We start from the raw sequence: 104,562 nt of genomic DNA on the forward strand, positions 1-104,562 counted from the left end.
TGTAAAGCAATTATACTCCAATAAAGATGTTTAAAAAAAAAAAAAAAACCCTTCCAAAGCTCAGTCTTTACCAACATAATCATATGTCATTCAAACAACCAAAATAATTCCTACACACCACACTGTATTAGCTATAGGCATCTTATAACATGGAAAATCACACAATAAAGTAAATTTGCTTGAAAATGATCACCTATTAATTTATTGCAACTAAAGTACACTACCATTAAAAGTATAATAATTGAGCAAATGCAGAAGCCAGCTTCTGGATCTTTAATATTCCCTTTAATATTAATGGTGGTGATTAATACTTATGTTACAGACTTACTAGTCTGAAAAATAATTCACGTCAGTATTTATTAGATAAAATAACTGTACCAAAGGTTACTTCTAAATAACTTCAAAGAAGTTATTAACTTTTGTTGTTTAAACTTTCAGGTATCTTCCACATAAGTTCCACAATAAAATAATTTAAACACATGATTGACTCTGCAAGTTTTTAAAAATTACTTTAGAAGTTGAAAGAAGAAATATTTTTCTTTGTCCTGTGCCACTTCTTTTTCCCTTCCTACTTCTGTCCTCCTCAATATATAATATTATGGATACAAACTCAAGAATTCAAAGTGAAAGGGATAATTTTGCTTCACAGACATCACGACCTACACTGTATAGCAAAAACAAGATAAAAATTGAATAGAACTGAACTTTAAAAAAAATACAAATTAGGATATATAACAAGATTATCTTTGGAAAAATAGATATTTTCTCTCTACTAGAAATAGCAAAACATTCCGCATTATTTTCTTTCCCAATTGCATGGTTAATTAGCATACATTCCAACAATGCACATGAAAAAATTTCTAAGCCAGAGGTACTTAAATGATTTCTTCATCAATGTTTTGGCTAATTCAGTGGCCAAGAAAACATGATGTTTAGTCTCTAATTAGATGGAATCAAGAAACAAAACAGAATTTCTGAGGTTTAAGCTGATATGACCCAGCAAAAAATCTGTCATTATATCAGCTACAAGTCTCCCTTCTCCCAAAAAGGAAAAAATTAAGAACTTCTTAAAAGTGTACAAGCTTCCAGGAAACTTCTAACAGCTCAGCTTCAGGTGACCTAGTAATGGAGTGAGCCATCTGTAAAGCCTGGAGTGGTCCAAATAACACAGATAACTTCAGTAACGGCTGGAAACAGATGCTGGCCCCAAATCAGGTAGAATATCCCATCTTCAGTCAAGGAAGGAAACAAAATCCAAGCTTCTAAAACACGTAACGACAAGTCCAGGAACGTGGCCGGATATAATCCAGAAATGTGGGCTTCGAGGGGAAAAACAAGAATGGAAGAGTAGTTTATTTGTGTGCACTGTACGTATGAGAGATGGGGTAGATAGGGGGTGTTAATGTTACACATGGCACATCTCTAAAATGCCTCCCAGCATTTCAGTAACCTTTAAGCTATAAGCAGCTCACTAATTCAAAAGATGTTCATCATTTTTATCTATAGCACAGATTTACTTGATCTAGAAGCTTTACGTGAAGCTAAGTCCAGTAAACTCTACACAACTGCATGGACTCCTGACCAAATTCCAAATAGGCACTACCTTTTTTTCTGTATCTTGCATTTTGTTTTAGCACAGTCCTACTTTTAGTAGCCCAAAATCTAAATGGTGGTAGGTTAAGGATGATAATATACACAAATTACTATAATACAAAGCTTAAATTACTGAATTATCTAAATGAGCAACAGATGAAATACTATGAACATTCAGAAATAGAAAAGAGACTAGAGCAGGAATTTTAAACAGCTTCATGGGGACTTCCCTCCTGGTGCAGTGGTTAAGACTCCATGCAGGGAGCCCAGGTTCGATCCCTGGTCAGGGGACTAGATCCCACATGCATGCCACAACTAAGAGTTCACATGCCAGAAGTAAGGAGCCCATGTGCCACAACTAAGGAGCTGGTGAGCCGCAACTAAGACCCAGCGCAACCAACCAAATAAATAAATAAATAAATAAGCTTCATGGACGACATTGCATCCAAATCAGATCTTGATAAAATCTGACAGGTGAAATCTGAGTGCAAAGAGCAGAGTGACCAGAGACAGAGTCCAGAGTCCAGAGCAGTTAGTTCAAATGCACACAGGGGACTCATAGGAAATAAGGAGGGGATGTGAGGGCAGCATAGCAAAATCAGGGTGGACAGTAGAAGCTTTGGGAGAGAAACTGATTAATTTGATTTTGAACATCTTCAGTTATAGGTATCCGTGAGAAATACCCAAGCAGATGTATCAAGAAGCCCCCCACCCCAAATATTTGGGAGTTTTCTATAAGCAGCCGAAAACTAAAGCTCTAAGAATGAGACTCTTACAAAATTACAAACAAGAAAACAACAACAAAAAAAGGGAAATGGGCTCCTAGGCATATGAGTCTAGCCGGACATTTTTATAGAGTTTATTACTTCGGGAAGGAAGAGGTAGAAGATGCATATTTGGGGGGGGGGTGGATACACATGCCACTGGGAAAACCTTGGAGAAGACCTACATTTTCAGGGCACAGGAAGAATATTAGAAGGAGCTAAAGAAAAATCAGATAAAGAGAAAAAAAAAGAGAGAGAGAACCAAGAACTAGGAGAGTTCAATGGGAAGAAACCCAAAGAAAAGAAAAAGTTCAAGGACAGTGCAGTAAGATAAGTTCCTGCTTTTACTCCACACTTCCCTCCCCTTAACATTCATTTATCACCATCTCCACTACTCCCTTCTCCTTAAGACTGCCCACCAACCCTCACAATCAGGGGACAAATAGGTTACTTCACCACTCCAGCCTGATTGATGACTCACATTTTTCAAGGGGCAGTGTTGACGTGCATACCACTCTTGAGAATAAAAGCACAGGAGGACTCCATTGCCCGCGAAAAGGGAAGTCCACATCAGAACATTCCAAATTGGCCTTTTCCGACTATCATTGGCAATGAAGTTGAAAGCCACTAAAGTTAGGAAAACAACAAAAAACATATATAGTCATCAAAACAAAATCTACCAGGAGATGAGGGCCCTCAGATATCTGCTACAATCATTTAGTTATCATAAACAGCATCAACTGTGTATATACACGTTCTATTCTGGGCATTGGTCCCATAAGTAAAAATGAAGCTTCACTGTTGAAATTTATTAATCAGTGATTATTTGGAAATCAGTCAGTATTCAAAACAGGTGAAAACATATTTCATGGACGCATTCATATTCTAACTCGTCCCTCTCCACCCCACCCAAAAAAGGGTTAGTTTTTTTCAGAGGGTGAACACTGAACAGAGTTTAAGAATGGTGAGGTTGTTTATAGTTTTTATGAGCTACCAAGTCAGTGTTATCAATAGTCTTCAAGAGGTTATTTAGTTCATTTCTCTACATCAAAGTGTAAGCATCTTGCAACAGAGTTGTACATAATTACTCAAAATTAATGTTCTTACCATCAGATAAACAACATTGCCTTGAAATGGTATTACTATTTACTATCTAGTTTTCTACATTGATTTTATATTTTATTTTCTAAATTTCTCTTTTAGCATGATACTCGGTACTCATGAGATGCCAAGATACTTACTTCCAAAGAACATGAAGAGCACAAAAAGCACTGGATAGAAAAAGTTCAAGCAAACAGCCAAGGCATATTCGTGAACTACAGCAGACACAGCAAAGACAGCTAACATGGCAGCTGACCTGAACTTCTTCGTGAAAAACTAGGGTAAAAGGAAAATATTAGAGGCAATTTTCAGAAAGTAAGTAATTAAACATGAACTACATAAGACTTATAATTAACACACACTAAAGGCACCTATTTAATTATATTCATATTTGATTTTCTAAGTCTACTCAGAGTAATCCAATGTACTAAAATAATGACAAAAACATCTATGCTTAAAAATCCTTACTTTACTAAATGAGGCATTTTCAAAACCATTAATGTTGAAAGATCGAGTATATTTTCAAAAACATTAATAACTTATATTTGTAACTCACTATGGTTGACAAAACATAGTTTTCATTTATAAACGGACACATCAAATCTAGAGTAGCATTGTATGGTAGACTGGGCAGGTACCATTTTTACAGGTAACAAAACTAAGATTTAGAAACAAGGGACTTGCCTCATCCATAAGTCAAATTACATTTATAAATGAAAGAACATTCGAATACTGTGCTATTTGCACCACAACACACTGTCATTTAGCCAAATAGTGCCCTTATTTAACAATTCAAACCTGCAATCCAGAGATACCAACGTTAATCAACCATGAGACTCAAGAGTACATTTCTTCAGTCTAAATAAGTTCTGCTCTAAAGAATGTCTCAAAGACATATATTAATAATCTATATCGGAGAGTTGTAAATCAGAACATAGGTGGTTTCTCCACTTCTAACAAAGGAAGAAAAACAAAAAAACAAATGGAAAAAGCTAGGGGAGATTATTTGTTGGCAATGAGACTCCAACAAAATGATCCATTACTGGTGGATCATTTCAACTTCTCCCAATGCCTGCACGCATTCTTACTTTGTAGTCATGTAAAATAAAAATCCAGAGCAAAAACATGGTCTTAGTCCTAGTAACTGTAGATACTGGTCTCAGTGCTATTCAAAGCAGAAGGTTTCTTAGACATTAATGGCTCACAAGAGAATTGAAGACAACTAAGTATAACTTCCTCCAGCTGCACAATAGTAATACTTTCTGGAAAAGAATCTCCATTTCTTAAACAACATTAACTAAATCTTGCTGCTTACCCAGAGAAAGTCCTTGTAAGCATAGTAATATAGCCAGTCATGGACCACCACATTCCAGGTCCTGTAATAGTTAGAGTATGATGTGGAGTTCCACCAATCCTAAGGAAAAAAGCAAAGGTATACATATACACAGAACCAAAGCAAAACCTACTCCCAGAGAATATACACACATAATATAACACCTAGAGTGTGTTATGATAAATTGTTAGTCCATACACTGATGTCACAAAAATCTTCAAAGGCATTTTGAAGGCATTATTTGTGTTCAGTGTGACATTAATCCTAGTTCTATGGATGATTAAGTTCCCAGGTTCACTATCTCTTTATCACACAAGTTATGATGGAAGATACACAACATAATCATTAAATCTAATGTTCATCTAAATAACAATCAGTAAATCCCCCTTACCTTGCTAAAACACAATGAGAGATTCTAAGGTCACACAGACTTAGATAGTATGATAACCCTCAAGAGCAGTTTGCTGGTATCATAAACAGCAAAATTTAAGTTCTACCACGAGTGAGATGGTGGCTACCTCCAAGTCCTGGTGCTCCTTTATATATATCCTGTTTCTTACTCTAAGATCAGACCAATGGAATAAGACATATAAAATTTGCAACCCGCACTTGCTGCTTCTTTGAGAAAGGAGGGGTAGGCCGGGAGTGTTGCCAAAACATGAACAGACAGACAAAATTCTAGAGGGCTTTAGGTGGGATTACAGAACACTGTGAACCACTCTGCCTCTACTCTACAACTTAATTCCAACTTTGGAAGTGTAAGAATACTATTTGAAGCAGAATTAATGCCTTTCAAAATAAAGGAGGGAAAAGTTATTTCCTTCATGAACTGTTCAACAATCTTAAATAGAATAATTTGCTGAGATCACTCCTACAGCACCAGACAGCCCATTTCAAATGAATAAAAAGTCAGCAAAGTCTCAGAATGCCCTCTGGACACCTGCTTTCCCACTGTAATCATCAATACAGGATCCAGTAGGAACCAAATGCGGTACTAAGGGAGCAGATTTAGAGGTAGAAGAAAAGACAAGACTACGCCACTTAAATCAGTAATAGAATTTCAGACTTAATATCGGTAAAAACTGTGGAAGAAAATGATTTCACAACGTTTATGTTAAAAAGCTAGTAGCCAACAACGCTCAAATACTTAACAATGAGGACACAAATAAAATGTGAAAAGGAAGATGAGTCCAAGTACACATTACCTTATAAAACATCCTGTCACCAAAGCGTAACATCTCAGCAAAGGCATTGAGCCAGCAGTGCAAAAAGGCAAAAAAACTAAGGAACAGTATCAGCACAGCTAAAAATAAGATGAACAATATTAAGACTCTTTCCAAATAGCTCACATACCAATCAGTTAATTATATGTCATCATTTGCTTAGCTGGAATTATTTTGTAAAATTAAAGTTATTATTCCAGCTTACCCATTCCAGAAATGATAGTGTATTTTGAAAGTTAATTATTTTAACCTAATAAAGAAATAACTTTCTTCCAAGTGGGTTTTATAGACAAAAATGACCCAGCCTGTTTTTAATGGAAATGCCTAGATGTATGGCTTAACTTGGCAGTAAAAGCCCTTTAAAATCTGGCCGTGTATTCCTCTAAACTAGCTGTTTAAAACTGGGGGAGATTTTGCCCCCAGGAGATGGCTGGCAATTCTGGAGACATTTTTGGTTATCACAATTCAAGAAGTGGGCCTTGTGCTATGATATCTAGTTGTTAGAGGCCAGGATGTGGCTAATATCCTACAATGCACATGACAGCCCCCCAAACAAAGAATTATCCAGCCCAAAATGTCAATAGTGACAAGGTTAACTTATCTCTGCCTCTACTCCCAATGTAGCAAACATCATCCGCAACTGGACTTCTGCCATTCCAAAATACTCCATGCCTTTGAATCCATCCCACTACCTGGAAGCAACTTTCCACCACCTCTCTGCCCGGCAAACGACTATTTATTTTTCAATACCCAATGTTAAATGTCATCTCCACTATGAGACAAAGTTCAACAGCACCTTAGTATATTATATATTACACTATATTTTAAAATATCAATTTACATGCCCATCCTTTTCATTCACTTGTTTTTTCAAAAAATATTAGTCTACTATGTATAAGACAATGTAGAAGAGACTATGACTGGCTATAAGACACAATCCTTGAGCTTATGGAATTTGCAGCTTAGTGAGGAAGACACACACATGTAACACATATCCCATCAGAGGGACAGATAAAAGAATTTATTGGAGTAAATCTTGAGGGGCAATCATGGAGGATTACTAGCAGATGTCTGGGAGTGAGGGAGAGGAAGAAAGAACGTGATGGCAGAAAACAATACCAACATTTAATGGGTAGAGAAAAGAGAAAGAGTAAGTAAAGGAAACTAAATATAATTAAACTGCAAGCTTCCAGAGAATAAAGAGTATGTATGTCTGGTTCACTGCTATGTATGGTATGGCCAGAAAGACAGGAGAATAAGAGAGTGGCAAGACAGACTTCAAAATGTGGTCAACAGCACCCAATGCTTCATGGAAATCAAACAGAATAAGGGCTAAGCCAACTACTGGAGGAGATTAGAGATTTTAATAAAGGCCATTTCAATGACCTGGTCTGATTAGGAGCAAGATTACAGTGACTGAAGAGTGAACAGGAAGATAAAGCATGAATACAGACTATCCACAGTCAGAGAAAGCAAAACTTGAGTGAAAGAAGACAAATGGAAAGATTGGCCAGGGACTGCAAGGGTGCTTCATCTGTCAGATAGATGGAAAGAGGTTAAAGATGGGTACAGATGCATAGATGAGTTTATAGCGAAAAGCAGGTAAATCAAAGGTGCTCACACGCAATGGCTTTCTATTTTCCTTGCAACTTTATGAATAGCCAAATTAACCAGTACCCGTGTTACCTGGCAAGATGGAGTTAAATATACATAAGACCAGAACACGAGCGCTGAAGGGCTCCTGTTTGATATTCCGAAACAAGGGGGTGCAGAGTCTTTCAAAGACGTAGTACACATAAAAAAAGCAACCAAAAACCTGGAACATAACAAAGATAATTATAATAAAGAGAGCTTGTTCAGGAAAGATGAAAAGTAATTTTTTTTCCTTCAGAAGAACATATATATGTGACCTGTAAACTAACATTTACATATATATTCCATTTAACACTAGTATATAAGATTGCCAAACTGTAATCCTTCAGAGATAGTACTCAAGCCTAATTTCTACCACACCTATTCCCAACCCTTTACCAAATGGCATTTTTGAAAGATCAGACTCTGGAAGCTCTCTTTCCTGCTACATGAAACTCATAACAAAAGAACCTATTTCATAAATGGGTATTTGATTGACACAAGATTTGAAAATGGGATCTTCTGGGATTTATGATTCTGATAAGGGGTCGAGGGAGTGTCAGACCACATCCACACAGATATACATCCAAAAATAAAATAAAAAACAGAAAGGGAGGGGGAAATTAATGTAGATGCATACTGAAGTAACCAAACAGAATTATTTTACTTAAAATTTTTTTTTTTTTTAATTGTAGAAAATTAGCTTTGATGTACTGGCAAAGCAAACACCATTTACTGAACTGGGAATAGTTTAAAGACTTCAGTAAGAGTTCTAGAGCTCCCAGGAGACATGAATTAAACAACACTTTAAATATATTAAATTATTATTATATTCAAATCCCCATCTCCCACCAGCCGACAAACCTTAGGCACTTAAAAAAAATTTACCTGTGCAAACTGCATAGCCACATAACCCCATCTTACAGTGGGAGTCCTAAAACGGAAGAAACAAAATTACTTTCTAAATAAAGTAAATAAATGAACTTTAAAAAAGGTCCTCACAGTATCTTCCCACACAGAACATCATTTTTGACATAGGAAATACTTGTATAATTCTGTCAAGAATGACTGAAATCAAATCAGATTGCTAGAATCACGATCTGGGGTTTCCCATGCCAGCAAGAAAATTAAAACCCATTCTAACTGCTCTGTAGCACTACATGAACTGGTCTACCTACCCCACCTCCTTCCTGGCACACTCCTGGTGCTACCCCATTTCTGCTTCATAATGCCATTACCTGGGATAGTTGTCACGGTAGATGAGGGTAGGAGCAAATAAGAAGTACAAGTACTGGTTGACTGTGGGTACTGGAACAGTGCCTGGAAAAGGAAAACTATGCTTAGACTGGAGGCTCTTCAATTTCTTTCAGCAAAACTGAAAGAGGAAAATAAGCACAGAATAGGGAAGACAAAAAGCTACCTCTCCTTAGCTCATGTTGTTTCTTCCTGCTCTCCCAAAATGATGACTTCTTATTCCTAAATTAATTGAATATTACCAATCCCTCTAAACTAAGTTACTCCTGTGACTTAGACATAACTTCTAGAGTTTGAAGCAGCAATTCAAGAAAAGTAAGCACATGGGGTGTAATGACTCTATTAACATTCTATACAAATAACGCAAAAGGTGCAAGAGTCTAATGATCAATGTTTTAAATTTTGGGGACCAAAGGTAAAACAGGAACAATCAGGAAACAGTGAGAAGGTCTTCCAAATCAATACAGATCATATTTTTTTTTTTCCCTCCTCTCCCAACAGTTTTTTTTTTTTTTTTTTTGGATCCTTGTATTTAAAATCAAACATAATGTCTACAGAATGTAATATGCCATTCCAGTAAACACCAAAGGTTGAAATACCCTGTGAATAATCCTTTGACTTATGGAATTACATACTTGATTTCTCCTTGGCTGAATTGAGTACCCGAGGCACATTCTCTCTGACAAATGAGTGGGCCTTCATTATAAAACGAATCTACAAAGGAGGGGGGAAAAAAGATGAATTTTCTTTCATTGACTTGTCTCCTATAAGCAACCTCAGAACAGCACTAGATTATAAACACACAAAGAACTTAATTTTGTATATACCAACTCAAACTCACTTTTATGGACTAAAACAAATGAAAAACAAACTCTAAAGAGAGACATGTTATTACTCAAATTATTTTGCAACTAACAGCACCATCTGTTACAGGTATATTACAAATTAAGAAATTAAAAGCCTGTTCAAAGAAAGTCTCCTGAAATGGTCCTTTCCATCAGTCAAACAGAGCATTACAGACAGCCAAACCGAGCATTACAGATAGCCAATAAAAGTCAGAAAATTCTGAAGGGCGTACAAACAAAATAAATCTTTTAGATGGCTATATGACAAAACAATGAATCTGACACTTCAAAAGTAGAGTTTTTAATTACAAAAGTATTTTATACTTTAGATGGCTTCTACACAAAGTGTTCAAGAACAAAATTTGAATTCATCCGGAACAGTTCAATGTAATTTATTTCAATTATCAAGAATCAGAGAACACTGACGCTAGAACGAATTTTAAAAGACAAGATGATGTAGTTTAAGACTTTAATTTTATAGATAATAACACAAAGAACCAGATATGAAAATTTATCCAACTAATACAACAAAAAATAACAATTATTATTGTTATTATTAATATCATTAACTAAGCATAGCATTGTATTGAGCAACACTCAAAACCTTACCTGTTCGAGTATAACAATGAATCGGGAAGCTGGTGGTAGTGTATACACTAATACAACATAAAGTGGTCCCAAACCTAGAACTCCAATCTGGAAGACCACAAAAAGGAAGCAATGCAATAGAGAATGGACTACTGGATGAGAACTCCTGTGATAGCCTCTGGCCCAGCATTGAAACAGGAAATAGGGAACTGTAAGTGTACATAAGAACATGGTGCACCACATCCACATAGCAACAGTAAGTTTGCCAAAAGCATAAGACATGAGATTGAACTCAAGCACTAGCCTGGGGAAAAAAAGCACAAAGAAAGAACTCAGAAGTGGATTTTTAATACGCACTGATTTATAAAATTAAAAACTTTCAGACCCAAAACTTTCAACTTTAGGAGACACAACAACACTAATACACAGAAGTCATGGATGTAACACTTATGCTCCTAAGCCTCAGCTTCATAACTTATTTATCTATTTTCTAAAAGCTCTAGGATAATATGGTCTTTGAACATAAGATACCTAAACTACTAACCTAAGATAACAAGACTCTGAACTTCTCAAAGATTAGATTCTGACATTAATACATTTTAAAGTCTAAAATATGCTATGGCAAAGTAAATACTTAAAATATTTAAATAGCAATCATTTATGTACAAAAGATGATTTTGCAGAATGAAATAGTACAATTCGAAAATCTAATATACTATTATGATTATCTCAAATTTTAATTTACTAATAAAGCACATAATTCAATGTATGATTATCACACTGTCATTTTTAGTTATAATTTGATTTTTATATTAAAAATATCATGTTTTTCAAACGTTAAATTCCAATAAACTACCTATTTTTAGAAACAACTTAAAATGCATACCCATAGCAGAAAAATTGGTAAGTCATATATACAATATTCTCTCATTTAGGAAAATTACCTAGAAACTACTAAGATGGTCTATTAAAATAGACCATTTTAAAAATAAAAGTCATAAAACTTCTAATATTCTTCTTAGTTGTACTTTTCAGGAGAGAGAACTCTCACCCTCAAATCAGCTGCTTTGGGATTTTCTGAAGCAATTTAACCAAATCATCTTTTTTCAAAATTTAAATATAGTGAAAACTCCCAACACCCCATGCATCAACTAAGCAAACAGGTATACAATACTGTCTTACCTTCCTTCATCAATGTAATCTACTACAAGTGTGCTGAGAATGAAGAGAATGAGGAGGGCAATGAACATGTGATATATCGTTCTGATGTGGTCCACCTCAAACAGCTCACTGTAAATGTAGTTCAAATAAAATTAATCGATATTTAATTTTAAAACACCATATATTAAAGACTTTACTTCAAAGCAGTTCAGAAGATGCTTAATCCACACTCCAAAAACATCTCAAACAGTAATCACAGAACATTACTCATGAATATCAGTATTCGAATGAAGAAATCAATGATAAATAATCAACTCAGACAGCATTTCAAAAGAAATATTCATTACCTACTCAAAATGTACCTTTAATTTTCAGTTCACAAATGAAGTTGCCACAATTAATTTACATTGCCTATTTTTTTTCCCATAAAATCTACACAATCAGGGTTCTAAAATAAGTAAATCTGAGAAAACTATCAAGTCTCAAAGTTGGCTAGCCAAAGAAGAGATGAAAAAAATTTATGTATCAAGAAGACAGCACCACCGAAACTCTCTTGAAGTGGTTTACCTAATTAGAAAATTTCTGTTCTAGCAGCACAACTTCAAGGAATTTATCAGAGGACCAATAACCATTCTTATCTCCAACTCCTCCTTTGAAACTAGATACAGAACCAAAAGATCAGAAAGGAGGAGCAAGAGATGGCAAATGTACAAAAAGAAGTATCAAAAATGTATTACATGAATACAGAACAAACCTATTAAACATTCATAGAGTACTCAGTGATTATAACCATCAGAATAGTTTGATTTTTTAAAATTCAAATTATTAACAAAAGCAACTAAAAATACTCACTCTAAGAGAGATCGCCTTATAACAAAAATCTTTCCATGTTCTGGAGGTGCTCTCAGATCTCTGGGAAGAGCAAAAAATTAAAATATGAGTACTTCAAGTATTACAAGAAATTTAAACCTATGGATAAGAAAAGCAATATTGCCAACTACAGCTTATAATATTAACTGCCTTCTCACTATGATCCAGGTACTGTGTTAGGGTTTTATGCATGTTTTGTCATTTGCTCCTTCTGAACAATGCTGTGAGGTAGGTGCAGACATATCTGATTAGGAAGGAAGAGATGTTAGGCAAACCTAACTAGAGCAGCACTCAAAAAGACCCCACAGCCCAGCCCCTATGGAGATGCATTCCTGGCATCGCAGGCTGACAACCACTCTTCCTTCTCCTAAACACCCCTAAGGACAAGCCTCCAGCCATACTTTATTCAGTTCACATACTATTTTTGGTCTGTCCTCCAAAACTGCACTGATGTTTATGATACCCTCCCCTAAGGTCTTCCAACAATCCCCAACAGCCTCCTGATCTAAAAGGTTACCTCCAGTTACTAAAACCTCACATTTTAACATCTAACATTATCACCTTCTTTAGGGCTTCTTGCAGTACCATTAGCACTTCTGCTATGGTTAGCTATTCTGGTCAAAACAGTTCTCCAGAACAGGAGACTGACAGAGACCAAAGAGGCATAAAACCAAGGAAAGCACAAAATGGCAAATTAGCACACACTGGCCTTTGATAGCCTTCCCTCTACTGCTCTGGATGACTGACCAATTAAAATAACGTATACTAATTGCACTGTACTTTATTACAAGTACTGTATAGAGTACAATAGAGAGGCAGTATAAGACACAGTGAAGAGCACGGACACTGGGTTCAAATCCCCACTGTGTAATCTTGGACAACATTTAACTGCTTCGCGCTTCAGTTTCCTAACCTGTAATATGCAGCTATGTTATGTGCCTCACAGGGCCATTGTTTGGTTTAAATGTAAAGCATTCAACAAGTGTTGGCTATGTTATTCTATAAGTCAGCATGGTCTTAAATGAGGTATGCATGTTTGTTATAATCCACATATTAAGATGAAGAAACCCACCCTTCAAGTGTTTAAAATAGCAATACATGGCTAATAAAAGGTAGTGTGGTGTGAATCCAGGCTTTTTTAGTGCAATCCACATTGAGACCACTGAGCTGTGCTAGAGTAGACTTGTGCATTAAAAGAAACTATTACTTGTACTTACTTAGCTCTGTGGCTGTTCTCTCCTTCAAGAACAGAAAAGGATGTGAGAGCACAACCACCATTGTCTAATGATGCGGATTTTTCAATGAGATTGGTCACAAAATCATCAAAGTGACTGCCAACTTCCTTCATAAAAAAGGGCTTCAATTCCTAGAATTTTAAGACAAATAAAGGAAAACATTAGGAGCTAACTAGCTTATGAGTCGTTGACATTTTTTAAAGGGTTCTCCTAAATAGAGCTGGATCAAAAGGAATCCATGATAAGTGAATTCACAGGAATAAAAACAGAAAAGTGATTTCTATAGCTGACCTGTAGTTTCAGAAACTGCTACTGAAAAAGCAACATGATGATTTGTCTTTTTAAGAATATATACCCTTTGGACTTCCCTGGTGGCACAGTGGTTAAGAATCCGCCTGCCAATACAGGGGACACGGGTTCGAGCCCTGGTCCGGGAAGATCCCACATGCTGCAGAGCAACTAAGCCCGTGTGCCACAACTGCTGGGCCTGCGCTCTAGAGCCCACGAGCCACAACTACTGAAGCCCATCCACCTGGAGCCCATGCTCCGCAACAAGAGAAGCCACTGCAATGAGAAGCCCGCGCACCGCAACGAACAGTAGTCCCCACTTGCCGCAACTAGAGAAAGCCCGCGCGCAGCAACGAAGACCCAACGCAGCCACAAAAATTAAAATAAATAAAATACATTTTTAAAAAAAGCATGTATACCCTTTTAGGCATAAATCAAAGTAATCACCTACTAAACGAACTCCTACGAGTGATATACAAAAACAAAATAACAAATGCTAAAAATGACATTATTTTTTTCTCTTCAAATTTTTATACGGAAAACAAAAATCAATATTATGTCACCATTATATAAGTTTAAGTCCCCTTTCTTCTCAAGCAACCCCTTCAGCGCCAAGTGTCCAGTGTTTATATTGAATATTTTAAGTCATGTCATTTCTCTGTGATACCAACATTTATACAATAATGTATATTCCTACCTCCACAGCTATATAGTTATCTAACTATAACACACACTTTTATAACACAGAATTGTTATACATTTTAACACTTTAAAACTTACAGTTTTTGAAAAGTATGAGGCAAAAAAAATTTTTTTCTTCAAATTATAATGGGCCACCTACTGTGGATGCTCAAATTGTAAATTGCGGTATTTTAAAATTGGCAGGACTCATCTACACAAAGGAAAACAAAGTGTTACTTACTAATTTTTCAAGAAAAAAAAATGCTCTCTCCTCTAACTATATTATTTAGGTTGAACCTAAAATATCTGAAGTAGCCTTTTTTCTGGATTCTGTTTTTGTTTTTCTGGACTCTGTTTTAACAAGAGCTTGGCCAAGTCTTTTAAAAGTAAAGCCTGAAAATATTAATGTATCTAATGGAACTATATGAAGCTTTTTCAAACTACTTCCTTCTAGAGTTCCCAAATGTTTTTGGGGTCCCGGGCAGTGAGAACTGGGCACAAAAGCCTTTCTGTGTTCTCCATTTCTTGTTTGTAGGAAATAGGCTTCATTCAGCCTCCTTGACCTTCCCAGAGTTCCAAAGGGAAGGTTCAAACAGCTGCTTATCAGGGAAGGGAGGGGATGCAGAAACAAGGGCGGAGCAGTCAAGAAACAATAGTGCAAGCCTTGGGACAGGGTCCTGGCTCCTCCTCAAGGAATATACAGTATCTTTGAGCTCTTCTGCAGAACAAAGGCCCCCACCCAGATGGAGGATGGCAACTTCAGGCTGAGTGCAAGATTCCTGGAGCACCGCCCTGTTACCTCACCACCAACCAATCAGAAGGAAGCCATACACCCTACAGCCCTCACCCCAAATTTTGCCTATAAAAACTTCTACCCCCAAACTGTAACAAGGAAGAGCCAATTGTGACTCCAAGTTGGATCTGTTTCTTTTACTTTAACCTTTGCGTTTCATTGCTTTTGTTATTATAATCACTGTCTATAGCTGTAAGCATACATAATGGCCTGCCACCGGGAACCCCTGTCCCTCTGTCTGTTAAACTAAAAGGCCTTTGTTCAGCTCACAGAGAAACATTCTGACCCTGCCCACCTGTGAATGGCTGCAGAAAAGACAAAATTAACACATCCCCTCCTCCAGATAAATGGCCTTTTCTTTATTTCCTCACCTCCTCCCCATCTCTTCTATAAAAGAAACTGGCATCCAGACCCTGAATAAGATGGTTTTGGGGGGGGGGGGACCCTAGTCCACCATCTTCTCGGTCTGCTGGCTTTCCGAATAAAGTCACTATTCCTTGCCTCAACACCTCGTCTCCTTGATTTATTGGCCTGCTGTGCGGCGAGCAGAGTGAGCCTGGACTCGGTAACACAAACTCCGATGTTTCAGTTTATTTGGCCTCACTGTGTGTCAGGCACACAAACCTTGTTCAGTAACAATAGCTGATGGAGATGAAAAATACGAGATATACACATATGAACAATACACAGTAGACTACCTAAATGTCACCTGAGAAATAGAACCATTAATGAAAAGACTCAAAGAACATATAAAAGTTTAGCAAAGAAAGCAAACCGGAGATGACTGGAAATACCTTTTTTGAGCTGGATGTCAAGCTGAAACCTTTAAGGATCTCAGTAAGTAGGACTTAAGATTAACTGAAAAGTGGGAGGAGGAGACAATATGATGAAAACCCAAGAGAGGAAAGTATTAGCCAAACAGAAAATGTGAATGATGCTGCCCGGTTTTAAGGACAAAAACATATAGAACCTATGTTCCCTGGAAGAAATAGAGTTTTATAAAATTATTTGTTCATATTAAGGTTATCAAATAGTATTTTACTTTAGTTCCTTTTGCTCGTTTCAATTATATGCCCATCTTCATTCTGAAATTTTTCAATAGGCATGATGCTGTTACCGAGTCCAAGCTTGCTCTGCTTACCGCACAACAGGCCAATAAATTGGGAGAGGAGGTGTTGAGGCAAAGAATACGACTTTATTCGGAAAGCCGGCAGACGGAGAAGATGGAGGACTAGGGTTTCCAAAAAACCATCTTATCGGGGTCTGGATGCCAGTTTCTTTTATAGAACAGAAAGGAGGAGGCGGTGAGGAAGTAAAGTAATGAGGCCATTTATCTTGCAAAATAGGAGGGGATGTGTTAATTTCTTCTTTTCTGTAGCCATTCACAGGTGGGCAGGGTCAGATTGTCTCCGTAAGAGCTGAACAGAGGAACTTGAGTTTAACATTCAGGCAGAGGGGCAGGGTTCCCTGAATCAGGCCATTATGTATAATAACAAAAGCAACGAAAAGCAAAGGTTAAAGTAAAAGAAACAGATCCAATGTGGAGTCAAAATTGGCTCTTCCCTGTTACAGTGCTTCCCTAACCAAAAACAAAACAAACACCCAAAAAAGTGACACTCAAAAAAAAAAAAGGAGCGGGGGGTGGGCTATTTTCTCATTAAGCTCTAGCATTGGACTGCTTAATAAATGAAGGTATTTTTCAGGTACAAAAACGCTGTCTCACGTAGAAATATACTAAAAGAGAAGAAGGGAAAGAATTCGTTCATTCCACTAAGTGCTAGGTGTAGTTCTGGGCACTGCTGCAGGCACTGGAGATCCAACAATGAACAAAACCTAGTGACTGCCCTCATGGAACTTAAAACTCCAGTGGGGGTAAACAGGACATACAGTATGCCAGACAGTGTTAGGGAAAGAAAGAAAGAGAAGGGACTGGAGGAAAGAGGGTGCTATTTTTCATAGAGAGGTCAGAGAAAGCCTCAAAAATAAGATGACGTTTGATAAGATCTGAAGAATGTAAGAGGGCAAGTTAGTCGATACCTGTGGGAAAAGTAGCAGAAGAAAGAAGCGTTAAGGGTAAAAAGCCCTGAGGCAGGAACACCCTTGACATGTTTGAGTAATAGCAAGGAAACAGGACATTATAGTTGAAGCAAAAGAGTGATAAGAGTTGAGGTCAGAAAAGAAGGGGAGGGTGGCAGGAGAGGGGCTAAACCATGTAAGGTCTTAACATTTTACTCCCTATTCACATTAGTCCATTGAAATTTTATTCAACATTAAAAAAGAAGCCTGGAATCTTTTAACTAGGATTCCTCATACTCTGGAACTAGCACCCTCCCCAATTAAGTATCGGGTTAAGTAGACCAGAAGCATGGGAAAAAAACAAGCCATAATGAATGTTATAAAAATATCAGTAAAAGCTGATATTTATCTACCCAACTCAAATGAAAAATACTCAACTTCTCACGGCACAAGCTCGTGCCTTACTCACTACTTGCCCACAGATGAGCCGTTGCCATACATGCCCCAAAACTTGCAATTTCCACAGCCTACAGCAACCTCCTTATCCTCACCCTCCTCATCAATCAAACCATTCTCTTTTCCCCTTCTTTTTCTCCCCATATTCCAAAACTCCTACTGTAAGCAAAGAATGTTGCCCACCATTCCAGTTCTACAAGGATGAAGCCACTGCCACTGCAGTCACCCACCCTTGAAGGGAATTCAGGATGGAGAAAACAAGGAAGCATTCTGTGCTTTGGATATACTGACCCCTAGACAGTAAATTGCACATCTAAGGAAAATTTTCAAATGGCCCCTGATTCTTGCATCTTCCTGTACATAGAAAAGCACTAAAATCATTAATTTGAGATGTCTATTCTTTCTGATTAGCAGTAATCCTCCTATGCTTGACTAAATGTTTTCCCCAGGCAAAAATCTCATATATATCCTGGCTCCTCTCCTGCCTCTTTTTTTTTTATTATTAATTAATTAATTTTTATTTATTTTTGGCTGTGTTGGGTCTTCGTTTCTGTGCGAGGGCTTTCTCTAGTTGCGGCGAGTGGGGGCCACTCTTCATCGCGGTGTGCGGGTCTCTCACTGTCGCGGCCTCTCTTGTTGCGGAGCACAGGCTCCAGACGCGCAGGCTCAGTAGTTGTGGCTCACGGGCCCAGTTGCTCCGCGGCATGTGGGATCTTCCCAGACCAGGGCTCGAACCCGTGTCTCCTGCATCGGCAGGCAGACTCTCAACCACTGTGCCACCAGGGAAGCCCTCTCCTGCCTCTTTTGAACAGTCTCCTCAGAGCCACTAAGAGGCTATTTCTTGGGCTATGAGGTCCCTGAATAAGGTTCCTGAATAAAAAACTTAACTCACAACTTTTACCTTTTGAGTTGTTCTTTCAGTGGACAGTGAAACTGAGCAGGAGCCTGCATGGCCCTTCCAGGTATAAAAGCCTTTCTGTGTCTCCTGTTTCTTGTTTGTAGGAAAAAAGCTTGAGCCTCCTAGACCTTCCCAGAGTTCTAAAGGGCAGATTCATGCAGTTACTAATTAGGGAATGCAGAAACAAAGGAAAAGCAGTCAAGAAAGATAGTTCAACAATAAAACAGAGTCCTAGTTCCTCCTCAAGGGATATACATAACAATCTGATACCTATCTTCGAATTGTTCTACAGGAACAATTCCAGGTGGAAGATGGTAACTGCAGGCTCAGACCCCAGACTGGTCTCAACCAGAAGGTTGATTTGAGATTCCTGGAACAGCACGCTGTTACCTCACCACCAACCAATCAGAAGAAAGTCATACACCCTACAGCCGCCACCCCAAATGTTGCCTTTAAAAACTCTTCCCTGTGAACCACCCAGAGTTCATGTCTTCTGAGCATGAGCCACTCATTCTCCTTGTGTAAGCAGATAGGGTAGGGGGTCCCCAGAGAAAGAAAACTAGGCATGGCTTTCTTGACATATGAGAAGCCATTTTTGGCCTAAGTAATATTGTGATCTAAGCCTGGTCACAATGCTTGCCCTTGAACAGATCTGATAATTAATGATCTTAAGGGAAGTAAGGGAATGCAGAACAGAGGAAAAGGAGTCAAGAAACAGTAGTCCTAGTTCCTCCTCAAGGGATATACATAATATCTTTGAGTTCAGCAGGAACTAAGGCCCTCATGTGGGTGGAGGTGGAGGATGGAGTAACGATGTTGACCCTCATGACTTCAACTAAAGCTTAGACTCTGTGGACCTTTGGCCCAAGTCTATGCTTCTCAGCTCAAGCCCCTTCATGAATATGCATGTACCCTTGGCTTAAAACTTCCCCAATTTTGCTGTTGGGGAGACACTGCTTTGGGAAAGATCCCCGGTGTTCTCCAAGTAATAAATCCTTCTCCCGCTCTTTGCCTTGGTTGTGTCTTTTGGCTTGACACCCACCAAGAAGTGAACCCAGTTTTTCGGGTAACACTTGCTTGGTCCCTGCAATAAACTTTTCTCTGCTCCAAACTCTGATGTTTTGGTTATTTGGTTTCACACTGCACCAGGCACACAAACTTGGGTTTGACAACAACAGCATGACGGCATTTCTTAATGCTGATGATATAAAATTCACATTTTATGGCAAGACGAGAAAGATTTAAACATAATATTTTTCTTTGCCTGTTTGGACCTCCTCCCTCCCCCCTTTAGTGTGTATTGTGCATGTGCATTAACCAAACCTCCTTAGCAGATAACATTCTTTCTTAATCTCATCAAGGGTCACAACTCCTTAGGAGATAACCTTCCTTCTTAATCTTGTAAGGGGCCCAAAAGACCATGACCTACTACCTGCTTTGTACCTCTAGATCTGGATTGTGTAAACTGTCAATAATCTGTCATTTAATGTACAGCCCTCTATCTCAAAAACTTAATATAACTGTCTATGACCTCTCACAGGCAGAACAGTTCTTGGAAATTTCTGAGAGGCTGTTCCCAGGTTATAATCCTCAATTTGGCGCGAATAAGATTGTCCACTTCTTTCTTAGAAGGACTTACTAACTTTTTTCATCCAACGATGCCTTTGTCCTCTTTCTCTGAGGAATTAAAGTTGATTGAAGCTGCTGCCACTGGGACACAAGGAAGAACTCTATTGTGGACACTATTAAGTTTCCTTAGCCTCCTCCTTTCATGTATCCAAGTACTGATAGAAATAAAGAGTGACTGCTTATTACTGTTATTCCCTTTGTAAGAGGGAATATAGGAAAACACAGTACAAGAAGTGCTCCACTTCTGCCTTCTTCTGAGTTCTTCTATTGCATGAAACTTGTGTTAATTAGAACTTCAAAACGTGACCACAATAAATCTGTCTAAAAATGTCTATCAGTAACCTGAAAAGGAGATAAGCTTATAGGCTTTCTAATTTACTTATCTTCTCAATCTCATCTCTATTAACATTAATTTCATCCAGCCCATGGACTACATGATTGTCCCAGCACAACAGATGGACAGAAGGACAATAGAAGGAAGGAGGCAGGCAGTTAACTAGAAACTAGATTAGCAAGGTGCTTAGATAATCTATCAAAGAACCTCATTTTTAAAACAAGCAGCTAAAGGAGACAACCTCTAAGATTCTAAGAATGGGGAACAACCACCAAGAAGCAAAGATTCTACGGTTGGAACGCAGTGAAGGCACGCACGAGTGATCAGAGACGAGGCTGGAGAAGCAAATAGGGCCTATAGTTCATGACAGATCTTTTAAGTTTTTTGTTTTTTGTTTTTTTTTTTTGCCATGTCACTTGGCTTGCGGGATCTTAGTTCCCCAACCGGGGATTTATTTATTTGTTTATTTATTTAGGCCGTGCCGTGTCTTAGTTGCGGCACACGGGATCTTCAGTTGCAGCATGCGGACTCCTTAGCTGTGGCATGCATGTGGGATCTAGTTCCCGGACCAGGGATTGAACCCGGGACCCCTGCATTGGGAGCATGGAGTCTTACCCACCTGACCACCAGGGAAGTTCCCCCAATCAGGGATTGAACCTGGGCCCTCAGCAGTGAAAGCAAGGAGGAGTCCTAACCACTGGACCACCAGGGAATTCCCCCATTTTAAGAATTTTTCATTTTATCCTAAGGGCAACTGAAAACCAATGATGTTTTAAGCACAAGGTTTATAAACATATTCAGATTTGCATTTCAGAAAGAGAACACTTCTAAAAAGCCTTCCAAACAGAGGTTACTTTGGACTGAGTCTTAAAATGAGAAAAGAGCAGGGTCGTTTACGGATAAAGTAACCCTTACAGAGGCATGAAAAAATTAAAAAGTAGGCTGAGAGAAAGAAACACAAAATAAACATGTATACTCTGAGTAGAGAGTATTAAATATTATACTCTGGAACTTCCAGGTTGGTGAACCCATGTGACGCAGGGAGAATGGCTCACTCAGAGAGCATGGAAGCTCCGCACCCTTTCCCCATACTTGCCCTGTGCATCTCTTCCACCTGGCTGTTCCTGAGCTATTATATCCTTTTATAATAAACTGGTGATCTAGTAAGTAAAAAAAATTAAAAAATAAAATATTATACTCTGACTCCACAAGGTCATATCACTAGTTCATGAATTACTCATTTCTCTGATTCACCGCCTGGCTTTGCACAGAGAATCTTTTAACCTCACAGTGGCATGGAACCAGAAACCTGACCTTTTCGGGCAAAGCAAGTAACACAACAGAACAGGTAATACAGTGTTTAAATTGAATCCCCAAGAGAGGGCTCCCCTAACAATTCACTCTAACGTATACTGCATCTTATTCTTTTCCATCATTGCACTTAATACAATCTAAAATGCTTTATATTTCTATTTTTTGGTGTCTTAATGTCTACCTCCCCCACCTGACTTTAAAACCATGTCTATTTGTTAACCACTCTACAGTCACCTCTCAGCAAAACAACTGCCAAGACTGTAGGTGTAAAATATATTTCCAAACAGCTTTTGATATCAACTCCTGCCCCCGAAACCCCTACTCATACCACTGCTTGCTTTATTCAGTATCTATTATAAAGCAGAAAGTAGATATCTAAAACAAAACAAAACTACATAGCCCTGACTTCTTTGTGGAAACTACAAAGGGAAAGGGACTAAAAATCACTACTGTTGGCTTCCCTGGTGGCGCAGTGGTTGAGAATCTGCCTGCCAATGCAGGGGACATGGGTTCGAGCCCTGGTCTGGGAAGATCCCACATGCCGCGGAGCGGCTGGGTCCGTGAGCCACAATTACTGAGCTTGCGCGTCTGGGGCCTGTGCTCTGCAACAGGAGAGGCTGCGATAGTGAGAGGCCCGCGCAACGCGATGAAGAGCGGCCCCCACTTGCCACAACTAGAGAAAGCTCTCACACAGAAACGAAGACCCAACACAGCCATAAATAAATAAATAAATAAATAAAAATTTAAAAACCCATGAAACTTTGTAATCCGAGCATTAGCAAAAAAAAAAAAAAAACAAAAAACTACTGTTGTTATTGTTGATAATGGCTGTTAATAACTGAATGACTGCTTTATGTTAGATACTCTCTTAGGGGCTTTTAAATATTATTTCTAGTCTTAAAACAGTCTTTGAAGTAGGCAAAAGAATTCCTATTTTACATATGAGAGATCTAAGCGTGAACAAGTCAAGTGACTTACCCAAGGTCACCACTTGTAGGCTATAGAACTAGGATCAGAACTCCAGTCTATCTGACCTCAGAGTTCGCATTACATTATATTGCTTTCCACTGTACTTTATATAAAATAGTTTCTATATGATTAGCACCATAAGCCAAAAAAGGAAAACCTAAAAAGTCAATGATGTACATACATGTAGCCTGAAAATGGTAGGTAATCTAGTAAAAAGGTGTTGTTTGGCTTAGTTCTATTACAAACATTTCATTTGAAGGCATCAATGTAGAAGAGGTTTAAAGTCCTAAACGGTGCATTGTAATAAATTCCTCCTACATAGTCAAAAAGTCTTGAGTATAACTGTTACATAATCCTTAATACAGGAAGCCAAAGGTTCAAGATAAACCAGGAACCAATCAAATTAGAGCTCTGAATTTTAATCCCTTTTTATTTAAAATAAAATTCATCCTGGGCTATTTCCCAATTTAAGTTAGACTACAATATTCTTGATATCATATTGTTATCAGTCTAAACTGAGCTGAAACACATTTATTTACCTTAATCTACTTAGGCAGCTCCTGCATCTTAACTATCCAAATGGTATATATTACAGTTTCTCATCATCACTGCCTACCTCCTTCACTTCATTAGCCATTATTAAATATCAGAAAACCAGAAAGGAGTAAAAATATTACATTCCCAGTAGTTATCAAATGATGCATCCGTACAAATGACTATCATGAAATAATTTTTTAAAAATCACATTTTCAAAGAATATTTTAACACAAAAAAAGCCACAAAATGATGTTAAGAAAAATATACAACTGAATATATAAATGGATGCTGATTTTGCTAATGTATCTGACACACATGCCTGCATGTGTCTACTTGGATCTGTGCATACGATATAAGAAGGAAAACAAATTACTGGAGAAAATAAACCAAAATATTATCTCCAAGTGGTGGGCATATGGGTGGTGAGTGTTTCCTTTTTATACTTTGTCTCATAAATTTTCTGCAATGAGCCTATATTACTTCTATAATCAGAAAAAAAAAACTACATTAATTAAGAAAATACATTCCTCCTGTTCTTCAAACAATCCTCCTATTGTGATATGGTATCACAACATTAAAATAAAATCTTTTAAACCTTGCACTTTTTTTCTAAAAGAAAGTACCTTATCTAATCTAAGATGCCACTGATCTTTGTTTGGCACTATGGGAAAAAAAGCTCCCAAGTGAATTACACTACACAGCACAGTGTTTTCTTGTTTCCAGAGACATTACAAAACAGAGAGTAACCATCACCTGTAAGATCTTCAATAGAGCTCTAAAATCATGTAATTTCTTACCAAGAATACCAACTTACAGTGATATCACCTTATAGCTTTCAATGAACATTTTAAAGGTATCTAACTCAATTGCTGTTCCTCTTGCTTATCCATTTTATACATAGTATTTTCGGCTAGCATGAGAACAGAAACGACGTCTTCAAAATCTCAGCACCTAATGTAGTGCCTGACAGACAAAGGAACCAAGTAAGTGTTGTTCATGGAACTAAGTTACTGAACATTCCTAAGGGGGAATGCGGCAGGTACATTTCTTCATTTTGTAAATAAGTGATGAAATCATAAAGAACAATGAACTGACTTTCCCAAGTTCATCAAAGCAGACTAGAGGGCTTCCCTGGTGGCACAGTGGTTAAGAATCTGCCTGCCAATGCAGGGGCCACGAGTTCGAGCCCTGGTCCGGGAAGATCCCACATGCCGCGGAGCCACTAAGCCCGTGTGCCACAACTACTGAGTCTGCGATCTAGAGCCCACAAGCCACAGCTACTGAGCCCATGTGCCACAACTGCTGAAGCCCATGCACCTAGAGCCCGTGCTCCGCAACGAGAAGCCACCGCAATGAGAAGCCCGTGCACCGCAACGAAGAATAGCCCCTGCATGCCACAACTAGAGAAAGCCCATGCACAGAAACAAAGACCCAGTGCAGCCAAAAAAAAAAAAAAAAAAGCAGACTAGAGACTAATACATTTATTTATGTATTTAAGTAAAATGAGAAAAGGCAGAAAGGGAAATAGAAGAATGTAGTCACACTTACACAGCCAAAAGAAGGTAAGATTTGACCAGAAGATCAGGGGTAGTAAACTACAATGGATAGTTGGATAGTTATTATAGTGACTGTTAATTGTCAACCTATCATTTCCCACCCCCTTCCTTAGTACTAGAACCCCTAATTTTTACCTGGGCACCTAAATGCCCAGAATAAATAAATTTCCCAGTCTCCCTTTGCACCTAGGTGTGGCCAGGTGACTAAGTTCTTGCCAATGAGATACAGGCAGAATCGGTTTGACAAAACCTCCAGAAAAACTTCCTTAAAAGACAGCTGGTACCTGTTCCTTGCCGCCTTTCTTCCCCTACATCAGTTCTGCTCTTTGAAACTCAGATGAAATGGCTGAAGCCACTTGGACAATAAGAAGACAAATCACAGCCTACAAATGGTGAGGCAGGGAGGTAGAAGGAGGAGTCGCTGAGGACCAGAGTCACCATACCAGCTGTGGACCTCTCACCTCTGGATCATTGACACAAGAGGAAAATGCACTTCTATCTTGTTTAAGCCACAATTATTTGTGTTTACCTTGCGTTGCTATTACGGCACAAGCTAATCTCAACTTATACAAATGATCAAAGAATTTCTGGGCAGAAAACACTTAGACTTGTCTTTCCAGCAGTCTGCCAACAAATCAAATAAGTTGGCACTATCCAAAAACTTCTTTAGTTTACTTGAACAAGTGATAAGCCATGAAGAGGAGGCCTCGTTTGCAGACATGCCATTTGAGTCGTACTCATTACAGATCGCTCATTTAATGGTCAGGCAACTGCACTAGATACTGATATGAAAAACAACACTAGAAATGCTATATAAGAAGCAAGTGAAATATAAATACGTATTTTTAAGAAGCAGAAATAGAAAGTAATTTTTCATCCCTTCAATTTTCATATTAGACCTAACATTTCCTCTATAAAATTGTGTACATTAATAAAAGTTCTACAAACATCGATAGTAAAGATATCCTCTTTTCTCTTCTCAACATACTCACTTTCCTCTGGAAACTGTCCTCAAAGGTGAGGACAGGCACCCCGTGTCCAGGTTAGGGCTGTACTATATGGCCCTGCCCTTCTGAACAAAATTCAATTCTCTCTCTCATAGACCTGAAACTCTGAGCTTAGAAAGCGTGACTGGAAACCTTATTAACTGAAAAATTCAGAAATAGCTGAACTCTTGCCATTAAAATAAATATCCTTTCCAAAGCCTGAGTGTGTTCAACTTCTCCTAGGATTCTATGAGATACATTAATCTTTCAAATACACTTCCTTTTATGCTTAAATAAGGCAAAGTAGGTTTCTGGTATCTGCAACCAATAGAAAAAATATAAAACAATGTTAAACAAAGCTAATTTCTCTACTAATGTAGAGAATGTAGCTCTGATGTAGCTGGTTGGAACCTAATCATTTGAATCTCCCTTGGACTGTTCCAAGATCTTTAAAGGCTTGTTACAACACAATTCTAAGGATTTCAAAAGGTCATACATAGTGCTGTATGACTCCGCTAGCACCATATATTTTTTTTAATTAAGTACTTCAAAGTTTTTTTATGACAGCATTTAGACCTAGAAGTGACCTTAAAAAATTCAATCAGTTCAACCCACTAATGTCATCACCTCTCTCATTTCTCTTCCCTTAGGACTAAAGAGCTTGCTCAGTACTTGACAACCTTCTTCACACCTTTCTCCTTAATAGGAGCTCCTCTATCTGTATATATAAATTTTCACTGAATTCTTTGTAAGTTGCCATATTTAGCAAATAAAAATATAGAAGATCCCCCCCCAATATATATATTTAGGACAGTTGGTTAAATTTGAATTTGATAAACAACTAACTTTTTTAGTCTAGGTATGTCCCGAATATTGCATGATGACCAACAAACTATCTGTGGTTTGCCTGAAATTCAAATTTATCTAGGCATACTGTATTTTATCTGACAACTCTAGTGCCATGGAGCCGAAAGAGTTGCCCAGTAAGAGCTATAGACTATCTATTCCCTTTACAACAGGAAGTAGAGAATTAGGAGCAAAAGTTTAAGTTAGCTACACAATGATGACACAGACTGTTAGAGCTGAAGGGTACCCCGGAGATAACTAGTCCAGTGTTGTTACTTTAAACATTAGGGTAAGAGTGTCCAACTGGGTTGGAACATGACACCAAATTACCAATGACTAGAAAGATTGTTTATTTTCATTTGTCTCTAAAATTATTTCTAAAATCCCACAAGGGAAAAGAACAAGTAAATTTCATGGCTCTGAACAATATTCACATACCTGCCACCTCAATGGTCATTTCGTATTAGTAAATGTTATTAACAAAGCAAACAAAAAAACATAACCAGTTAGACATCGCTGTTATGAATGGGATAATTTAAGTAAATAAGATTACATACATAAAGCACCTACCTAGTATAAGGCCTAGCCCATAACAGGACTTCTAAATGTAGTTCCCTTCTCCTCCCTGCCCCTATTTACTCAGTCTAGAATACTAAAATATTACAGTAGCTTCCAATCTGGTCTCATTGTCTCCAAACTCTACAGAGTATCTTCAACTTTGATATCAGTATAGCATTCCTAATGTATCTCCCTCAAAAACACTGCAATTAATTAATAATGGCAAGATGTTCAATCTCTTCAGATATCAAACTGCCAACTAAAACACTCCTAAGTCAAATTGTCCATAAGTTCACCAAAGGAATTTTGGTGATTCATTCAGAACAAGCAGTGTATAACAAACAGAGTATATGCTAAGACCTTAGAAGTATAAAAGGGAGGACATCATTTCAAGCTGGGGTATTTAGAAAACTTTAGAAGCAGCAGCATTTGAGTGAGAATTTGAAGGATAAACAGTATTTTGATTGGTGAAGGTAAGAAGTTAAAGGAAATTTCAAGTAGAAAGAGCTTCATGAACAAGGGCATGAAGGTAGGAAAAAAATGCCTTACTATCTAGCCCAAATTTTATTTTTCTTTCTATCATGCTCCACCAGGGGCACAGATGCTAATCAAGTGTAATTTCCAAGACACAGTTTAAGTTTCTTTCCTCCATACCTCTGTTCAAGCCATGCCCTCCTTCAATAACCGGGAACAAGTCTTGCACAACACAGAGTAATAAATAATACTAGCTAAACCAACCTCCACCTTTCCCTCAGCTTCTATTCCCTTACTTCATCCATTTCTTTCTCTCTCCTTCAAATCTTTCCAACTGACCAAACTAAAGAATATAATATTATTCACTGATTAATATATAAAGTAGAGAAGTAGAATACTCTCTTTAAAAACAAAGTTTCAACTTAAATCCTTGAAACATTCCCTCCATTCCCCCTCTCCCCTCCCCTTTTACTTCTCACTCCACATTCCCTTTCCTCTTTGGGTTACTGATGCTATATTTTTTTACAATTCCCCTCCCACCTCAGATTTTTAAAATAAATAGCAATGACAGCAGGGATGGACTGCGCTTTCACGAATGTGAAACTTTCCCTCACAAGCTGAGCACAGTAAGGGCTTTGTGTTCTTTCTGGGAAGGGGACAAGGAGCAAAAGAGGAACAGAAGGGGAATCTGAAAAGGAATGGAAGGTGTCCAGCCCGTCTAGAGGAATAAAGGTCAGGAATATTCTGGTAAGCCATAAAAACAAAATTTCTTTATTGTAATGACTAAATTTGCAAGAATGGGCCCTTAAAAATAGCACATATGCCTACATACTAAATAGCTTTCTTTTGTTGGCCAAAATTATAAATTATCCGTCAGAGAAGTCCAAGTTACCAAATAATCAAGTCTTCAATCTCTTATAATGGGACAACAAATTAGTAACTGGAAAAGACATTCACCAGAAATGGCCTGGATCATTGTAGTTTTAAAGGCTTACACAGGTAACCTAATGGAATCAGGAAAAATAAAATGTAACACACTGTTAACTAGGAGTCTAGACTCTCAGTTTCAAGTATACTCAATATACCTTTTGAATACCACTTTATAAAGCAATGTAAAGTGCTTATATTGTAGAAAACACATATATACCTCCAGAATTGGGGGGGAGATATCACAATGTTAAGCAAACAGGTACTTGTAGTAAAATGTCTAGTGAGAGCACCAGCCCTGGACTCAAAAAGTGCTGGATCTCCAACAAACGAGATGACAGTGAAAATACCCCAGGACTGGAAATAACTTAAAAACTAGCTCTCACAATTACAAAGACACTAATATCAAAGTGAATGCAAACAATCTTGCATATACTGTTTTATGAAACAGGATAAAAATATCTAAATTTAAAGTATTCTATATAAATGCATATATGCATGCATGCATACGTAACTAAATTAATAAAAACAGGGCTATTTCATCCACATCATTGGATGTTTATATATTCAAGTTGGCCAATAATTTTTTTTCTTTTGCTGAGCACTTATGTATTTTTGACCATAAAAGTCATTTGCTTTTCAGGTTTATTATTTACTGACTTATCTCCTGTGTTAGAATGTGAGCTTCCTGAAGAAAGGGCCCTTTATTTTGATTAGTTATGTATCCCAGTGCTAATAACAGAGCCTGACATGTAGAAGGTGTTCAAAACAGTGTCAGTGAATGAATAAACTGATAAGCAAATTGCCTAAGTTCACAAGGTAGGTTATAGAGGTGGGTCTGTCTGACTCCAAAACCCAAGCATTTCCACTAAGCCTATGTTAATACAAGTTATTCATATGCTTGGAGGAAACCATTTACTGAAATAAACTTTTAAAAAGAATAATAGACATGGTGTATTTCAAAGACTCTTAGAAACCTTAGAAATTTTGAAAGTGATCTTATTGGGAAAAAGAGAGGCTGGCTTGGATTTGAAGTCAACTTATATTCGGCACACAGAGTATTTTTTTTTTAATATAAAATTATTTATTTTATTTATTTTTGGCTGCGTTGGGTCCTCGTCGCTGCGTGCGGGCTCTCTCTAGTTGCGGCGCGTGGGGGTCACTTCTCACTGCAGTGTGCGGGCCTCTCACTGTGGTGGCCTCTCCCATTGTGGAGCACGGGCTCTAGGCGTGCAGGCTTCAGTAGTTGTGGCTCATGGGCTGTAGAGCGCAGGCTCAGTAGCTGTGGCACACGGGGCTTAGTTGCTCCGCGACATGTGGGATCTTCCAGATCAGGGCACGAACCCATGTCCCCTACATTGGCAGGAGAACTCCTAACCACTGTGCCACCAGGGAAGTCCCAGGTTTTTTTTGTTTTTTTTAAGTGTTCTTTGTCCTCCAGAGTTTCCTGAGGGCACTGCTGAATTCTAACTTGTAGAACTGTTTGCCCTGCTTGAAATGTCTGTTATTTATTTATTTTTTGGCTGCGCTGCACAGCTTGCAGGATCTTAGTTTCCCGACCAGGGACTGGACTCGGGCCACCGCAGTGAAAGCGTCGAGTCCTAACTGCTGGACCGCCAGGAATTCCCTGAAATGTCTTGATGTTGTTTGTGAGTTGATATTTCTATTTCTTCTACATCCGTAACAGGGAATCTACTTCTAAATTCAGATTCAATGTTTATTGAAGGCCTATTATTTAATATGAAACATGACAGATACTTTCATAAAGCACCTACACAAGCACTTACACAAGCATTCAACTGTATCATGTTTGCTAAAATTGAGTTTTACTGGTAAAAGCCAGAAAATGAGAGTGATGGATGATAGTACAGAAAAAAAACAAAAAACAATCTGGTTCTTATGTAGGATGACGAGATGGCAGACCTTATTTTCCTGTTTCATGTCGACTGATAAGAAAGGTAAATAACTCTTTAAACAGTTTAGCATTAAAAATTGTACTGAATAAAACTCTTTACCCTAAAACTCTACATTTTTGTTTCTGGAAGAGGGAGTTACTTACCTCTGCCTCTGCTGTCAACTGTATCTTCTTTGCTATCAGCTGTTTTAAATCAATCCGACCTAAGGAAGGAAAAAAGTATAACTTTTAAGTTGATGGAGATAGTTACCTATCAGCATTATTTAAATCGTGAAGTTGAAAAACAAGCAAAAAATGACGACTATGTAAACTATGGTACAACCACAAAACATGACACAACTCTTAAAAATGAAGCATGGACAATATAAATAGAAGGAAATTTATACATAAAAATGCTAAGTTGAAAAAAAACAAAACTACTATATGTACACACAGTACTTACAACTATATTAATCATAGGATGCTGACAGTATAGGAAATTCTGACAGTACAGGAAATTAGTTTCTGTGAATGGATCCTGCAACTATGAGTAATAAAATGTACAAGCAACAATAGAAAAATTAAATAAATCGGACTTCGTCAAAAATTTTAAAAAAAGGGCTTCCCTGGTGGCGCAGTGGTTGGGAATCTGCCTGCCAATGCAGGGGACTCGGGTTCGGGCCCTGGTCTGGGAGGATCCCACATGCCGCGGAGCGACTGGGCCCGTGGGCCACAATTGCTGAGCCTGCGCATCTGGAGCCTGTGCTCCACAACAAGAGAGGCCGCGATAGTGAGAGGCCCGTGCACCGCGATGAAGAGTGGCCCCCGCTTGCCGCAACTAGAGAAAGCCCGCGCACAGAAACGGGGACCCAACACAGCCATAAATAAATAAATTAAAAAAAAAAAAAAAAAAAAAATCACTGACTTTAAAAAAAAAAAAAAAAAAGGTTTCTGCTCCAAAGAAGTAAAAAGACACAAAACGGGGAAAAACACTTGCACATCTGATCTGGAACCTGCATCCAGAATATGTAAAGAACTCTTACAACTCAATGGTAAAGATGAATAGTCCAACTTAAGCATCTGAAAAGACATGTCTCCAAAAAAGATATACAAATGGTCAATACCATCTGAAAAGATGCTCAATATCACTGGCCATCAGGGAAATGCAAATCAAAACCACAAAGAAATATCACTTCATACCCACTAGGATGGCTATAATCAAAAACACATAAGTGTTGGCCATTGTACACCTTAAGCTAATACAATGTTATGTGTCAATTATCTCAATAAAGCTAGAAAAAGAGTTGTACAAGCAGGAAATTTTGAGAAGAGCATTATTTCAGGGATTGGATGTGACAGCTTTCCTGTAATACAATTAGAGAGTGTTAATAAACACTTGTAACAGTGATGTTTATAAGCTTGGTACAAATAAAACAGTTTATTATTTACTATTTTTTTAATTTTTAATTTTTTTGTTTGCGTTGGGTCTTCGTTGCTGCATGTGGGCTTTCTCTAGTTGTGGTGAGCAGGAGCTACCCTTCGTTGCGGTGCACGGGGCTTCTCATTGCGGTGGCTTCTCTTGCTGCGGAGCACAGGCTCTAGGCGCACGGGCTTCAGTAGTTGCAGCACGCGGGCCCTAGAGCGCGCAGGCTTCAGTAGTTGCAGCGCGTGGGCTCAGTAGTTGTGGCTCATGGGCTCTAGAGCACAGTCTCAGTAGTTGTGGCCCACGGGCTCAGTTGCTCCAGAGATCTGGGAGCAACTGAGAAGTTGTGGGATCTTCCCAGAGCAGGGATCGAACCCGCATCCCCAGCATTGGCAGGGGGATTCTTAACCACTGCGCCACCAGGGAAGTCCCAAAACAGAGTTTTTTAAGTGAGGAGAAAAAAGCTTTGACCAGAACATGGAGAAATTAAAACCCTCCTACATTGCTGGTGAGAATGTAAAATGACACAATGCTTTTGAAAAAGTCTGGAAGTTCCTCAAAAGGTAAACACAGAGGTACCATATAACCCAGAAATTCCACCCATAGGTAAATACACAAGAGAAATGAAAACAGACTCCCCCCTCCCATTTATAGAAAATTAAAGGGGCTTCCTTGGTGGCACAGTGGTTAAGAACCCGCCTGCCAATGCAGGGGACATGGGTTCGAGCCCTGGGCCGGGAAGATCCCACATGCCGTGGAGCAACTAAGACCATGAGCCACAACTACTGAAGCCCGCGTGCCACAACTACTGAAGCCTGCGCACCAAGAGCCTGTGCTCCGCAACAAGAGAAGCCACCGCAATGAGAAGCCCGCGCACTGCAACGAACCCCCACTTGCCGCAACTAGAGAAAGCCCGTGCGCAGCAATGAAGACCCAACGCAGCCAAAAATAAAAATAAATAAATAAATAAATTTATTTTTTAAAAAAAAGAAAATTAAAAATCCAAGCCCCCAAAAAAAGATCTAACAAGATCGCTCATTATCCTATGATGTTCAAGTAACTGATACTAACATTTTGGTAAATATTATTTGTCCTTTTACTTTGGCAAATATTAAATAATAATATTAAATAATAATATTAAATATAATATTATAAATATACATACTATAAAAACAGAGTCATTATGAATACTGTTTGGTAACCTGTTTTCATTTAACATATTGTTACTATCTTTGCATATCATTACATATTCTTCCACATCATTTTTATTGGTCTACTATTCTATTTTTATGGCTGAAATAGAATTTATTTAATCCTCTATTGGACATTTTGATTCTTTATATCGTTTCACAATATTCCACTTGGAAAAAAGGCATGGAGAATGTGAAGGTCCAAAATGCACCTAATAAAAGCTCTATAAGGAGAGGAAAAATTTGAAGTAATAATGGCTGAGAACTTTCTGGGAGTGTTAAAAAAAGCCAATCCTCAAAGGAAGATCAAAGAATCCCAAGCAGGGTAAAGATATATCATAGTGAAACTGTGTAACACAGAGGTTTATTTAAAAACAAAACACAAAACAAAAAGACTCTTAAAAGCACCCAGAAAGAAAACATCACCTTCAAGAGAACTGCCATTATGCTGTCTGACTCATCAACACCAACAACAGAAGCCAGCAAACAGTGAAATAATATCTTCAACTGTTGATAACAGTGAAGTTTATGACTGGGAAGGAGGCTAGAGGTCATATCATGGAGAGCCTGTGTGTATCACAACAAGGGCTTTGAGGAAACTAAGAATTTTTTTTTTTTTTTTTAAACATCTTTACTGAAGTATAATTGCTTTACAATGGTGTGTTAGCTTCTGCTTTATAACAAAGTGAATCAGTTATACTTATACATATGTTCCCATATCTCTTCCCTCTTGCATCTCCCTCCCTCCCACCCTCCCTATCCCACCCCTCTAGGTGGTCACAAAGCACCGAGCTGATCTCCCTGTGCTATGCGGCTGCTTCCCACTAGCTATCTATTTTACATTTGGTAGTGTATATATGTCCATGACACTCTCTCACCCTGTCACATCTCACCCCTCCCCCTCCCCATATCCTCAAGTCCATTCTCTAGTAGGTCTGTGTCTTTATTCCCATCTTGCCACTAGGTTCTTCATGACCTTTTTTTTTTTTTTTTTTTTACCCTTAGATTCCATATATATGTGTTAGCATACTGTATTTCTTTTTCTCTTTCTGACTTATTTCACTCTGTATGACAGACTCTAACTCCATCCACCTCATTACAAATACCTCCATTTCATTTCTTTTTATGGCTGAGTAATATTCCATTGTATATATGTGCCACATCTTCTTTATCCATTCATCCGATGACAGACACCTAGGTTGCTTCCATGTCCTGGCTGTTGTAAACAGAGCTGCAATGAATATTTTGGTACATGACTCTTTCTGAATTATGGTTTTCTCAGGGTATATGCCCAGTAGTGGGATTGCTGGGTCGTATGGTAGTTCTATTTTTAGTTTTTTAAGGAACCTCCATACTGTTCTCCATAGTGGCTGTATCAATTTACATTCCCACCAACAGTGCAAGAGTGTTCCCTTTTCTCCACATCCTCTCCAGCATTTATTGTTTCTAGATTTTTTGATGATGGCCATTCTGACCGGTGTGAGATGATACCTCATTGTAGTTTTGATTTGCATTTCTCTAATGATTAATGATGTTGAGCATTCTTTCATGTGTCTGTTGGCAATCTGTATATCTTCTTTGGAGAAATGTCTATTTAGGTCTTCTGCCCATTTTTGGATTGGGTTGTTCGTTTTTTTGTTATTGAGCTGCATGACCTGCTTGTAAATCTTGGAGATTAATCCCTTGTCAGTTGCTTCATTTGCAAATATTTTCTTCCATTCTGAGGGTTGTCTTTTGGTCTTGTTTATGGTTTCCTTTGCTGTGCAAAAGCTTTTAAGTTTCATTAGGTCCCATTTGTTTATTTGTGTTTTTATTTCCATTTCTCTAGGACCTGGGTCAAAAAGGATCTTGCTGTGACTTATGTCATACAGTGTTCTGCCTATGTTTTCCTCTAAGAGTTTGATAGTGTCTGGCCTTACACTTAGGTCTTTAATCCATTTTGAGTTTATTTTTGTGTATGGTGTCAGGGAGTGTTCTAATTTCATACTTTTACATGTACCTGTCCAATTTTCCCAGCACCACTTATTGAAGAGGCTGTTTTTTCTCCACTGTATATGCTTGTCTCCTTTATCAAAGATAAGGTGACCATATGTTCGTGGGCTTATCGCTGGGCTTTCTATCCTGTTCCATTGATCTATATTTCTGTTTTTGTGCCAGTACCAAACTGTCTTGATTACTGTAGCTTTGTAATATAGTCTGAAGTCAGGGAGCCTGATTCCTCCAGCTCCATTTTTCGTTCTCAAGATTGCTTTGGCTATTCAGGGTCTTTTGTGTTTCCATACAAATTGTGAAATTTTTTGTTCTAGTTCTGTGAAAAATGCCAGTGGTAGTTTGATAGGGATTGCATTGAATCTGTAGATTGCTTTGGGTAGCAGAGTCATTTTCACAATGTTGATTCTTCCAATCCAAGAACATGGTATATCTCTCCATCTATTTGTATCATCTTTAATTTCTTTCATCAGTGTCCTATAATTTTCTGCATACAGGTCTTTTGTCTCCTTAGGTAGGTTTATTCCTAGATATTGTATTCTTTTTGTTGCAATGGTAAACGGGAGTGTTTTCTTAATTTCACTTTCAGATTTTTCATCATTAGTATACAGGAATGCAAGAGATTTCTGTGCATTAATTTTGTATCCTGCTACTTTACCAAATTCATTGATTAGCTCTAGTAGTTTTCTGGTAGCATCTTTTGGATTCTCTATGTATAGTATCATGTCATCTGCAAACAGTGACAGCTTTACTTCTTCTTTTCCGATTTGGATTCCTTTTATTTCTTTTTCATCTCTGATTGCTGTGGCTAACACTTCCAAAACTATGTTGAATAATAGTGGTGAGAGTGGGCAACCTTGTCTTGTTCCTGATCTTAGTGGAAATGGTTTCAGTTTTTCACCATTGAGGACAATGTTGGCTGTGGGTTTGTCATATACGGCCTTTATTATGTTGAGGAAAGTTCCCTCTATGCCTACTTTCTGCAGGACTTTTATCATAAATGGGTGTTGAATTTTGTCGAAAGCTTTCTCTGCATCTATTGAGATGATCATATGGTTTTTCTCCTTCAATTTGTTAATATGATGTATCACGTTGATTGATTTGCGTATATTGAAGAATCCTTGCGTTCCTGGAATAAACCCCACTTGATCATGGTGTATAATCCTTTTAATGTGCTGTTGGATTCTGTTTGCTAGTATTTTGTTGAGGATTTTTGCATCTATGTTCATCAGTGATATTGGCCTGTAGTTTTCTTTCTTTGTGACATCTTTGTCTGGTTTTGGTATCAGGGTGATGGTGGCCTCGTAGAATGAGTTGGGGAGTGTTCCTCCCTCTGCAATATTTTGGAAGAGTTTGAGAAGGATAGGTGTTAGCTCTTCTCTAAATGTTTGATAGAATTCGCCTGTGAAGCCATCTGGTCCTGGGCTTTTGTGTGTTGGAAGATTTTTAATCACAGTTTCAATTTCAGTGCTTGTGATCGGTCTGTTCATATTTTCTATTTCTTCCTGGTTCAGTCTTGGCAGGTTGTGCATTTCTAAGAATCTGTCCATTTCTTCCAGGTTGTCCATTTTATTGGCATAGAGTTGCTTGTAGTAATCTCTCATGATCGTTTGTATTTCTGCAGTGTCAGTGGTTACTTCTCCTTTTTCATTTCTAATTCTATTAATTTGAGTCTTCTCCCTTTTTCTCTTGATGAGGCTGGCTAATGGTTTATCAATTTTGTTTATCTTCTCAAAGAACCAGCTTTTAGTTTCATTGATTTTTGCTATTGTTTCCTTCATTTCTTTTTCATTTATTTCTGATCTGATCTTTATGATTTCTTTCCTTCTGCTAGCTTTGGGGTTTTTTTGTTCTTCTTTCTCTAATTGCTTTAGGTGCAAGGTTAGGTTGTTTATTCGAGATGTTTCCTGTTTCTTGATGTAGGCTTGTATTGCTATAAACTTCCCTCTTAGAACTGCTTTTGCTGCATCCCATAGGTTTTGGATCGTCGTGTCTCCATTGTCATTTGTTTCTAGGTATTTTTTGATTTCCCCTTTGATTTCTTCAGTGATCACTTCATTATTAAGTAGTGTATTGTGTAGCCTCCATGTGTTTGTATTTTTTACAGATCTTTTCCTGTAATTGATATCTAGTCTCATAGTGTTGTGGTCGGAAAAGATACTAGATATGATTTCAATTTTTTTAAATTTACCAAGGCTTGATTTGTGACCCAAGATATGATCTATCCTGGAGAATGTTCCATGAGCACTTGAGAAAAATGTGTATTCTGTTGTTTTTGGGTGGAATGTCCTATAAATATCAATTAAGTCCATCTTGTTTAATGTATCATTTAAAGCTTGTGTTTCCTTATTTATTTTCATTTTGGATGATCTGTCCATTGGTGAAAGTGGGGTGTTAAAGTCCCCTACTATGATTGTGTTACTGTCGATTTCCCCTTTTATGGCTGTTACTATTTGCCTTATGTATTGAGGTGCTCCTATGTTGGGTGCATAAATATTTACAATTGTTATACCTTCCTCTTGGATCGATCCCTTGATCATTATATAGTGTCCTTCTTTGTCTCTTGTAATAGTCTTTATTTTAAAGTCTATTTTGTCTGATATGAGAATTGCTACTCCAGCTTTCTTTTGATTTCCATTTGCATGGAATATCTTTTTCCATCCCCTCACTTTCAGTCTGTATGTGTCTCTAGGTCTGAAGTGGGTCTCTTGTAGACAGCATATATATGGGTCTTGTTTTTGTATCCATTCAGCCAGTCTGTGTCTTTTGGTGGGAGCATTTAATCCATTTACATTTAAGGTAATTATCGATATGTATGTTCCTATTCCCATTTTCTTAAATGTTTGGGTTTGTTATTGTATGTGTTTTCCTTCTCTTGTGTTTCTTGCCTAGAGAAGTTCCTTTAGCATTTGTTGTAAAGCTGGTTTGGTGGTGCTGAACTCTCTCAGCTTTTGCTTGTCTGTGAAGGTTTTAATTTCTCCATCAAATCTGAATGAGATCCTTGCTGGGTAGAGTAATCTTGGTTGTAGGTTTTTCTCCTTCATCACTTTAAGTATATCCTGCCACTCCCTTCTGGCTTGCAGAGTTTCTGCTGAAAGATCAGCTGTTAACCTTATGGGGATGCCCTTGTGTGTTATTTGTTGTTTTTCCCTTGCTGCTTTTAATATGTTTTCTTTATATTTAATTTTTGATAGTTTGATTAATATGTGTCTTGGTGTGTTTCTCCTTGGATTTATCCTGTATGGGACTCTCTGTGCTTCCAGGACTTGATTAACTATTTCCTTTCCCATATTAGGGAAGTTTTCAACTATAATCTCTTCAAATATTTTCTCAGTCCCTTTCTTTTTCTCTTCTTCTTCTGGGACCCCTATAATTCGAATATTGGTGCGTTTAATGTTGTCCCAGAGGTCTCTGAGACTGTCCTCAGTTCTTTTCATTCTTTTTTCTTTATTCTGCTCTGCAGTAGTTATTTCCACCATTTTATCTTCCAGGTCACTTATCCGTTCTTCTGCCTCAGTTATTCTGCTATTGATCCCATCTAGAGTATTTTTAATTTCATTTATTGTGCTTTTCATCGTTGCTTGGTTCCTCTTTAGTTCTTCTACGTCCTTGTTAAATGTTTCTTGCATTTTGTCTATTCTATTTCCAAGATTTTGGATCATCCTTACTATCATTATTCTGAATTCTTTTTCAGGTAGACTACCTATTTCCTCTTCATTTGTTAGGTCTGGTGTGTTTTGACCCTGCTCCTTCATCTGCTGTGTGTTTTTCTGTCTTCCTATTTTGCTTATCTTACTGTGTTTGGGGTCTCCTTTTCACAGGCTGCAGGTTCGTAGTTCCCGTTGTTTTTGGTATCTGTTCCCAGTGGCTAAGGTTGGTTCAGTGGGTTGTGTAGGTTTCCTGGTGGAGGGAACTAGTGCCTGTGTTCTGGTGGATGAGGCTGGATGTTGTCTTTCTGGTGGGCTCGTCCACGTCTGGTGGTGTGTTTTGGGGTGTCTGTGGCCTTATTATGATTTTAGGCAGCCTCTCTGTTAATGGATGGGGCTGTGTTCCTGTCTTGCTAGTTGTTTGGCATAGGGTGTCCAGCACTGTAGCTTGCTGGTCGTTGAGTGAAGCTGGGTCTTGATGTTGAGATGGAGATCTCTGAGAGATTTTCGCCATTTGGTATTACGTGGAGCTGGGAGGTCTCTTGTGGACCAGTGTCCTGAGGTTGGCTCTCCCACCTCAGAGACACAGCCCTGATGCCTGGCTGGAGCACCAAGAGCCTTTCATCCACACGGCTCAGAATAAAAGGGAGAAAAAATGTAAAGAAAGAAAGAAAGAGGATAAAATAAAATAAAATAAAGCAATTATAATAAAAATAAGAAAAAAATTATTAAGAATAAATTTATTAAGAAAAAAATTTTTTTAATTTTTAAAAATAGATTTATTAATTTTTTATACTAAAAATAAGAAAAAAATTATTAAGAAAAAATTTATTAAGAAAAAACTTAATTTTTTAAAATAAAAAATATGAAAAAACTTATTAAAAAATTTTTTTAAATTTTTTAAAAATAGAAAATAAGGAAAAAATTATTAAGAAAACATTTATTAGGGAAAAAAAATTTTTTTTAAGTAAAAAAAAAAAAAAAAAAAAAAAACGGACGGACCTAACCCTAGGACTAACGGTGAGAGCAAAGCTATACAGACAAAATCTCACCCAGAAGCATACACATATACACTCACAAAAAAAGGAAAAGGGGAAAAGTTAATATATCCTGCTCCCAAAGTCCACCTCCTAAATTTGGGATGATTCGTTGTCTATTCAGGTATTCAACAGATGCAGGCACATCAAGTTGTTTGTGGAGCTTTAATCCGCTGCTTCTGAGGCTGCTGGGAGAGATTTCCCTTTCTCTTCTTTGTTCGTACAGCTCCCGGGGTTCAGCTTTGGATTTGGACCCGCCTCTGCATGTAGGTCGCCTGAGGGCGTCTGTTCCCCGCCCAGACAGAACGGGGTTAAAGGAGCAGCTGATTCGGGGGCTCTGGCTCAGTCAGGCCGGGGGGAGGGAGCGGTACGGAGGAGGCGGGGCGAGCCTGCAGAAGCCGGCGTGACGTTGCAGCAGCCTGAGGCGCGCCGTGCGCTCTCCCTGGGAAGTTGTCCCCGGATTACGGGAGCCTGGCCGTGGCGGGCTGCACAGGCTACCGGGAGGGGCGGTGAAACTAAGAATTTTAAGCAGAAGAGTAACTGATCTGATATTGGAAAATCCCACTCTCTGGCAGGAGAGGAAGAAATGACCACATAAGAGAAATGCAATAAATCCTGACAAGAAATGATGTCGCCATAAGCCAAAACAATAGTGCTGAGAATGGATAGGAGAGGATAAATTTTGAAAATATTCCCAAATTGGTAACTTATTAAGTAAGAAATATGAAGGTAAAACAAATATCCATTTGATTTTTCTATCAACTGTAAAAATACTTTTATTTAGTTCTCTACTATCTATGATCAGACCATGGATTCATAAATAAGCTATTTACTTCATAAATAAATGAATACAGAAACTTCTTCCCTTCAACTAATTACCATAGGGGGATGGGGAAGAAGACGCCAAAGATTAATTCTCACTACTTGTGCATCATTTCCAAAAGGCATCTGTCTATCCATAAACAACCTAACCACCATTCAAACTGGCTTTGAGGAGGCAGGGACTGGAAAGCAGGGAAAGAGTTTTTTCTCACTTAGACTAGAATCTCTAAAGGCCCCGCTCCAAGTGACAGTAAAGTTATATAAAGTCGAAGAAAAATATATTAAAAATCCAATTCAATTCATTTTCTTTCACCTTAAAACTAACCTCACACAATATTCAAAGTTACTTTCTTGCTACCCACCAAAACTTAAATGTCATAAAAATCAAAAGAATAATGCCCTAAAAGCTAACATCCAGTGATTTAAAGAACTATATACAGGGACTTCCCTGGTGGCACAATGGTTAAGAATCCGCCTGCCAATGCAGGGGACATGGGTTCCATCCCTGGTCTGGGAAGATCCCACAAGCCGCAGAGCAAGTAAGCCCCTGCGCCACAACTACTGAGCCCACATGCCACAAATACTGAAGCCCGTGCACCTAGAGCCCATGCTCCACAACAAGAGAAGCCACTGCAATGAGAAGCCCACGCACAGCAACGAAGACCCAACACAGCCAAAAATAAATAAATTTTAAAAAAATTTAAATATATAAAAATAAAATTAAAAAATAAAGAACTATGTACAGACACCCAACCACATAAGTCAACTCAAGGCTTCTAAATTTCTAAAACATTGACCCTGAAATAGTGATAAGCCAGGACTGAGGGTCATGCAATTTCTGAAATACCTGCCTAGATCTATTAATATCACTAACTGATAACTGATCATTAACCGATAATACCTATTAGTAGACCCAAAGATAAACCCTTAAAGAAAACTACTCTAGATTTTGTTTTTTCCTAACCCTCTTATCTCTAAGAAGTCAGGCTTGCGACATTTATCTTCATGAACACTACCTCACACTTGTAAAGTCTACAACATTGAGTATTTAAAAATTTACTCCTTGAAGTATCAAAAATCTAATTTGAACCAGTTTTGATAAAGACCTTCCTAAAATTATTACATGCTTTACCACCTTAAAAAAAAAAAAAAAAAAGAGAGACTGTACATAATCTTTATGTCGAATAAAAGATCATTTATTGCACTGTGCTATTATAGTGACACCTTTAGTAGAACTGAAATGAGAGCAATGGAGCACACACTAAACAGCTCCAGAAAGTTGTGCCTTTCTACTAGGGTTGCTTCTTCACGGCTCTTCACCAAATCTGATTCCTGTAACAATCCTATACTTACACTACTATGCCAAATTTACTGCCAATGTTACCCAGAAGGAAAAGATAAATGACCAAGCTTATTAAATTAGTAACGCACTTATTCATTCAATTATATACTCACTCACTAAATAAAAACCCTCTGAGAACCCAATATATACGGGGTACTAGGCATGTATTCCAAACCCCTCCTTTAGGATCTCAATAGAAGTATGCAAACACTGATAACTACAATACACAAAAGAGCTGTGCGATCATCAGGGTGGAGAGAGCTTTTGCAGAGGAAGTCAATATTTGAGCTGTCTCAACTGATAAAATGCCTCTAGGTGCCAAGCTCTCTTTGCTTTACAATACTGTACTTAATATAGGTTTTTGCCTAAGGGCAGCTTTTAACTCCTTACTTTCTAGGTTACCAGTTACTTTCTAGATCAGTGCTGCCCAACAGAAACATAATGTGAACCACGTTATGTAATTTAAAATTTCCTGGGAGCCACATGAAAAAGTAAAAACAGGTGCAAAGTGAGTCTTAAAAACAGGTGCAAAGTGGTATGTATTTTACAACTTTGGTGTTATCTCAATTCAGACGAGCCACAGTTCAAGTGCTCAACCGGACCAGACTGAACAGTGTAGTTCTAAATCAGGGGTCAGCAATTTTTTTCTGCAATGGGCCAGAGAGTATGTATTTCAGGCTTTGGGGGCCATATGGTCCAAAAGCACTACAGCCATAAATGAATGGAAGTGGCTGTGTATGACAACTCCTGTTCTAGATGGCGGAATTTACTGTGAGTCTGGCTGACAAAACTGACAGGTATGCACAATTATTTTTTATAATCTCACGTGACTGTGGTGAACAACGCTGGTTGCTTCCGCCACAAGGGCATGTGTTTCATTCCCTTTGCCAGAGACTGATTTAAGAATGGGCATGAGCACCAGTCAGAGATGGCCCGCTCAGGTTTACTGAGAAGAGTGTAAAAGGACTATTTTATAAATGTGTGGGCAAATTTAAGAAAAGCAACAAAGGATGGTGTAGCATTCTAGGGCTAGTAACAAGCAACAGGAAAGCTGTTACTATCCTGAAAGGGCAAAGGAGGGAAATGGTTTAGGAAACCCAAAGAGAACTCCCTGGAGAGAACTATTAGACAGAAGAGATGGTTACCCAGCCCAGAGGGAACCTATGTTATAAACACACACCTTACTCTCTGCCCTTGGACCTCCTATCAATGCCACCCACCCCAACCATGACCGAACCCTACCAGAAACCAGAGGGCATGGAAGCCATTTGATTGTGCCCAGGGAGGCTGATGCTCTGGACTCTAAGTAGGGTAGAAAAGAGTAAAGAGGTAAAAGGAAGACAGCATAACTTGTAAACTAGCTCTGGCCAATGAGACATGAGAAGTCTGTTGGGCAATTTCTAGGAAAGATTTCATTGCTCTAAAGAGAGGCACAGGGAAACAGTGTTCCTTCTGATGGAAATTATTCTTTCGCTTTCCCAGTTTTCTTACCCAGCCTAAAGTCACTAACCCTTTGTCATTATTTCTATCCTTCCCTCATCAACGCCACCAATTTCCTGGACCCACCTAGCCACATCCCAATCCCAGATATTGCCTGCTATCTGCTTTCTCTGATTTCAAACTGCCATGCATTGCAGAAATATAATACAGAAAATGGGCCCACTATAAACAACTGGCTGTCTAGCGTTAACCAGGCCTGCAATAAAAATGAAATCTTTGTCTCTGCCTCTTGATGAATTTCTATAACATTCCTCCCAAGTGCAGTTCCAAACATTTTCCACCTTCAAGTCCCAGCCTTACAAAGCGACCTTCAGTTGATCATTTTGGGGACCAACTCCTGAAATGTCTTCTATCTTAATTTTCACTATCTTTAATCCTCTTCTCCACTGTTCCTTTGTCAGAGGAAGGGGTAGCCCATCTCTTTCAAGACTACCCTTTTAAACTATATTGCCTTGATCCTTTATATATCCTTTGAGAAACTGTTCAAATCATTCAACACACTGAGCCATTTATATTGTCCACATTACATTTAGCACCAACGTAGTCTTTAAAAATTTTCTGAAATTATGATATGGATGTCATAAGTGGCACTCAAAATTTATCTGTGAAGTATTACATATTTACTTAACGTTTTGGAAACAAACATGTAACTGAAACAAACTATCACTTCATAGAATTTATTGCTTAGGATGAAGATTCTTCTTTTTAGTGAAATTTTCTTTAAATTACATAATAATAAATATGGTACAGAGATAATGGCAAAATTATAAATAACTGAAATTTTGGAAACAATGTCCTTTGGAAACAAACAACAGCCCTTTCCAATGAACCTCTTAACTTTGAAGACCCAACTCATGCTGTTCTTTTCCTTTTAATATAAAATGTCCTAGAAAAGTGGTTTGTACTTCCTATCTTCACTTTCTCACTAGCAATTCATCCCCAACATGTTTCTGCAACTCTTCCTTTTCTGGAGTCACTATGGCTTCCAAATTTCTAAATCCTCATCCTCCTTAAACTTGCTGCAAGGAGTTCCCTGGTGGCCTAGTGGTAAGGATTCCAGGCTTTCAATGACAGGCCCTGGGTTCAATCCCCGGTCAGTGAACTGAGATCCTGCAAGCTGTGTGGGATGATATCATATATCACTTATATGTAGAATCTAAAATGTGATACAAATGAACTTATTTACAAAACAGAAACAGACTCACAGACTTAGAGAACAAACTTCTGGTTACCAAAGGGGAAAGGGGGTTAGGGAGGGATAAATCAGGGGTTTGGGATTAGCAGACACAAACAATTATATATAAAATAGATGGGGAATTCCCTGGAGGTCCAGTGGTTAGGACTTGGGGCTTTCACTGGTGTAGGCCCAGGTTCGATCACTGGTTGGGGACAAATACCGTATATTAACAAATATCGTATATTAACGCATGTATGTGGAACCTAGAAAAATGGTACAGATGAGCCGGTTTGCAGGGCAGAAGTTGAGACACAGATGTAGAGAACAGACATATGGACACCAAGGGGGGAAAACTGCGGTGAGGAGGGGATGGTGGTGTGCTGAATTGGGCGATTGGGATTGACATGTATACACTGATGTGTATAAAACTGATGACTAATAAGAACCTGCAGTATAAACAAACAAACAAACAAAACAACTAATACTAAACTTTCATTGGGTTATTTGTATGGAAATATGTTAATATAAATGTTTCAGACATTACATGAAATTTCTAAAAATCTTATATGTTCTGGTATAATGTTATAAGTCATAATCCTAGTTATTACTTTAAAATGTATGTCTCAGAAATAACTAATTTTCTTGTCAACTGCATTATTATGAACTTTCATCAAATCTTTAACCGTGGTCATTTTTAAGTCTTTTGTCATTTACAGACAGTTCTGGGTGTACTCTGATGCTTTTGCAAATATGTTCCTATAAAAGGGTTTCATCTTCAGGAAATTCATGGAAAAGACTCTGACAAGTACAGGTTTCTGGTAACTGACTGTACTGCTGAAATGAATGAATAAGCATTTTCAGAACTCTAATGAAAAACTGATGAACTCATAAAAGTGCTAACAAAAGATCAAGATAAAAAAAAAATTAATTACATGGGACTGAGTGAACTGATGAGGATGATTATAATTTTTGTGACTTTCTGTTTGAATTAAAAAAAGAAAAAATCCCACAAGGACTCAGAGGCAAAGAATATACAAATCAATTTTCACTGCAAAGTAAAGGAGCTGTTACAGTGGAGGATTACTGGACTGAATGTCAATATTATGACATAGTATGAGTGTGTTTCATGTTAGGTAATTGCAATCATTGTTGCTTTTGTTGTGGTCATCCATGTACAATGCTTGGTGTCAGTCTATTTATCTCTTGTAAAAATAAAATACAGTGTGTGTGTGTGAAAAAAAAAAAGATAAACAAGGTCCCACTGTATACCAAAGGGAACTATATTCAATATCCTGTAATAAATCATAATAGAAAAGAATATGAAAAAGAATATACATATATATAACTGAACCACTTTGCTGTACACCAGAAACACAACATTGTAAATCAACTGTACTTCAATACAAAATTTAAAAATTAATTAAAATTTTAAAAATCAAGGCCTACTTATAGTGACTAAATTCCTAAAGATGACTAAGAAGTACTAGGCAGTGATGAATCACCATTTTTCAAGTTTCACTTCTTTTAACTAGCATTTTCTTTGTCTCCTTGTGGTAAGTACAGAATTAGCTAATGCGTAGGCACTGACTAGCAGGTTTTTACTGCCTAGAGAAGTTCAAACTCATTTTAAAATCCTGGTTATTTTCTAAAAAACTCTCATTGACCATGTCTTAGAAGATCTTCATCCCAGCTTTACCTTGCTCTCCATAGAGATATAAGTAATCCAAAAGAGTCATGTGAAAGCCACCTTAATGTCTAAGGATGGTTGGGTTTAGGAGTAGTCCTTGAAAGAATCAATCATTTATCAATCTTAGAAGCAAAAGGGGAGATTAAAAAAAAAAAGTATAATCCATCTATAGGGACTTCCCTAGGGGTGCAGTGGTTAAGAATCCACCTGCCAATGCAGGGGACACAGGTTCGATCCCTGGTCCAGGAAGACACCACGTGCCACGGAGCAACTAAGCCCGTGTGCCACAACTACTGAAGCCTGCGCGCCTAGAGCTCAGGCTCCGCAACAAGAGAAGCCACTGCGATGAGAAGCCTGTGCACAGCAACGAGGAGTAGCCCCCACTCGCCGCAACTAGAGAAAGCCCGTGCATAGCAACGAAGACCCGACACAGCCAAAAATAAAATTTTTTTAAAAAGGTGTAATACATCTAAATCCTCTATTGCTCCATCGACCTCAAAAACCTTTCGAAATTGTCTACTAATCACATGTCTACAGTGCTACAGAGAAAGGAATCTGAACTAGAAATGAGGGTCAGTATATAAATATCATACAGAAAAGGAGATTTAATAGATAATGTTGAAACAACTGGCTGGCCATTTTGAAAAACTGCCAAATTAGAGCCTTAGCTCACTTATTATTCAAAATAAATTTCAGATGGATCAAATATTTGAATCTTAAAAAACCCAGGGCTTCCCTGGTGGCGCAGTGGTTAAGAATCCACCTGCCAATGCAGGCGACGTGGGTTCAATCCCTGGTCCAGGAAGATCTCACATGCCGCAGAGCAACTAAGCCCGTGCGCCACAACTACTGAGCCTGAGCTCTAGAGCCCATGTGCCACAACTACTGAAGCCCGTGCGCCACAACTACTGAAGCACGCGTGCCTAGAGCCTGTGCTCTGCAACAAGAGAAGCCACCGCAATGAGAAGCTTGTGCACCACAACGAAGAGTAGCCCCCGTTCGCCTCAACTAGAGAAAGCCTGCGTGCAGCAACGAAGACCCAACACAGCCAAAAATAAATAAATTAAATACATAAATTAAAAAAAAAAAACCATAAAAGTAAAAAAATTCATCCATTTTCCTTTTTCATAACCTTGGATGATTTCTAAGCATGACAAGAAATCTAAAAGCAATAAAAGAATTATGTGATTACATTAAAAACTAAACATGTTAAGGCACACTATAAGCAAAGTCAAAAGACAAACAGCTAGTTAAAAAATATTCACAGTACATGACAGTCAAAGGGCGTAATTTCCTTACTATAGAAAGAGCTCTTCACAAAAATAAAAGAAAAATACTAACCATCTGATAGGGAACAAAAATGGGCAAAGGAAACGGATGGGGCTTTTGAAGAAAAAATATAGTGAATATATGGAAAAAGTTCTCTGCCTCACTTATAATTTATAAGAACAAATTTATGCTATATACTATACTGTTTTTCACCCGTGAAATCAGCAAGTTTAAAAAAAGATTGGTAAGACATACTGACAAGAGTATAGGGAAACAATATAGATCAGAGTATACACTGGTGTAACATTTTTAAAAAGAAATTTAGTATATCTACATTTTAAAAGCAAAAACTCTTTGATTCAGCAATTTCACTTTAAAGAATGTATCCTACAAGTACACTAGCACAAGTAAGCAATGATACCATTTCAAGGATGTTCTCTGCAGCACTGTTTAGAATATTGAAACCCTGGAAGCAACCCAAATGCCCATCCATAAGGGACAAGTTAAATTACCAAGCATTTGTGCAACAGAAATACTACACAGATATCTTTAAGAGAATTACACTTCATATACTGAATAAAAAGATGTCTAAGATTTACTAAGTTTAGAAAAGGCAAATTGCAGAAGAGATCCCAAATACGATCCCACATGTAGGAAAAAACAAAAAACAGAACACGATTACTTAAGGGAAGATTACTTCTGAATTTTTTTCAGAGTATATATTACTTCAAATTTTAAAATTCATAAGCATATCTCAGCAATTTGTTTCTTAATGAAACCAAACTATCTTGTATTTCTTGAATGAGGACAATTGAAGAGGAAATAGCCCCAATCTATTTATCACGAGGACAACAGATTGAAATCTTAAAGGTATATTATGGGTAATCTACAAAAGCAATAAATGGATGTACCAATCACAACTGGTCTATAATTTTTAAGCTATAAACAGATTTCTAGTCTATAATCAAAATAATCCAGAACTGGACTTCCCTGGTGGAGCAGTGGTTAAGAATCCGCCTGCCCATGCAGGGGACACGGTTCGAGCCCTGGTCCGGGAAGATCCCACATGCCGCGGAGCAACTAAGCCCGTGCACCACAACTACGCCCGTGCGCCACAACTACTGAGCCTGCGCTCTAGAGCCCGTGAGGCACAATTACTGAAGCCCGCACACCTAGATCCCGTGCCCCGCAACAAGAGAAGCCACTGCAATGAGAAGCACGTGCGATGCAAGGAAGAGTAGCTCCCGCTCGCCACAACTAGAGGAAGCCCGCGTGCAGCAACAAAGACCCAACACAGCCAAAAATAAGATAAATAAAATAAAATAAATTAATTAAAAAAAATTTTTTTTAAGTTATCAAAGGAAATTATCAGCTAGTAACTCCCATTTCTTTTAACTCATCTTCCTAAAATGAACCAAGATATCCAAACTCATTCTTTTGACCTTAAAAACTACAAAAGGTACTAATTAATATTCAATAACTTTATTGCTGCTTTTAATTATGTCTCATTGTACAAAACCTTTTTCAAGTAAAGTGGAATCTGTCATCTCTCAAAATGCCACAGAGTTTATTCAAAAGGTCACATCATCCATGACTGAAGAAAGGTTGAAGAAACAGGCACTCTCATATGGCTACTGGGAGTGCAGTATTTCCAGAGGGCAATTTGGCAATACCCACCCAAAAAATCTTATGACCTAAACAATTTCTAGGAATGTAGCCAAGGAAAAATCATAAACACTTGAACTTTTGCTCATCTGCACTTTCTAAAACAACCACGTTTTGCTTTTATTCTAAGGAAAAAAAAAATGTGTTCTCAACCTACTCAGTTGATCAAAGCTCTATGTGGACTGGCCAGTTTCATGATTAGATGCATAAATTGGATGAAGGGGCTAAATTACAGAATAACAATGATATTAACTTTTTTTCATATATTTTTGCCAAGGGACTCTCAATTTTTACAAAAGGCAAGTTGTTCTCTCTGTTCAAATACTTATGTACATATCTCAAAGAACACTGAAATTGAATAGAATTAGAAGTATATTAACCAAGTTAATATTTGTTAAACACTTAAAACAGTGCCTGGCACATGATAAACTGTTAGCGGTTATTATCATATTTACTCATTAATTAGCTATCAAATGAACAATGCAGCAAAATAATCGGTAGTCAAGAATAGGCACTACCTGTAAATTAAGAGAAAGGTAGAGAATGTCCCCAACCTGATAAAGGGCACCTACAAAAATCCACAGCTAACATATTTAACAGAAAAACTGAAAGTTTTCTCCCTAAGATCAGAAACAACACAAGAATGCCCAATGTCCACTCTTGCCAATTCTGTTCAACATTTTACTGGAAATTCTAGCAAGGGCAATTAGGCAAGAAAATGAAATAAAAGGCATGTTGATTGAAAATGAAGAAATAAAACGAATTCTTATGTGCAGATAGCATGATCTTGTATACAGAAAATACTACAAAACACACACACACAAAACTCTTAGAGCTAACAAATGAGCTCAGCAAGGTTGCAGGATACAATATCAATATACAAAAACCAGCTGCATTTCTACACATTAGCCACAAATGATTGGAAAATGAAATTAAGAAAATTCCACTTACAACAGCAGCAAAAGGAACAAAATTATTTAGAAATAAATTTAACAAAAAAAGTGTAAAACTTATCAACTTAAAACTATAAAACATTGTTGAAAGAAACCAAAGAAGACCTAAATACAGGCATACCTCATTTTATTGCACTTTGAAGATATTGCAGGATTTTTTTGTTTTTTGTTTTTACAAATTGAAGGTTTGTAGCAACAGTGCACTGAGCAAAGCTATCGACACCATTTTTCAAACAGCATCTGCTCACTTCATGTCTCTGTCATAGTTTGGTAATTCTCACAGTATTTCAAACTTTTCATTATTATGTTTGTTATGGTGATCTGTGATCAGTGATCTCTGATGTTACTATTGCAAAAAGATTACAAATTGAGGAAGACTCAGATGATGGTCAGCATTCTTTTAACAATAAAGTATTTTTTAATTAAGGTATGTACACTGTCTTTTTTTTAGATATAATGCACACTTAATAGTTTACAGTATAGCATAAACATAACTTTTATATGCACCGGGAAACCAAAAAATTCATGTGGACTCACTTTATCGCGATATCCATTTTATTGCGGTGGTCTCGAACCAAACCCGCAATATCTCTGAGGTATGTCTGTAAATAGAAAGACATCCCATGTTCATGGGCTGAAAGACTTAATATTGTTAAGACAGTGTATTAGTTTCTTGCACCTGCTGTAACAAATTACCACAAACTTGGTGGATTAAAACAACCGAAATTCTCTCTCAGTTCTGGAGGCCAAGCTGAAATCAAGGTGTCACAGCAGGGCTCCACTCCCTTTGGAGGCTCGAGATAGAATCCAGTCCTGGCTCTGCAGCTTCTGGTAGCTATCAGCATGGCTTTTGGCCATCGCACTCCAATCTTCAAAGCCAGCATCTACAAATCTCTCTCTGCTCCATCTTCAAATCACCTTCTCCTCTGTGTGTCATCAAATCTCCCTCTGCCTCCCACTTATAATATACAGGACTGCATTCAGGGCCCAGGTGGATATTCAAGATAATCTCATCTCAAGATTCCCAACTTAATTATATCAAAGACTCCTCTGCCCCCTTTTCCTGCCATGTAAAGCAGCATTCACAGGTTCCAGGTTTTAGGACCTTTTGGGGGAGGGGGCATTTTCCAGCCTACCACATATGGCAATACTCCCAAAACCGATGTGGATATCCACATGCCCAAGAAAGAAGTTGAACCCTTAACTTATACAATATAAAAAATAACTCGAAATGGATTATTGACCTAAATGTAAGACCCAAAACTCTAAAACTAGAAGAAAACATAGGACAAAACCTTCATGACACTGGGCTTAGCAAAGATTCCTGGATACCAGAAGCACAGGCAATAAACACAAAAATAGACAAATGGAATCATATCAAACTTAAAAACTTCTGTGCAAAGAACACAGTCAACAAAGTGAAAAGGCAACCTATGGAACGGCAGATAATAGCTGCAAATCGTATCTGATGAAGGGTTAATATCCAGAATATTATAATATTATAAAACTCCTACAACTCAACAACAAAAAAGCATATAACCCAACAAAACAAAATGGCCAAAGGATATGAATAGATATTTCTCCAAGGAAGATATACAAATGGCCAACAGGTATGTGAAAAAGTGCTCAACACCACTAATCATTAGGGAAACGCAAATCAAAACCACAGTGAGGTATCACCCTACACCCATTAGGATGGCTACTATTAAAAAGACAAACCAACCACCAACAACAAAAACAGAAAATAACAAGCACTGGTGAGGATGTGGTTAAATTGGAACCCTTGTGTGCCACTGGTGAAACTGTAAAATGGTGCAGCTGCAAGCAAAAACAGTATGTCAGTTCCTCAAAAAATTAAAAATAGAACTACCACAGAATCCAGCAATCCTACTTCTGGGTATAGATCCAGAAGAATGGAAAGCAGAGTCTTGAAGAGATATTTGAATACCTGTGTTCATAGCAGCAGCAGTATTCATAGTAGCCAAGAGGTGAAAGCTAAGGTACTCAGAAGTACGTGGGCCTCCAGCACATAAACAGTAAACTGTGAGACTTCTCGGCCTCCATCTGAGCCAACCCCTCATAATAGATCTTTTTATATATCTATATATATCCTATTGGGTCTGCTTCTCTGGAGAACTCTGACTAATACACATCCCAATTGAGAACTGCCACTCTAAGAGCTGTGTCTCAAACTTTAACCTGCATATGAATCCCCTGAGAACTTATTAAAATGAAATTTTTATTCAATTAAGTGTGAGGTGGGGCATTTCTAACAGGCCCCCAGGTGGTGCAGATACCCCTGGGCCTGGCTGGTAGGCCACGATGACTGGCATGGCATGGTGTCCTTTAAGCCCTCACTACTCAAAGGTCACATTTTACCCATCTGCTTACTCCCCCAAAGTGAACCAATGTTAAAGTAAGTGGAGAAACACATGCAATTTTCAGATCAGCGTTACTTACATCAAACCAAGGAGGAGGTCAGACTTCTTGTTTTAGGCTAAACAATTCAATTTTTATTATCTGCATTAAAACCTGGAATGATTAAAACTTAATGAACTGAGGCCATAAGGAGTACTGAAAACATGTAGAAATTAGAATAGTCTAAAAGCTTTTCTTTAAAAAATGGGACATAGTGAGAAAATCATATCTGGTAACAGAAAGTTTCAATAAAAAGACAATGTGAATTAGCACCCAGTCCCTAAATCATGGAAGGGGAAAGTTTCTACCCAATGCTGGCTTACCCTTTTGCACAAATTTCACATTTTATATCACACTAAAACTAGTCCATATGCCAATATAAATATTTCATAAATAGCTAATTAAGAGTCCAACAATCAATAAACTACATTATGCAAACTTAACCAGCAACATTTATATTCCTGGATCCAGCTGCTGTATTTAATTTACAATTAAATTTAAGTAGGAAAAGCAAAAGCTTTTCTTTATGAAAGAAGTCTCAAAAAGTTCCACACCTATTTGTTAACCAAACAAGCCTCAAATTTCAAATCCTCATTGAAATCAAACCTATACAAATGTCACTGCAAAAATAAATAGCCTGATGCAATAGATGACAGTTGGAGTTGTGTTTACAGGTCTATCAATCTTAAGCACAAACCTTGACCTTAACAAGTACTGTGTCATAGTCTTCTTTGTATTCATGTTAAGCAAACTTGGACATGAGAACTAACAAAACTCCCCCAAGATTTATAACCTAGTACTGAACTAACTAGGTTAGGTACCCTGCTAATTACTCTCCTTATGCTCATTACACCTATTAAAAGAGTAATTAGTAGCACCTATTTACAATAATCTAATTATGCTAATGGCGGGAGAGGGGTTCTCATTCACTTAACTTGGAGCTCCATGAGGGCAAACACATCTGTATCGATCACTGCTGTAGCCCCAACACCTAGCAGGACACCAATAATTACTGACAGGTTAGGTAGTTGAAGGAATGAATAAATGAATGAATGATGTCTAAAACATAGTAGATACCCCAAAAATGTTCAATGAATTAATTTAAAAGGGCTTACTTTCTAGTTTCTTCGTTACCAGATATATAAAACTAAATTAAAACATACATTGCAGGGCTTCCCTGGTGGCGCAGTGGTTGAGAGTCTGCCTGCTAATGCAGGGGACACGGGTTCGAGCCCTGGTCTGGGAAGATCCCACATGCCATGGAGCGACTGGGCCCGTGAGCCACAACTACTGAGCCTGCGCGTCTGGAGCCTGTGCTCCGCAACAAGAGAGGCCACGATAGTGAGAGGCCACGATAGTGAGAGGCCACGATAGTGAGAGGCCCGCGCACCGCGATGAAGAGTGGCCCCCGCTTGCCGCAGCCGGGGGAAGCCCTCGCACAGAAACGAAGCCCCAATACAGCCAAATAAATAAATAAATAAATAAATAATTAAAAAAAAAACAAACATACATTGCAAACTCCACTTACATCAATAAAGCTCACCTCTATGAGAGGTGCAGCAATTTACACACCAGTGTCACCAGCAGTATCTAAAGCAGCTGTGACTGGCAACTAAACCAAATTGTTCCTTTCTATTCTCTTAATCAATTTATTTTTCTCCCCTGCACTTTACAGTGCCTACTAGCATATCCATTTATAAGAGAGCTAAAGAGATGGCAATCCTTGTTCTAGAACACTGAATTTGTTGCCTATTTCATTAATTCACCTCAGAAACAGTAAAAGCCTCACCGTTACTAGGTGTCTCTTGGGACTCCTCTGTACAGTCTCTCTGGCCTTCTTCCTTTTCCTCAGCATGTTTACTGGACTTTGACAGCCGTTTTTTTACAGACATCTTCTCTTTGCCCACCATCGTGTTGTCTAGAAAAGAAGATATAAAAAGCTTTAAGTATCTGGCTTAGGCAAATTTCACAATATCACCATATTTTTAGGGGAGGCAACAAATGATATATTCTCTTCCTTTTGTTTTACTTTAATCACATTTAAGCATTTTCTGAGTACAAGATACTATAACAAATATGAAGAAATTGGTCTTTATAAAGTAATTGGCTGGTTTCAAAACACAGCCCCCATTCTTAAAGAATAATTTAGTTGAACAAACAAGGCATAAGTACATGAAAAATTAAGAATTAAATAAAAGTTAAGTACAAAGATGCCACAAGGTAGAGCACAATCAATAGTCAAGTCAATGGTAAAAACAATACATACCTGAAGTGCAGAGACAGAAGAGATCATTAAGAGGTGCAAAGGTTTCACAGAACAGAAGGTATGTGACCTGAGTCTTGAAGGACGAGAATGGAGCACTTCATGGGTGAGAAAGGATGAAAACAAGGTCCTTGTAAGCCCTGTTCAGGGGACCATGACTGATCAAACTACTTCACTAGAGGACAAGAAACAAGCTTTTGTTGAGTAATTACTAACTACCAGGACTCTGCTAGGTGCTTTAAGTTTTCTCATCTAATCTTCAAAACTCTGCAAAAAACCTGTTATTACTCCTGGTTCATATATGAGAAAAAATAAGGCTCCAGGTAGTTACTGCCAATGCCTTTCACCCACACACCAGGAACATACCAATGGCTGAACAAGCTGAGTTTATCAGGAATGCACATCATGGGAAACTGTGGGGCATCTTGGTAAGAGAATATTAGAAAGGACTTATTTAGGATTTGGATTTGACTAAGTGATTTTGGGGGAGAGCCCAAAGAAGCGGGGGTTCACTCTGGCTTGAGTGCTGGCAGAAAGCGAGGACAATTTGATGATTGGGTATACCAACAAATCTCTGTGGGGAGGCAGACTAGAGGGAGGCTAAAGCTGTAATTGGTAAAGCATCAACAATCATTCCCAGTAGCCTGGAGAGGGGAATGTTGGATATTTTGTGACTTGGGCAACATTCATGTCTTTACCTGTGTTAAGACATGATTATAACATGGTCTTATTCTTGTCTTGACCCATCATATTCAAAGAATGGCTTTGTGTGATACTGATGTTCAGTGAAACCGTTTGTGCTGAACAGAATACCCAGAAGACCTAGCTCTTAAGTTCCAGGCTAGGTCACAGCAACACCAAGGCCTAGCTGACTGCACCAGGGCAGCTCCAGGACACCAAGGGCTGTTTGCTTCTTCTCATTACAGTAACTTGCCCAAGTCCACAAAGCTAATGGCAGGGTCAGATTTGAACCTGGGTCAGATCCAAACTACAAACACCACCCACTACTTGGATTTTTTTTTTTTTTAAGTTGGTAACAGAAAAGTGGTGAGGGAGAAAGACTTGAAAAAAAGAACTGGGGTCAAACTGTAAAGGCCTAACAAATTAGGACTTTTTTCAGTTAGGCAGTAGTGAGACATTTTACGCACTGAAAAATATGATCAAAATCAAATTTTAGGCAGATCAATATCAGGACAGTACAAGGTTTACTCCAAAGCAGTGTTTTACTATGTAGACGTTTTCAGTAGTCTGAAGCAAAACATAATGAAGTACTCACTACATTATTTTTAAAATTCTAAGATTATGGTCTTTTTAAATGGTTATGTTTAAATTCCTTTTCTGTATGAAATGGAGTACACGGTGAGCTTGATTGTTTTCTTAAATATCACTGCTTGGCAAAGTAAAAATCTGACAAATCTAGATCAGTTTCCTTCTATTTTTTTCCGAAATCAAATGAAACAGAATTATGGAATAGTAAATGACTATATCAAGTAGAAATTTTAGGAGACCAATAAGATCCAATTAAAAAGAGGAACCTAGGAAAGAGGTCAGGGGCAACCGGTAAATTTTTAAATCATTTGTGTAACAGTGAGAGAGGAAGCCAGAAGAACATCTAATTCTCCAAAAGAAAAGATTAGACAAGTGAGAACTGACAACTAAACTGAGGGATGCCCTCAAGTAAGACAACAAGAAGTAGAAAAGAAATCAGGGACAAAAACAGAAAAAGATGCAAAAAGAACCAAGATGTTTCAAAAAGGAATTATACAGGAGTTAATAGTGTGGAATTAAAAATAGGGACTCTACTTCTGAGTGCTTATGTGTTTTACGTGTATGATTATTTTAATCTCTACATAATCTTTAAAGTAGGTACTACTATTTTATTCCCCCCAATATTGTCTTTGGTCACCATGTCTTCCCATACACTCTTTCCTGTCTCTAGAAAGCTGTTTCTCCTCTGCCCTTTCTAGCTAATCTTACTCACCATTCAAAGTAACAGTCCCAGCAGCAGCAGTAATAACAACAGTTTTGACTTAATGAGCAGCTGTTTTGTCCCTACCAGGCACTGTGCTGCTAAATCCTTTAAATTTTCTTATTCAACCTTTACAATTTCAGAGGTAGGCATTAGCTCATTTTACAAGTGAGAAAAATATAGGTTAGGGAGGTGATTTAATTTGCTCCAAATCATATAATTCTCCAACTGCAGAACAGGGATTCAAAACCAGAACTACTGGATTCCACAGCCTACACTGTAATCACCAGATGGCCTTGACTCACCTCCTCTGCTAAGGTTTCTTTGACCACCATCTCTCACCTCACCCTCCTCTGTGGTCCAACTGCACCCTGTACATCCTGTCACACTAAGATACTCAGTGAGCAATACTATCTGCCTCTTACACTCAGCATAAGCTTCTTAAAGACAGGGACTAAATGGTATCTTCTCTTTGAATTCCCAAAATCTAGTGGGGCGTATCTGGAATATGATAGGTATATATTAGTACGGAAAGTGATGTACCAGTTAATACCACAACCAATTATTCTGAGTAATAAGTTCTCTAAACTCAGAGAATCAAGAGGAAAATATATGCTGGGAGAACGCCAATGAGCATCATCTTCACTGTTAACAGCTTTATACCTTCTATTCAACAATAAGATCTACAACAATCCTTCTTAATTGGGGGTGCGGGGGCCCCCTAGACTAAGGGTATGCAAAAGCTACTTTGAATATTTCAGTAACTGAAATAAACAATTATACATTTATCACATAAAGCAAGCAATACAGGCTAACTAAAACAATGTTACTTTGCTTTTGGCTGAGACTGTATCAACTCAGTGAGAAATCAGTTCTCTCTTGCTGATTAAAAGGTGAAAAAAAGAGGTTAAAAAAAAATTTAAACCAAGTTTGACAAACAAATGCTGTTAAACAGGCAAAAAGGAAAAAAAAAAAATCTAAGCCTGGGTACCCTGTAGAATAATGAAAAAATTAAAAGGAGTCCTTGGTGATGAGATTGGGAACCATCAACCTAGTTTACAGAATAAAACCTGACTTCAAAAGCTAAAGCACAGGTACTGAGTTTGCACAATTACACTGCCATAGATCCATCGACATTTTAGAAGTGAGCGAAAGAAGAAAACACTAACTCTGCATAAAAAGCTTTATGTCATAGTCTATGCTATTTGGCCTCAATTTCCTCCATTAGCAGGAAGAGAGAACCATAACACAGCGGGGAAAGCACAAGATTTGGTATCACAACACCAAGAGGTAAGTTAACGTCTCTGCTCCATCATATTGCATCCTCAGGTAAATCCTCCAACCTCTCAACCTGTTTCTTCATCTAGAAAGTTTAAAATACTACTGCACACACACACACCAAGATAATACACACTAGAGTGCCAATATTCTATTAACAACCTAGCTTAAAAAATTAAGTGAATCTGATCCCTACATATCTATGCCCTGTATGCTAAATGACACAAAGTCATATCATCCCTCAAATTCTACTTGTGTTTGCTCTTAATATGTGCTAGATGAGGGTAAATAAAGTTCCATAATTATACACTTTCTCAAATGCAGCTCAAACACCACGTGGCTTCCAAGAAAGCATTAACAAATTTTGTTATTGTCACACATACAGATGTTAGGAAGGATAACTATTACTTATGCCTCACCTCAATTTTGACCAAATCCTCATATCATGTAAATCATAAGATTATGAGATGATGTCTGAATTGAGCTTCTCCTGCCATGCATGTCAGTAACAGTACACAGCTGTTGCGGCAGAAAATGGAGGGAAATTACAGAAATGCTCAGTTCAACTGTTCCTTCTCTACACAGACGGATCACTTTGGCCTCTGTGTAGAGAGCAGACCACAAGGAGGGCAAGAGCGAAAGAAAGGGACACCCTGGCAATCATCCTCCTAGCAGACTCCTGCAATCATCCAGGTGAGACGAAGGAGAGCTGAACTTTCTGACCACTCATTCAGGACTGTGAATCCACCCCCTTACCAATCTAGACACTAGCTAGGCAGACTACTTTAACTGTTGCAAAGTCAAAAATTCAAACTGTAATTAATTCTAAGTGGTTTCTAGGTGCTGACATGGATCACTGCCCCTCTATGTGAGGTGTACCATAGTTTTTTCTTGCCCTCCTATTAACACAGGAGGGGAAGTTATCCTCCTCGTTTCCTCTTACTTCCAGGTCACTGTTCCTCGTTCCCTTCCTTAAATACCTCAGCCAGATTATTACACCTGATACTTCTCTTTGTTGTATGTTCTGTCTTCCTGATCACTCCCCTCCTTTACTGAGGATGTGAACACCTCACTCACTCCCCCTTTCTCCCTTCCACCAATTCTTCCACACTTCTTTCACTTCAACATCTATGTACATAGGTCCAACCTCCTGGCCTCCAAGCTCCTTGACTTCTTCCTTTCTCCAAAAAGCTGTTCTTCTGTCCCAGTCACATCTTCCCCTAGAACTTACTATTACCAACAACTGCACCATGTCCATAATTTTAATTTCTAGCGTCTAACCCTCTGATCACCACCAGTTCACTTACTGTGATACCCTCCTTTCCTCAGCAGGTCCAGACTTCCCTGAGCTCCAGACTCCTATCCAAAGGCCCACCGGACACCTTTATGTAGGTAGATGTCTTACAGGCCTCTCAAACTTTAACATGACCAAACTGAATTACTGATGTTCGCTCCAATTCCATTCTTCTGTCTTTCCTAATTCAGTTAATGGAACTAGCAGTCAGTCTTTGCCCAGATTAAAAACAAAAAACCCGAAGTTATCCTTGATTCTTTACTTTCCCTTAATCAATCCAAAAGCAAGTCCATTTTACTCTGCCTTCAAAATATATATCCCATTCTAAACTTTTCACATCCATCACCTTCACCACAGTCTAAGCCACCGTCACCTCTCACTGTAGTAGCCTAACTGGTCTCTCCTCATCTTCTCCCTTCTGGTCACACAGGGCCCAGAGTACCCTTTTAAAAGGTAAATCTGAGCAGGTCATTCCCCTGGCTCAAAATCCTTCAGGCACTGAATTCTGTTCCAAGCCCTCACCACTGTCTAGTGACTCCTCCATGATCTGCCATTCACCTCCTGACCCTCCACTTCCGACTACAATTCTCATTGCTCATTCTCATTACTTTGGCCTTCTACTGTTTCTTGGTCAAGTCAAGTTCACTCCCACTTAAAGGTGTCCGCTATTTCCTCTATCTGGATTATCTCCCCCAGACACCCTCCCTCAAGGATTTCCCCCTCACTTCATTCAAGTTCTCAAATGTCCCCTCCCCAGGGACTCCCCTATCTATCCCAACTAAAATAAACACTCTCACACCCTGTTAGTCTTATCCCTTACCCTGCTTTATTTTTCTTCAGTGCACTTATTTCCCAATACATTATAGTTCTAATTGTCTACCCCACAAGACTAATCCCCATGAAAAGTAGAATTTTGTCTTGTTCACCATTTTATCCAACTATCTAGAACTTTGCCTGGAACAGTCTGTACTTAATACATGAATGAACGAATAGTTATCAAGCATTTTCACACACGGTAAGGAAATAAAACAACTTCCCTTCACATGTTCATGAAACAATCATCAAGAGGAGAGTATGAGAGTTGGAACTCATGTTCATTTCTAACTTTACCTGTTAACACTAAAAGATAAATATAGACCCCAGTTTGGGGTTTAAGTTGTATGGATGTACATAAAAATGATCTGTTCTAGAGCTTAAGACTTTTCATCAGCATCTGCCATTCTGGACCCAATTATAAACTCAGGCTGTCTAACAGACTTTGAAAAACAGTTTGCTAACAAATGCCATGACTTTTACTTCCCTGGAAAATCTCTCAAACTTGAGAGATTTTTCTCCTGAAACAATTCAAATAATTAGAACAAACATTATTAGAATTGCTGGTAAGTTCCTTTTAGTGGGTACTTACCACTGGCTACACTTCCTGATAAGATCTTTGTGTACATTACCTCCTTTAAACTTAACAATAACCCTGTGAGGTAGGTAATCCTGTTCCCAATTCACACAGAAAAAAGTAGTGACAACCAGAAGCATAATTATAGACAACAGTAAAGAAAGAAAACTTTAAAAGTAGGAATCAACTTTAAAAAAGAGAAAGCAAGCATAGGTCTGTTCACGTAGGGTTAAAGGGCCTATGTTTCTTATGAGTCTCCCAACACATCATTGTATCAAAGCAGACCTGCAGGGACTTCCCTGGTGGTCCAGTGGTTAAGAATCTGCCCCCCAATGCAGGGGACATGGGTTCGATCCATGGTTGGGGAACTAAGATCCTACATGCTGCAGGGCAACTAAGCCCACGCCGCCACAACTACAGAGCCCATGCGCTCTGGAGCCCGTGGGCCACAACTAGAGAGAAGCCCGAGTGTGGCAATGAAAGAGCCCCCGTGCTGCAACTAAGACCCAACGCAGCTAAAAAAGAAAAAGAAAAGAAAAAAAAAAAAAAAGCAGACCTGCTGACCTTGGCTGAACTCATGCTGTCTTTTTTGTTTTTCGGGTTTTGGTTTTTTTGGGCCGTGCCACGCGACTTGCAGGATCTTAGTTCCCCTACCAGGGATTGAACCTGGGCCAAGCAGTGAAAGCCTGGAATCCTAACCACTAGACTACCGGGGAACTCCCCTGAAGTTCATGCTTTAATGACCCTGGCACATCTTGTAAAAGGCTATGGTACTTTAAACATAGAAGGCAAGGAAAAAAAAATTTCATTTGTCTTGAAAAACAATTTTTTAAAGTTTTGACACTTAAAAGGTACGTCAATTATCTGAAAATCCATGTATTTTAAGCACCTCTTTCTACAATGATGTTAGATGTATTGTAAATAATACAGAGGTCTACCCCATTAACTGTTCTCACACACTTACGCACACACGGTGTCAAGAGAAGGCATAACCAACCATTTAGAGAAGCTGAATAAGTCCTCATGGAGGTGACATTAGAGCCAGAGTTCAAAGAAGACACAGGAGTTTGCCAGGCATCAAAACAGAACCAGATGAAGAGCACTCTGAAAACATGAACATGTACAGACCTTGGTGACAGATCCATTATTTCAAACATTTTATTGAAGTCTACTACGTGCCAGGCCCTGGGATACAAAGATGATTAAACAGTCTGAGCCCTCAAGGAATGAAAAACTAGTGAGAGAAAGATATAAAAACATAATTATAGGAGGATTACAGAACAGTAATTGAGATGTATGTACATTTTGAAGGGAATACAGGCCTGATGCCCAATAGAGTTTAGGGGCAATTAGGAAAGGTTTCCTGAAGTAGGTAAAATCTAGGTTAAATCTTAAAGGAAGAGAAGGAAAAGGCTGGAGCACAGGGTAAATGGAAGGGCAAGGACAAAAGGTCAAGGGCCCTTAGGGGCAATTCTAAGGAGTTTGGAACTTAACACACAAACAAGGAGTTGATAGAGGCTTTTAAACAGAGGGTGACTTGATATCTGTCTGACTTGATATTTGTCTTTTAGTAAGAACTCAGGCAGCAGTGTGGAGGATGTGCTATTGACAGTGCTGGGGCCCAGGGCGGGCTGCCCCACAATATGCCTCAGTGGCATACTGACTATTTTGAAGAAACAGCGGTTGCAAGGGGGAGACTTTGACCCTCCTCTCTGTCTCCCTGAAAGCAGGAAATAAATCTCCCATGTAAAAGTTGCCCTTCCTGCAATGGGAGGTAGAAAGACATTCTTATCACCAGAGATAGGGAGCTCAAGGCCCAGAGGCCTGTATAAGGAAACACCTGCCACTTCTTTGCTAATTTACTACCCAAGCCCAAACTTTGCTTAAGTTCCTTACTAATTAAGCACCCAAACCTAAGCTTCTTTGTCCTGTCAATTCCTCTCTACTTTATTGTTGGTCTAAAACATATAAAAGCTGCCTACTTTGGCCACTTCTTAGGTCTTGTTTCTATGAGACCTCCATGCACATGAATCAAAGATTCTTTTTTCTCCTGTTAATCTACCTTGTGTCAAGAATTCAAGAGGGGTTCAATCAACTATACTCCAGTATAAAATAAAATTGTTTTTAAAAAGGTTAATTTTATGATATATATATTTTATCAGAATAAAAAAGCAAATACTGGGGGGAAAAAAAAGAGAACTCAAGAGGGGTAAAGGGGGAAATTTTGCCCTCCTGGATCACAGGGAGAACAATGAGATCTCACAAATGATAAAGGCCTAAAGTAAAGCTCAAATGACATGTATTTCTTAAATGGACAAATGATTTCATTAAGAGGAGATAAGAGAGATCAGATAAATTTACAAACATTAAGCTGAGGCATCTATGAGATATCCAGGTGCCTACATCCAGAAGGCAGTTGGAAATACAGATCCCAAGCAAGTTTCCTAACTAAGCCTACAGGTGTGCCATTAAGCTAAGTAACTACAGGAGAAGAGAAATGAGTAGACAGGTTCAATATGATACGCCTGTGAGTCAGCCAAGTGATGACGGCCAACAGGCAAATGAATATACAAATCTGGACTAAAGAGAGAGATGTGGGATTTATCAGTGTATAGGCAGCAGCTAAGGCCAAGCACAGGAAGGAAGTCTCAGGGAGAGACCATAAGTCAAGAGAAGAGATTACTTAGGAAATAAAGCTAACATTTGCCTAGTACTTACTTTGGCTCATTTAATCCTCACAACAATCTATGTGGCAGATATTATTATCCCTTTTTTTCTTTTGGCCACGCCACATGGCTTGCGGGATCTTAGTTCCCTGACCAGGGATTGAACCCAGGCCACAGCAGTGAAAGAGTCCTAACCACTGGACCACCAGGGAATTCCCACTATTATCCCATTTTAGAAGTGGTTAACATTTTCCCAATATTACAAGGCAATTAAAGAACCATAAAAAAGCAAGGCCTAGGAAAGATTAGAGGAGAACCAGGACCAAGCAATGTTCCAAATCAAGTTAGAAGATACAAGAGGTAACCTACGGTCAACATCGTGGAAAATTCAGGTAGGACCCAAAAAAATACAGGAGGGAAAAAAAAAAAAAATAGCGTGGGGCACTGAATATTTCACAATTTGGGGACATTAATAGCTACAATTTACATGCATAGTTAGTTTCAGGAAGAAGGATAAAGAAATGTATTGAATTGGGTTGCAAAATGAGTTGAGGAAGTGAAAATCATGATCATAAGACTAGTCTCACAAGAGGTCCAGCAATAAAGGAAATAGGCACTCATGTTTATCATGCCAGTAACATTTACAATGCTGGGCGCCAGGGTCAGTGCATCACATTCCTCATTTAAAATTTCCATTTTAAAAGATGCAAAAGATTCAGAAACATTACTAAACTCAAAGTCACATGACAGTAAGTGGCAGTAGAAACATTTACACCCAAAGTGGCATAAAGCTGACTAGCTATTTTAAAAATACAACACACTGAACCATTATTTCTTAAGAATCCAACCAGTTCACTGGTTTTGGAATGTTCAGTGTGGTAGTATCTAACTTGCCTTAAGAAAGTGAAACAAAAAGAATTGGATTGAACCACTGAAATGAATCACGTTGGAAAGAAGTGTTCACTTTAGCCTGCCTGCAGTGTTCCTTATTAATAAAGCTTTCAAAAGCACCTTTAAATCTATAAAACAAAGAAACACTGAACACCTACTCTAGGTGAAGACTTTGCTACATCACTCCCAGGTTCAGTAGGGGTAAAGAGAAACACTTTACAGATACAATTCAAAACATAAACGTTCCCTTTCTTCTTTCCAAATAAAGGTTTGCCCTAGTACAACCCTATATTTACATATCAAAGAACTGGGTCATTAATCAATTAGCAAAACTAAAGAACACAAATTCTCATTTACATCTGTATGGTCACTATAATCATTTATCCTATGTGATAAATTCCAAAAAAAATTTTAACTGGCTTTTGTTAAAAAATTTTCCCTTTTCCTTCCCAAAGGAAACAGGTAATCTCTAGCTAATATTTTTCATTCAAAAGTTCCCTCCTTGGGACTTCCCTGGTGGCGTAGTGGTTAAGAATCCGCTTGCCAATGCAGGGGACACTGGTTCGATCCCTGGTTCGGGAAGATCCCACATGCCGAGGAGCAACTAAGCCCGTGCGCCACAACTACTGAGCCCGCGTGCCTAGAGCCCGTGGTCCGCAACAAGAGAAGCCACCGCAATGAGAAGCCCGTGCACCGCAACTAAGAGTAGCCCCTGCTCGACCCAACTAGGGAAAGCCCACGCACAGCAACGAAGACCCAATGAAGCCAAAAATTAAATAAATAAATAAAAGCAATCATTAAAAAAAAAAAAGTTCCCTCCTCTGTCCTCCAACTCATTCATTCTTTCATTGTGCCAGGTGCTGGGCCAGACTCTGAGAACTAAGACCTAAATAAGATGGTCTAGCCCAGCCTTCATGAAATTTACATGCTAGTAGAAGAAACAAAGCATCTAAGTAACTAACGCAGCTCATTACAATCGATGATTAACTGCAGCTAAGAAAAATAGAGTGCTAGGAGGGTTTAACCCCCACAGGATGGGTTTCCTGAAGAAGTGATATTTGGGCTGATATTAGAGGAAATGAGCGAATTAGAGGTGAAGGAAACCCCTAAAGACCAGGAGATAGTAAAGAGAAAGAGGCTTCCTTAGAAGAACAAAAATAAAACCGGTGTGGCTTGAGCCCAGAGAGCTCAAACTGAACTGGAGATAAGAGTGGCAGCAGTGTTTTCACCTTTATCCTAAAAATGTGAAATCTTGAGAGTTCTCAGCACATGATGCAATGAGACACGTGCATTTTTAAAGGATTACTCTTGCAAGCATCAGAGCTCCTTCCAAAATCCATCCTCAAGCCTAGACAACACACAACTTCCCTAACATCAATACCGCCCAACTTAAAGGGGAAAAAAAGAAGAATGCTTCGAGTAGAATTCTACTCAAATTCAAGGGACTCTGGAAAAAAATTAGTTTAAACAGATAGCACCCACCTAAATACTAAGTGACCAGTAAACTTCATATATAAACATGGAAAAGAGAGCTTATAGTTGTTTCTCGCTTACAAATAACTTCTAAATATACATATCATTTAAACTGCATGGCTATTAACATTTAAGAATGACAGAAACTTAATCACATCCTAATACTTCAAAATAAAATATGAGTTGATTAAAGGTTTTGGTACCCAGATTTCGATGTCTTGAAGTACCACCTATCCCTTCACACTTTTTCCCCCTAAAATCAGTCAGAAGCTGACACCCTGAGGGCGCTTTTGGTTTCGCTTTTTAAGGAATAAAATGTATTCTAATTCATAACTTTCTTTACTACTAGCTTGAGAGATGTCACAGGATTTGGGGGGACACCAAACAAACCTCCAAGGTTTAAAAGGCTGCCAGCCATACCGGCGCCCGAAGGTAACCTTCCCGCCCGTCCCATCCCCCAAACTGCCCAGGACTCGCAGAGCCTCCCCCTCCCCTCAGCCCAGGACAAGGCCAGGCCCCCGCGCCGCCGGAGTTGCAGCCGCCACTTCTCTCCCCTTCTCCGGCAGAGGCGGGTGGACCCTGGCAGGAAGTGAGGAGGGGACTGGGGAGCATGGGCATTACCTGGGGCCGGAGCCCGGCAGCGGGGACCTCAGCAAGGAGGGCAAAGCCGAAAAGCCGTCACAGCGCGGCTGGCAGGAAGATCTGCTCCTGACCGCTCGCTCCCCGGCTGCCCCAGGCCGGCAACGCCGCCAGTCCAACAGCAAACGAATATAACGCGCCCGACTCCCCAGCCCCACCGCCCCCAGCCTCGCAGCCCGCTACGCAGCGTCATGCGCACGGCCAGCGCCGGCTGAGGCTTTCATTGGTGGTCCCGCCCACCGTCAGGCTCCGCCCACCGCCCACGGCCACCCCGCCCCTTCCCGAGTGCGCGGGGTTCCCAGGGCGAGAGCCCCTCGCTGGCCTTGGCCCACTAAGCGGGAAGCTTTGCGCAAGCAGACCTTGATTCCCGCGACAGTACCTTACTTTCCATTTCTACCCCAGCGATCCAATGTTCTGCAGAAATGGGACCGAGGCAACTTGCTGCCTGTCCGAAAAGGAGTCCTGCATGGTAGCGCAGGACTGACGAGTCTGGTGCCTCTTCCAGAGACTCGCAGAATCCGCCTATAGAACTGTGGATTATTGCAGTTTGAACTGACCCCCTAGGACAACTAGAAGCGCTAGCCAGAAGCGTTTGTCATGGGATGCTTTAATGCTTTGAAAATTGTTCTTAACTGTGTCCTTCAGCGAACTAGATAAGGAGACAGTAAGGTAAGTGAAATACCGGGGCAATGAAGTAATTTAAAAGGGGGCTTCACAATTAAAGAGAAAATAATGATGCAGAGAGATTAGGACACAGATTAGATACAATTAGATTGTATCAAAGAGAAAATAATGATGCAGAGAGATTAGGACACAGATTAGATACAATTAGATTGTATCTGTTTAGATCGCTTAGATTTTATGAAGGCCAATACGTAGGTAAACTTAGAGTAAAGGTAGGTGAAAAGGGAATGATGTGGGCAACAGGGACTGAAGGGCCACACTCTAAGCCTGCAAACCAGTACGAGCTAACCTAGCCTGTATAGTCAATCCAACCCTACACTATGAGGTTGAGATGGCCACCCATGACCTGGTCAGGCTTCCCTGAACAAATGGATCAAGGTTACCTAAACTGACTACTCTCGGTGGACCTTTTAACAAGGAGATTTGTTTAAGTTCCCCTGGCTGCCCAGAGCACCCAGCATTGTTCACCCCAAAGCAGAACCTGGCTTCAGCGTTCAGTCAATTCAGGACTGGCAGTCATTGGCAGGCGCACCCAGTTTACCTCTTCTACAGTTGTAATTGCTAATTCTGCCACCTGGATGACAATAGGATCTGATACATCACCTCTCCCCTCCTACCAATTTAAGAGCAGTAGGGACACAGGGACTCCTTTCTTTAAGACTGCTCACCACTATATACACACACTAAAAAGACTCGTTTTTTTCCCTTGTTTCGTTTATTCATTCAAAAAATATTGTGTTTTGTTCTTGGTGCTAGGGATACAGGAGTGAATATAACAGAAGCCCAGCACTTAGATGCTTCTGTTTCTAGTGGAAAAGATAAATTTTTAAAAAAAGTAAATAAAATAATAGCAGGTAGTGATGTGTTAAGAAGAAAACAAAACAGAGTGGTCAAGAGAGGACTTTTTGAGGAGATGATCTGAACTAAGCCTTAAATGAGGAGAAGGAGCCAGCTATGCCAATTATGGGGAAGAAGAGCATTCTAGACCGAGGACATGGGTGCGGAAGTGCTGATGCTGAACAACGTTGGCTTGTTTGAGGAACAGAAGGCCAGGAGGCCTGAAACACCTTGTGTGGAGGGTATGAGACTGAGGTTGGCAAGTTAAGCAGAAGGCTAATCCTGTTGTTTGGATTTTTTGTTTGTTAAGTTATGTCTTGTCTTGTTTTTTGAGTCAACCTATTTTGTAGAGAATGACTTGCAGGGGGTTAGAAATGGAACAGGGAGAAGCCAGAGAATGATAGAGAGCTATTGGACAAATCCATGCGATATATGATGGTGACCTGGATTAGGGTGGTTGCTATAGAAACAGAAGTTGAAGGATCTCAGGATATTTTCCTGAGGTGCAGGTGTGAAGAAAGGTGGTAAACAAGGTGACTCCTAGGTGGTTTTCTTAAGCAAGTAGGAGGATGCCATTAGTTCAAGGGGAAAGATCATTTAATATGACTGGAGGGACCCTAAATGCCTCTGCCCAAACTCCAAGCCTCTCCCACCACTGACCTGAAAATCTCACATCATTCACTCCTTGGGATCAAGGCTTGGTTAAATATGAATGTTGGCTTTATCACACTCCAAAAACCACATGTACGGAACTTACATTAGTTGCTAGGAATCTAAAGATGAATAAAAACAACTGTCTATTGGGGAGATTGATAATAAGTTAGCCATTTCAAGACAAGTAGGACAAGTATTATAATAAGAAGGGATAATAAAAGTGCCTACCTTGGTGGTGGGGGTGGGGGGGTGGGAAAAGGAAGCTGGGACGAAGTGAGAGAGTGGCATGGACATATATACACTACCAAATGTAAAATGGATGGCTAGTGGGAAGCTGCTGCATAGCACAGGGAGATCAGCTCGGTGCTTTGTGACCACCTAGAGGGGTGGGATAGGGAGGGTGGGAGGGAGACGCAAGAGGGAGGGGCTATGGGGATATATGTGTACATATAGCCGATTCACTTTGTTATACAGCAGAAACTAACACACCATTGTAAAGCAATTATACTCCAGTAAAGACATAAAAAAATTAAAATTAAAATTAAAAAAAAATTTTTTTAAAGTGCCTACCTTACAGGGTCACTGTAAGGATGAAATGAGTCCATGCCTACAGAGCTCCAAGTACAGACACTGGCATATAGAAGTGCTCAATAAATATCCACAGTTATTTTACACTTTTCTACACTGAGGTTTATCATTATTTTTGATGTTGTTATCTTCTGGATTCAGTAGGAGCAGATGGAATGATTATCACAGCCTGCTACTCTAGGAGAGGGAAGGTTGAATGGAGGAAGTCTACCTGACTCTAGCTTTCTGAACCAGTAGGAAGAAAGAGAAGTTTAATTGGCAGGCAAGGGAGGAGGGACATTCTAAGCAAAAGAAAAACAAGATCAAAGGCTAACAAGACAAGAGGGAGCCAGAACTAGAGCCAGAACTATGCAAGAGACTGGAAAGTAGTTGAGTACTGTTGAAGTGTAGGTTACTTACCGAGAAGTGGCAAGAGATAAAGTTGGTGTCAGGGCTTAAGAAATGGGAAAAGAATTTGAAAAAGAATAGATACATATATAGGAATAACTGAATCACCTTGTTGTACACCTGAAACCAACACAACATTGTTAATCAACTATACTCCAATATAAAATAAAAACTTAAAAAAAAAAAGAAATGTGTAGACCATGTTGAGACATTCTGACTCAGACTCCCGTAGACAGTGGGGAGCCAGTAAAGGATGTTAAGTAGGGAAGAGTCATGATTTAGGAGACTGTACTGTGCTAGAGGAAATGAAACTGAAGGTGGAGAGACCAGTTAGAAGGGCATTACAGTACTATGGATGAGAGATGATAAGTGCCTAAACTAGGGCAGTAGCAAGTGGGGTGGGCATATTTGAGAGAGATTTAAACAGACAATTAACAGAATTAGAGAGTGTTTGGATGTGGTGGTTCAGGATGTATCCAGGATTTTCAGCATAGCAGGCTGGGTGGCTGGAGGTAATGCTGACTGAAGTAAGAAAATGCTTCCTGGAGAAGGATGAATAAGCTTTACTCGGGTTAATATTTAAGCTGCACTAGTCCATCTCCAACTGAGACCTGAAGAAACTGAACAAGAAGCAATCAAGATTTGTTTAATTTTACAATAAAAAGAGCTCTAACGTTTTTTGCTGGTTGTGTCAATAATGCATACTTACTGCAGAAAATAAAATCAAGTACAGAAAAGCACAAAGGTAAAAGCCATCTAAAGTCCTACCACCCAGGGATGCAGCTAAACTTTGATGTGGGGAAGGAAGAGAACAGTGGCCTGAGCCTGGGGACTGAGCCATATCACAAGAAGACACTGGGGTCTACAGGGAGCCAGAACGGGAAACTGAACAGGAACCAAATTGGGTTTTAAAATACAAACATCTCAGTTCTTTTCTTTTTTTTTAAGAAAGGTTTTGTTTTTTAAAAAAAATTAATTAATTAATTTTATTTTTGGCTGCACTGGGTCTTTGTTGCTGCCTGCTGGCTTTCTCTAGTTGTGGCGAGTGGGGACTACTCTTCATTGTGGTGCGCAAGCTTCTCATTGCAGTGGCTTCTCTTGTTGTGGAGCACCGGCTCTAGGCATGCGGGCTTCAGTAGTTGTGGCTTGCAGGCTCTAGAGTGCAGGCTCAGTAGTTGTAGCACACGGGCTTAGTTGCTCCGTGGCACATGGGATCTTCCCAGACCAGAGATCGAACCAGTGTCCCCTGCATTGGCAGGCGAATTCTTAACCACTGTTCAGCCAGGGAAGTCCAACATCTCAGTTCTTCAAAGGGTCACATCTCCCTTAATGATACCAAACAAGCAACAAATCTTTATCCCATTTCAAATATGTGTAATTTCTCCATTGGCACTCAGGCGTAGTGAAAACATAGACTCATCCGGAGTTAAGGTTTTGTGACTAAGTTAGTATGAGGCAAGAGTGTAAATCAGGACAACCTTGATTGGTATGTCTCTGAAAACTCTTGGAGAGTTGGACTCCTCTCTTTTTTATGTATTCTGGAAGCATCCAGCAAAATATGTAAGAGCCACCTGAAAAATATATTGAATGAGTTAATGAAGCCAACTGAAATATAAGATTGTGGGCAGATCCCAAACTAATGAGAGGTCAGACACAACTTCATTCCTTCTCTTAGTGATTCAGTCATCTTGCATGCTGTCATCACTTGTTTTTCTACAAACAGATTTCTTTATATACAAGGAAGAGTGCCACCTATCCCTGTTAAGTAGACTGCAGCTTGACTCAATAGACTGCCTCTAGCTCTAAATAGCAAAGTATTACATTTTAGGCACTGCCGTAGATGTAATAATAGTTCAGGTAATATGCACACGTAAGAAAACACCCTCAAGATTTCCTGAATCACCAGATGATTTTTTTAATCTTACTGGAACTAAGTTGGTATAAATCTGAGGAAGATTCTGGTCAGTTAAGACGATATGGTAAGACCTAGAGAAACCACTAAGAAAATAACTCCAAAAAATATAGGGAAAAAATCATTAAAGAAATTTAAATGTTACACTAAGGAATATTCAATTAAAGAAAAAAAGAGTAAAGTAGGAAGAGATGAACAAAAAAGACATGAGACACAGAAAACAAAAATTATAATGGCAGACAAATTCAACTATATCGATAATAATAACATTGTGTGAATGAATTGAACAGAATACATTAATAAACAAAATCCATCTATATGCTACCTATAGGAGCAGTTTAGATTCAAAGATACACAGAGGTTGAAATTAAAAGAATGGAAAAACATGTATCATTCAAAAAGCAATCATAAGGAAGCTGGAGTGGCTATATTAATATCGGATAAAATAGACTTTACAGTAAAAATATTTAAGTGGTGCAACCACTTTGCAAAACAGCCTAGCAGTTCAGCATATAATTGCCATATGACCCAGCAATTCCACTCCTAGGTATATATCCAAGAGAAACATTTGTCCACACAAAAACTTGTGCAAAGTATTCATAGCAGCATTATTCATAATAACCAAAAAGTGGAAACAAACTAAATGCTTATCAACTAATGAATGAATAAATAAAACATAGTATATCCATATAATTGAATATGATTCATCCATAAACAGAGATGAAGTACTGACGTATGTTTCAACGTGGATAAAACTTGAAAATATTATGCTAAGGGGAAATAAGACTGTCACAGAAGACCACATATTATATGATTCCATCCATTTGGAACGTCCAGGATAGGTAAATCTGTAGAGACAGAAAGAACATTGGTAGTTACCCAGAGCTGGGAGAATTGAGTGGAAATTGGGAGTGGCTGCTAAGAGATACAGTTTCTTTTGGGGGTGATGGAAGTGTTCTAAGATTGATTGTAGTGATGGTTGCGCAACTCTGTGACTACACTAAAAACTATTGAATTGTACACTTTAAATGGGTGAATTTTATGGTATGTGAATTATATCTAAATAAAGTAATTTTTAAATACAGAAAAAACTAATATAGAGGTCCGAATGGTGGTTACCTTTTGCCAAGCTATCAGGTGAGAGAAGGCATGAGGGAGCCTGCTGCTGTGTTAGAAATATTCAGTGTCTTGTGATTACATGGGTGTTCACAAATGTAAAAGTTCTTCTAACTATATACTTAAGGTCTGTGTACTTCGCTACATGTAATACATCAGACAAAAAGAAAAACATTTTTAAATGCCAGCTTTATTTAAATAATATGACTTAAAATATTGATATTCATTAATTACATTTTATTTTTCCATTTAATTTTAGTATAATATTTTACAAATGAAATAACTTTTAAGACGTATATTAAAATACTTTTTATTTTACATTTTACATGTACTTTCCTAATGAAAATATATTCAACACATTCAATTTTTGTATACTTTAAATTCTATTACATTTTGTATACTAATACTTTGAATCATTACTGTAGATAGTGCACAAAAAATGAAAATCTTAATGATAATAACATAATTAATGATTTTGTTGATGATGGCAAGATAAAAGTTATGAAATAAATACATGATAATATATGAATTACATATGTTTTAATTTTATTCCCCATCCAAATATCATTGGATCATCAGCCCAAAATCTAGACACATGCAATAATATTTAAATTGTAATATTTGACATTTTACTTCTCTTTCAGTCATACAAAAGTTATAGCTTTAGATATATTTTCCCATTTGATTGTTATAAAGGTTTGTTTGTTGATATAAGAAGATATATTTTATTTGATAGTCCTGTGTGAACTTGATTTATAACTTTTAAAGACTTAAACATAAGGCACGTGGGCCTCAATTTATTCTTTGGTTCTCAATCCCACACATGTTATTGGTGGGCCTACAAATAGCATGTGTGACCTGCCTTATTTACAGTTATCTATATACTTTTTAACCACCTACTTCAACTTCCTATATACACACACAAACACAAACATACACACACACACAAAATTCTCTATTGTTCCTGAAGAACAGAGATGGTCTTACCCATTCTTGATTCCCCTGTGTAGTGTGTAACACAGTAAGTATAGGAAACAATAAATAGATTTTGAGTTTAACTGAATCACATATGTAGGAAGTGGGAGGTACACCTCAAGAGATTTCTTGAGAAATCATGGATTTAAGAAATCCAAAAATAGACAGGAGTGATAGGTGTGAAGAGTCAAGACTTTTGCCTTCAAGACATATAAAGCATACGCAATAGAGAGCAAGTTTACCCAGTTTGCTTCACTAATGTACATCCTTTGACACAATGAACAATCTATGGAGGTGAGAGGTTCACTGACTCGGAGTCGGGCTGGGCAACATGTGGTAATGAGACATGTCTTTCGGTATATTGTTTTAGAAGAAGACGTAGGAGCACATTAAACTTCATACTCAGGGATGAAAAGCCACTCTCTGGAACTATATAAGATCCTCTATGCAATGTTCTAACAGTCCACCTTTAATTTCCACTGGAATCTAACTCGGCAGAAATTACCAGTAAAAATTCAAGAAATAATTGTGGTGGTTTTAGCAATATAGTAAATAGCCATCTGTTAGAAATTTGACTAAGATTCCCTAATAGGTTGTCAGGGCTGAATGAATTTTAAATAACAAAAATAATGTCAAGCAACAATTAATTTCACCAAACTGCTATCAGCTGGAAACAATCGCCCTTATTGGCTGAGTTTGTACAGTTGCAGAGTCAGTATGAAACAATGGATCCAGGTCTTCAAATTTTAGGTCATAAGGCAGACTTGCACAAATGTTAGAGGATTGTTTCCCTTCTGTAGGAACACAGAATGTAGATCGAATCGTCCTGGTTCTGGACAAGAACAAGTTGGCTTTTTACCTCCTCTATTTTACCAAGTAAATTTTGTGACTTGAAAGGTTTGGCAGGAGCCAAAGCATGAAGTCAGAAGATACAGGATGTGTTCAGGAAATAATGAGTAATCAAGTTGGCCAGGAGACTCAGAGCTTCTCAAAACTTTTCTGCCAAAATATCTCCTTACAGAGAAAGAATAAACTCAAATGTCCCATTCATCAAGAAATTTAAGCATTTGTCCCCATATCCCCACTCAATGTCTTTGAAATCTCATGTTTTATCTTTAAAATGAATGCAAACTTTGCATACCAGTCTATCATATCAATGGTGCTATGTAAAAATAATGTTTCAAATGTCTATTATCAGAGGAGAAAACAAGTTTCCGATTTCTGAACTTGGCTAATATACTTTCTTGGGAAAGGAGGTTCATTATACATGTGGCAAAGCCCTTTATATAAATACATATTTTTGGAATTTTGTGAGAATTGTCACGAATATATACGTATATTTTAAATATTATTATTAAACTGTTCTGTTTTCAAACCTAATTCAAATTCAAAACCTAATAAACAGTTTATTATTAAACTGAACAGTAAGTAACTACCACTCAGCTTAAGAAATAAAACAGCCCAAAACCTTAAAGCTCCCAGTATACCCCTCCCAGACTATTCTCCTTCTGCTTGTTTTCCCTCCAGGAAACCACTATCCTGAATTTTATGTTACTCATTCCTTTGCTTTTCTCTATAATTTACTAGTTTACCAGAAATGTAGATATTCCTAAACAATATAACATAAAGTAGCATAAATAGCTTTACTTATTTGTGACCTTGATATAAATGATGTATATATTCTACAATTTGCCTTTTCAGTTCCACATTGTTTTTGTGATTCTTTCATATCAATATGTGTGGTTAGAGTTCATTCACTTTCACTTATGAAGAGTATTGCTGTATATTTATCCATTCCAGTGTTGCTGGACATGTTGTTTTCAGTTTTTTGTAATTACCAAGTGTTGTGTCTCCAGATGCATATGGGAAGGAATTTCTGTAAGGTAAATATCCAGGAGAGAATTAAATTTTAGTAAATAGTGCCTATGGCACATAATATTTTCTAAAGATAGCAACAAAAATATCTTCCGTCCAAATGCTCTTTTTACAATGTGACTTTGACATATCTCCCATCAAGACGTGGAGTCTATGTCCCCTTTCTTTGATAGTGGGTGAGCTTTTGTAACTTTCAGTCAATAGAGAATGGCAGAAGTTACTGTGTGTGACTTTCAAAGCTATTTCATAAAGGGCCATACACCTTCTATTTTGTTAGCTCAAATACTTGCTCCTAAAAGACTTTAGCTTCCTTATAAGGACTCTGACCAACCAGAGGCCTGAGGCCACCATGCTATGAGCTCAATCTAGCTGCCCAAGTGGAGAGGTCCCAAGGAAGCTGAGACAACATGAAGAATGATTCCAGCCAGTTCCTAGTGGCCCCAACTCCCAGATGACCCACTGGAACTGAATGAATAATTCCAGAGCTGCCCAGTCAAGCCCCTTCCAATTTGCTGACCCATAGAAACTGTGGAATGTTATTTTAAGTCACTAAATTTGGGGTGGCTTGTATGCAGCAATAGAACACCAGAAAAATACCAAATTGTCTTCCAAAATGGTTGTACCAACTTTCGCTGGTAGTGAATGCAAGTACCTGTTGTTCTACATCTTCATCACCCTTTATGTTTTGCCTGTACGGTACACACGATATGAAATATGATTATAGTTTTAGATTGAATTTCTCTGATTACCAGGGACTTTGAGCATTTTCATATATTTAGTGGCCATTTGTGTTTCTTCTTTCATAACATCAAGGCTTTTGCTTGTATTTCCATTAGATTTTCTCTGTAGAATTTAAAAATATTATGAGTACTAATACTTTGTCAGTTATATACATTACAAGTCTCTTCTAGGTTGTTTATTGCATTTTCCACTCTTTTTATAGTGTATTTTGATGGACAGAAAGTAGCAATATTTTCTTTTATGGTTTCACCTTTTTCTGTCTTAAATTCTTTCACCATGGGATCACAAAGAAGGTTTTCTGTAATTTATTTTAGAAGTTTTACAAGTTTTGTTTTTCATATTTAAGTCTTTAATCATCCACTTGGAATTTATTTTTGTTTGATATGAGGAAAAAACTTTAAATAGGTCCAATTGAGCATCTTTTCTCAACTGAAAACTCTATTGTATGTCAAGTTCCCAAAGCATGGTCTGTTTCTGTGCTTTCTTGTCAGTTCCATCGACTTATTAATCTTTTTGTCAATACCACATTGTTTCAATAATTACAGCTGAATGTTAAGATGTTTTTCAATCTAGTAGGGCATGACCCTCTTGCCTGATTTTTCTTATTCAAGAATAGGCTATATCTCCCTATTTATTTAGTCTTCCTTAATGTCTTTCAATAAGCTTTTATAAATTTCTGCACTAAGATCTTGTACGTTTTTTCCAGATTATTTAACAGTTTTTGTTGCTACAGTAAGGCTATCATTTTAAAATAAATGTTCTTTTTTGCTGCTGGTATAATCTTATATCTAGAAGTTTTACTAACTGCTCTCATTAACTGTCATAGATTCTTTCTCAGTTTTTCATGTAGGAATCATATCATCACCAAAGGATTACAGAGTCATGTCTTCCTTTCAAATTCTTTACTTGTCTTGCCTTATTACACTGGCTAAGGCCTATAATACAGTGGTGAGTAGAGTGGGGAAAGTGGGCATTTCTGTCTTTTTCCTGGTTTGAAAGAGAATGCTTTTAATGTTTTGCCATTAAACATGATGATTAGGGTAAGTATTTTGAAACTAGCCTTTATTAGATTTAGAAGTCTGATTGTATTACTAAATTACAAAAAGTGTATATTTTTATACATCCAGATAATAATTACATGGTTACTGTTATGTGGTACCTTGCCTCCAAGATGGCCCCAAATGAGTCTCACCTCCTGGTACTCAGAGTCTTATGTAATTCCTCTCATATTGTACCAGAGTAGATCTGTGTAATCAACAGAACATGGCAGAAGTGATAAAATGTCATTAGATTAGGTTATAAAAGATATTATGGCATAAGGTTACAAAGGATCATAAGAGACTATGAACAATTATATGCCAATAAAATGGACAGTCTAGAAGAAATGGACAAATCCATAGAAATGTACAATCTCCCAAGACTTAACCAGGAAGAAATAGAAAATATGAACAGATCAATCACAAGTACTGACATTGAAACTGTGATTTTAAAACTCCCAAAAAACAGAAGTCCAGGACCAGATGGCTTCACAGGCGAATTCTATCAAACATTTAGAGAAGAGTTAACATTTGTCCTTCTCAAACTATTCCAAAAAATTGCAGAGGAAGGAACACTTCCAAACTCATTCTACAAGGCCACCCTGGTAGCAAAACCAGACGAAGATATCACACATACACACACACAAAAATTACAGGCCAATATCACTGATGAACGTAGATGCAAAAATCCTCAACAAAATATTAGCAAACTGAATCCAACAATACATTAAAGGGATCATACACCAGGATCAAGGGGGATTTATCCTAGGGATGCAAGGATGGTTCAGTATCCACAAATCAATCAATGTGATATGCCATATTAAAAAATTGAAGAATAAAAACCATATGATCATCTCAATAGATGCAGAAAAAGCTTTTGACAAAATTCAACATCAGTTTATGATAAAAACTCTCATCAAAGTGGTTATAGAGGGAACATACCTCAACATAATAAAGACTATGTATGATAAGCCCACAGTTAACATACTCAATGGTGAAAAGCTAAAAGCATTTCCCCTAAGATCATCCTTGTTCCACAAGACAAGGTTGCCCACTCTCGCCACTTTTATTCAATACAGTATTGGAAGTCCTAACCACAGTAATCATACAAAAAAAAAAAAAAGAAAGAAAGAAAAGGAATCAAAATTGAAAAAGAGGAATAAAACTGTTATTGTTTGAAATGATATGATACTACACTTAGAAAATCCTAATGACCCCACCAAAATACTACTAGAGCTCTTTAATGAATTTGGTGAAGTTGTAGGACACAAAATTAATATACAGAAATCTGTTGCTTTTCTATACACTAAGAACTAACTAATGGAAATTGAGAAAACAATCCCATTTACCATAGCATCAAAAAGAATAAAATACCTAGGAATAAACCTACCCAAGGAGGCAAAAGACCTGTATTCAGAAAACTATAAGACACTGATGAAAGGAATAGACGACGACACAAGCAGAAAGAAAGATACACTGGGTTCACAGACTGGAAGATGTAATATTGTTAAAATGATCGTACTACCCAAGGCAATCTACAGATTCAATGCAATCTCTATCAAAATACCAAAGGCATTTTAAAATTTTTATTTATTTATTTATTTATGGCTGCGTTGGGTCTTCATTGCTGTGCATGGGCTTTCTCTAGTTGCGTTGAGCGGGGGCTACTCTTTGTTGCGGTGCACGGGCTTCTCAATGCGGTGGCTTCTCTTGTTGCGGAGCACAGGCTCTAAGCATGTGGGCTTCAGTAGTTGTGGCATGTGGGCTCAGTAGTTGTGGGGCATGGGCTCAAGAGTGCAGGCTCAGTAGTTGTGGCACACAGGCTTAGTTGCTCCATGGCATGTGGGATCTTCCCGGACCAGGGATAGAACCCATGTCCCCTGCATTGGTAGGCAGATTCTTAACCACTGTGCCAAAGACATTTTTAACAGAACTAAACAAATAATTTTAAAGTTCGTATGGAAACACAAAAGACCCCAAATAGCAAAAACAATCTTGAGAAAGAAGAACGGAGCTGGAGGAATCACGTTCCCTGACTTGAAATTATACTACAAAACCACAGTAATCAAAACAGTATGGCGGGGGGGGGGTGTGTGGTGTTGGCGGGATGAATTGGGAGATTGGGATTGACATATATACACCAATATGTATAAAATAGATAACTAATAAGAACCTGCTGTATAAAAAGTAAATAAATAAAGTAAAATTCAAAGAAAAACAGTATGGCAGGACTTCCCTGGTGGCGCAGAGGTTAAGAATCCGCCTGCCAATGCAGGGGACACAGGTTCGATCCTTGGTCCAGGAAGATCTCTCATGCCGCAGAGCGACTAAGCCTGTGTGCCACAACTACAGAGCCTGCGCTCTAGGGCCCGCGTGCCTCAACTACTGAGCCCACGTGCTGCAACTACTGAAGACCACGCACCTAGAGCCATTGCTCCACAACAAGAGAAGCCACCGCAACGTGAAGCCCGTGCACCGCAATGAAGAGTAGGTCCCGCTCGCCGCCACTAGAGAAAGCCTGCGCACGGCAATGAAGAAGCAACGCAGCCAAAAAACAAAAACAAAGAAAACCATTTTGGCACTGGCACAAAAACAGACACATAAATCAGTGGAACAGAATAGAGGGCCAGAAATAAATTCACACACTATGGCCAATTAATCTATGACAAAAGAGGCAAGAATATACAATAGGGAAAAGACAATCTCTCCAATAAGTGGTTCTGGGAAAACTGGACAGCTACATGTAAACGAATGAAATGAGAACATTTTCTCATACCATATACAAAAATAAACTCAAAATGGATTAAAGACCTAAATGCAAGACCTGAAACCATAAAATTCCTAGAAGAGAACATAGGCAGAATATTCTTTGACATAAATTGTAGCCATATTTTTTTGGATCTGCCTCCTAAGGCAAAGGAAACAAAAGCAAAAATAAACAAACGGAACCTAATTAAGCTTAAAAGCTTTTGCACAGCAAAGGAAACCATTGACAAAGTTAAAAACGAATCTACTGAATGGGAGAAAATATTTGCAAATGATATGACGAATAAGGGGTTAATATCATATATATATGTATACATATATACACACACATAGACACACAGACACACACAGCTCATACAACTCAATATCAAAAAAGGAACAACCTGATTAAAAAATGGCCAGAAGACTTAAATAGACATTTTTCAAAGAAGACATACAGATGGCCAACAGGCACATGAAACGATGCCCAACATCACTAATCAGAAAAATGCAAATCAAAACCACAATGAGATATCATTTCACACCTGTCAGAATGGCTATCATCAAAAAGACCACAGGCAGCTCCCTATTGCTGGAGGAGAAAAGTGCCCCGGATCCTTTCAGGACTCTTGGTCTTTTGGAAGCGACCCAAATCGAGTGAGGGAAGAGGGAGGAAAATCCCCTGGGTCCCTGCAGGGTTAATTTATTCAAAAAAGAAATAAGAGAAAAATGCATGCAAAAGTCAACATGCAAAAGTGTTGTGAAGAAAATGAAGGAAAAGCACAGAACATGCCAAAGGCTGAGGAAGACCGCCCTATGGAAGCTGTACCACAGGAGGCAGAAAGAAATCCTCAACCTTCTGAAGAAGGTGTAAGCCAGGAAGCAGAAGGAAACCTTAGAGGAGGGCTGACTCAGCCTGGTCAGGGATATAAAGAGGACACTCTGGTTAGACATTTGGACCCAGAAGAAATGATAAGATGAGTTGGAAAGGCTTAGGGAAGAGATAAGAAGAGTAAGAAACAAGTTTGTGATGATGCATTGGAAACAAAGACATTCACGCAGCCATCCTCATCCCGTGTGCTTTAGGCCTTGAATTCTTTTTTTTTTTTTTTGTCTGATATTAAAATCTGGCCCCTGCTTTCTTTCTGTTAGCATTTTCTGATGTATCTTTGACTTTTGTTTTATTTTTAATCATCTGGTGGAGTTTTGTTTTAGGTAGTGTCCTTATTACCAGCATCTGGATTTTGTATTTTGACACATTCTCCAGGTCTGTTTTTCAATTGGGAAGTTTCACACATATGCATGAAAATATGTTCATTCCATATTGTAAAGTAAAACATAACAGCTACCAAAGCAGCATATTTAGTATCAGCTCACATATGTAGGAGAAAATCTCAAATTGTGTGTGTGTGCCTGTGTGTGTGTATACATACATACATATATCAAAAATTTAACTGTGCTTATTTCTGTGTGGTGTGAGTTTTTTTCTTTTTGCTTATATGTATTTTTTAATGAACACGTCACACATACAAAAAGAATTAAAGTTTTTTTTTATCATTAAGAGTCAAATAATTTGCAACCAGCTTATAAGAGCAATGGGGGCACCTAAATTCTTGATGAAAGAACTATTAAAAAAAATGTAAACCTCAAATTACCTCTGGATCTCTTAGCCAGAGGAATAAAACTGGCAGTTATCAAAGAAAAAAAAAAAAAAAAAGACCACAAATGACAAATGTTGGTGAGGATGGGGAGAAAAGGAAACACTTGTACACTGCTGGTGGGAATGTAAGTTGCTGCATCCACTAGGGAAAATAATATGGAGGTTCCTCAAAAAACTAAAAATAGAACTACTTTATGATCCAGTAATTCCACTCCTGGGTATATATCCAAAGAAAATGAAAACATTAACTTGAAAAGATACATGTACCCCAATGTCATAGCAGCATTATTTGCAATAGCCAAGGTATGGGAGCAACCTAAGTGTCCATCAACAGAAAATGGAAAAAGAAGATGTGATATATATGCTCAATGGAATACTATTCAGCCATAAAAAAGAATGAAATTTTGCCGTTTGCAACGATATGACTGGACTTGGAGGGTATTATGCTTAGTAAAATAAGTCAGAGAGAGAAAGATAAATACTGTATCTTAATCTAAGAAATAAATGAATGAATATAACAAAAATAAGCAGACACAGATATAGAGAACAAACTAGTGGTTACCAGTGGGGAGAGGGAAGGGTGTAGAGATAAGATACGGGTAGTGGATTAAGAGTTACAGACTACTATGTATAAAATAAATAAGCTACAAGGATATATTATACAGCACAAGGAATATAGCCAATATTTTGTAATAACTATAGGTAGAGTATAATTATAAAATTGTGAATCACTCTGTTGTACACCTGAGGTTAATAATATTGTAAATCAACTGTTCCTCAATTAAAAAAACCAAAAAGATATTATGGTATAAGTTTAGACATATAGATCAATGGAATAGAAGTGAGAGTCCAGAAAAAAAAAAAACACCTACATTTATGGTAAATTGGTTTTGAGAAGGGTGGCAAGTCACTTAAATGGGGAAAGAATAGTCTTTTTCAACAAATGATGCTGAGTCAACTGGACAACCAGATGGAAGAGAATGAAGTTAAACATCTATCTCAGATCATGTACAAAAAAAGAAAAAAAACCTCAAAATAGAGCTAAAACTATAAAACTCTTAGAAAAAAAACATAGGCCTAAATCTCTGTGACTTTACATTAGGCAATGATTTCTAAGGTATGACACCCAAAGCACAAGCAACAGTAGAAAAAATAGACAAATTATACTTTATCGAAAGTACTTGTATTAAAAATATATAAAGAACTCTTAATTCAACAATAAAAAGATAAAAACCCCAATTTTAAAGTGGGCTAAGAATTTGAATAGACATTTCTCCAAAGACCTAATAGCCAATAGCACATGAAAAGATGCTCAATGTCATCAGTCATTATGGAAATGCTAATCAAAACCACAATGAGAGGGACTTCCCTAGTGGCGCAGTGATAAAGAATCTGCCTGACAATTCAGGGGACATGGGTTCAAGTCCTGGTCCAGGAGGATTCCACATGCCACGGAGCAACTAAGCCTGTGCGCCGCAACTACTGAGCAAGCACTCTAGAGCCCGTGAGTCACAACTACTGAGCCTGTGTGCCACAACTACTGAAGCCCGCACGCCTAGAGCCTGTGCTGTGCAACAAGAGAAGCGACCTCAATGAGAAGCCCACGCACTGCAATGAAGAGTAGCCCACGCACTGCAATGAAGAGTAGCCCCTGCTCACCACAACTAGAGAAAGCCCGCGTGCAGCAACGAAGACCCAACACAGCCACAAATAAATAAAATAAAATTAATTAATTAAAAAGAAACAAAAAACCACAGTGAGATACTATTTCATACCCACTAGGGTAGCTATAATAAAAAAAAAACATAGGCCTATAATAAAAAAGACAAAACAGAGAGTTACCATACGCATGCTCATATTCCTTGGGGTGTCTCTGAGGCCTAGGTTTAAAGTGCATTTTCCCAGAGAGTATTTGAATTTGCTCTGCAAGGTACTTCTGCCAGGTGGAGAAGTAGCAATCCAAGCCCACTTTAAACTACATTTTTAGTTGGAATCTTTTGTTTATTTTGTTTTTTGCATAGTTCAGAAATTTCGCCAAAGTCATGTTTTTCCTCCAACAAAACTTAAGTTGAGACAGACAAGAGTCACTGATAAATCCTTCTGTGTGGTATTTTTTTCCTTGTTTATAAGCTGAAGTAAAGTACTGTATCTCCTTGGGGTTCTCAGATCCATGTAGGGATTGCCATCCAATCTTCCACCATAAGGGGACAAGTCTTTAGTTTTCTCTCCTGCTCACTGCACCTGTTATAACTCAAGCTTTAGGCCATCCATGTAGACAGATGCCTCCAGAGCAAACACCAACATTTGATTATATATATATGTATATATATACATTTTTAGGTGTTCTATACCAGGAGAGTTTCTCTAGACACCTAATCCTCCATAATGCCCGAAATGAAAAATCTGACAAAGCATATTTGTGCAGAAGTTCACATTCCCCATCCACCCCCATCTCTAAAAAAAAGTCTTTAAGTAAACACTAGTCTCTAGGAAAATGTACCATGTTCATTCTGTGACTTTTTACCCTCTGGACATTCTCACATCAACCATGGTTTCAGGAAGACAGTGGAGGAGGGAAAGATTAGATTGAAAAGTTAAGTTGCAGTCACATTAAAACAGTCTTAAATGCAAAGATAGGAATATTTGGATTTCCAAATTATCACTTTTTGGTTCAATAGGTTGAAATTCCATGACAGACATGCTTCCAACTGACAATATATATATATTTTTCAAATAGGTTCTTTCATTCAAACTATTGATGGAAGAAATTTTTACATACTAAGGTATGGGGAAATCATTCTAGCTTATACACAAATTAACTTGAATTTTATGCTAACTAAAACAGCCTGTTTGTGGCCTATCAAACATACATTGTACATCTGCTTTAATTATTAAAGAAAAGGGTGCATTGACCATAAGTAAAGAATGCTCATGTTAAAAATAAAGATTAAATGCCTCCCTTCCTGGGACACCGATGCTGGTATTCTTTCAATGATAAAGACTCCCTTCCTAGGTGCCAAGGCCACACTGACTCACTGTGTACATGGTGATCTGGTTTTTTTGAAACTTTGAAAGAATGTATATCTTGTTTGATGTTTTGTTCTTATAAGATATAATACTGCTGAAAACCATGCTTCTCTGGAACAATTCCTCAGAGTTATCTGAGAGTCTGTCTCCTTGGCTATAGTCCTCAGTTTGGCTCAAATAAAACTCTTTTCTATTCCTATTACAGATTGTTTATTGATTATTTCCATCAACATTGCTTGGCATAGTTGGCAGGATATCAGAAAAACCCATCTGAGGTTACCTGGAGTCCATGCTGGACCAGCGTCTTGGTACCAAGCACAGGCCCTTGAGTCCCCCTGGCTTCACAGAACCCTTCAGGTGCTTTGGTGAGTTTTTCCTGATATCTAGATCTCCTTGTATTAAGTGACAGTCTATGACTTTTATTTGAGCTGTTATCTTAAGACTTGGAGTCTTAAAGGGGTACTGTTACATTTCCTAGGTGAAGAGGACCTAGGGAAAGATCCTAGGCAGAGGGTCTAGAGTATAAACTTTAAAAATTGTGAATCACTATACTGTACACCCGTAACATATAATGTTGTATATCAACTATACTTCAATTTTAAAAAAAGAATGATTATATTTTATGGTCTGTCTACCTAAAAATAGTTTCTCCAATTTTTGGTAACTTGAAACTTTAGAGTTTTGCTAAGTTAAATTGAATGATGAGAATTCATTGAATATCCAGATCATTTCTCATTATGATAAAATACTGAAACATTAATTGCTAAGCAAGTCTAAGTTTACCTACTTTTCTTACTAAAGAAAAACTAAAGATGTTTGGACTTATTAGACCTATGTCTTATACCACATTGAGGGAAGAATGTTATAAGAAAATGTACGTTTCTAGAGGTTATAAAATGTGTTCACAGATTTACCAATCAGGAAGTGCTGATATGACAGTTTACAATAGCCTGCTTCTCAAGAGATTAAGGTTTTTTAAGGGTTAAAAATTATAACATAGGTGTAATTAAAGCTACTAGAAGTAATAAGGGAAGCATTTCAGTATACAAGGAAAATAAGATGTGTGTTTTCAGTAAAAGGAGATAAGAAGAATGGAAATGTATTTTGTTAAGGGAAAAGAAAGTGATTTTGTCCTGAAGCACCTCAAAGAGAGATATTAAACTAATTAGGCTCATTTTGTATATTAAATTACATGGGAATCATTGTCAAATAAAAGGTAACATTAAGGGCTTCCCTGGTGGCGCAGTGGTTGAGAATCTGCCTGCCAATGCAGGGAACACGGGTTCGAGCCCTGGTCTGGGAAGATCCCACATGCCGTGGAGCAACTAGGCCCGTGAGCCACAACTACTGAGCCTGCGCGTCTGGAGCCTGTGCTCCGCAACGAGAGGCCGCGATAGTGAGAGGCCCGCGCACCGCGATGAAGAGTGGCCCCCACTTGCCGCAACTAGAGAAAGCCCTCGCACAGAAACAAAGACCCAACACAGCCAAAAATAAATAAATAAATAAATAAAAAATAAAAATAAAGTAATTCCTTTAAAAAAGGTAACACTAAGCCTTCTTTATATTGTGTTTATATATAAGTATTTGAGAAATTATATGAAATTCATAGAAATCTTATATGTCCTAACATAAAATGTTATTTGTCATCAAAATTTAGACTCACATGAAAGGGACTGAACCTGAGTATTAGGGAAATGCCCTAGTTGACTTTCATACAAAGACAACAGCAACAGGGACTTCCCTGGTGGTCCAGTGGTTAAGATTCCACGCTCCCAATGCAGGGGGCCCGGGTCAGGGAACTGGATCCCACGTGCCGCAACGAAGATCCCACAGGAGACAATGAAGATACTGCATGCCACAACTAAGACCTGGTGCAGCCAAATAAATAAATAAATATTAAAAAAAAAAAAAAAAAAAACAAGGACAACACCAACAGAATCTGTAAAGATTATGGCACGTGTAGATAAAGTCCATTCTGTTTTTGCAAAAATTTACCCCTCATTGTCAGACTTTTGCCATCCTGATGTCCTGGTAACATGGCAAGAGTCTGCTCCTAGATCAGAGAAATTAAGATGGGTAAACAATACCTGTGAATTAAACAGTCAGGGCTATGGGAAACCCAAAACAGCTTGGCTGTTTTTGGCTCCCTGGCCAACCCCATCTTTTTGTTTGAAGGTTAAAGCCTCCGCTTGCTGCAAGCTGATGCCCTCACAATGAAAAAGAAACTTAGAAAATGTGTTTTCCACTTGGGGTATAGTTCTACAGTCTCCAGTGATCAAGGCACCCACTTACTGGGCAAATCAACAAAAACCTCACAAACTTCTTGAAATTATCACTGTCAATACTATCACCCTCAGTCATCAGGCAATGTGGACAGAACTAATGGAAAAAACTGGACTCAAGTAGAACAAAAATTAATTACATGGCTTTGAATGAACTGATAAATATGATTATAATTTTACAACTTTTTGTCTGAAATATTACTAGCTTTTAATCTTTGTTGTCCAGATGCAAGGGAAATTTTTGCCTTAAGCTAATTATGACTTACAGCAATTTAGTAAATTATACCCTTGTTAAGAGAATTGAAGCATTTATCTTTTCTCTCTACCTGATCCCTCCAGAATTTGGAAACTCTTAGGTTCCCAGCAGGAGCTTTCCAGGAAGGAAGGAAGGCCACTTCCTGGCAGGTGCAGGAACCTCAAGATATTTTGGACCTCAAGAAGAGAGATATCCACCTAAATCTGTAGCTATTGCAGATGGGATCTGATGACAAGTCCTTGGCATGGCTCTCCTGGCCTTGAGAGGTCTTTTAAAAGTTCAGTTTGAGATTCCTTATGAAAAGTTCCAGCAAAGCAAAATTTAAAAGAGCCTATACGATCAATTATACTTATGTAAATAATCAGGCCAAATTTATTGAAACCAGACTTATTTAGCAAACAAACTGGTTTTAATTTAACTATATTTGATAGAAATAGGATAATTTTAAAGATAAAAAATTATGTTTCAACAATATACCTTTATGGATATTAAGTTTTAAGTGTTACTGTCTTTGAGGTTTGGTATTTTCTGCCTTCAACTCACTTCCTAGTTGGCTTCTTGTTACTATGTTACATTATAATAAAATTTAATTGAATTATTAAAAGGGTACTCTAAGCTTGTTTCTGAAGCTAATCACAGTAATCTATCTTTGGATGAAGATCAGATGCCCCATGACCCACAACCAGGGGATTATACATACTGGAGAAAGACATCAATTAAAGGACTCTCTCTCCAACCTAGATGACAGTGCCCTTATCAGGTATAATAGCATATGCACAATAAAACTGAAGGGCGTTGACTCTTGAATTTATATTTTCCACTTAAGAAGGGCCTCTGCACTGGACTGGTCTATGGAAAGAACTGCTGACCTCAAACAACACTCACACCAGGAAAAGAAAAAGATGACAACAGTAGTAAACAGCTTACCCAAGAACCCAGACCAGGACTGTGAGACCCATTCTACTAGTTCAATAGAAAGCTTACCAAATGTTTGTCACCCTATCAAAATCTAAAGTTATTGTTTTACTTCTAGCTATACGTTTGACCCCATATTCAGGATGGCAAAAAAAATTCTTAGTAAATTTATCACAAAGTATACTTCTGGGGCAATGTAACCAATTGTTGGATCTATCATCAAATTCCTCAGTCAACATAAGACCAATATAGGCCCCTCTTAATACCTATCACTGACTTTCAGATGTACTTAATATTGCCATCCCTCTAGACCAACCCCCCTCTGGCCTAACCTTTCACGTTCAAATTCTTCAACATACTAGATGGACACATTAGTATGTGTCCATCTAGTATCCTCAGATACTATCCTCAGTCCTCAGAGACTGAGCACAACTTACCCCAGGATCCCTTCACTCTGTCTCTTACTCTATTGAAAAATGTCTTAAAGAGGAAAATGCAAATAAATTATGCCAGCAACTCCCATATGTTAAATACCATGCAAATGACTTTTGGAAAGCCTACAGGAGAAATGACCCATAGTTTAATATTGTGTTGACAAAACTTCCAGTTAATAAGGCTATCAATGAGAGCACTCTGGGAGGGATCACTTGTGCTCCCCCAGGTTTTGTCTTCATATGTGGTACTGGAACTGATCCACTTTCCCAAGGATGGGCATATAAACGTCTTAATAGCTGGTAAATAGAAGGTTTATATTTATAAGGACATTATGTTACCCCATTTTCTGTACATAAGGAAACAGATGAACTTCCTTCCTTTCTTCATTACAGAGTCAAAAGATTCATGTTAGCAATAAACCAAGATACCTGGTGGCAAAATCTTTTGGGAATCCTGGTTCCTAATGCAAGAGTATATGTAAACAAAGAGATGATCAGAAATCTATCAGCCACTATTGGTCAAATAGCCAAAAGACTGTAAAAAGCATTTTAGCACAATAGACACCCCTAAATTCCTTAGCCAAAGTAATATTAGATAACAGGGTTGCCTTAGATTTTCTTTCTTTTTTTTTTTTAAATTAATTAATTTAGCCCAGGTAATATTAGATAACAGGGTTGCCTTAGATTTTCTTTCTTTTTTTTAAAAAATTAATTTATTTTTGGCTGTGTTGGGTCTTCATTGTTGCGTGTGGGCTTTCTCTAGCTGCGGCGAGTGGGGGCTACTCTTCGTAGCTGTGTGCGGACTTCTCATTGTTGTGGCTTCTCTTGTTGTGGAGCACAGGCTCTAAGCGTGCGGGCTTCAGTAGTTGTGGTGCGCGGGCTCAGTAGTTGTGGCACATGGGCTTAGTTGCTCCGCAGCATGTGGGATCTTCCTGGACCAGGGCTTGAACCCGTGTCCCCTGCATTGGCAGGTGGATTCTTAACCACTGCGCCACCAGGGAAGTCCCTGCCTTAGATTTTCTATGGGCTAAACAAGGAGGTATTTGTGCTATTACTCATACTACTTGTTACACTTATATCAATACCTCTGGAGAAATTGACACACCCAGAAAAAATTTCCCCAAAAGCAAAATGGTTACAAGATGTAAGAAAAACTAACCCTTTAAATGATCTGTTCAGTAGACACCCCTCAGGAATAGACAGTTTTTTTCTGTTTTGCTTTACAGATGGTTATCATTGTCATAGTATGTATTATTATTCTTTTCCTAGCTCTCATGACATGTATCACTGCTTGCTTTAAGCCTACTGCTAAAAGCATGTGTACAAGGTTTGTGTGACAATTCAATGCAATTGCTAAAGTGTACAGTCTCTAAAATATTTTCCCATTCGCATACCTGTGTGCTTGTTCACTATATCTGATTAGTTTACCCTCAATGTGGATAACTAGGCAAATCTCTATACACATATAAACAACAAAAAAAAGAGGCCTAGCCCTGAGGGACATGATGGACCCAGGGCAAGCAGCAATCTCTGGCATCAAGGGACAAATATTTTGATCATCAATGCTTTCTGTTGAAAGATTTACAATCTAAAGGGGGAAGTGATGAAAGAAATTTTCACATACTGAGGTACGGGGAAGTCATTCTGGCTTAAATGTGAGTTAACCTGAATTTTGTACTAACTAAAACAGCCTGGTTTTAGCTTACCAAACATACATTATACATCTGCTTTATTTTATTTTATTTTTTTATTGAAGTGTAGTTGATTTACAATGTTGTGTTAATATATCTGCTTAAATTATTAAAGAAAAGTATGCACTGACCAGAAGTAAAGAATGTCCATGTTAAAAATAAAGATTAGGGAATTCCCTGGTGGTCCAGTGGTTAGTACTCCACGCTCTCACTGCTGAGGGCCTGGGTTCAATCCCTGACCGGGGAACTAAGATCCCACAAGACACGCGGCGTGGCCATAAAATAAAATAAGATTAAATGGCTACCTTCCTTGAATGCCAATGCTGGTATTCCTTCAATGGTAAGACTCCCTTCCCAGACACCAAGGTGATACAACTCATTGTCAACAGGGGGAATCTCTTTTTTTTGAAACGTTGCAGGAATGTATCCCTGACTTGTTTGATGTTCTTTGTTCCTACAATATATAAAACCATGCTGAAAACCGTGCTTCTCCAAAGCAGTTCCTCACAGTTATCTGAGAGGCTGTCTCTGGGGCTATAGTCTTCAATTTGGCTCAAATAAAACTCTTTTCTATTCCTATTATAGATTGTTGATTGATTATTTCCATCAACACAGCTAACTGGTTCATGTGTGCCTGACACTGGTTTCATGCTGTATGGAGTAAAAGAAATCATTAAAGACAAGTTCTGTCTTTAAGTAGTTTATAAGGAAATGTTTATCTGGGAAACATTTCTTGTATGCAAATAATTACCACATAAAGCAAAAGAAGCGCTAAATTAATGGTGAGAGTTCAGACAGCTAAAGAAGTTCAAAGTAGGGAGTAGTACTTCCAATGTGGACTGGGGGGAGGGTGACCAATGATCCTGGTTTGCTGGGGACTGAAGGGCTTCCTGGGACACAGAACCTTCAGAGAGAAATGCAAGATAGTCCTGGGCAAATAGGCCAGCTGGTTACCTTAATAAAGGCAATGTTGTAGGCAGAGTCGGAGAAGGCCTTGTGGAGGACGGGAGATGGAAATTGAAAAGAACCCTGTAGAATTAGTTGGATTGGATTGGCTACCTTCATTAATACCGTTGACATATATACAAACTAACGCCCTTCACCACTCTTACCAATAGCAGTCCTAGCGATTGTGCAGTGATTCCATTTTCGTGAGTACTTTCTTTTGATTGTCATGTGGGTTGAAATCTTTTATCAACCATTGGCTTCTGCTTTCACTATTGTACCTGTGTATCCTACATAGTTTTCTAATTTCCAGTTGCTCTACTTCCCTTCAATACTGTGTTAAATGAGAGCTTTTTGTAATGCCTCCTCCTCTCCAAATGTATTAAATTACAATGGAGTCTGTATTGGTGGGTCAAAAATTAGAAGGAAGGCTGCTTAGAAGCAAAAATGGGTCTTCATTTGAATACAGATTCTCATAAGCAAGAGTTAGCTGACCTTAAACCAGAGAGGGAAAGTGTCCACCTATGTGAAATACTGTAAACCAAAGCTTCTCAAACTTTAATGTGTAAAGAAACTACCACCTCCTCCTCCTATCTTGTAAAAATTGCAGATTTTGACTAGTAGGGCTGGGAAGGCCTAGGATTCTGAATTTCTAATAAGCCCCCAGGTGATTCCATTGCTACTGGTCCTAGTACCGTACTTGGGGTAACAAGGCTGTAAAGCAGAAAGGCCCTTTCTGGCACTTGTACTTGCCCAAATTTCCCTCCACTCCCTAAAATTCTTTTACTTTGCTGCTGAATATGAAAGTCCATCAATTATACTTTCTGAAACAAGGTGCAGATATATTCACTACTTAACATTAACTTGTTTAATCAGATAATTTTCCTCATTATACCCACTGAATTAGGAACTTTAAGAATGGACATTGATTGTGGGTAAGTAATAAAGAATTTAGTAATGAGGCACTGTATTAAAGGGTGAACATAGAGGTGGAACATGAAGAGGTTAGGAAGAAAGGTGGGTATTGGGCACCTGCAGAGTTCTGTGAAAGCAGAGGCACTTGGGGTTCTGCCAAAGGCCATATTAGCAAATAGGAGGAAGTGAAGAGGCGAGAGGCTACTTATAATGAACCTCATAGTTTCATAGCCTTGCCTTGGGCCAGTCTGAGGAAACCTGATCCTAATAAAAATAGCAAGCCTAGTCCTTGTTTTTTATAGAAAGATAATATGACGCCTGTATATATCAGTAAAGATTCACTGTTTTTTCTCAATTTGCTTATGCAGTTGTGAAATTCAAGAAGTTAGTTTGGTAAATGCACATGCTAGTTGAAACTGTAGGAAATGTGTTCTAATAAATATGTGAGATTTCAAGATAGGATTTAGAGCTAAAATTATGACCAATGACTGACAATACAGAATGATAGTGCTTAAATGAGTCAGAGATCACCGAGCCTTTTTATCCTATGGATGCAGAAACTGAAAACAAGCAGGTTTAAATGGATTTCTCAACTTCATTCAGGTAGTTAATGTAATAGTGTGGACTTGACTACCATGACTGTTGACTTTTAACCAAGGGCTTTCTATAATACTATGTACAAGTTAAAAAACCCAGGTTAACATTTCCCAAAAGGTTTCACATTTTAATGTCAGTAAGTTGTTTTTTTTTTTTTTTAATGTACAGAAGTTTTTCTTTTTTTTGGCCACAAAGCATGTGGTAATCTTAGTTCCCCAAGCAGGGATCAAACCCATGCCCCCTGCATTGGGAGCGCAGAGTCTTAACCACTAGACCGCCAGGGAGGTCCTATATAGAAGCATTTTTGTGCTTAATGATCTTGTACTTAATGGTTCAATTACTTTTGACAAATTTCCAATTTTTTGAAACTTTTCTTTCTTTCTTTCGTTCTTTCTTTCTTATAAATCCTTGTGTCACGAGCTCCATTTTTAAAAAATTTCTAGGAGACCTATGCAATTTATTATAAATGAGATCAACACCAAGATAAACCCATTTATTTTCTAAACATATTCCAGGTGTCACCAAGAACCCTCCTTTTTTTTTTTTAAACATCTTTATTGGAGTATAATTGCTTTACAATGTTGTGTTAGTTTCTGCTTTATAACAAAGTGAATCAGCTGTATGTATACATATATCCCCATATCCCTTCCCTCTTGCACCTCCCTCCCACCCTCCCTATCCCACCCCTCTAGGTGGTCACAAAGCACCGAGCTGATCTCCCTGTGCTATGCAGCTGCTTCCCAGTAACTATCTATTTTACATTTGGTAGTGTATATATGTCAATGCTACTCTCTCACTTCGTCCCAGCTTACCCTTCCCGCTCCCCGTGTCAAGAGCCCTCCTTTTGATAAAACAGTAAAATCTACTCTCTTATCCTGAAAGTAAGCCTGGTTTTCTTCTGAAATTCCTCCACCTACTATACACATACTTCCATGTCTGAATTTGGATAGCTAAAGGCAGATGCGAAGTAGAAGTTAGAGTCAAATGAGATATATATGTAATCCTGACCTCTGATGTTACCCCACCTGTCAGCTTAGCCTACTTGGTCAGGACACACCTTGAAGCAGTTGGAAGGTAAATATTAAACAAATAAAGGTTAGTATGTACTACTTCACAATGGAGATTGTAAAGCAGTGAAATTTCTCACCAGGAAGGTCACAGACTAATATGTTACTTTCCCAGGCTCCACCTTCCCCCTTATCAAAAATGTATTATGATATCAGACTTTCATACTCTAATGTGAGTTTTAACTCAACTTATTGCATTTTATAAAACAATTTGGATCTTATACCTCTGTGCTACTCTAAGTAAGAGTGACAAAAATGTGAGGTCTCCAATCTTATCTGTTACTGACATTGGTAGAGGACAAGAAAGCATTGTTTTAGTGGAGAAGGTTTTCAGAACCCCTGAAATCTCACTCGGTAGAGAACAGACTATTCTGGCATTATTGTTCTGGTGCCTGCAGGTTAATTCATTAGTTTATAAAGCACAGAGTTCACTATAGTTAGCCTAAAAGGTGAATGCAAAATTTTGGATTCAATGTCTCTGAAAACAAAAACACACCTTTTTAGAGGAGTTCTTCAAATACAAGAGAACTGAATTTATGTTATGCCAGCAGGACTTTCTTTTTAGTGCCCCATTCAGTGGAATTTTATTTGGAATACTTCTGGATGTTAATTTATAATGTCTTCAGGATTTATGTTTAAACAACATGTTTTTAAATAGATTACTTTAGAGGCTGATGAATCAGAATAATAAAAATAAGAAATATGTACATTCATTTCTCAGAGGAAAGGCATTAGATAAACCCAGAGTAATGTTGTTATTGTCTTAAGATTGCTCTTTCTTTTCCTAGCTCAAGAAAATGTACTTAATAATTTTCTGAATGTCTCTAAAAGTCCGGATGTCATTTCTCTATGTTGAAATTTTGTCTGTTTTAATAAGATTTAACTTATATACAGCAAAACTCACCTGTCAGAGATATTTAATTGTCCTGTAAATCGATCTGATGAACTAATCACTGCTAATGTTTTAACAGGTATGGACTTATCAATGTGTTCTCTAATAGAATTACACTCTGGGAACTTTTTGAAATAGAATCTTACCCAAAGTCAAGATTCTTCTGGAATGATTCCAAGGATGCTTGCAAATCTGTGGTCAGAGTATTTTGGAACAGACAGTTCTCAAAACAATCTCACCACATAGACCCTTAACTAGCAGCCCAATCCTTTATACCAGTATGACTGGACTGCCCCTATAAAAATTTTCCCTATAATTACAGAGCTAAATGAGAATTCCCCTTTCTGAAGTGTAAAACCTTTTTACAGGTCAAGGATGAGATAGTATAAAGTAAATCCCTTCAGTATGAGAGATAGAACATAGCATGTAGAAATCCGTGCTTTCCTTTTTTAAAAAAAGTAAATAAATAACTAGCACACATCCCTCTAATACCTTTTTTACCAGAATACCTTCAAATACAATCATATGGCAAATGAATAAATATTTACTGAGCACCTACTATGTGTCAGACACTATGCTGTGTGGTTTTAAACGTGCACATTTCATTATTCTTACTATACCCATTCCTCCCTTTTATAAAGCCAATCCAGTGTTTACAATGCTTACAATCAAGGCTCTAAATTTCACATATGTAAATATAAATAAAATGGTTGTATGATTTATATATCCATTAGACCATATTCCTTGAGGTAAAAGACTACCTGTTCACTTTTCTACCTCTGAGCCTGAGCCTAGTCCAATGCCTGCCACTTAGTACATAAGATCTCATTAAATCTTTTTTGAATAATTCTTTTTTTGGGGGGGGCTGGTCCTGTGGCTTGCTGGATCTTAGCTCCCTGACCAGGGATCGAACCCAGACCATAGCAGTGAAAGAGCCAAGTCCTAACCACTGGACAGCCAGGGAATTCCCTGGAATAATTCTTAAAGAAATTGTGGAATGGTTTGTTGGACAGATCACTGTGATTAGTTCTTCATAAGTGTATTACTGATATAAATGGTGTTTCAAGTTACTAGGTAAAGGGGAGTAATATGTGAACTTGACCTTCCTCAACAGTGCTTTGTACGTAATGGGTACTCAGTAAAGATTTAATTAAATGGGGAATTTTAAAAAGCATTGTGAGGGGTACAAAGCTCTATATGACATGGTTTTATAAAAATATATGTAATCAGAGACTCCACTTCCCTAGTCCCCAGGCTTGGGGTTTACTCATGCCCTAGTTTTTCCTCAGAGTGTGAATACTGGATCCTTGTAGTCTAGGACGCTTGGAGAATCCAGGGTAACCAGTGCACAGAATTTCTTGCTGCTATCATGAAATGGAATGCTGATAGCAAATGGCAGCTGGCCTCTACAGAGTGCTGGCTGGTCCTCTGTTCTGGCTGCTGCCAAGGCACTGGCAGGATACTTGTTCATAACAATATCCTCTATCCACATGCACTGCTACCTTATGGGCCATAATCTGGTCCTGGACCCAGAATCAGGATGTGCTCAAGTATTTGCTACTTTATGGACCCAAGGCTCTGGCTAATTTGTCTCTTTTCCTCTTTGGAAGCCTGGCAAATTACTGCTAAATTTCGCTCCAAACAGAAAGATACATTGTTTTTCTAGCCTGAAGTTCCAGCCAAGCCTTCATCCTCAGAGTTATGACCATCTTCTAAGTCCCTGGGCCCCACAGAAGAGAAGAAATAGCTCTTTATTTGTACTTATGGGCCCTCCTTCCTGTACGTTCCTTGGTTCCTGCCATGGGATTCAAAGAATGGACAGTAACTACCTTTTAGGCAGCCAAGTAGGAGGTGGTCTTGCTTGATGTGGCCAGCCCCCATACTGCCTATTTTCTGTTGTTCTGTGAGCATTCCAGCCTCTTCTCTCCATCTTGGATCCTTTGCTACCTATGAAAGGAAAAAGAGCTTCTTTCAGCCTTGGGATCCTCTTTTCTCTGGGTTCACCTTTGTTTCTTGAAAACTCCAAAACATGCCTTAGCTTTTATGGTTCTCCTTTGTGCAGCCTTCTATACATATCCATCTTTTCCAGAGCAAATAAAAGCAAGGACATAGCTGGGCAGTTCCTTCTGGCCTTAAGAGTCTTTGATGATTACTCCCAAACAAAGCTCAGAGCTGCTAACATTCCCAATTGACTGTAGGGACCTTAGCGTGGGTCTTGATGGCTCTTTCAAAAGGATTACGTCTTCTTTTCCTCTTTCAGAATTAACCTCCTTAATTCTAGAAATCTTGGAGGCAGTTTCACAGCTTTAGCCTATGTCTCTGCCCTTCATTAAAAGCAGTGTCTCTGATAACTTGATTTCTCTATGGCATCCATTGGAGATAAGTTTTTGGAGCAAAGCCCCTAAATGTGTATGATGTCTTAATAGTTTTGAATTTGGAGCTTCCCCTTTCTCTGAGTCTAGTCTTAAAACTTTTGACCAGAGAGATCTGACGATTCTCTATATTCTCAAAAAACATTTTTGTTTAAGTCTTAAGGTCCTAAATCCTAATACATGCAACAACATGGATGGATCTCAAAAGCATTATCCTAAGTGAAACAAGACAGACTCACAAAGTTACATACTATATGATTCCATTTATATGATATTCTAGAAAAGGCAGAGGTCATAGGGACAGAAAACACATCAGTGGATGCCAGGGACTGGCAGGGTTTGGGGGAGGGGTTGATTACAAAGAGGGCAGTTTTTTAGGAGATAGAAGAACTGTTCCATATCTTGATTTTGGTGGTAGTTAAATGACTCAAAACTCACAGAAATGTACTAGGGTACAGTGTTAGTAAAGAGTGAGTTTTACCATATATAATCATAATTTTTAAAAATGGAAAAAACTGTTTCACCCAGATACTTTTAAGAACCTACAAACACTTGGGGGTGGGGTGGGTGATGGTGGTGGGATGACTTGGGAGATTGGGATTGACATGTATACCCTAATATGTATAAAATAGATAACTAATAAGAACCTGCTGTATAAAATTAAATTAAATTAAATTAAAAAAGGAAAAGAACCTACAACCACTTCACCACATTTATAAAGATATTTTCTACACGGGGTCATCAATAAATTTTAGGGCACCATCACTGGAACACTATATTGATATCTAGTCCCTTTCTAATGTCTGCTTCTTTTGTAGGACTTCAGCAATTTGTCCTAAAATTTTATTTCTTTCTTTCCCGGGGGTGGAAAGGTCATTCCAGATAATACCCTCAGATTCTGGAAATCATTACTTCTATCACAGGCTGAATGCCCTTTCCCACAGACTATTGCAACATAACGCGTTGGGCATGTCTCTTATGGCTTATCCAGGCTTGGGGTAATTTGCGTTTTCTTGAACACCAAGACTTGCCACAGTCCTTGCTTCAAGAAGAGTGCTGTTATTTTTTAGAAATTTTTGGAGTCTGAGTTAGAAACTTTAGAAACTACCTTCTATATGTCTACATTACACAAAACTCTCCAGGGATGGGGATCACAAAGAAGAAATTAATATCATCATGTCCTCTCTCCTGCATATTCTGCCAACCACTCTATATCTGCCTGGTTTTGAAGCATAGTTTAGAATCCTTTCAAGCTCAGACTCACCACAGACTCTAGTCTCTATCTACCACATTAGCAGGGACTTTAAGTATCTCATCCATCCATATGCCCTAGCCTGTCTGTAGCATCATAGCCATTGTCTAAAAAATATTCAATACTTCCCACTTTGGGAGTTTCAATTAGTCCATACTGTAAGTATATGCTAGATGGGAATTCATAAATATCCTGGATAAGGCCCCTGGTAATGTAACTTATTGTCTCCATGAACACATGATACAAATATTGTTCCACCTTTTCATCTTCCCAAATAAATTGCACTAGTCCCAAATCCACTTATCAGGAAGTCTAGAATTGCTGTCTCTTCAGGCTCCTTCCTCCCGCTGAATTTTCAATTAACTCAAGGCCTTAAGCAGTTCAAAAGGTCAGTCTGACATCCTGCCTGTGACAAAGACTGTCAGCTGATCACCAAAGCTAGGATTGTTAGATTTAGCATGTAAACATACAAGATGCCCAAATATTATATGGAACATAACTTATACTAAAAAAATTATTTGTTGTTTATCTGAAATTTAAATTTAACTAGGTGTCCTATATTTTATCTGGCAGTCCTACACCAACCATTTCTTCTCTCTGGACATACAGCCCTACTATATTTCCCAGCTTCTCTTGCAGTTAGGTGGGGTCATGTCACTGAGTTCTAGCCATTAAAACCTCTCAAGCACAATCCTCCTTTCTCTCTCTCTTTCTAGCTGGATGGGGAATCCATCTGGTAAAGATGATGGGGCCACAAGATGGAGGGATTCTGGGTACCTACATCATCACTTGAGTGGGAGCTGCCCAGGAGAATCACCCAGGACAGTCATGTGCCATGACCCATGAACACTGCATTAAATGTTATTTTTATTGTTAAGCCACTGAGATTGAGCATTTATTTATTATAGCAGATAGTTTTACCTTAACAAATACAGGACATTAGTATCTTGAAGTGGATGGAGTGCTCTTATCTTAGTCTGTTCAGCTGCTGTAACAGAATACCATACACCGAGTGGCTTATAAACAACAGAAATTTATTTCTCACAGCTCTGGAGGCTGGGAAGTCCAAGATCAAGGTGCTGGCAGATTCTGTGCCTGGTGAGGCCCTGCTTCTTGGTTCATAGATGGCCATCTTTTTGCTGTGTCTTCACATAGCAGAAAGGAGAATGGATTTCTCTGTGGTCTCTTTTAAAAGGGCAAAATCTCATTCATAGAGCTCTGCAGCTAACATATACAAAACCCTAAAATCTGTGACATCAGCTTAGTGGATCAGCAGTGGGAAGTAAGGAAACAGATATCCAAACTTAGAAAAATGGAGACGCATATTATGTGCTAAAAAAAGATTTGATAAGACGTCACTTGAAATAACTTAGAAGGATGACTGTGTGCCTAAATGCATTTGTAATTCTAGGGCAGAGAGGTTAATCTTTTCATCTCTTCTGTTTCTTTTTTCCCTTCCTTCCTTCCTTTCCTTTTTTCGTTTTGGTGCCATGTACCCCTATGGCAGTTTGGTGAAGCTGACAGACCCCATTTCAAAGTAATATTTTTAAATGTATGAAATAAAATATGTACCAGAAAACCAACTGTATTGACAAATGCTTAGGAAAATACTTTTAAAAAGCAAAGATGTGATACAGTAACATATCTGCATCTTTATTAATCCATTAAATAACAAGATCTAGGAATGTGTGATGGTTAATTTTATGTGTTAACTTGACTGGGCACTGGGTGCCCAAGTATTTGGTCAAACATTCCTGGTGTGTCTGTGAGTGTGTTTCTGGATGAGATTAGTATTTGAATTAGTGACAAACAAAGCAGATTGCCCTCCCCAATGTAGGTGGGCCTCATCCAATCCATTGCAGGCCTGAATAGAATAAAAATGCTGAGTAAGGGAGAATTCATTCATTCTCTGCCTGACTGTCTTCAAGCTGGGACACTGGTATTCTGTCTTGAGACTCAGACTTGGACTAGAACTTACATCATTGGCTCTCCTGGGTCTCAGGCCTCCAGACTCAGACTAGAACTATACCGTCAGCTCTCCTGGGTCTCCAGCCTGCCAACTGAAAATCTTGGGACTATAATAATTTCAAAGTAGTAATGATTATATGAGTGTAAACAATATCTTGAGGTATGTTACAACATGTATGCAACAACTATAATATTATATGAATATACCTGGGACATAATTCACAGGAGCTGCTAATACTACTGTGATTTGTTGCCTACATTCATAACTGAATAAAGGAAATGTTAACTTTCAGTTGGGGTTAGTGAAAATAAAGATGTAATTTGTTTCCCATGTTGGTGGACACTGTTGGTTCTCTGCCTGATCTCCTCAGGCCCTTTGTAGGGGTTCCATCTGCTAATCCCACAGTTTCTATTACCTTTGCTTTACCAGCTTTCACCTGAGACATTTCAGAGCACTGTCCTTGGGCTATGGGAGCCCTTTGTCTACAGATGTAGAAATTTGGAAAAGCATGGGTGTTTAAGTCCAGAGGGCAGCCATGGCCAGTAAGCGACTGGTGAGGATGTATGACAACCCAGCTTCTTTGCTTTGAGGTATAAGATATGCTCCAGAGTTCCCCTGTTGGATCAAGCTGAGGTTGGAAATTTGCCTAAAATTGCATCCTATCATTATTCTGTTTTTCCCTCATTCCTGGTTAATCCTTAATAAATCACTTGCACATGAATCCTCATTTCAGTGTCTGCTTCCAGAGAACTTGACTTAATATACCATCCAAGTTACAAATCCTTAGGTCTAGAATCCCTGCTCTAGGGAAGTGGTTGGAAAGAGTTTGAATGCTAGTGTATTTGAGTTTTAACTTTCTGCTCTCAGCAAGTTATTCTTGAAAGAGATGAGTGAGGCTAGAATTGAGCTGGACTCAATTCAGGCAGAGATCAAAGAGGATGAGGAAAACCGAGAGATCATGAGCTTCATAGGGCTGGGAAATCCTATGGCTTCTAGATTCCATATATTAAAGGATAAGATAAAAAAAGCCTTGAGAGAAAAAGGCTCAGCAAGACTACTGAGTAAACAAAATGACAGCTGTGTGGCAATTAGGCAATTAAGGATGTTCTCTTCTCTGCCAACCCTTAAGGTAACCACTTTTTAGGTGAAAGAGCAAATCATGAGGTAAAGAAGCAAAGACTTAAGATGACCCTGAGAAATGGATCTAGATATGGTTGCCAAATTTAGCAAATAAAAATACAGGATACCCAATATTTTATCTGGCAACCCTAGGTCTAGTAAATAACTTTGGGAGTAGTTACTGGCACCTGAGTCTCAAAGCAAATAGATCAGAACAGCCAAGTTCTGGAACTTGGAATTGTATTGATAAAGAACCCACAAGCCTAGTCTATAAAGCTTTTGCCTATCCAGGAAATTTTAAAACAGCTCTCAAGCCTCCACATTTGCGTGGTCAGGGAGCACACTGTGAAAGTCCCCAAAGATGACGCACTCTCTGACATTGGCTTCAGATGTGGCCATGAAGGATAACGGAAAAGGAAGAGCCTCTTAGAAGATGGAGCCAGGGACTGCAGAGAAAATTGGGAACAGGAATTCTTCCCAAAGAGCAGGACCATGGTCTAATCAAGGAAATTCTTCCACCCCAAGACAGAGGTCTTCGCAGTGCCTGCGCAGCTGGTTTTCACAATTGCAAAGGACTGGCAACTGTGTGTTACCTCCTGTTCTTCTTTTTCCTGAATGGGGGTTTGTTTGTTTGTTTGTTTGTTTTTTTACTGTGGATAGTATGTCCTAGCTCTGCCATTGAATGTAGGGGAGGGGAGAGGACAATTTACAGAAAACTTGTTTTCCTAATTCTAAAGTCATCAGACCATGAGGAGCTATTTCCAGACCTAGAAAATACTGACACAGAAAATACTGTGTCACCCAGAGATCCTGGATTTTGAGCTTGATGTAATGACTGGAAGAGACTTTGAGTTGTTTCCCTTGGTGGAGAAAGAGGATTGTGCTCTGTATATGGTAAAAAGGGATGAAATGGATATTTGATGGCCAGGAGAGAAGACTGTGGCAGAGACCAAACCCATGTTCTCTTCTTCCTGGGCACATAGTTTGACAACAGTTCCTCGTCTTTCTTGCAGTTAGGTGTTGGCCATTTGTCTGAAAAATATAGTAACTTCTAGGCCGGATCCATAAAAACTTCCCAGGATTGGGGAATTCCCTGGCGGTCCAGTGGCTAGGGCTGGGTGCTTTCACTGCCAGGGCCCAGGTTCAATCCCTGGTCGGGGAACTAAGATCCCGCCAGCCGTGCAGCACGGCCAAAAACAAACAAAAAACAAACAAAAAGCTTCCCAGGAGTGATCCTTCATGCTTGTCCCCCACCCCCACGTTTGATCGCTGGAAGATAATGATCCCCAGAGCAACCTTGGGAACACAATATTGAAGATGGCAGAACCACACGGAGGAACTTGGGTACTTGAGTCACCATTCAGAGGAGAGCTGCCTAAGAGAACCACCTAAACAGAAACACACACTTTGGACTGTTGGGTGAATGAAGATTATGCTAAACTACTGAGATTTTGCCGACTCATCTAATATTAAGATTAAGCGGCTCTCAAAATATGGCCCCAGACCAGCAGCGTCAGTATCACCTGGCAACTTGTTAGAAATCCAAATTTTCAGTCTCTTACCCAGATCAGAACTCCGGAGATGGGGCCCAGCAAGCCTCCAGTTGATCCTGATGCACACTGAAGTTTGAGAACGACTGACTAAGGAAACAGCTGGTGTTAACTAATACAGTATCCAAGTGGGCAGTCCCTAAAGTGGACCAGTCTACTGTTCCTATTGTTTCACAGTGATGCTACTGACCACTGGTCTAACTCTACTGACAGAAGATACTGGTACCCTTCTGACCCTGATCTCAGCACAGGCCATGATAGAACCTTGAGGGAGGATGGTCCTTTTCATTCAGTGATAAGCTCATCTAAGGTTGATTTTCAAAGGGGTTTCATTGGTGCTCGTTTTTCTCAGACCCATCACCTCATAGACCAGACACCACAAGAGCACTGTGTCAGTTAGGATGATTGACTTGTCCTGGTTTGCCTGGGACTTTCCTGGTTTTAACAATGAAAGTTTCTTGTCCTAGGAAACGATCCCCTGTCTCAGACCATCTGGGACAGTAATAGGGAAGAACCTTTGTATTCTATTACAAGTTAATCACTAAAGGGATGCTGCCTATAAGCTTAAATTATACAAAATGGCCCATCTCTGGGAACCCTGCCTTCCAGGTAATAAGCATTAAGCTAAAATACCTTTGTTTAGCTCACAGGAATCATCCTGACCAGGCCCACCTGTGAATGACTGCAAGCAGGAAGAAATGAACACATCCCCTCTGGAGGCTGACCAGAACCAGAAAATGTTTGACTTTACTCCCTTCCCTTTTAGTATAAAAGAACCCTGAATTCTGACTCAGGCAAGATGGTTCTTTGGAACACGGGTCCACCATCTTCTCGGTCTGCCAGCTTTCCAAATAAAGTCTCTAATCCTTGCTCCAACGACTCGTCTCTTGATCTGTGGGCCTGTCACACAGCAAGCAGTATGAGCTTGGACTTGGTAACAGGACGTTTGGTCACTTTAGTCAATGTGGGTTGAAATGTTCACCATTTGTGACCCAGAGCCTTTTCTCTCACAAGGGTAATCCATAACTCAACAAGTCAGGAAACTTTTTATTTTCAACTCCCAAACACAAAAGTCCTAATTACACTATCTTTCCCAGATAATTGACCTACTCATCTTTGAAGCCAGATATGCTGACTGTCTTACAGTTCTCTGCACACCTGCTTTTGTGGATGTGTGATTGCTGGGGTGGGGGTGGGGGGTCTCTTTCATGGTCAGTGGATAAAAGTGACCAAGGTAACTTTCAAGTGCTTACCTCACTAAAGGGAGGGAGGAGGGGTAGGTACATTGATGTGTACCCCAACTTTATTTTTTTATTAAAAAAATTTTTTTT

The 104,562-nt window shown here is 38.5% G+C and overlaps 1 protein-coding gene and 1 pseudogene across 2 annotated transcripts; one reads left to right on the forward strand and one right to left on the reverse strand.

The window, feature by feature from the left end:
* Positions 1-276: 276 nt before the first annotated feature.
* On the reverse strand, positions 277-66,911 carry SOAT1 (sterol O-acyltransferase 1). 2 transcript variants are annotated; one of them, XM_061185667.1, is made up of 17 exons: positions 66,720-66,911; positions 55,141-55,235; positions 54,664-54,792; positions 30,921-30,979; positions 13,582-13,730; positions 12,347-12,406; positions 11,516-11,623; positions 10,355-10,637; positions 9,536-9,614; positions 8,885-8,966; positions 8,535-8,580; positions 7,701-7,830; positions 5,997-6,094; positions 4,774-4,872; positions 3,599-3,734; positions 2,839-2,984; positions 277-1,319 (listed from the first exon to the last, which is right to left on the reverse strand). In XM_061185667.1, exons 3-17 carry the CDS (start codon positions 54,782-54,784, stop codon positions 1,263-1,265), a joined length of 1,653 nt encoding a protein of 550 aa, XP_061041650.1. In that variant the 5' UTR covers positions 54,785-54,792; positions 55,141-55,235; positions 66,720-66,911; the 3' UTR covers positions 277-1,262. The 2 variants fall into 2 exon arrangements, with proteins under 2 accessions (XP_061041650.1, XP_061041649.1); XM_061185666.1 differs by lacking the exon at positions 55,141-55,235 and having other exon boundaries at positions 278-1,319; positions 66,720-66,910.
* A 14,124-nt stretch (positions 66,912-81,035) lies between these two features.
* LOC133087945 (transcription elongation factor A protein-like 8) lies at positions 81,036-81,381 on the forward strand (annotated as a pseudogene).
* Positions 81,382-104,562: the final 23,181 nt, after the last annotated feature.

Source organism: Eubalaena glacialis, chromosome 3, assembly GCF_028564815.1.
Source record: "Eubalaena glacialis isolate mEubGla1 chromosome 3, mEubGla1.1.hap2.+ XY, whole genome shotgun sequence".
NCBI lineage: Eukaryota > Metazoa > Chordata > Mammalia > Artiodactyla > Balaenidae > Eubalaena > Eubalaena glacialis.

Bases quoted from the DNA above. Each gene is read 5' to 3' on its own strand.
- SOAT1 (XM_061185667.1), bottom strand. From the start codon at position 54,784: ATGGTGGGCAAAGAGAAGATGTCTGTAAAAAAACGGCTGTCAAAGTCC. The intron at 12,407-13,581 runs GTAAGTACAAGT...TGCTCTTCCCAG, and splicing joins GAGAACAGCCACAGAGCTAA to AGATCTGAGAGCACCTCCAG. The intron at 1,320-2,838 runs GTGAGTCATCAA...TTCCCCTCGAAG, and splicing joins AACACTGCCCCTTGAAAAAT to CCCACATTTCTGGATTATAT.